Genomic DNA, 107,434 nt, shown 5'->3' with positions numbered 1-107,434 from the left:
CCCGAGCTGTTTTTTTTTTTTTTTTTTTTTGGTCACTGTGGCCGATTAAATCACCACCACAACAGCTCTCACATGGTGTATCAACTACACGAGGCCTCGTGCCATGAAAGAGCAATGGCCGCTCGCTAATCCCTTAAGAGGGGTCGAAACCAGCTCTAGTCAGATAAAAGTGACGTGAGAATAAGCAAGAGCACTTTTAGACACGCTTAAAGCGCGATTTTACCATGGAAAATTAGTTTTTAATTTGCGGATAAAACCAACAAATCAGCCAATTTCGGTTCAAGAAAGCAAAAGCAATCTGACCTGTCTCAGAGAAATGAGAGAGAAAATGGCAAGATGTTACTGAGAGGACGTTCCTCTTCAACAGGAGGTGGGCGGGACTTCCCCCTCACAGCAGGGCCCTGATAGGGCAGCTCTAGAGATTGACTGTCAGAGAGGCTCTTCCCATTCGGTATTGGTTGTCATTCGAATTGAAAGGGAACAACATTAATACAGCACAAGGACATTAAAAAAATGTAGCTAGTCATGAAAAGAAAACACTGTCTGCTTTATTGCTTTTGTGGAGATGAAATATAAAATGAATGAAACAAAGAAATAGAGTATGGATGTACCACACACTAAAAAAAAGAAAATTAGCAGTGAATGTTTATATGTGGTCTGGTTTAAAATCTAAATTATTCAAAAATAATACATTTACACATATTTCTAAATATTGACATATTTGTAAATACTGAGAAGGGAAGGCGAGCATTGCTCAACTTAGACCCAGAGAAGCCGTGCGACATCCATACCCTCTACACGGCTCTCCAGCGCCACTTTGGAAAAGTGGATACTGCCGTCAGCCTGCGCAATCACCTCGGGAGAAGGAAGGGGAGAATCGCTGCACAAAAATCACTGTGCAGCACAGCCGGAAGAGCAGGACCCAGCCCCTCCTAGAAGCAGATGACGGTACATCAGCGACAGAGCCAACGAGGGCTGCAACCGCCTCCGCCCCAATGGCACTGGAACGTGTTGGTGCTGAAAGCCATTGAAAAAACAGTAACTCTTGTATATGATGGAAGCCATGCAAAGCCAAGGGGGTGCTGCCCGCAGCTCCAGCACCCCTAGTTCCAGCTCCCTTGCTCTGCCCCGTCCACTGTAACGCTTTCACTGCCTCCTGCAACCACTACAAGCAGAGCACAGGACTGCAGGACATCGCTGACTCTTACCAGGACAACTGATGTGGTGGAAGTGCCGTTTGGACTTTGCAGTGTCCCAGCGACTTTCGAGAGCCTGATGGAGTAGGTGCTCGCCGGAGCTCCACAGTCTCACTGTGTCATGTACCTGGACGAACTATTGATGCACGGCACTGCTTTTCCAGAGGCGCTGCAGAATTTGCGGGCTGTGTTTGAGGACATCTGGGGAGCCGGCTTGAAATGCCACCCAGGGAAGTACAACCTGCTGAGAAGAGAAACACACTTCCTCGGACATGTTGTTGGGGCAGATGGCATTGCCACAGACCCTGCTAAAGTGACTGCAGTAAAGGACTGGCTGGTCCCCAGGACTGTGATGCAGGTGGGTCGCTTTCTGGGTGTCTTACTACTGTCGCTTTGTAAAGGACTTTTTTTCAGATTTCCAGGCCCCTGCACCGCCTGACTGAAAAAGGAGGCAGAGTCACCTGGTAAACCGACTATAGAGGCACCTTTGGGGAATTGCGAGAGGCTGTCGTTAAGGCCCCAGTCTTGATGTTCCCTGATCCCCAAAAACTGTTCATCCTGGACACGAATGCAAGCAACGCAGAGATTGGAGCGGTGCTAGCCCAGGAGGGCCCGAACGCGGAACAAATAGTTGCATACTACAGCCAAGTTCTTAGTAAAACAGAGAGGAACTATTGTGTGACTCGCTGGGAACTATTGGTTGTAGTGTAGGGAACTATTGGTGTCAGCCCTCTCCAAGGAGATAAAAGCACTGGTGGGGCAATGGAAATGTTTGAGCTTCTGAGGAAGTGTGCTGTACCGTGTCTGGAAAGACCCTGCAACAGGAGGTAAGCGGTTACCATTCCGGTGTTATTTGTGTAATATGTAGATGTCACCTTGAGAGGCAGAGTAGTGCTCTGGGGTGAGAAATGGCTGTGTGTTTGAGTGTGTGGATGGTGCTGACTTGCTGTTAGCTGCCTAATAAACAGCATTGACCTGAGATCCTTAATGTGTGTCTCCAGTAATTCCCGTGCTCACTACAATACAATGAGTTATGGGACAGTAATACATATTAAAAAAAAAACACAGAATCAACACAGCAGCTCTTGAGCCTCTATTTAAAAGTTTTAGACAGCAAAAAGTAAACAAACCAGATTATGCGTGCGCATAGTGATCTCTATGGAAAACCATCTGGGACAAAATGGATTGTGCTGCTTTAGAGTGAGCCAGAATCTCATGAAACAGAAAAAAGGCAAGCACATCATTCTGAAATGTCTAGCGTAAACAGTACCCAACTTCCTGAAAATGTTGTGTAGTGATTTTTATACAGACTGTATATACTATATACTATATATTTTGTTGCGACTTTGTTTTGTGGAATATAATAAACCAAAACGGTGAATTTTTTTCCCCATTACTTTACAGAGCCATTTCTACATAACAGAGATAAACATACCATCAATTTCCAATTGTTCTTCTATTTCTTTCCATATGACATCATTTTTTATTGTCTTTATAACCACTGACACTGGCATCATAAAGAACATTATATCTTTTGAAAGAAGTTGAGCAAGCTTTGAAAAAGGCAAGGGCGTCATCATCTCCTGGGCCTAATGGAGTTCCGTACAGAGTGTACAAGACTGCCCCTGGAGTTCTATGAATCCTGTGGAAATTGATGAAAGTAGCAAAGGAAAAGCAGGTTGTAACAAGAGCACGGCGCAGAGCAGGTGGGGTCATTCAGCGTTGTTTCTCAGAGATTGTCAGCTTACCTATTGAAGAACTGCTTCATTGACACTTCAGTACAGAAAGCCGGTATTCCAGGTTTCCCAGGATGCTTAGAGCACATCAGAGTGATCTGGCAGCAAATTCAAACAGCTAAGAAGGAGAGTAAGTAGCTCCATGTGACATTCCTGGATTTAACTAATGCATACGGTTCAATATCACATGAACGTCTTTGAGCAGCATTTGATTTTTTAGGCATACCAAGGACAAAAACAAACTTAGTGAAAGCCTGCTTTGGAGAGTTGCAATTTTGTTTTCCAACTTCAGAATTCACCGCCACATGACAATGTCTATAAATTGGAATAGTGGCAGGATGCACCATTTCTCTACTGGCTTTTACCATGGCAATGGAAGTAACTATTAGGGCATCAAAATGGGTAGTGGGAGGAGAACACTTGGCTTCTGGAATGTGACTGCAAGCAATTATGCATACATGGATGACATGACAATCATGACTACAACAGTAGCCTGCACTAATCAGTTATTGGGCAACTTAATCAATAACACTGAATGGGCACAAATGCAATTCAAGCCCACTAAGTCAAGGAGCACCTCTATAATTAAAGATAAGCAGTGGATAAGAGGTTCTACATTAACAGTGAGGCAATATCAACAGTGTCTGAGAAACCGATGAAAAGTCTGGGGTGATGGTATGATGATGACCTAAAGGACACGGTTTATGTGGGACATGTGAGAACAAACAGTGCAAGGGTTGAAGAACATAGACAGCAGCGCTTTACCAGACAAACTTAAACTCTGGTGCTTTCAGTTTGGTCTACTGCCAAGACTTCTGTGGCCACTCACTTTGTATGAGGTTTCCTTGGCAACAGTAGAGAAGCTGGAAGTGTTAATCAGTTCATACATCCAGAAATGGTTAGGAGTTCCACACTGCCTCAGCAGTGGGAGTGTGTGGTAAAGGGATACTGCAGCTGCGTGAATGAGACAGTGACAGTCTGCCAGCCACTACCTTTGACCCTATTTCTTATTGTTCCATTGTGACGTGAACAGCGCATAGCGCGAATAGAAATAAAACAAATGCATTTCTATATTTGCTTGCTTCACTTGAGGTGTGCATTATTCCATTTAAATCAATAGTTAATTTTTAATTTTTGTTTGCTCACTCGCGTCGTGTGGATAGCCCTTTAACAGACAGAAACCGGGCATACAACAAAAACTGTAAGAATCCATTGCATGACATGAGACCCTCAAAATTGTGAAAAACTGTGAGTTTCGAGGGTAAACCTTAAGACTGGACATGTCTGATTGTCAAAATGATATTTAATTTAAAAAAAATACAATGTAAGTTTTGCAAGAATGTAGGTTTTAAATACCAAAAATCCAAACAGCCTTTGCTATAAGCGGTCATCCATAATGAACATTCAATAGTGATAGATTTATAAATACAAAAATAAACTTAATAATTAAAACGTTTTGTTAATGTATTATTAAATTTTATATACAACAGGTTGTAGAATGCACTGGTGAAACCACTCTTTAAAAACCAGGTTCTATTTTGGTCTCTGCATTAACAAAAATACATTTAGTTCAGCACTTCAAGGAGCAGCTAGACTAATCAGAGGATGGAGTGAGATAGCCTGAGGGAACTGAACCTATTCAGACTCGAGCAAAACATGTTAAGGGGATGAAGTGATGGATGTTTTTGAAATCTTAAAAGGAGTTGAAACAGTCAAGGTGCAGAGGACAATTTGAAATAAAGACAGATTTAGCATCCACAACAATTAAAGGTTCAATCGTGTTAGATTTAATGTTACTGAAAGAAGAAACAAAAATTCTGTGACAAAACATTGACTAGAAGTCATTGAAAAAGACTTTGAGTGGAAAATTTGTCAATGAGCTTCAGTTTCTTTTAGTATTTGGAGACACATTTAGGACAGATGGCAGGAGACACAGAGTGGCTGGTGTATGGAACGGGTTACCAAGCCACGCTTCTGCTTCTCACTGGGATCCTTTGAGAGCCGATTAGACAAAGTTCTGGGATCAATCAAACAAGCACTGGTGGTCTGAATGGCCTCTTCTCGTTAATAACCTTTCCTAAGTTGCTGTGAAGCTCTCTCTTTCCATTGCCACTGACAGCACCATTCAAACGACTGTTTATCTCACAACAACAGCCATTGCATCCTGAACACTGTAACCTTGAATGGGATAAATAAACTATTTCAGCTGTCAAGCATCTCCCCATTATAATCCTTGGAACCTGTACAAAACCTGTTCACATTCATGTACATTGGAAATGTGGTGTTGCTTGCCAAGTCCTTATTGGAGGCAATGAGTTTTCATTTTATTACGAACATGTGAAAAGAACCAGTATGCCACTTACTGCAACCATTATTTGAAAAATGCTTTGAAGAGAGCAAACAAATATTACAGTATTATAATTACGCTTTTTTTTTTTTTTTGGTAAATAAATAAATGCAAATAATAGCAGTAATTGCAATATATGGCCTGTATGTATAAGTATCGGAAGCTATTCTCTGTCAGTCTAATCAGTGAAAGTATACTTTTATTTCTAAGTAAAAGCAGAGAAAAATGGTTATCATAGTTAAAGTGCTTCGGTACCTTTTCTAGTGTGCATCTTTTTAGCATGGGTACCCCCGTTCTTTAAATCTATTTTATGGTTTTCTTCAGTGTAACGCTTGGGATTTTAATGTTTGTTATGGGATAACTAATTTTCAAGATTTCCATTACATGAGAGTAGATGTTAAAACTTCATGCTGATTTGAACTCGGCTCTCGCCAAGATAAGCACCAACTAAGACATAGCTTTACAGTAAACTAAAATGACCCATCTGCATCTCCATCCATTTGCGTTTCTTTCCATCTGATGATGTAGATATCTTTTTGCCTGGTGTTGATGGCTGAAGTGTGTTGCTGGCTCCAGAGATCAGCTTATTTTGCCTCCCCAGCGCATCAGCACACACAACAGCTGCGATACTGGCTCCGGGGATCAACCACAGTGCGGTCTCCCCAGCGCATCAGCATGACAACCGTCTGGATTGAGCTAAGTTGGGTACATCTCTGGGATCTTTAAGTGGGCACCTTCCGTCCTCTGTGTTTCGTCGACTAGCCCACCACACCTCAAGAGGGCTCGAAGTGATTCTGGCATCCCAGCATCACTCCCCTCCGTCCCCCACTCAACTCAGCCCAGCTTAACCGAACATCAGTGTTGCTTTCTTTCTATTGTGCTTGAGATCCCCAGCCAGAATCTTTCTGTCTCATCCACAGCCAGTTGCTGCTCCATTCTGCTGCTTTAGACAAGTTCTTCATTGTGCGATGCAACTCTTGGCCACTGAATCCAACATCTCTGAGAAACTGGCTTGTAGAGTGTGCCACAAATATTCGACAACCCACCTCCACTGGGTAAACCCAGACTCTCCATCCTCGCTGTTCCACTTCAGCAGCTAGTAGAGCATACCAAAGTTTTTTCCTCTCATACACCTCATTCACAGCATCCTCCCTTGGCACTGTTAACTCTACCAGATGAACAAGGTGTGCTGATCTAGACCACAAAACAATGTCTGTTCGAAGGTTAGTGGTGGAAAAATAAACCGCTGACCAACATCTGCCAGCATTTTCCAGACTCTAGCAGCATCCAGTTGTCCTGGGCGAGACTTGGTTTTAACACCTTTTCTCATGGTTGCTCTCCTGGATGGAGAAATATTGTCTTTTGTATGTAATGCTTTGATGGAACTGGTGGAAACTTTTTGGTCAGGTTATGCTTGCCTTCCAATGCTAAGGCCAAACATCGCAGCATCTGGTCATGGCGCCAAGTAAACCGTCCTTGGTTAAGACCCACCTTACATTCTGTAAAAATGTGCCTTAATGTTGCAGGTGATGAACACAAAGGACATAAGGGATCCTCACCCACCCAGAGGTTTAGGTTATGTGGTGATGGGAGAACATCAGATGTTGATCTGATGAGGAAAATGATCCTGCTCTGTTCCATTGTCCATAGGTCTTGCCAGCCGATCTTGCGTTGTTCCATACTCTCCCATCTCATACATTCTCCCTGCTTGGCCTGGGAAACTGCTTTTACACACCTGATCCTCTCCTCCTGCTTTTGCACCTCATTGACTACCAGCTTCCTCCGTTGAGCTGTGGTTGTCTTGTGCCATGTACAGTGGCTTGCGAAAGTATTGACCCCCCCTTGGCATTTTTCCTATTTTGTTGCCTTACAACCTGGAATTAAAATTGATTTTTATTTGGATTTCATGTAATGGACATACACAAAATAGTCCAAATTGGTGAAGTGAAATGAAAAAAATAACTTGTTTCAAAAAATTCTAAAAAATAAATAACGGAAAAGTGGTGCGTGCATATGTATTCACCCCCTTTACTATTAAGCCTCTAAATAAGATCTGGTGCAAACAATTACCTTCAGAAGTCACATAATTAGTTAAATAAAGTCCACCTGTGTGCAATTTAAGTGTCACATGATCTGTCACTTGATCTCAGTATATATACACCTGTTCTGAAAAGCCCCAGAGTCTGCAACACCACTAAGCAAGGGGCACCACCAAGCAAGCGGCACCATGAAGACCACGGAGCTCTCCAAACAGGTCAGGGACAAAGTTGTGGAGAAGCACAGATCAGGATTGGGTTATAAAAAAATATCCGAAACTTTGAACATCCCATGGAGCACCATTAAAGCCATTATTAAAAAATGGAAAGAATATGGCACCACAACAAACCTGGCAAGAGAGGGCCTCCCACCAAAACTCACGGACCAGGCAAGTAGGGCATTAATCAATGAGGCAACAAAGAGACCAAAGATAACCCTGAAGGAGCTGCAAAGCTCCACAGCAGAGATTGGAGTATCTGTCCATAGGACCACTTTAAGCCATACACTCCACAGAGCTGGGCTTTATGGAAGAGTGGCCAGAAAAAAGCCATTGCTTAAAGAAAGAAATAAGCAAACACGTTTGGTGTTCGCCAAAAGGTATGTGGGAGACTCCCCAAACATATGGAAGAAGGTACTCTGGTCAGATGAGACTAAAATTGAGCTTTTTGGCCATCAAGGAAAACGCTATGTCTGGCGCAAACCCAACACCTCTCATCACCCTGAGAACACCATCCCCACAGTGAAGCATGGTGGTGGCAGCATCATGCTGTGGGGATGTTTTTCATCAGCAGGGACTGGGAAACTGGTCAGAATTGAAGGAATGATGGATGGCGCTAAATACAGGGAAATTCTTGAGGGAAACCTGTTTCAGTCTTCCAGAGATTTGAGACTGGGACGGAGGTTTACCTTCCAGCAGGACAATGACCCTAAGTATACTGCTAAAGCAACACTCGAGTGGATTAAGGGGAAACGTTTAAATGTCTTGGAATGGCCTAGTCAAAGCCCAGACCTCAATCCAATTGAGAATCTGTGGTATGACTTAATGATTGCTGTACACCAGCGGAACCCATCCAACTTGAAGGAGCTGGAGCAGTTTTGCCTTGAAGAATGGGCAAAAATCCCAGTGGCTAGATGTGCCAAGCTTATAGATACATACCCCAAGAGACTTGCAGCTGTAATTGCTGCAAAAGGCGGCTCTACAAAGTATTGACTTTGGGGGGGTGAATACTTATGCACGCTCAAGTTTTCTGTTTTTTTGTCTTATTTCTTGTTTGTTTCACAATAAAAAAATATTTTGCATCTTCAAAGTTGTAGGCATGTTGTGTAAATCAAATGATACAAACCCCCAAAAAATAGGAAAAATGCCAAGGGGGGTCAATACTTTCGCAAGCCATTATAGGAGGAGCTGAACCGAGAACAAGACTCCCTCTTCCATGCTGGACTTGCCCCATAATATCACCGTTTCCAAGGGCAGCCTTAGCATCTTCCACGGCTTTCTTTGCAGCCCACTTTTTCCAGTTTTCAACACAGATTCTGCCTCCCTTACGCATTTGTTGCGTGAATCTACTAATGCGTATGCGTATATACTCCCAGACTGGGGCATGCCCCCTCCCCTCCCTCTGTCAAGGACTCTGGTTCAGGGGATGTTTTAAATCTATCTCATTTTCTTAAGTTGGCCTTGTGAGTAGTTCATTTTATTGAACCCTCTTCTCCTTTTTCAGGTGTCATAAATTCAAGCTTACTGTGTTGTAGAGACTTTACAATTCTTCTTGCTTAGCTCCCATTTAATTTTACATTTGGAAGGTAATAATGTAAAATTATATTTATGGCAGTGTTTGTGAAGGAAAATTATTTGGAGCTGGCCTGAATACATGGATAATGTTTCATAATACGGGTCCCATTGTTATGATATTTATTTCAACCAGAAACTTGCAATTTTTATATTAAATACTAGGTTAACATATGAAGATGACCATGGCCTATATTTGCCCACAGTGGGAAATTGAGCCCCTAAAGATAAGTAGCAACATAAATATGCAAGAATGTTTGTCTTGTTTTCATGCAAAACATAACTTTTGTTTTGACATTTGTTTCGAACCAGGTCTATTCAGTTGACCTGCATACTGCAGTGTAAATCATTAAAATTGAGTCTTTCTTGGAATTTGCTTTTAAATACTAAAATGCACTTCATTACCTTAGCACATAAAAGGTCCCACATTGCTGAGATATGCTACCATTTATTACAGTTATTGCTTTTTAATAAACATCAGACAATAAAAATACAAGCACATATAAATATCAAATATCCACTTTTTGTATTTAGTGCAGAACACACTTAACCAAGTCTATACCATTTGTAATTTTAAGAGGCGTACATCTGTACATATTTTCTTGAAACTAAACGAAGTATAAATTGAGGCACTTTTAATGTGAAGGGGGAGGGGGGGAGGGGGGGTGTCAATGCAATGACCATGCCATTAGAAAAGTCTCCCATATTGAAAGCATAGCAACATCTAATAAAGAATATAAAGCATAGTGAAAGCATGGTAAAGTGTATCAGTAAGCATTGTAAAGTGTGGTGAAGTATGTTGAAAACATGGCCAACTATTGTAAATGCAAAGTATAACCATGGGAAAACAACCGTGGATATTTACTTTGGTAAACCTGTCACCAACTCTCCCACCCACTGTAGAAAGGGGGAATCACCAAGGTACGAATGGCATTTTTAAGATCGTATAAAAAGTGTATTTCTTCTATTGATAAAGACAGCGCATCACTCAACACTATCAGCTACAATAGCAGGCAAACCAGTTTAAGTTTATAAAACAAGAAAACATTGAAAGACACCCATAATCCCTATTATGTACTGTACGGACATATGTATTTAAAAAAAAAAAAAACTCCCTCCTTATATTAACGTGCTTGTATATAAAATATTCATGGCAGTGATTTAGAAACGGATCTTCAAGCTGTATGATAGTGCATTTGCATGATGGCCACCCACGAATTAACAAACAGTGCAAAATAATGGAACGGTACACTTTAATCCCAGATTATGATGCCATAACCCTGTAACAGTTTAATCATTTTAGGTGAGAATTAACCTATTTCCATTAGAAGGAGTGAGATGAGAGTGTTGTCCAGTGTGCATGCTCTCCTGGCGTTTCCATGGCAGCGGATCCTCGCATCACCTGGTTCTGAGTGTAACTCGTAGCTCCCCCTGCAGGACTGGAGGCATTCACAGTGCAGTTGCTGACAGTCCATAGACAAGGGTACTGACTGGGAACAAACAGAACACAGATTTAAAACACAGACACAAACTGGTTCTGGAATGCTCTGTATTATGCAGTAGCAGGGCGCTTTCAGCATGGAGGAAAGTGTTTTGGGGGAAAAAAAAGTAATTGTGGAATTGATCCAATTATTTGTAACTGTAGCTATCTCCTCCCATATCTATCTGCCTCTTGGCCACCTCTTCCTGGATGCACTCGCATCATCTTAAACAACTTCCCCACATCAGACCTCCTTTTCTTCCTCCTCTTCCACCCCCACCAATGATCTCTCTATATTCCTCTTGAATCCACCACCCTCTGTCCAAGAACCTTGGTGTCACCCTCGACCCCTCCCTCTCCTACTCTCAGCACATCTTTACTCTGGCACACTTCTGACGCTTTTTCCTCAGCAACATACTCAATTTGTCCGTTCCTCACTGACTTCTCCAAGCAGCTCCTAGTTCAGGTCCTGCCTTGACTACTGCAACTCCCTTCTGATCTCCTCCCTCATTTCTTCCACGTTACTCCCCTGCTCTGCTCCTTCTACTGGCTCTCTATCACCGCTCACATCCAATTCAAAACTCTTGCACTTGCCTATCGCGGTCTCAACCTTTGTCCCCTACTTCCAGACTTATTTCTCTCTACACCCACTTCTCCCCCTCTACTCCTCTGCCACCGACAGATTAGCTGTACCTATTCCAGATTCTTAATATTGTTAGTAAAGAAGGTGAAGCAACAACTTAAAAATGGAAGCTGCCATGTTTTTTGGCTCTAAGCCTGTCAATGACCTCTATACTGGACAGTTCCTAGCTGTGTGTTCTCACCTGGCACTGGAGCTGGCTGTTGCAGACACAGGGGCGATGGGTAGCATACTGGCATGGGGTGGTGCTGGCGACAGGGCCGACCAGTTCTCATGACCAGAAAAAACTGGTAAACTGGTCGATGTGTTCTCTGTCATCGTCACTGCTTTCAAGGCAAAGTAAAATGATTAATAGGTATCAAACTGCTACATATTTCTCTCATGGCCTGAGAAAAACATCAGCTCCACAGAGAATTGTAACGGATATCAAACTTTATTTAATTACTCATGAGTAGAAGTTTTGTGACTAGGGCCCAATGTTAATACATAGTGGTTATATACAATCTATCAAAAAAATGTATTCATTATGTTATTACCAGTTCCAGATTATGACAACATTTGTACCTTTAATTTATTGCTATTATATAAAAAATTATATCTATCTATATATATTATATCTATATATATATATATAACACACAGTGCCTTAAAGTATTCAGTCCCCATCTCTATTTTCACATTTAAGAGTCTCACAGCCTGGGATTTTAATTTTTATTTGCGAGTCACACATTCTTCTTCACAGAGTCCCCCCCAAAAAAGAAATAATAATAAAAATTAAAAAACTGAAATGTCATCATTTAAGTATTCATCCCCCTGGGTCAATTACAGCCAGTAGTCCAAGTCTCTATTAACTTTGCACACCGTGATGGAGCAATATTTGCTCATTCCTCCTTGCAAAATTGCTCAAGCTGTGTCAGGTTAGTTGGGGAACGGTGATGGGCAGCAATTTTGAGGTCTTGCCACAGATTTTTGATGGGATTAAGGTCAGGACTCTGACTTGGTCACTCAAGGACATCTATTTTGTTCATTTTAAGCCACTCCAGTGTTGCTTTGACAGTGTGCTTTGGATCATTGTCATGTTGAAAGACAAACTTCTTCTGCAGTTTGAGTTTTTTGGCAGAGGGGCGCAGGTTTTTATCCAGGATTTCTCTGTATTGTGCGCCATTCATCCTCCCATCAATCCTGACAATACTGCCAGTCCCTGCTGCTGGAAAGCATCCCCATAACATGATGCTACCACCACCATACTTTACAGTGGGGATGGTGTTACCTGGCTGGTGTGCAGAGTTTGATTTGTGCCACACATACCACTTAGCATTCAGGCCAAAAAGTTCCAGTTTAGGCTCATCAGACCACAAGACGTTCTGCCACATAACTGCAGTATCTTCTAGGTGACTTTTTGCAAACTCTTTGCGGGAAAGGATATGGTTTTTTTTCAGCCAGGGCTTCTTCCTTGCCATTCTCCCATAAAGGCCCTTTTTGTGAAATGCCTTGGATATTGTGGATACATGAACATCATCGTCCATTGCAGCCATCGACTTCTGTAACTCATTCAGAGTCACAGTTGGCCTCACAGTAGCTTCCCTAAGAAGTGCCCTTCTTGTTTGGCAACTAAGTTTAGAGGGGCGACCTGATCTAGGCAGTGTGGTGGTAGTTTCGTATTTTTCCCCACTTCTGTATGATGGACTGCACTGAGCTCCGAGGGATATTCAATGCCTTTGAAATGGTTTTGTACCCTTCCCCAGATTTGTGCTTCTCTATAATCATATCCCTGACTTGCTTAGAATGCTCTTTAGTCTTCATTTTTATTCTATCTTTTGAAAGTCTCTACCATACTGTGGGACCATACAAAGAGAGCAGTATTTATCCTCACAGATTAATCTAAAAGCAGGTGATCCATTAATTTCTTACACAGGTGGAGTCCATCAACAAAGTGCGTGACTTCTTGAGGTAATATACTGCACCTGAGCAAATTTAGGCTTGCAATTGCAAAGGGTATAAATACTTTTTAAATCATTTTTAGTAAATTGTTAAAAGCTTTTGGAATTTGTTTTTATCTACAAGGCTTTGTAGATCAGTGGAAAATAATCCTAATTCAATCTCTTTCAAATTCTGACTCTGAGACTCTTAAATGTGAAAAAAAGAATGGGGGCTGAATACTTTTTCAAGGCACTGTATACACAGTGCCTATAGAAAGTCTAAACCCCTTTCAAAATGTTCACCTTTTGTTGATTTATAGCCTGGAATTAAAATGCATTAAAGTTTTTTTTTTTTTCATTTATCTACACATCCTACCCCACAACTTCCAAGTGAAAAAAATATTCTACAAATGTGCAGAAAATTAATTAAAAATCAAAACTGAAATAGCTTGGTTGGATAAGCATCCACCCCCCTTGTAATAGCAATCTTAAATTAGCTCAGGTGTAACCAATCACCTTCAAAAAAAAAATCACACAAGTGGCCTCCATCTGTGTTAAATTATAGTGATTCACATGATTTCAGGATAAATTCAGCAGTTCCTGTAGGTTCCCTCTGCTGGGTAGTGCATTTCAAAGCAAAGACTCAACCGTGAGCACCAAGGTGCTTTCAAAAGAACTCTGGGACAAAGTTGATGAAAGGCACAGATCAGGGGATGTGTATAAAAAAATATCAAAAGGCCTTGAATATCCCTTGGAGCAGTATTTCCCAACCAGGGGTACGCGGGCAGTCCCCAGGGGGTACGTGGGAAGATTTTCAAGAATGTGCAAAAAAAATAAATAAATAAAAAAAATAACACAACAACATTGGGAAAAATATTTCCAAACAATTCATATGTTCAAGTTATTTCAATCTCAATAGGCAGGAAAACATTTACCAAGGTCACTGGTGTGAAATCTCTAGTTTATTTTTTATTCACCCTGGCCACTTCCCGCCGCGGCCGCACGCCAGAGTCACTCACGATTTCAGGTAACAGGCAGCTAGCTTTGAGTAGAAGAAAGACACTAGTTATGGATCAATGGCTAAAAAAACGCACTGTTTCAAGCAGCAGCAACGCTAGCGACAGGTCAAGTGAACACATGGAGAAAAGAAAAAGTCGACAAGTCAAAGTACCGTCAATTTCATGAACAGTATGTCCTCTTCGGTTTCACATCCACACCTACAGAGCCACCTCAGCCACTGTGTTTCCTCTACGGCGATGCGCTCTCAAATAATAGCATGAAACCAGCCCATTTACAACGGCACCTCAGTACCAAGCATCTTTCCTGTGTGGGTAAGACAGACAAGTTTTTCCATAGAAAGCTGTCGGAATTTAAGGGAAGTCAAGAGAAATTAAAGAAAGCAACTGCAGTTTCAACCAAAGCATTGGAAGCCTCATATGCTGTGTCGCTACTTATGGCCAAGTCCAAAAAGTCATTTACTATAGCCGAGGAGCTAATTTTGCCTGCTGCTGTTATTCTCGCAGAAACAATGATTGATAAGAAAGCAGCTGATGCACTGAAGACTGTACCATTGTCAAATAACATGGTGTGCCACAGGATCGATGACATGGGCACTGATATTGTTGATCAAGTGGTGAAAAAGTTAAAACATTCCGGTTCATTTGCTCTGCAGTTGGATGAATCAATGGATGTCAGTGGGGAAGCCCAGTTGATTGCGTTTGTGCGATAGAGACATTTCAGAAATTAATGAGCACATTCTGTTCTGCAAGAAGCCAACGGGGAGCACTACAGGTGAGGATGTGTTTCACGTTATTGACAGCTTTTTCTCAGAGCACAATCTGGATTGGAAGTCCTGTGCATGGATGGTGCGGCATCAATGACTGGGAGGGTGAAAGGATTACTTGCCCAAATAAAGGAGGTCAACCCCGACGTTGAGTGGAATCACTGTATCATTCACAGGGAGGCACTGGCCAGCAAGAGAATGAGTCCTGAGTTACATGATGTTTTGAATGACGCAATGAATAACAGACTGTTTGAAAGACTCTGTCATGACAGTGGGACTGAGCACCAGCAGCTACTGCTTCACATTGACGCACATTGGCTATCTAGAGAGAAAACACTACAGAGGCTTTTTCAGCTGCGCGACGAAGTGCATGCTTTTCTGTCAGAGCACTCATATCCCCTTGTGGCTGTGTTCGAGGACACAGACTGGGTAGCCCGCCTTGCCTATCTTGCTGATGTGTTCAGCAAACTGAACAACCTGAATCTAACTCTGCAAGGAAAAGACACACACATTCTAAACATGTATGACAAAGTGTGTGGATTCATGAAGAAGATCAAACTCTGGGAGAGGAAATGTGAAGATGGGGACATAAGTTGTTTCCAGCAGCTTGACACCTACCTTTCTACAGGGGATGTTGACAGAGCTCCTATGGTGCAACTAGTAAGCACACATTTATCCAAACTCAGTGAGTTCAACTCCTACTTCCCTGACATTGAAAACAAGTCTGCCAAACTTGACTGGGTGCGTAATCCTTTCATGACTGAAAGTACCAACAACAACATTCCTACCAGACTGCAGGAACATCTGCTGGATATGTCCTCAGACCATGGCTTGAAGAAGAGGTACTCGGAGACAACACTGTCACAGTTCTGGTGTGATGTGGAGAAGGAATAACCTGATTTGGGAAAACATGCACTGAATGAATTGCTGCCATTTGGATCTACATATTTATGTGAAGTGTCATTTTCATCTAAAGATAATCAAGACCAAGCACAGGAACAGACTCAATTTTGAGAAAAGCCTGATAACTGCTTTTGCCACACTGTCCCTGAGATTGACAAAGCTTATGAGTGAGAGACAGGGTCAAGTTTCTCATTGATTGACAAGTCCTCATGTGTCATACGCAAGTCTATACATATGGGTCATATTGAGAGTAGGCTGCTACTATGTGTTTAAAATTTGATCTTTGTTTTTGTATAACTGGTCTGGACTCTTGAAGACTGATAAATGTACAAGTATTATTATAGTACTACGTCATCATTATTCACAGGTAAACGACAGACAAATATTGATATTAAACCTAATTTAGTCAAATTTATGCCTAATCTAGGAATCACACCAGTCACACACGCATAAGAGGGTACTTCAGGCAGGTGAAGGACTGATCAGAGAGGCTACCAAGAGGCCAATGGAAACTTTGCAAGAGCTACAGGCTTTTATGGCCAAGACTGGTCAAAGTGTGCATGTGACAATAATATCCTAAGCACTCCACAAATCTGGCCTGTATGGTAGGGTGGCAAGAAGGAAGCCATTACTCAAGAAAGCCCACCTTGATTCCTGTTTGAAGTATGCAAAAAATCAGGAGATTCTGTAGCCATGTGGCAAAGTTTTGTGGTCTGATGAAACTAAAATTGAATTTTTTGGCCTAAATGCAAAGCGTTATATTTGGCGCAAACCCAACACAGCGCATCACCCAAAAAACACCATCCCTGCTGCGAAGCACGGTGGTGGCAGCTTCATGTTATGAGGATGTTTCTCATTGGCAGGGACTGGGGCACTTGGCAGGATAAATGCGAAAATGAATGGAGTTAAGTATAGAGAAGTCCTTGAGGAAAACCTGCTACCCTCTGCAAGAAAGCTGAAACTGGGACGGAAGTTCACCTTTCAGCATGACAACGACCCAAAGCACACAGCCACAGCTACACTGGAGTGGCAAAGGAACAAAAAGGTAAACATCCTTGAGTGGCCCAGTCAGAGCCCCGACCTAAATCCAATCAAAAATGTGTGGCATGACTTGACGAGTGCGTTTCATCAACACTCCAAGGAACTTTACAGAGCTTGAACAGTTTTGTAAAGAAGAATGGTCAAATATTGCCAAATCTAGGTGTGTAAAGTTGGTACAGAACTATCCCAACAGACTCACAGCTGTAATTGCTGCCAAAGGTGCTTCGACCAAATATTAACTCAGGGGGGTGGAGACTTATCCAATTATGATCTTTCAGTTTTTTATTTTTAATATATAATTTTTTCCCCTTAACAGCATGGCGTATGGTGTGTAGATAAGTGGAAAGAAAATCCTGAATTGAAGAGTGCAAGCTGGCCCTTGCTGGCTGCGTTACCTGAGGAGTGATTGCGGTGGATGAAGGGCGTGGGGTAGGGGGCTGACCGGTGATGGCGCATGGAGGCGTAGCGCTCGTAGCTGTGGTGAGAGGGGTTAGGAGGCAGGGGCAGACCCCCACTGTACTGATAGTTAGGGCTTCCAGGAGCACACAGGGCTTCTGAGTTTGTGATCAACCAGCCACCTGCCAATGAAACAGCACTGAGAACATCAATACCACATCATATTCCTTTTCTAACAGTGTACACTTAGGGCCGGAGTCATGTACCCATGGTAGAACTGGAGATTTATTACTCTCACTCCTCCAAACTTTATTCCTTGCCTCCACTGCAATTCATGTGCATCCTAAAGGCATTTTTTCCATGGCATTGCATCAGCTCTCATGAATAATTCATTTGAATTAATACGACCCTTTTTACCATGATAGTGGGACTCTTACCTTATCTCCTCTAAATAAATTGCCACATGTAATATCTCCAGTACAGCTGTCTGTAGGCACGTCGGGATAATATAGCTTGTATTTAAAAAGCATTTGCATTAATTAAAAACTCAACAAGGGAACACATTTGTAATAGAAAGTTTGTTATACAAGTTAAAGATCTTATTTTTAAGCAACAGTAATGTGAAATGTATTATTGCATACTGCATATGATTTTCTGTGACTAATCTTTTGTGATATTAACAATGTGCATTATTGTTGAGGCACAGAGAAAATGTGTGTCCCAGATATCAGCATTCAAACAATCCATGATTTAATGAAATGATTACAATTCCATACTACAATTAATATTTTTTTAGTCGTACTACCTGTAGCCTATATTGAAATAGATAGTGGGTGAAAGCTGGACAAAACTATACCACTATTACTCCGTCTCTATAGTATGCATATTAAAAATAATTATATGAATTCATATATTTTGTCATAAATTGAAATGCTTCCAGACCAAGACAAAACTATCCCAAAGGAGCACCAATAAAACTCATAGAATGATCATTATTTTTAATATATAGAGACTTGAGTAATTGTGTGGTTGGCATTATTTTGGAACCCTGTCCAGGTAGTTTTATCTTGGTCCAGCTTTCGAGCACTCCCATTAAAACATACGTGCTGCTACAGCTCTATTGCGTTTAGTTGAAGATATTGTGAATAACCATAAAGTGAAATTTGGAAGTCAAGGAACAGAACACAGCAAATCAACATTATTTGGCAATCAATACTGAAACTAAAAGATCTAAGAGTGAACAAAAAAAACTGGATTGAATTACAGTGAAATAAACGAAAAAATAGCATTTGCAAAAAATCTGTGGGGGGGGGGGGGGGTTTGTTCCGCAGCTGGATACTTATTGAACCCCTTTGGAAATAAAAGCTCAGTCAACGATGAGCACAGAAAGCAAAGGACTGGGGGAACAGATAAGGCATTCAGTCCTCATAAATTGTATACATCTCCAGATTTGTTCAAATAGGCTTTGTAATATAATAATTAATCATTGGATGGGTGTGTATTTGCAATATGGTAATTTAATAGGATTATAATATATAACCATTTGTTGCAGAAATAAATTCTTAAAGAACTTGGTGGCAAATGGTGCATTTTCTGTTAAATCTGCAGCAAGAGGGATTTAGTAGCTGAAACCCTGAAATAGGTAATGGCTTGAATCAGGGAAAATACTTCTATTGTATTGTTCGTTTGTTTTTTTCTTACTGTGATATTCCAACTGCACACAAAGACAGAAAGAAAACACAGTAATGATCCAACTTTTATTGTTCCCAAACATAAATAGGGCATATAGGACACTGATCACACAAGTCTTCCTATTAAAACAGACATACCCCTACATCTCCAGAATGTTTGAAATCTTGGTTCACCAGAACCTGCTCAACATTTATCACTCAATTTGGTGCAGTGGATTCTAGTGTTAATCGTCTAATAATACGCATCATTTTGAAAATTGGTGATAAACTGTTTTAAAAGTTTAGCACCAGAGCCTACTAGTGCTAAATTATCAAACCCTGCCCAAATCAGGTCCCCCTCCCCCACTCTTCAGTTCGTTTTCAGTGCAGTTAAACTTCCCACACGACACAAACCTTCTCTCCTGTGTGTGTGTATGAGTGTGGGTGGGTCATGTGAGTAGTCCAGACCCAATGAGAAACTATTATCATCTATGGTTGCTAAGGAATAAATAATCATTTGCTCCAAGCAAAACCATTTTCCCCACCCACAGTACCGAGATGGACGCACATGATTGGAGCAGGAATAAACCCATTGTCTGTTTATTATTCTCCCAAGCCGTGGCGCTTAATGTAGCCTATTTCATCATATGTGTTTTTCATGCATACTGTAGTCTACTTAAACAGGCTAATCAACACATCCATAAATTGTTAAATTGTGTCAGGTACTGTGACTTAAAAGGTGTTTGCCAAACAGATAAATAATTAAACAATCTGAAAGATTCCTATAGGATATTCTTATAGGAATGTGTAGCATTTAGGTGTATGACTTAATAATCATAATAAATGTAACAGGAAATAACATACACTTAAACAAATGCCATAAAATTACAAAAAATTAAGTTATAAAACCTTTGCCGCAACAGATATTGCATGCAATCACCTGGCAGTAGATTCCACTGCAGGGAAATGATTTTCCTTTATTCAGGGTCTGATTTGGGATGGACAGGATTTCCCTTGCCTAATTCTTCCTCACTGACTTTCTACAGTATGTAACCAAACATCTTCCCATACTCCAAAAATTGGGTTAATACCTCATTTATTTAAAAGTTGGCCTTCACTGAGGTGCTAACAAGTGTCCTAAACCTTGCATAGATAGTATAATTAACACAGGAATGCCCCACTTGCATTCACAAAATGCTATTAAGAAAACATGTTACTAGCACTAATTCAAGCACACAGACTGACCTTTGTGGGTCAGATAATTTGCAGAAGAAGGATATTAGCACTGATATGAAGTCAAAAATGGTACTTACTCATAACAGTACTGTCAATGTCAAGTTTTTGTTTTTCAAGGCTAGCTAATATGCTGCACGTAAAAAACCTTTCATAAAATATGATTAATCACATTGCCAAGCGTTGCATTTCACTAAAGATGTTAACGAGTTTAAACAAAAAAATTCCCATAACGGTATCAACAGTATGTCAGAGACATGTGCTGTACAGCAAACCTTTGGATATCAACTTCAATTTTATAAATGACATTTCTAAAACTGAGTAGAAAGCATGAGTTGCACATGGTTAATAAAACACTAAGCGGAGTTTCAGTTACTGTAGTCCTATCATGTTTTACAGTGTCAGGGTCTCATTGCTCTACTATTTACAGGACTTACAGTGGGGCATTCCCATGTGCTGGTTTTCAGAGGGGCTTTCCAGGGTGTCCTTAGGAAGGGTTCTGAGGAGGCAATGAAAAGGTAACAACATGGTGAAAAATCACAGTGAGATGAAAACATGAAGCAAACAGCAGAGAGAAAGAGAGAACTCGAGCAAGAGAGACCAACCAAGAAGACAACCTCCAGGAAGATGGCAAGGTGAAATTAGGAGTTATTCAATATGTTAAGGTAACATTATTCAGCAGCTTTCATTGGAATTTATGAAGCAACATTTGTTAATTCATAGGGTGATGCAAAACATTTGGCCATTTTAGAAAAATGACTGTAAACTAAGTGAATGCTTTGTGAATTTAATTCTAACATATTGTTTTTACTGTTCTTTTTTAAAATAAACACAAGCTTGTTTAATATGCGGTGTTCATTGTGTGGACTTACCTTTCCTTTGCATCCAGGAAGGCTTTGGCAAAAGGGTTGTACTTGATCTTCAGGGCTGTAATCTTGAAAAGAAAAACAAATATACTGTGAAACAGACAATTAAAACAGGTCTGTTTGGATTTCTGTCTCTGTCTAGATGTGTTGCTTAACTATTTCAGCACTGAATAAACTGCATACAGGTCTACAGTGTTGAATAAGTTATATATACACATTATCAACTAAAACAGTTGTAAATGACTTCTTGAATGGATTTGTACAGACCTCTTCATTCTGGTATGCTGTCACAGCAATAAACTGCGTTTCAGGGAATGAGAGATTCGTGACCATCTTGTGATTCACTCCGACTCTAATAATGTGGATCTGGGGTTCGTACTTGTGTAGAGAATTCAACATAATCTGGAAGAAAGGGGGCCAGATATGTCACATCAATATATTCAATGTTGACAAGGTACCATTCTTAAATATGTCAACACTATATTCAAATTAAAAGGGTCTTTGCCTAACATGCCATTGCAAGCTCACAAATGATCATAAGCCTATTAAAAGCCAGTGGGTGTTTTTAAGGATCACTAATAAAGCCATATACATATTTTCAACTCAATGCATTTTACAAGAGTCTTGAGCTTTCATAGAAGCAAATAAAAATCCAAATATGAATAAAAGAAAGCATAAAAATAGCAGGTGTGCTGCAAGTTTGCACAAACTTAAACACTTTGCCAAATGCCCACTGTGCCCTTTACCAAACATCCAATTTTCCAGCATGAGTGTTGACCTGACAGCCCCATCACACATCCAATCTGTCAGGCACTGCTAACCAACAAGAGCATTCAGAGGGACTGGTATCCTTGTAGCTTTGGAACTGTCACCCAGAATTATTTAGGAGTGTAACCCAATACTTCAGACAGAAAACACCTGGCTATGTCCCTCAGGATTTATCAACACACTCAATACAGCCCTGTACCACAAGCTTTTCAGAACCATAGCTTAACCACAGAACAAGAGCCAGGTTCTCATGTGAAAGCTGCTATAGACCTGGTATATTTCCCTTTGCATTACCTCATCTCAGCATTCTGAATTTACAGCCTGACTGGAATGTATGTTACTGACACACTTGTTCATGGAAACTTGATAATCTGAATAATGTTACGTTAACATGTTGAATTACATATTGCTTTGTAGTTTTCCCATATACTGACAAGTGACATTTCTAAATCGAACATGAAATACTACTAGTATGGCTTCTGTAGACTTTTGTGATATCATTTTGCAGTTTTGTTGATTACATATCAAAATATCAAAATTATCTTCGTATAGCTGTTTTTTTGTTTTTTTTTAATTATGTCTCATTACTAAAATTCTAGGTGATGCAAAACTTGACCATAGCTGTAGTGTTAGAATATACACTTCTAAAACTTTCAGCATTTCCAAATACATCATTCACAGGCTTACCCTCTCTGACAGAGAACCTAATAGCAGCAAAAAGATGTTACGCCTGATGTAGAAGTTTTGCGTTTCCCTCCAAGTAGTTTCAACAGACCTGGCCAACCTACCTCTGACTCTGTACGTTTATTGAGCTCTCTCTGTAATTTAACAATTATTACTCAAAATGCCTGAAAAAACAAACAATTTTCATTTTTAATTGAGAGCTTAGCTTCACCTTTAACATCAAAATCATTGAAAAGGACCAAATGCCCATCATATTTTTTTTCAGAACATCTAAAGACTGAGGGCTAAATTGACATAAAAAAAAAGATAATTATTATAATGTACAACTAACCACAGCAATTATTTCATTTAGGCCTGGTTCTCATTCCTGGTCCGGCAGTGTTGCCAACAGAGCATTTAATGCCAAAGAAAGCGCAGAAGGGGGAACGCAGTACAAACAAATACCAACCACAATTTCAGCTCTGAAGTCATTCTTGAAAAAAATAAATAACGAATGCAGTCTCTGAAAGCCTGGATGACTACCTGAAGTATAGCTCTCTTTTTAAACATCAGGAAGTCCATTAAATCCCAAAAGAGGCAATTAAGACCTGTTTATTCCTGTTTACATGCGCTCCCCAGTGAACAAAGGGTCTCCATGGGTGAAGTGGCCTGAGAGGGTTTCTCTAATTGTATAAATGCACACTTGATATTTTTTGATTGCTGTGCCTGCGATTAGAGGCTGGAGAAGGCTTCTAAAAGCCCTGTTGGGTCCCAAGACACTAATGATTTGGCAAGATCCTCAGTGTGGGATTTCTAAGAGGACTGGTGGATCAGGAAGAAAATATTGTTGTTCTGGAAACTTCTTTTTTTTGCCTCAATACTTTAACTATACATTTAGTTGTATCTTAAGGCAAGCGATATCTCTATACAGTACAGGAAGTGCAATGGAGATACTGGTTTGCAGTACTTGTGTGTTGGTCTTGCTTACTTCTGGTCCTTGATTAGTCTTTGCTTTCGCAGTTGCTTCAAAAAAGAAGTGTTTCACATTTTTCCAATATTTGATATTAATTATAAATAACATGTGACTAAATTATGTTTGTTACAATATGTCATTAAGCCAGATCTTTTTTTCTTATAGTAACATACTGTATGGCAATGCAAATATATTATTTTGCTAAGCATGCTGCGTATCATTTTAAACAAACTGTTTACAAAACATTGTTATTCACAAAATACCAGTTATTTTAGGATGGTACTAAACTTTGATTTAAATTTCAAAAAGCCTTTACAAAACACTGGGTCTGAAAAAGAGAGAAGCTCTATATTGTCCACTTTCTACTGCGTTGGAAAAAGTAATAGATTATCATACAGTAGCTTCAAATGAGTTAGGGGAGCTACAATATATTTTATTTATACAATGTCTTACTTATAGATAGCAATTGTAAACATTCAGGGTGTCCGGTAGAAGAATAGTAAATTTGCCCAAATAAGAAAGTATAGCACACATGTTCATAGCTTTCCATACTAATTAAGGCTGAATTATTCCAATAGATGATTCATAAAATAAATTACCACCAAGTGCTGTACAGTAAATGTTAAGGATTGTTTTATTAAAGCAAGAGAGACTGGATACCTGTCCTCCCACATTGAGCTTGTTGGTCAGCTTGACTTTGCTGAAGGAGATGGGTGATTTCATCCAATGAGCCCCAAAGTTGGGGGAGTCAGGGTGGATGTACACGCAGTTGTGGGTCTGTGGCTCAGGCTTGCCAGCAGGGATCCATTCCCCATTCACGTATTTCCAGCGATGGCTGTCAGCTGGTGCAAAGTCCAGCAGAAAAGAGTACATGGCGTTGGGATCCAGACCCGACACACTGACCCTGAGCACAGGGAACATTCTCCTGCAGTAGTCAGAGGAAGAAAGAGCAGAAGGGTGACATGGTCACAAACATGACAGTCAAGCTTAACCAAAGTAACATAGTTATTTCTGCTACCACTGCATTGCACTGTGTATATAATTTTTAGAAAATTGGGCTGGTTACTTCAACCTAACCTAGTTTATAACTTCTTGTTATCTTTAAAATGTTGTCAAACCTAGATGATTAAACAAATGTATGTATTCCCCATGATTTGTCTTAATTCCCATATAGAATTACTAAGAGAAACTAAATAAAAAGGAACATTATTTTGACAAATTAAGTCTTTATCATTGTCTTCATTGAACACTGATTATATTTATATATATATATATATATATATATATATATATATATATATATATATATATATATATATATATATACATATATATACACATATATATATATATATATACATATATACACACACACATATATATATATATATACACACATATATACACACGTATGTATGTGTATGTATATATATATATATATATATATATATATATATATATATATATATATATATATATCTCAGAAATAGTTATGGATGATAGTTCTAACACGGGATGCTTCTTTAAGACAGCGACATTTGTTCATTTGACCCAATAATCTGTTCTTGTAACATGGTGAAACTGAATGAGCCCCTTTATAACTTCTGCAATGTGGCTGCCATCACAATTTACATAACCCTCCAAACCCTAATTTGCTCTGAATTCCAGTACCAGCAAATACATACTTACATAAACAAACAAACATTGTGGAATCATGAAGCAATGTCTTTTACAAAATGATTAGAAATAGCCGAGAAGGTCAGGAACATGCAACCTGTTACTACTTCTATTGAAAAACAACTGCAAGTAATCACTTTTAGTGACGTAATGCCATGTCTAAAATAAAAAGATTGTCAACGAGCAAGTGTTGCAAGATGCAGTCTTTTTTTTCTTCTTTCAAAGACTGTAATTACTTTAAGAAATGAAAGTCAATCTTTAAGACAAATCACAAGAACTTTGCAAGTGTCTGTAACTGCTGTGGCCAAGACCATAAAACGATTTGAAGAAACTGGCACTCATGAGGACTGAGCAAGGTCATCAGAGAACAAGTTCATTCAAATAACAAGTCTGTGAAACCGACGATTAACTGCCCCTGAAATACAAGCTCAGCTAAATGCTACTAGAAGTACAGATGTTTCAACATCAACTGTTCAGAGGAGATTGAGTGAAGCTGGCCTAACTGGAAGAACTGCTGCAAAGAAACCATTGTTAATAGTGCAGAATAAGAGGAAGAGACTTGCCTGGGCCAAAAAAACATAGAAACTGACATTTGAGGAGTGGAAGTTGGTTTTATGGACTGATGAGTCAAAATTTGAAATATCTGGGTCCAACCGGTGAGGATTTGTAAGACGCAGAGAATGTGAGCACATGAGTTCTGCATGTGTGGTTCCCACTGCCAAGCATAAAGGAGGCAGTGTCATGGTCTGGGATTGCTTTGCTGGTGACAGAGTTGGTGATCTTTATCAAGTCCATGGCAAGCTCAACCAGCATGGCTATCATAGCAGACTTCAGAGGCATGACATTCCATCAGGATTACGGCTAGTTGGCCAGTCCTTCATTCTTCAGCAAGATAATGACCCGAAACACACCTCAAAGTTGTGCAAGAACTATCTGGCGAAGAAGGAAAGTGAAGGACAACTCAATCTAATGACATGGCCTGCCCAGTCTCCAGACCTCAATCCCACAGAACTTGTATGGGACGAACTGGACAGAAGAGTCAAAGCAAAGCTACCCACAAGTGCCCTACATCTCTGGGAATTGCTGTAGAAGAGTTGGGAAGACATGTCGGGTGATTTCCTGCTGAAAATTGTTAACCGAATGCCTCGTGTTTGTGAGGCTGTTATTAAGGCAAAGGGTGGCTATTCTGAAGAATCCAAGATTTAGAGACAATTTTCTTGAACATTGCTTTGATACTCCTTATGTTTTGTTTTGTATATTGTAACATGTGTTTTCATTTAAGTATTTACAGAAAAGTGTACGACGGAAAACATTGTCAATTATGAAAAAAAACTAGTTTCCAAGCAAGGGGTACTCAAACTTTTGACTGGTACTGTGTGTGTGTTTGTATATATCACACACACACACACAGTGCCAAGAAAGTTTGTGAACCATGATAGCCTTCTTGAAATCAAAACCAGTCTTTTTTTAAATATCCAATAGGGTTTATATTAACCAATTCCATGTCTTTTGAAACAAAATGATGTATGAATTAGACAAACACTGAGTAATTAAGATTCAGGGTATGTGAAAAGGTAAGTGAACCCCTGGTTTTATCAGCTCAATTAAGGGGATTATTTAAATACCTGATTCTAATTATTAGGTAGATCTTCAGGGGTGAGTTTAGGAGTCCCCACCCTATATAAAGATCAGAAACTTTGTGAGTTTGGTCTTCACCATACAGGTGTGTGGAAACGCATAATGCCACCATCAAAAGAAATCTCAAAGGATCTCAAAACAGTTATTAATGCTCATCTGTCTAGAAAGGGTTACAAAACCATTTCTAAGGATTTAGGCTTCACCAATCCACTGTCAGGGGCGATGACTTAATGTACCACAGAACGAATGGTCAAGCCATCCAGTCCAGGGTATACTGTTACCTTTATACAACACCCCCACAGGTAAGGAGAGAGATTCATCAACAAGAATCATTCTGTTTCGGTCACAGTCCAATAGTGACTTATTGGTCCCATATGCCTAACCCTTTTATACTCTCTAAGAATGTTCACCTACAATCCAGCATTTTCTAGACTTTTCTAGAATCAGGTTCTGCATGATCATATTGAAATTTGTAGCACTGTGTAGATAATACTACCATAGCATTAAAGGGTATGCATGTTTAATGAGCATTGTTGGAGTTTTGCATAAAAATTGCTGAAATAAATAATTGTAGACATCCATTTCTTGTAACTTTTTTTCCCCCCTCATCCACGAAAGAAACTTTTCTGTATTGTAAAAGTTATTTCTGTATTGATTTAATAATAAAATTGATTATATTTATTATGAAATTAATACAGAAATCATTGATTGTGCTGTTATTGTTTGTAACAAGAACCGTACTGAGAAAAGCTAACAAATCGCTTTCTCTAAGTGGAGAAACACAGTTCTATATATATATTCATTTCTACTTTCAAAGTATTGAAGAACACTGAGACAGAACCATCACTGTAATTCAAAACTTGCACTCATAGCATAGCATTTAAGAGGTAGAACCTCTCCCCCTCACACACACGGCGCATTGTGGTCACAAACTGGATTCAATCAAAATATACAGAGCCACTTGATGTTCTGTTCTAGTCATCTGTTCTATGGGGCTATGTGTTGTTGTTTTGTGTGTGGCTATGTTTATAATGGACATACAGACTGAAAATGGACTTCAAGCTTGGCCAGTACATATATTTGCAAAAAAAAAAAAAAAAAAAAAAGTATTATAAATAAAATATAAAAAAGATAAAATATATTGCTATTTATATTTACACATATGATGTTACTATTCTCTCTCTCTCTCTCTCTCTCTCTCTCTCTTTTTCTGAGTATTTCCTGTCATGTTTTTGATATTTAACTCTGAAGCTATCTAGCACAGGGTGCAGCTCAGAAGCTTTTGATTTTATTTTAGCTTCATTGTCTGTCCTGGTAACGACTTTGTCGAAATCTTTAAAATTGGTATTTTTCTTGTGTTCCTTTTTTTATTTTTTATTTTTCTTTATCTTATTTTTGGTAGGGTTACAGTCTACCTGACGCCCAAAATAAGTTCAAAACCGTAACAAGTCAAATGTTCAATTACTGTATAAGAGAACACCCCCTTAACACACCACTGCCTTTGAACCGAAAATACTGGAAACCTGTTAAACAGCAAGAAGATTGAGAGAATGAATACGGACAGCATGCACTGCGCCTCTCTGATCCCCTTGAGTAATTGTTTTACCAAATGCATCGCGGTAGGAGGTAGCATCTTCACCACTAGCCCTTCACTCAGTTTGGTAGTTGATCTCCCAATTGATCTGTCCAGGGTCCTGGAATTTAAGGCTTTTTTTATTTTGTAACATATTAAAAGTTAAAGGTTTGTGTACACTCTCTTAGAAAGAAAAAGGTTCCTGGCTATTATATAAATAAAACCATATGGGTTGTCAGTCTTTCCAATGTTTTAGGTTCTACCATATTATTATTATAATTATTATTACATTATGTTATATACTATCCTGATGCATTGTAAATCATCGTAATTGAATACGGAATGTGAAATTCCATGTTACAGTTAAAATAGAAAAGCATCGAAATTTGAATCATTATTGTGGGTTCTAATGGATCAAATAGTTCTATGTATTGAGAATAATATAAAACTCGTAGTATTTCAATAAATAACAATGGTTGTACAGAATCAGATAACAACAATGATTCCAGAGAAAGTCCGAAGAAACTATATAGTTCTATATGGAAAGTCCAAGCGCTATTTTCTAAGACTGTCTTATCAAAACCAGTGAAAAACATTTCAGATTTTTAAACATACTAGTCAACAGCTGATATAATACACCATGTATGATGTGTGTGTTCAAATGGACATGCAAGTGTTGAATAAAAATTAATATAAGGCACCAAAATATACAAAACTTCTAAATTAACTGGTGAAATTGTTTTTTTATTAATGCATAGATGTGTCAATATCGTGAACACATCTGTTCTATATGTTTACGGATTAAACAAAATAAAATGGCAATCGTAACTTCCTAAAGTTCGTATACACATGCATTATATACATTATATAATTACACACACGTGTGTGTTTGATTTCTATGTGTTTTTTTAAGTTAAAAAAAAAAATGGTTGAGTTTAATGTCTGACGTCGTATATTTGATGCAAACAAAAACACTCAGACCAGCGAATAAACTGATTTGGGAAATTAAGTACATTACAGTGAAATGTGCAATAAATATATTATTGTTAATAAATAATAATGTGGTACTGTGTATCAACCAGTCAGTCAATAAACAAACAATTTGTGAAAAAACAAAAAATAATCAAAAGTGAGTTGCGAGAATCAAATGCGCAGTGGGGATAATTGGGAAGTAAGGGATTTCTTAATAGGGGACTGTATAGATGTCATTGATAACGCTTTTATTAACCTGTACATAATTAACCAGCAACTATAATGGTTTAATGCATTACCAAGTCTGTCTTTTTCCTTTGTATCACCCTAATCCCACTCAACACAAAGTTTAATTGAGTAAGTACTGGCCGTTAATACAGAGAAAGTGACAGATAAAGAGCTAATAATCACTCTGCAATGTGTGTAAATTATTGTCCAGTTCATGTAAATCTTGACCGGTTATTTTCCCATTGTAGTATGGCTGCAGTTAGCTCTCCTCTTCTAAATGATTTATGCTGCTTAGAAATCTCTCCCCGATTTCTTTGATATAATGAACCCCGGTGCTTCTAGGCTCAGCGTATTTTATTGATCTAAAAAGGCTTACTGTATTTTTGTCGTCATTAAACGGTTAACACCTGTACATCTCTGGGGGCTTTAGTATCACTTTGGCAGTAAATGTAGCGCTTAACTCAGTTTTTTTTTTTTTTTTTTTTTTTTTTTTTTTGTGCCAAGGTAATCAACCTGTCTAATCTCCCGCACCTGGTTCTATAGACGACACATTAAGCAGCCTCACTTGTCAATTTAAAACACTTACAATCTATAGGCTACTGTGGCAAGTGAGTCTATGCAGTGCTTTCAAATGGACATGAACAGTACGTGTTGAATAAAATGAACTGAAGGCACTAAAATATCTAACTTAATAGGTGAAACGAATGTATATTGCTATCCGTGCATGAGTTAATAACGTGAACATCTGTTATATATGTTTACCGATATAAAACAATAACAATAAGTGTGCTTACTAAAGTTCGTAAATACATGCATTACATATAGATGTGCCTGGTTTCCATGTGATTGTTTAAAGTACAAAAAAGTGGTTGAGTTTAATGTCTGACATAGTAAATTTCATCCAAAGAAAACAAAGACAGACTCAAATTAATAAGCTGATTTGGCACATTAACTACAGTGAAATATGCAACACAATCACTTTGGAGAACAAAAAAAATGGCTGGTATTTTGAAAAATAGAAAGGTGATTTAAAAGCACATTGCTTCAGAAAGTACACAACAGTAAAAAAAAAAAAAAAAAAAAAAAAAAAAAAAGGCTTTTTGACTAATTTGCAACATTTTGAAGTATCTAAATTGTGGAATAATTGGAACTTTAATAAAGTGAAGCTTTAAAAAAAAATTGAAAAAAATTGAAAAACACCAAGCTAACACAAATGTATCCTCCACTTCCTTTAGGACATATTTAGATTAATGCCTTAATAAATTAGTAAACATTCTGATTTAAAGCTAAATCTCATAAATTCAAACAGCCAACATTTACAGGTTACTAGATTTCTCTATTAATAGATTCATGAACAGATCCTGACGTGTAAGAGCATCTGAAGTTCACTCTTGCATGTTATCCATTGTGAAGAAATCGATCAAATATCCTTAAACATAACTGCGCTGTCTCTGTACAGCACAGGGCAACAAACTGACCTTCCGTTCTTGGTGACGATCATCTCATTCGTGATCTCCTTGAATTTTCTCCAGAGTTCCCCATCCTCTAGAGACACTTTGAGTTTCTTTTCGGTAGGATCCCCCTTCTCGCGACCCGCCTGCAGTTCACTCTCCACCACGCTGAGCAAGCGGGAGATACAACATTCGCTGCCCTTACAACTAGGACTGCCTCCGAGATCATTCATGGCGGTTTCTACTTTCATTAGGTGAACTTAAAAAAATAAAAAAAATAAAAAATAAATAAAAACTGAACAAAGTATCAAACAATATCCAACAACACAGTAACTTCACAAGCTGGCTTTAAAAACGAATCAATTGGTCACAACTTTTGTCCAGGATTGCCACTATACTGCACAGGGTTGAGCAGGGATGCGATTCAAATTCGTTGTCACTTCTGAAAATATGACACCATCTCTTGAGAAATATCCTACCTCATTCCCAATTACTTGCACGGTCACATGATGGAGAAATAATTTACCTATTGGTGATTTTATTCATTTTTATCTTTAGAACACTTTTTAGTCCATACCTCCAACCTTCTCCCCCTCCCCAATTTGTTAAATGTGCAGCCCAACATTCTATTAAGCAAATAAATGGCATTTAATTATTATTTAATTGCAAGGCAAACAACTCCAATTAAAGTGCACATTATTTATATTAAAAGGTTAGATACAAAAGCAGCTTCTTTATTTTAGAAGAGTGAGACAAATCTGTTTGAACACACGTTGAAAATAATTAGACAATGTACTACAGACTGAGGTTTTTATTTTCCGTTGTGTTTCTATTCATGTACTACATAACTAATTCAACTCAAACTCTTCTTTTAATCTAAGAGTTTTGAATGGCCACTTTCAAATTCATGGGTTGCAGACAAGTATCACTTAAAAACGGAACACAGGTTTTACTATTTCATTTTTGAGAACCTACATCGTTTCTGCTCTTCATTCTGAATGATGAATATTTATGATTTAACGAATAAAGGTTAAACACACACACACACACACACACACACACACACACACACACACACATATATATATATATATATATATATATATATATATATATATATATATATATATATATATATATATATATATATATACGCCCTTAATCATGACAGGCGCATCTTCAGATTTGTTTAACCCTCTATTGGTCCTTCAAATATGGGTCACATGTATTTATAGTTAAGTTGAAACTTAAACTTTCCAACTGTTTTTGGTTCTGTGCAGATACTCGACCATTTCTCAGTTACCTTCATATGGTAATACTTTTGGGGAAAGTTATTAGAAATTAAGAAAACCTAAACTATATCCTTGTGTGTTGTGCATTTTTATGATTCATTCTACACATTTACATGGTGTCAGGTATCCGAAGTGAGTGGATGAGCTAGACGCTGGGTATAAACGTAGGGCTCTTATGGTTGCTGCTCTGTGGGTAGGTAGCCAAGTGGATTCAGCACCTTTGTATAAAGGGTTGCCAGTTCCGCGGAATCGGGCTTCTATTTCCACGGAGTCGCTTGTAATTTTACCTTGCGCTTTTTAGTATATTTTAGGCTTCTTTTCGTGCTTGGTCGCTTATGCTGAAAATGGTTAACACTGCAAAAGTCTGTTCAATTAAACATCATTCTTGTATACAAATGCAAAACACATTAACTACCAGGTGTGATTTCTCTGTAAGACATAAGGGGTCGATTGCAGCGTGCCAAAATTAGTCCACTTGATGCGTCTAACCAGCGAATTAAGCAAGTTTAGTCCACTTGCTTGGACTAAAGTTAGTACACTTGCTAATCCTGACTGATTCATACAAAACGATAATCACCACAGGCGGATCATCCACTAAATCGGATCACGATCGCAGCGTACCAAATCGGACGTGAGAATATCCTGTTCAGGCGGACTAATTTAGTATTATGATGTATAAGACTAACTTAGTACGCTTGCTCGGCCTACGTTTATACAGCACATATTAAAACAAAGACAGCACAATTACTCTCTGAAATGACATCTGAAAATTATTGAAATGAAACGTGAAGCATTTTGTTGAGTAAGGTTCGCTCGCCCATGCCGAGTCGCATGAAGAGATTCACGCTCAGCGCAAGCTACTGTAGACCCGCATAAGTGTCTCAAGTGAAAGGCATCACTGTGTAACAGAATACACAACTACGTGTATATATAATATTTAAAATTATTATATAAAATTGACAATTGCACTGTGTACGTCGTATCGTTACCTTGTGTCGTTGATACACAGTATTAAGCAAGTATACATTTTCTAGGTAGACTAGACTATAGCCTATAATTTAAATATGCTGCACCTTTTTCCTTTTTTTCTCATTTATCTCCCTTACTACAAAAGTAGTATACTGCACGTATGCCGAGGTCAAAATATTATGGTTTTACTATTACTACTATTATGATATACTATTTTACTCTCAGTATGCCACTGTTTTTTTTGTTTTTTTTTTAATGAAAGTTGTCACATATTGCCAAGCAAATTGTCCCATTTTTCTCCCCAATTTTTTTTGCGCAATTATTATGTGTGTCCTCGGCTCACCGCTCGCAACCGCCCCTGCCGACTCAGGAAACAGAGGCTTGAACACGCGTCCTCCGAAACGTGTTCCTGCGGATCCAGAGCGAGGCCACCAGACCCATAGTGCCAGAGGATAACACAGATCTGGTGACTCCTTTGCAGAACCACAGGCGCCCTATCAGCCACACCCCTGCAGATTTATGCCCCCTCTACCCAGGCGGTGCTCTGGCCAATTGTGCGCAACCCCCTTGGAACCCCCTGTCACGGTCAGCTGTGACAGCCTGGATTCGAACGTGAGGTTTCCAGGCTATATGGCGCATCCTGTATCATGAAAATTCCAGTATTTTTTAAAGCCATAGACAAGTTGAATGACCGGAAATGACGCACAGTTTTGGTTGGGCTTCTTTTGGGCTTTTTTTCTTACAGAGATCTGGCAACCTTGCTTGTATTGACACAGGAACAAGAGAATGTCTCAGCAGACTTTGACCCCAGAGCGATCTTCACTGTAATATTTCACAATATACGAGCAGGTAGTCACAAGAACCCTCTGATTCTGATTCACTACAATAGTGTGAACACTGAGCTAACATTAATAGGCACTGGCGTTGGTCCATTCCAAGGATTTGAACAATGGTGGATCTAAATACTTTCAAAACTGCACATTTGAGACCTATAAAATGAATACTTGTGCATGGTATAAACATTCTGTGGAACTATTTTGTTAGCTACCTGTTGGAGATAAAGCAAGAGCCTCACTTGGCAATGGTAGGGAAGAAAACTCAGTGAGGGATTAAAATAAGACATACATAATCAAAACAACATTTTCCATCTCTGTTTAAAATTATCTATGTGTACTTGTCATAACTTCCCACTGATTACTAATCAAACACAGTCTAGGTGGATACTATTAATACATTAGGTTGGGTGGATACTTATGATAACAGGTACTGTACAATATTACATATCACAAAGGAGATTTCCATGTAAATGTATGAATGACTAAAACTAAAACTAAAATAATCAGCTACACAGGACACCATTTTCATCTTGATTAATCCCTCATAAATAACTAGCATTGTAGACACAAATAACATGTGAAGTGTCTTTTGCTTGCTGATCGTTCTGGTTTGTTGATAGAAAAACAATGGGTTGTTGTGGCCATGGCTTGTGTCTCTTATGCAAGGTTCTCATAGGAAAAGCATAGCAAACCATAATAAAACACCGTGAAAGCATGGTAAAGGATTGGTAATCATTGTAGAGACGACAGAGACGACTGGAGAGTAGAGAATTTCTCTACAAGAATAATTAAATGTATGTTGCAGCATTTTGGACAGAGATACTGTACAGAGTGTTTGTCAGAAAATTTGGGTTGCACTAATTAAGCCCACTACAGCACCTCTGCTGATGTCTAGTAGCTCCTTGCTGAAACACTGGGGTGCTAGGAGGAAATTAACTGGATTGCTGGCACATGACATTTAATCTTCCTATTTTGTTGGTGTGTACACTCTGACCTACACTTCCTAGAAACAAAACAGCAAGCTTCCTAAGTCAAGACACCCCAAAGAAAATACACCCAATCAGTATTTCCACCTCCTGTACATTATGGAAATCAAGTGAAGCAGAAAAGCGCACTGCGTGTTCTTCGGTCCTGCAGAAACCAGATCTCTCCCCATCTACACAACTGTCATCAATTGAGGCCGAGCTGCTTCTTAGCAATAGTTCAGTACTAATTGAATTATTGCAAACCCAGCTGCCTAATCAGTATTTTAATCAGCAGCAGGTTGGGTGCAAAGATTAGAGGATTTAGGAAGACAAGGCAGATTAAGGTTTTATTAACAGTGGACGCGTGTGCCCACTGAAAGTCGGAAATTTAATGCTGGGCTTTATTTTTTTTAAGTATGTTTCACAAAAACAACTGGTCTTTTCCTTTTAGAACAGATTGATCATTATACATCATTTTTTCTCATCTTGGTTCTCACCCTCCCCCCTTTCTGTCAAAGGTTCTTTGTGGTCAAAGTCTGTCCTTTTGTCCATGTCTAACAAGCAGCATTGACTGTTGAACTGCCCTGGCGTGTAGCAGGTACTGTCCATGTCATATCCCAATATCCTTACAGCATGAATAGTACTAAGCAGTATATGAACTTCGGCACTGTCTCTACATTTCTACAGATATGTCACACATCATTCACATTGTACTGTAAAGAAAGTTGAAATACAAAAGCTTACTAAATTAGGAAGAAGCAGTGTTTAATTATCTACCAGACCACGTTTAAGTGACTCGAGCACCCATTAGTTATTTAAAAAGCAGTGGGATGTCAACCTAATGAGATAAATTGAAAGGGATAAGCAAAATGGCCTATTTGCATTTTTCTTTTGGGTGAGTATATTGACTGTCACTGTAATGAAAAAGAAAGAAAAAACTGGACCTGTTTGGCCTATGAAATCATGGCACAAGCTTCAGTCAGAGAGCACCAAATTAAAACCACTATAATATGATCATAAAACAATGAAGCAAAGAAAAAACACGGTGTAAAGAAATAAGATAAAATAGTCTTATGCAACTAGTTGCATATTGTATGCAAATTAAAAATATCACCAATCGGATACTAATCCCTAATATAAATTAACAGCCAATTGAGATACCTAGTCATATTTAAAAGCTAAACAGATACATCAACATAATATGCATTACAGAAGTTAGCATTCACACAATGTAAAGTAGCAAAAGAGAGTCAAGTACAGAACTTTGTATTACAGTGTAACTCCCTTTAAAATACTTCAGCTTTCAACAAAAGGTTAAATAAAACAAACAGCCACTCAACCACAAGACCCTTATTTTGATCCATAACAACATGGTTCCTTTTCCTTTCTTCCTAAAATGAACTTTTACAGTGTATGACATCATATTGGTTTTGTTCTGTGATTTTCTTTATTGCTTTTATTCAAGCTTGCAATTCAACAGCTGAAATCAGTCCATATCCAGTGTCCAGTAACTGTCTCACTAATTAGGTGATTAAGTGTATATGCTTCAGTCATAGTCACTCAAGCGTGTCATGGTCAAGGATGAATGATCGAGTGATTAAGAAAAAAAAAGTCAATGTCCATCATTTATATACCTTATTTTTTTCCCGAAAATAAATGTGTTATAATAGTGACATTTCTTTTGATGCTCGGTATATATAGTTTTAATTTTAGATGACTGTTTTTTATAATTCATAGGCTGTCAAAATGCTTTATACTATGGATTTAAACTGTATTTCTGTGCACATTTCATGTTCGCCAAAACTGGCAGTGAAGCCAACAAAGATTTTAGTAAGTAATGAGATAAATAAGTTTGAAATAATGTTGGGGCCAAATTGAAGGTAGTGGAGGAAAGGGGTATTGTGGCAGAACATGGTCTATAAAAGGTTTCTTCCTAAAGTGGCGGGCACTTCTGATACACCTGTTCTTTTTTTAATTTGTAACTTTAAAGTGGTGCAAACTTCACTGAAGCAAAAGCTCAATACATCTAGTGCTTTACACAATGGATGCTGTAAAGTTGGCTACATCATATAATATTAACTTATATTCTTAATTCCTTAATCTGTTTTTTCCATTAGGAACAAATTACCAATATTGAAACATGAATATTCTCTTTATGTGTTAGTAGGATCACTATATTTACATTTTCCAAATGTTGGAATAAAAATCAGTATCTAATATATAAAGACACTTTCAATACAATTGGGAACAACTTCCATTATTTTTTTGTACAGTAAACTGAAATTAAAACTCTTTCAACACTGCATATCTCTTAACCAGGTATGATCTTGGGTATGCCCTTGTATTATTACTGTATTGTTTGTCTCCACATAAGAAACTGAAGCTGTTTAACTAGTCACAGTATTAATACATTTATGCAAAGTTATTGCTGGAGCAGTTAAGATAATGCAATTGAGCTAACATTCTTTTAGTTAGACAATCACAGCTTCTTTAATAACCCTGGGATTCTTGAGATACTGTAAATGGCATATTGGATGCATCGATCTCCCAGGCAGACACAGTTTGCACACTCCTGCAGTATCAACACCATCAACATATGTATACCACAAGTTTGTCATCATTACTTTTAGGTATATTTTCTCTCGTATGGTGTAAGATTCCTGTGAGCTTCTTGATGCTTTGATCAAAGCTACATCTTTATTAAAAAAACAAACAAACAAACAAAAAAAAAACAGTAGACACACATAATTAAGACACTGCAAGATACAGTATAGCCTATTAAACATAACTTGCCCCACCCATGAAGGAGCCCATGGGGTAGAACGCTGTTTAAACTAAGATTTTTTTACAGTATAAAAGCAAATTACCCCACCTGTGTTAGTATAGAGAGTTTAGAATTACAGCTTTGGACACCACATTCTCCCCTCCTACAGATCACCATTATTATTATATAATATATATATATATATATATATATATATATATATATATATATATATATATATATATAAATACACACACACACACACACACTTAGCAGAACCAGGCATCTTTAAGACAAGCAGACTGAAAAGCAACTCTTCACAGCATCTCTGAAAAAAAGAAAAGGAAAACATTTTTTCACCATATTTTCTCCTCTTTAAATTATTATATGCATGATGCTTCAGCAGGGTTGTGAGTTTTAGAGTGGTGGTGGTATTTAGTTCACAGCAGTTTACAAATAATTATATGCAGGGAATTTAAACACGGAACAAAAGTTAAAGCTGCTGTTATGGCAATGGGTTAGCACCACACTTAACAGAAATATTGTTTCTGTTGATGTCCTCTTCCCAAAGTCACACTAAAACTAAAAGTTCAAAAAAGTAAACAATTAAATATCTCACTCACCTTGCAAATGGTATAAAGGATAAACTATACCTGTTAAAATAAAAGGATTAAGTGTTATGGGCACATGCTCAAATCATTTCATGAACTAATATGTTTTTTAATGAAACTCACATTTTTTAAATATATATGTACAGTCAAACCTGCTTAATTTCATCAAATTGAAATGTCCCGGCCACAATATAATGGGAGTCAATGGAAACATACTCCTGATAATTTTGGTTTTTTTTGGTTTAATGTCACACTCCGCTTAATATCGAGGAAAGGTAACAGTCATACAACTGATTTCCACCCCACTTAATATCAGTTCAATATGCCTGCATCAGCTGTACTGTATTTTGGCACATTTTGTATACACCGTACTCAACAGCCTTGTGGTCACATGATCACCCAGCTTGACTCGTGGAGATCAGAAGTGTGTGTTCAGTGTTTTTTTTTTGACCAATGCATATTAACAACGAAAAAGTTGTGAAACTAACAGATTTAAAAGGCTGAAACAACTGCTATAATCGAGACAGGAGAGAAAGAAGAAGAAAAACTTGCTAACATACCAGTATGTATGTATGTATGTATGTATGTATGTATGTATATATATATATATATATATATATATATATATATATATATATATATATATATATACAGTAATCAAAACACACACAATGTGATGAAGAATGATTAATGTTCTCAGCACTATTCTGCAATTTAGCAGTACATCATTGAATGATCTTAACAATTTTGTTAAAGTGAGGTAGCCCATTTCTGGACTTTTAGTTGTTAAGCTAATAGAAATATACCAATCTAATGTATTACTACAATCAATCAAAGGTTTACAAATCTAACTATATACTAGTAATAACTTAAACAACTACAGAGTTACTAGAGTGTGCAGTGTGCCAGCTGAATTCATTTTCCCCATTTTTTTTCAACAGGAAAAGCAAGCTATCAAAATAAGTGCTTTAAATACTGCTATTTTGTCAATCTCTCCCTGCGTTGTGGGGATTTGTTAGAAGGGTGCTTGACAAAACAAAGGCCAGAGCATTTACAAGGCTTGATGCTAGCAATTTTGCCCTTATTTAAATTAGCCAAGCTAAAAGCTAGACAAATAATGTTTTTTTTTTTTTTTTAATGTTATTGTGATGTCTGCCAGGAAGCCATCAGGGAAAAATAAGCCTCCTGGCATTTTCAATCCCCTCCATGCTTATTTTTTGGCATCGACACCTCTGGGGTTGTGAGCCTGAGGCAACTGATTAAGTGCTTAAATACAAAGTAGTGAAAGGGGCCGGTGGTTTTGTGGACAGACAAAAAAAAGCAACATTTAGATTTGAAACCATGCTGGGGCTCTCAAAAAGGTTAAATCAGTCCTGGGAGATCACAAACATAATCATCATAATTTTGCCAAATAAAATACAATACACCTCCTTAAAAAAAAAACAACCTGCCACAACTAAATAAACAGTCCTGCAACCTAACATAGCGCATGCTCCCAGGTGAAAGGGACCTTGTTCTTTTTGTGTGCAAGCACTGGGTTTGTTTTCTACATTGTACATAGCCATACTAGTGTTGCTTTTACATAGATCCGTCCGTCTGTCCCCAAGTTAAAAATATGAAAAAATACAATTCAAAAACAATAATGCAATGGTTTAGACCACAAACGTATAAATTCTGCAATGAACATTCTGCACTCCATCTATGTGTTGATTTTACACAGCTGAATCACAGGAGCAGATACTTTCAACAACACCAGAGAAACTGAAAACTGTAACTCTTATCTGCTTAAAGTAATTATTTAGTAAATTTGCAAACACATTTAAAATGTCCTTTCACATTAAGCAAAACAATTGTAAACACACTTTAAATTTATTTCTATATTAAATAAAACAATTGAAAAATCTGATTAAACTATTTTATGGAAACTCTGAAATGATACTGCAACACTTTGCAAAACGTACTGTGCTTGTGCACTATTTTGTGAAAAGGTTACTAATTGGCACAAGGGAATTTTCATGCCAATGTTCCACAATGGGAATTATGAATAATATTATCAATAACTCAAATTGACCTAATCTTAAATATTAACTCTAGTTGTTGACACGGATTAAGATCTTTACCAGTCTAACGTCTGAAATTAAAGTGCACTGCAACACTGTATTCTACATTGTTAACATAATCCTGTAGTGCACAGAGAATAAATGCAAACATTTTTTAAGTCGATTATAAAAGCATTCAAATGTTACTTACCATGCAAATGCGAAAAACTGCATGATGCAAAACAGCACAGCAAGCCCTTTGTTCTTCCACTGCAGACAGAAACATTAGAGTACGTTTCAATCTACTGGAACCACACTAACACCCTCCACTTAAAATAATAATAATAATAATAATAATAATAATAATAATAATAATAATATCTTTAATTTAAATATAGCGCCTTTCACACTGAAGTGTCCCAAGGCGCTGCACAATCAAAATGTTCATATTTCAAAACCTAGGAAGCCTAAGAGTAGAAGACAGTCGAAAAGAGGTACATTTTCAAGAAGTTTTAAACTGAAAAACTAATGAAGAGATTTCTATAAGGAAGGGACAGGGCAACTAAATCTACACCCACCAACAGTAATACACTAAGGTGAAACGCATTTAAGAAGTCCAGAATTAGAAGACCGGAACTATCTACGAAGGTCCATGATGTAAGAAAGAGCAATATGTTCAATATGCCCAACAAGATTCTAGCTGCTGCATTTTGTACCAACTGTGAACGATTGATAGAGTGAGCAGGAAGACCAGCAAAAAGGGCACTGCAATAATCTGAGCGAGAAGTTGCAAAGGCACGAACAAGGTTCAGCATGACCACAACAAATAACAGTTATGGCAAACAGGCACTAGAGGTTGTCAATATCAGTTTCATACTGTATGTACAGAAAGCTTGGGAAAGACTGGAGTATGCACACGGTGTATCTTTTAAAATACAGTATAAATAAACACTAGCCAAGTGCTAATTGTTTGAATTTTGCCCACATATTTAACCATTGGCAAAAAAACACACGCTAAATACAGGTGGTAGTCTAGTGTACAGTGTAGACCAACTTTTTTTTATATATTCAGTAATTCTCCACAGCCTACTTCATATACAATTAAACACTCTGCACAAAGTCTTGTACACAAATACAGGGAAATTAGTGTTGGTGTAATTTATATGTGGGAACGGATTTGTTTTGGGTGCTTTTTGGAGTTGTGTTTGATTAAATTACTGAGACTTGCTGCCTGTTAGGTTTGGTTGAGAGGAACGGCAGCGAGTGTTTGGCTGTGCCGGTCCTCAATCAGCAGGTGGGCGGGTCTCGACTGAGCGTCTGTCAACATAAAAACATCCGGTGGGGATCGTTCTGGACGACTGCAACACCATGCTACACAGTGGGGTGCGTCCGCTCTGCAGAATTACAGCTACGCAACCCTTAAACGAACATGGTACTTGTGAAGGCAATGCCCATCCAAGGCCTTACAAAGAAGCAGGAGTCATCGTAGTAATATTGTCTTATGAGTAGGTTAGTTTAGGGGATATTGATAACGAGGATAACATTGTGTAGCCAGTTCATGGAGCAGGATGCCTCGTTCAATAAGGCTAGCACTCGCCCTGTGCGGCCCTTTTATTTGTAGTTTTTGTACTGTGTTTTAATTATGATTTTGTACAGTCTAGTGTATGTGTCCTCTGTGCGTTATCATCGTTGGTAGTATCACATGACCCGTGTGTTTACTTTTTTGTGCATGACAATAAATCCTGTGCACTGAGCGGTGTTTAAATAATAACTCCCAAGTCTCTCTGTTTTGCATATCAGCAGTGGCCCACACACGTAACGAGTACCCTGTCACAATGTTTTCAAATCACATTCAATAAAATAACAATGTACTCACCCAAAATGCAGAGCACAGTGTTAAGATCAGAGACACCTATAGAGAAAATAACTGTTCAGACATCATATTGGACCAAAGAATAGGAAAACCAGTGCAGGCACATACAGAGGGTCTTTAATCTCGTAATACGAACAAGTTTATAGTGAAATGCTATATGAAACTTCTATAGGAGGCTAGCAGTAAATAGTAAAAGTTTGGTTAAGACTGGTGCAAAATCAATGCAGTTATTGCATTCACCATGCAGTGTGTGCTAGACAGGCAGACTTGGGTCAGTTAAATAATTAAATGAAATATACAATTTCAATTTTAGTAATAAGCAACATAAGTCTTAATAGATACTATACTTTATAGAACACAGATTCTATCCATGTAAAAGTTTAAACTGTAGATGCAAGATATTCAGTCGTGGACTACAAGGTAATTATATAAAAATTAAATGGGCAAAAAATCCTTTAGCATAAAAACTTTAATATGTTGTTTAATTGCATGTGCACATCAACAATACGTAGAACAAATAAATAAACATCCCACTGCATTGCCACTTGATCTAAAGACAAAAGTCAAAAGGGAAGCACACACTATTTACCAAACTTTGCACTGGAACCCAGATACTGTACTGTTCATGTTGTTTATATCATTAAATGGTGCAGAAATGTTTTGGATAATTTATTGTCACTTACTGTGCAGCTATGTGTATGTTTTAAATCAGGAAGTAAATAATTTTGCTTGTAGAGAATGCATTTGCCCAGGGGGGCAAAAGTCAACAATAGCACAGAGTGAAAATGGGTCCAGTGGTTAAACAAAGGGGCTTGTTACCAGGAGGTTACGGGTTCAATCCCAGCTCAGCCACTGACTCACTGTGTGAGAACCTGAACAAGTCACTTCACCTCCTTGTCCTCCGTCCTTCAGATGAGATGTAAAACCAAAGTCCTATTGTAAGTGACTCTGCAGCAGCAGTTGTGATGCACAGTTCACCCCCTAGTCTCTGTAAGTAGCTTTGTATAAAAGCATCTGTCCAAATGAATTATTAATAATAATAATAATAATAATAATACTGTTGAAGTTCAGATAATTATGTATGTCTAATGACATTGGAGTCTTAAACAGTTATTTAGTAATCTATTAATTTACTTTTGCTCACTGAAATGTATGCGTTGTACTGTACAGTTAACTGCATTGTATATTATCTATAATAATAATAATAATAATAATAATAATAATAAAGCCTACAGGACAAAATGTTACTAGCAATCTGGTAACTCTTGGAAACATTAAATACAATCAATTACATTACAACAGGTTAGCAAAAAAAAATGTAATAGATCAACTACCAGAGCAAAATAAGATTCGAAACAAAGCAGACAATCCTTTCAAAATATCAAAGTGAATGACGAGTTTTACATTTACTTTAAAGCCATTAAAAGCATTGTTTAGAACAAAATGCTAACGTTGTGACTGTAATATGATCTGAATGTTGTTTTGGTTTTACGTGTTGGGAATGACAATCAAATGGCTCTTAAATAGCTTCCCCTGGCTTTCTACTAGTCTGTTATATGCATTACCTATACAATAAATAAGGTTTACTGTAGACCCCTGTGTAACATGAACAACTTTTCTCCATTCTCTACAGTATGTTTTGTGCATGCTCATTAGGCTGACATGGGGTAAAGTGATGGTGTAATGCTTTTGGACTGGTTTAGGTAAGAAAGTGAATGAGAGCATGTACAGGTTAAAAATATTAATGTAAAACCGAATGCTTATGAGATTATAGCCAATCACAATCCGAAATGTCTATAGGAGACTAGAAATATATGGTCAAAGTTTACTGAAGCTTTATATAAAATTAAGGCAGTTATCATGTTCACCCACTACAGTGTGGCAGACGGACAGAGAGACTGACAGACTCAATCTGTGTATAAGGGTATCCATTTTTTGAAGAGGGTAATTTATTCTTGCCAATACAAAAACGCAGAAAAACGAATGAACAGCTGAGCTTGTGCAACTCAGTGACCGGCACAGAATAGATTTTCTGGTACGTGAGCGATTTATTTTAATTTAGCAAGTCTATTCTTAGTGAAATGCAATAATTGGTTAGTTTGTAACTAAGGCACAAAGTATGTCAAGTGATACGCAGAATGATGCACAAGCATCGAATAAATATCTATGCTGCTGTAGGATATAAACCCAAGGATTACATTATTAGCAATTTTAATGTTACCAAGTTTTCTGTTTGAAAATGATCCCCCCCCCCCCCCCCCCCCCCCCCCCCCATGTTTGTGTTTTTTTTTAAATTTACAATAAAAGGAACAATAAAAACTGGAATTACCGGAGACCTTTTATATCTGCAGTCATGTATTTATTTATTTTACTTTTTTTAAAACAAACTTAAAATTAGACATCGTCAATTTTTCAGTTAAACAATCTGTGAAGGCACAAGCCCAATTGTTTGACTGTTTGATTAGTTCTCATTTTACATTACATGTCTTTCAATAGACTTCATAACCCTAATCCATCTCCTACGGCCAGTAGGTATGTATCAACTGAAGGTTACTTAAACTTTAGGTTTGAGAATTAGAAATGTATTTATTCGGATTAATTAGTATATGTTTTTTATATCGGAAACTAATTTCAAATTGGAAGAAAAAGGCAAAAGAGTGACGCTGTAATAAGGCTTACCAACATTACAGCAGTGGCTATGGCTCGAGTCGGCTCAACCATTTTCTTCATCTGATTTAAGGGTCCCATTAGAAACATGGTGCTAAAGTTAAAAAGAAAAAAGGCATGAAAAGATTCCCAAATTACAATCAAAATATTGAAACTGCCCTACCAATGTATCTGTAACGTTGATAATGAATTACATACCATCACCAAACCACCTAAAAATAGTTTTTATCCCACGATTTCCAAGTCTTCAATGGCTAATCCAATCAAGTGTCATTATTAACCTAATTGGAAAAAAAATCATTAAATTATAGATATTATATATATATATATATATATATATATATATATATATATATATATATATATATATATATATATATATATATATATACACACACACACATACATACACATACAGTACAGTACACTCAATTCCCTAAACACTTTTGCAACAAGTGAGTTCCATTTTGGAAAAAAGTCTCATTTGTATTGAATATGTTTTTACCATTTTGGAAGACATGACATTTGTAAGGAAAACTGAGTGCCAGCTTGAATAGCTTCAGTTAGAGTTTGATAGGTTTAACAGGTTTCATCACAATTGGGGAAAAAGATAAAAAAAATAAGTGTTACGCATACGGGTGTTTCCACTAAGTGCCTTGCGCTGATGACATAGATCACGTGAAAGATAATGACAGCCATGTATCAGAATGAATAGAGCATGACATGCTGAGGTTATTAGGAAGTGTAACTGGAAGAAACCTGGGAGCAAACAAGTGAATCTATCTTTACATTATCAGTTATAGAGCTTTTAACCTAATCTCTTCAGCAGAGGTCGGAATCTGTAACAACAGCCACCCTATCAGTTTAGGCTCAACAGTAAAGTAATAAGCAATAATTGCTTCTGAGAAAATCTACAAGTCTTGTACCTCAGTGCAATTTGCCAAATCATTTTTGGGGTCCCAATTGTGTTGCAACATTGTACATGCACGTCATTATATTGACTTGAAACACTGTATGTCTACCACTATCTGCCTGATTAGCAGTAGGGAAATACTGTAAATACATTACAAAGGCTTTTACAGCAATATAAATTAAAAGCCCTCAATAAGTAGTAAATAATGTATTCATTTAAACAGTTCTAAAGTGTAATGTCCACTGTCTTTATTTTTAATTCAGAGCTGATTACATTTCCACACATTCTTGGCATAGATCCAGTAAATAATGCAATGTTCTTGTTTTTCTGAATTTATTTTTAAAAGTATTCTAACAAATAGCCAATATCATGTATGGCAGACTGTGTAAATTATTAAAATATCTTACCTTCAGATATTCCTATTATGGTTTTTATTGCTATTATGTGTATCAGAAATCCTTACTGACTTCAGAAACCCATGAGCTGGCTAAATAAAGCATAGTTAAACTTTATAAACATGTTATTGGCCTTTAGTGTAAAGAAAAAGGAAAGGGTAGTTTATATTAAAAATCAAAAACATAACAGAAGTAAAGCTAGTAACCTGCACTACACATCAATGGCAGAATGGCCATAATTAAGGCCCTGAAAGTCGCAGAAATTTTAAAATTCACGGCAGTATCATTGGAAAAGTATCGTATTTCACGAATTTAACTATTTTATAAGTTATATGTAGAGGTTATTGTTATTTGTTTTAATCATCAAATATAGTGATAAATGCGCTAACATCAAAATCAACGTCAAAGTTATTCAAACACTTTACAATAGCTTGTGAAACGGTGTTGTAATTAACAGACTGTAGGTAAAGTGTATCTGCAAGGACAGCTTTCAGTTCTGGTGTGCCGGTGCATGTTCACCTGGAATTCTGCCTTTCTCTTTCAGTGAATACTTGAATCTAAATGCCTGTCAACAGCCGATTCTCAGTAGTGACCTACAGTAACGTTGCCGGAGGTACAGAAGAGCTTACCGCAATCGCTGTGTAAAACTCCTGCTGGATCCTGCTTTACGTGATCTGCTGTAGACACATTTTTTTGCCTTTTTAGAGACATCTATTTTCTTGTTTACAGTGTGTAGTATTTAAATTCCCATCTAGCTTGCATACAGTCACATGACAATCACTGCACAGCACTATGTGCATGGTGAATAGTACACGCGGGCACACAGTTTCGTTAATGTGATTTTTTTTTGAATGAAATGCAAATAATAATTATGAAATAATTTATTTTTTACTTCTTAAGAATATTGTAAAATTCGCGGTATTGGGCTCATTTAACGATTTCCGCGAAACCCATGTTTTACACAGGGCCTTAGCCATAATTGTCCCTCAATGTTTTTTTTTTTTTTTTTTTTTTTTTTTTTTTTTTTAATTAGCCAGTAGTTAAGGTGTTTAACACATTTTCGCGTGAATTTCTCAAGGCCTGAGTTATAAAGTATTATAAATCAATTAGTTGACCTAACATAACTTTAACTCACCTTCCAATGGCTGAAATATTTCCAAGTGTGTAAAAGACAGCAAATAGTACTATTCCGTTTCTAGGCAGCCACAGTAAACAGACTCCCTGGAACAAATAATGGTAAAACAAATGCAGTGACTTTCCATAGACACCCCATTTCTATTAAATGGCTTAATGAGCTAAATTACACGCCCGAATAATTTTACATATAAAACGTGTCACTACGCATAGGCACGTAATATTAAATAATATCGCCTTTAACAGAGAATAGAGAAAAATGTTGGATCAGACTGAGGATAAAGCGAACACTGATTTTGCCAGAAAATGCATTGACAAAGGTCCCACGTTGCAAATATATCAGCAGAAGAGAGAGTAAAAGATGTTCTTTGCTTTGCTTTGTACACTGAAGATGGCACCCGATGAGATCCACAGCGCTCTACCACCAGGGGAAATTGACTTGTTTTGGTCATCGACTGATGACCATCTTCCTAATTTCAAAACATTAGCTTTCAGATACATAAATGCAGTAACAAATACAGGTGATGCTGAGCAAAGCAACTCTATGTATAATCTTATCCTTTCCGATCGGGGGTGTTCTCATTCGTAACACAAACTGAAAGAGCTGTTGTTCCTTTATTTCAATCTTGGAATTTAGAAAGACTTTGTTAAAAAAAAAAATCTACTGTTTTCTACTTATTTTTTAAAATTATTTATTATTTTTTACTTGTTAGTATTTTGATATCCAGTATGGTAGAAGAACCCAATATAACTGCACAATACTTTTGTTGCTTTGTACATACTTTTAATTTCTTCTGTGCATAATTCCCTGGGGTGTACCCTTTTACTGTGAGAATATGTCAAAATATTCTAATTTCCTTCTAACTGTAATGGGTATATTCCTTGAATGACTTATTGAGTAATGGTGGTAACCTTATTTTACATGGCATGACACATTAGGGTTGGGCATTTCATTTTACACTCAAAATGCTGGATTATTTAAAACGCTACAAAAAGTACAGTTAAGAGACTGAAGCAAGTACTCACCAGTATTGAGCACAGTACACCTATTGCGAAGCAGGCAATGAACCCTTTCACCCTTGTGGCCCATCCTAAGGATGTTGCATCAGATACTGTCTTCAAATCAGAGAAAAGTAAGAAATTAAGTGTGTGTAAAATCCCCCCATGTCACATGCCTTAGCTACACAACCAAAGGAAAACCTGGTGTGACAATCAACACTGTGTGAATAAGCATACATTGTAACTTAAAAGTAAAGCTATTGGCAGAGGAGGAACTATGTGAATCGAGTTATGGTCGTCTCATTCCTCGTCCCCCTTTACAAAAATAAATACATACAACTGCTTTTTACTGCATTCAGTAATTCCATCCACAGTAATTCTGAATGTTTTCATTTCAAATGATTAAGTATTGAACTTGTGGTTTTGTGGTACGGCAAGTTTGTCTTGCATAATTATTCTTTGTCCTCCGGTTCCTCAAAATAATTCCAAACATTCCTTTGCCTCGTTCCTTTGTTTAGATATGCAATTTTATTAAAATATATAACAAATGTCAGAAAAAAACACTGTTCTTACCCCGTGTGGCCATACACGCCCACTACAGCATGAACAGCGCACCAATGAAGCGCCAGACTGACCGAGAATAAAACCCGAGCCAGTGTCAATCTATTAGTTTCACCAATAAGAAAAACTACTTGCCATCACACAGTCACTTTCCTGAAGTGGCTACAACTACTGATCTATTGTCTCCATGTCAAGTGAAACCTCTGAAAACGCAAGTCGTCTCTTTGTACACTAAAACGTGTACAAATGAAAAAGCAATCGGTAATAAGCAACAAACTTTACGGCACCTATCAGTACCGTCAAAACAAAGCCGCACATACACACGAGTCAACCAATCCTTCGATTATTCTGTAATTCCTCAATAGTTTTCTTCACTCAATGTAATAGAAACCTCATTACGTATATGTCTACAGGGTTATTTATTAAAATTAATGTATTTAATTTATTTAGATTCAGTAAATTCAACTAAGGCATGTTTTGACAACCTGATAACTCGCCCTGTTGTAAACAGGAATAGTTGCGTTTCATTTTCCTTCTCCAATCGAAAATTCCTAATGATACATATAATATAATGAAACTAGTTGTACCTCTGACAGTACGTTGGTGTCGTCGTTACTGTCCTGGCCACTGAGTACTCTCTTTAATTTGTCCATGAATTTTAGCCACGGTGAGCCAGTACAGTAGTATTAAATCGCTTCCAAGATCTTCCGCTTATGTTTGTGCTCAACAGGTGAATTCACTAACTTCCTCTGACGTGCGGGTTGGTTGCTGTAACTACAGAAACAGTGACGGCACTATACACGTCCACGCACTCAACTCGCGGCGCTGCAAAAGTAATATAAGAGCACCACCTGCAGCACGACAGCAGAAATGCATGCACTTATTAAGGAAAGGAAACGGTGATTAAATTAATTTTCTATGGCTATTTCGTCATCCGTTTGAAGTGAAATGTTTTTTTTTTTTTTTTTTTTTTTAAATAATAGTATAAAACATCAAAGTTACATGTATGTATGTGCAGTGTATGAGCTTTGACCAAGCAGTTCAACATGCCTAACCATTATCTGCATGATCTGACTGTTCTTGTTATATTTTTACTTGTTTTTATTTATATATATATATATATATATATATATATATATATATATATATATATATATTTTATTTCTTTTCTTCATTCCATTTTCTGTATATTAGTATATACTGTTACAGTTTTTTCTGCTTATTTACATGTTATTCATATCACTTACGTATTAAAATTGTGGTGATTCAAAATGGGTTATTTTTGTTAAACTGACACCTTTGAATGTAAACATCAATCTCTCTTCACTACTTTCAAGAGACCTCTGAGGTAAAGATTTAAATGCAGTGCACACTCGAATATAAAACAAAAACAGCAACCCTAAAGTAAAAGTAATGAAGCACAAAGTACAACATAAATACAAAAGTATTCAGGACATTTCAGACATAAAAGACCTTCAGTTAAATGCCATAGTCCAGTGTGTTGTTTGTTTTTAAAAATTCATTTCAAATAAAGCCAAGAAGGGTTTCATGGTAGAATGTCCATCCCAAAAAGTTCAGAAGTGCAGTTTGAAAATCAGCGTGGGTTATTTCTGCTTTCTGGTTGCATGTGTTCCGTTGCATTTGTAAATTACACAAAATGTATAGCTACAGGTAACAAGGTGGATTTGATCTTAATGCTCTGAGGTGGTCTACAAATCAATTTGTTAAATATCTTTTAGTCTCTCCAATGTATAGAACTTTTCATACTTTTGTACTTTTTGCAGATGATATGCAATACACAATTCTCAACTTGCTATGTATTGGAGAGACTAAAATACTGCAGCTTGCACGGGGGAAGGCAGCAGCAGGGCTGGTAGGTGACGTAATCACATACAAAGACATAAGGCTGATATACGCACCTTGCAAAGGAGCTGGCTCTTTTGTACAGTGGTATCGGCGCTATACTTTAGTGCAGCGGTGCCCAATCCTGGTCCTGGAGGGCCAGTGTCCCTCCAGGTTTTTGTTCCAACTGTACAATAAATTGCTTAATTGGACCAATTAAGCTTCTAATAAGTGTTTGATTGGTCCAATTAAGTAATTTAGGGAACAGTTGGAACAAAAGCTAGGAGGACAGCGACCCTCCAGGACTTGGATTGGGCACCCCTGCTTTAGTGTGAGTGGCCCCAGGTTCGCGCCTGCCCTCCACCTGTGTGTGGATTGCCTCGCCCTGTGTGATGTGCCTGCCTGCAGGAACCAAGATCGCTGCAATACATTATATTACTATAGAAAGCAGTGCCTGTATTGCTTTAAATAACATATTTATTTACCTCTTCAATGTTTTTCATTCCTGCAATGCTCTATTCTAAAACTATACATTCTATATGCTCTGTGTTAATTCCCTGATATGGAACTTCCTGACTGGTAGATGAAAGTTTTCTAACACATATTATACAATGGCAAGGATTGTCCTCCTGCTCATTGTAATGGGCTATGTTACATCACAGCTGTGGCCATATTCGAGGACATCACCGCGGTTTTCTTGAAACCTATTTTTATTACCTAATTTCAAAAGGCCTCATAGCCATTGTATAATCACAATAGCCCACCCAGGGTGTACGTTGCTGTGGGATATAACCACTTCTCGTCCAGGTGAAAACACTGCTTTGCGCCGATATCCCACAGTGGCACTAGTGCTCTATTATATGAATTATCATATCTATCACATGGAAAAGGAAGAAAACAGAAACACACATAACCTTGTCTGCTGGATGAATTTATTGTATTAATTTAAATACCTCTGACAGCTCAATATGGTCTAAGTTAAATCATATATTCAATTATTCCTTTTAGAATAATACATTTGCATCAAAAAAAACTGTGCCGTTCAGTACATGAAAAACAAAGAATTACATAACATATAGTGCCAATGAAACTTTTTTTTTTTTTTCCTTTTTTTACAAATATCAAGTTGAAGTATGAAATCAAGTGAAGCATGATTACCAGACTTCTTTTTATGCATACATCATTTTGGCAATAGTATTTCATTTAGGATAATTCGTTTGTAGATTAAATGATACCGGTATCTTTATTTGGAACATGGTTTAAGAATGGTTTTATTCTCTTTCAGTTCCTGTACTTGCCTGGGTTATAGTAAAGTGTAGCTAACTTTGATTTAATCCAGGCCCCTATCAATTCTGTAAACATTCTGTTTTAAAGCATGGCCCTTTTTACAATGTACAATCCCCAGGTTTGGTTGGTACCAATCTCATTTGTTTACCTTTCACAAGATGCTACAAAAATTGCACAGGCCCCATTTCACAACAAAACCGATCATTTCTGAAGCCTGTTGGGTTGTATTAAAGTAAGGTTTGGTATTCATAAAACTTTTCTCATGCAGTATGTTTCTAAACAGCATGAGGGTTATTCTCATTTGTCAATGTACTTTTAAAAAGTGTGAGAACTGGAACACTGGTAAAAAACAAAAAAACAAAAAAAACATTTTATTGTAAAAACAAGAGAGACCTCTCCTGATTAAAACATCCAAATCAAATTGAAAAGAAATATGAAGCAATTTTCATTTATTCAGAAACTGTATAGTTGCTTTGGCAAATATGGATTTACTAGAATCAATAGGCATGCTCACATTTTCAGAGAGTAAAACAAATATATATGAAGAAAAATAATTCCAAGCACATGTGACTGTAGGTCCCATACAAACAAATAACAAATTATATATATTACGGGGTCAGTTTGATTAAGCTAGATCACAGCAGTAACACCACAGTTGGATTTTACTGGAATATTGTACAAACACCACATACTCATGGTTATTCTAAGGTTACCCCTAAAAATGTGTGGTTGATACAATCCATGGGACTCCCCAGTGCTGTAAAATGATCAAACTGTGGCAAAGGTTGATTCGACCCCTTTGTCAAAGTTGCAAGCTTGCTGAACTAAATCATGTATGCTTGAGATACTTATAAAAGGAATATATTTACAAATATTTCCTATTTCGTTTATTTTTCAAACTGATTATTGTCTCATTTAGGATTAGTTTTCACAGCACAGTATCTGTGTTATTGCTTCTATACATTATGTGTGCTTAGAGATCATCTTTCCTTCTCAGAATTGTATGTGAACCAAAAGAACACCTATACTGTTCATTTAATGAATCGCAGCTTTCTGAGGTGGCATGCAATTTTAGTCAGATTATGCAGTGAGTGGCGATGTCACTGTTGCTCACATGATGGCAATATTGTATAAGCACCAACCAGTACCCTTTAAATTGCCTTCATGAAACCAGCATTGTATTGTTTCTTATGAATGCGTGGGGAAAAGCCTCTGTTTTGATCTCTGTGCTATATTGTTTGTTAAACGCACATAGACACTATTAGTTTAAAAGGCATTACAGAAAGTAAGAAACAAATTAACTATTTATATTGGAATTAATTTCAGCCTTAAACCAGTTGTCTGGAGCTTGAAATAAGATTTTCTGACATGCTATATACAATATACCATAGACTTCTGATGTGCTTATTGTCTGTAATCCATTCTTTAGTGCTGTGTTGCACAGTCTTGCTAAAGTAAACTCCCTCCTTGTTAACAGTTGCATCTAAAGTCCTGCTCAAACTTATTCATCACCTGCCTGGGTAATGTAAAGTCAATTTGGCTGCACTAATAAAAAAACAGATGTGTAAAAACTAAAATGTAGGTTTCCTTGTCTCTTCAGCTGTAAAACAGGGTGCAAAGCTGATTGTGCAGACTGAACTGTTACTAACTGAATCGCTAATACTAAAATATGCTGGTTTGCAGTTTTTTTCAGCATTGGCAAAAGCATTCAAAGTGACATAAACAAAAAAATACTGCAGCCTTTCTACTATATTTAACAAGGGAGGCAATAAAGAACCAGTAAATACCAACTGGGTTCATATAGAATCGAAGGGCTGTAGTATTTAGATCCAATGATACCATGACAAAAAAAAATAACAATTACATGCAAACAAAATAAATATCTTAAAATACCCTGAGATCCCTAGGTCACCTTATCCATGTCATAACACATGAGTTTGGTTAGCACACGTTAATATTTTCCAGTATAGATGTAAAAGAGTCATGTTCAAGAGACAGGAGGGAGTGTACTTAATAATCCCATGGTAAAATATTAGGGGATAAATCTGTGGTACCGTAATCTGCTATAAAGAAAACTCTGGTGTGAGCAAGTGGTACCCTACTGTTCACAATTTCTCACAACTGATTTTTTTTGCTATCTCAAGACTTCAATAAACTATTACCCAGAATCAACTATTTGTAAAAGTGAGAGGATTAAGCCTCAGATTCTTTATACATTGATGCAGAAATGGAGAAACCAGTATCCACTGTTGAGGTTTGAAGCGGCTACAGGTCTTCTTCCGATTCTTCCTCCCTCTCTTTGTTCTTCAGCAGCCCCATCTCCAGCTGTGGAGTTTTCTTCAGCTTGGTCCGAACCAACCTGAGCAAAGAAACACAAAGCTGTCAGCAAGGACCTGTCAGAGCATTCCCATCAACTCAAACCTCTACACGAACTGTACAGTAACTGGGTTTACTCAGAATATCATCTTGCTCCTATTAAAACAAAAGTTAGCAAAACACTATGGGCCAGATAGATAAGGTTTTTACACTAAAAAGCAATTCAGCTATTTAATTTTAATTGTACAATGGCCCAGTTTTAACTGTCTGCATTGTTTGTTACTAGTTATGTAACATTAACAGTTTGACTTGCTAAGGAAAACCCTTTGATAATCTTCACCTACAGTATCTAGTTTACTGCAGATTTGACTGTATTTTATTTATTTTTTTTTTATAGTAATGCTTATTTCAAGTAATTTTTCAGTCTAAAAATAGGTATTTCATGGTATTTCATAATTAAACAAGTCACATTCTAAATTGTTAATTTATTATACAACAAATGTTCCTAAGTATTTAAATGATTATCCGAAAAACAATTAATGTAGAATATTTCATTTTTTATGCCCACCTTTTAATAATTCAGTGAATTATGAAACTAAATGAAAGCATAAATACATGTAAAAATAACAGACGTGTGTATTGTCCCCTTGTACTGGACAGTGCGATCTTTAGCAGAAATACTTCCAATCTTTGATGGAGCCGGCGTCTTTTTCGCTGAAGACATTTTTAATAAATCATGCAGCTCTATGCAGTATGTTAAATCATTTACCAAAACTAAACTAAACCAACTGACAGGTACCTAAATGCAGTGTTACAGGTAGTGCGTCAATAATGCAAACATTTGCTATATTTAATTTTAAGTGATAAAACGTATGTATAGTTACACTTTCATATTTTATATTACTGTATATTTAGTGTTCCGCGTTTGTGGTTTATTCTGAATTTTACCGAAAAATTACAGGATTTTTTTCACGTCAGTGACAGTGAACAATGAACATTCTAAAAGAGAAAGAAGACGACGACATTCTAAAGCAGCAATGGCAAGTGCAAGGCACCCTTTGTCACCCAAACTGTGTGACTGGATCCTGGACGGGACCGTCTGTCCGCCTTAGGGCTCTCAGACGCAGTTGTCAGCACACTGCAGAATGCTAGGGCCTCCTCCACAGGGGCGTTACACGCCATATGTGGAAGTACTTTCAAAATTGTCATGAGGTCATGACCCCAATTACCGCCCGACATGCAAGTATTTTGCAGTTTCTGCAAGATCTGTTAGAAGTGGGTCGATCCACCTCTACATTGAAAGTGTACCTAGCAGCCATATCTGCATGTCATGTCCCCATTGACTCAGTGTCCCGGGTGATTATATATTAGCGACCCATTTTCTGAAGGGTGCTCAGTGGTTACGCCCTCCCAGCAGGGCTGTTCTCCCTGAACGGATCTTTGATGTTGTAAAGGAGGCTCTCACGAAGGCCCCGTTTGAGCATATATAATCCATACAGTTGAAACATCTGTCTATGAAGACAGCCTTCCCTTTGGCTATCCCCTCCACAAAACGGGTCAGTGAGCTGCAGGCACTGTAGGTGCACAGCTCCTATATGCATATTTGGGATGATGGCAGCAGGGTGTCTCTGCGCAACAACCCTGCTTTCCTCCCCAAAGTGATCACAGCCATCCACATGAATCAGTTTGCTTCGACGGAGGATAGGAGATTGAATTTCCTCTGCCCAGCGCGGGCATTGAGTTGTTATGTGGATTATGAGATGTGTCATACTGACCAGCTCTTTGTCTGTCACTGTACACTGACCCTAGGACAGCCCCTCTCAAAGCAGCGTCTGTCACATTAGATTGTGGACACAGTCTTGACTGCATATGATGGTGCTGGCTTGCCCCCACCTGGGAGGGTAGCCACACACTCCACTAGAGGGTTGGCTACATCTTGGACCCTCTTAAGAGATGCCTCGCTGTCCGATATTTGTACTGCGGCTAGCTGGGCTACGCCGCATACTTTCTCCAGGTTCTACCGCCTCAATGTGGTAGATCCTGCCCTGCTTTCTTTAGGCACGAGGGTCCTTGAGGGTGTAAGCTCACACCGCTAACCCTTGGGTAATGGAATATTCAGGCAGAGGGGAAAACAGGGGAAGAAACAGTAGTAGGACAAACGAAAAAAGGGTACAAAGGCTGTAGATGTAGGGTGTAGCTGTGGAAGGCTCAAAACACATTTCTGCTAAAAAAAAAATGTAAAAAATACTGTAGATAACAAACACAAAACTACAACAGAGCTGGTATTACTTTGTATGTTCTACCTCTGCTAATGAAGCCTTTATTCCTCTCAAGCCATGCTTTTGGTGCTGCTTGTTATAAACTAAACAAAAGATTTACAGCCCTAACTATAGTTATAATGTTAATGGTATGATCTACATTGCAATAACATATTTAATACTGTAATACAAAAAAATAAAAAATAATCACCTGCAACAAAGCTGGAATTGCATTGCTTCAGTTAGTTGATGGAGAAAGATCGGTATGTAAAATATGTGTTAGGGTTTCAACTGACTGTCTATTAAAAAGGTATTAACTTCTCAATTTAGCCTTAGGGTAGAATTGCTTAGGGCAATTCTCATCTGGATGATCAAATAAATCATATACTATCAGCTGTCGAGCCATGGCAGAAAAAAAAAAAAGTTGTTTCAATGGCAGATCTGGACTTAAGCCTCCTTCAGGCTAGTCTTATAGTTAAGACCTTACATAAGAACAAAATTCCGTTAAGACTCATTTGTGAATAAGACTTAAGTCCAAATTGATGACTTATAACCAGTCTTAGACTTAAGTCAGCTTTGTGAATACAGCCCTAGGGGCTGCATTCTGAACACAGCAGAAATGCGAGTGCAAGCGCAAATGGCGTTTGCCCCCAATTCTGTGGCGTAAAAATGGAGCGGAGACATAAAAAAAACCCCACTGCGCTGAAATGGTATTCTGAAGACACGTCCTGCTCCATGATATAGCTCCTGCCCCATCGCCACATGTTGGCATAAATTTCGGGGTGTGGTATCATTAACATATTTGCCAAAGTTAATCTGATGACAGCACAATGGGGTCCCAAATAGACAACTGAGCACTGTGTTAAATAAATAAGACCCACTGAAACCAGGTTTATTTAGTGGCGCAGTCAGGAACTTTAATAACTGAACACACTAGAAAAATCTAAGTAGTCCTAAGTAGAAACTGTTTGCGCTTGGACTGAAACAGAAAGAGGAAATCAAAGAAAGAAAAGTAAAAGAAAAGAAAAACGTAAGAAACAAAACGTAAGAAACTAACAATATTATTCATAAATTAATAACAAACAAATATATGAATTTAAAAAAAATACAATTTGCATATACAATGGAGTACTACATTTATTTATTAAGGGCTGTAGCAATTTATTGTCATGGCAATTATTACAGGTGAAAATATTTACATACAGTATATGGAGAGCAGCATAACAGGAGTGCCACTTCTGTATCTATATATGTGTAGGTCTGTCCTTTCTTTCCCTGGTTGTTGCTAGTGCTGTGTGTGTGTGTGCGTGTATCATGTGCAACCTCAAACAGGTTAACTGCTGTGTTTCTGTAACTGCAATAAGTCTCTACTATCGGCAGACCTGAAACAAGATATCAGTTACGTGTCTGATAATGTATGAGCTTAACTAGTCTGAAACATTATAACTAATTAGAATATGGATCAAAGATTTCCTTTAACCTGATTGGTCAATATGAGGGCTTAAATCTCTGATGAAGGACCTTGAATGTCATCTTTCAAAGTATGTTTAATCACTGTTTCAAATCAATCTGCCCGAAATTACGTAAATACAGTACTCGTGTATTTTACCTTTTGTCTTGTTGAAAGAAAATCTCTGTTCTTGTAGTGCACACGCCCTCTAATGTTGTCTGTCAATGTAAAATATTCTGCTTCATCATTGTCCTGTCTATTTATTTAAATTCAGTATAACAAATAAAGATAAAAATTAAATAATCAAGAAAGTGTTTGCTGTCAGTGGCAGTACAGTAACCACAATACTATAGCAACTAGTCTCCGTTTTGAATTAAATCAAAACAGCTGCAAGCAGTCTGGTTAGTTTCAGCAAATGTATTTAAGCATATCACAGTAACAACACAGGCATTTCGCATCTCTTCAAAAGCTTTATGAACACACACTGTGAACAAGTAACTGAACAAACAGCACGATCAGGATTAACACAGGATTATTTTGCTAATAAATATTAGGACCTAACAGTATCTTAAAATACTGAAACGTACTCAAATGCACGAACATGCACTCAAATGCAAATAAAAAAATAATAAGTTAGCTGTACTTTTATTCTTTACATGATCTTTTCACAAAAGTGGGGGGGACGGGGGACGGGACGGGACGACGACACGGTTGGGCTCCGGAAAATATTCCAAGCTACAATACAAGCTCAGAGGGAATGTGATGCGCACTTCATGTCCTGCTAGAAAATGAATCAGCTGGTAGACAAATCAGGGGAGGGTAATAAGTATTTTACACTTTACATGTAGTAATGTCAATCCCATGAAATAATGTACATTGTAGAATTATTATAAATTATAAATGATTGCCCTACATTGCTCTAACTCTTCCATTAATATAACAATCTCCTGTGTCTCGAAGCGTATTTTACATATCTCGAAGAATGACCTATCACTTGCTGTTCTGACTTGCGTTGTTTTTTCTTGCTATGTGCTACTGCCGCTCGAAATGATCGCCACTTCAACATTCAAAACAGAGCCTTGCGGTGACACAAGCACATTCTGTCTCTTAAAGGGATTGTTTCCTGGCCCTGACTGGATAGCAGATTCCCCAGCCTACTCAGCATTGCTTGGCTGGGTGCTGTCACTGCGCTACTAAACGCGCTTGTGCTGGGTTTTTATTTTGAGCAGAATCACTTTTGCAGAAGCCACGTCCTACGGGGCAGACGCGTTTGACTTTAACCACTGCGTCTGTGACTGCACTCGTTTCATTAGAATCGAGCCCTAGGGGTACCCATGCCAACTTTTGGGATTCCTGTCTATTTAAACATGTAGGATGATGATGAGTGAAGAAGATTTGCACACTGTTTATAAAGTTTCTCTGTAGAACTCTGTGACAGGGTGCTCATGTCACGTGTGTGGGTAGCAGCTGCATAAGCAACAGAGAGAGACTTGGGAGGTGGTGCTGAAACGCTAGCACAGGTACGCAGGATTTAATCACAAAATAAAGTAAATAAACAAAGGGGTCATGTGAAGTTACCAGCGATGGTAACGCACAGAAGACACAAACAGCAAGCTGTACAAAAGGCAAAATAAAACACTTCAAAAACTACAAGTAAAAGGTGCCACACAGGGTGAGCACTAGACTTATAAACAAGGCGTCCTGCTCCTGGAACCGGCTATACTACATAACCCTCTCTACACATTACTTGGGATCACTGTCCCCTAAACGAACCTACTGATGAGCCAGTATTCATTCAACGACTCCTGCTTCATACGGGCATTGCCTTTGCAAGCACTACTCGCAGTTTCAGGGTTGCGTAGCTGTCGTTCCTGCAGAGCGGACACTCTCCTCCTGGGTATACGCAGCTCCCCTCTGTAGCATGTCGGTGCAGTGACCCCGAGCGATCTCCAGCGGATATTTTTAAACTGATGGACACTCGGTCAAGACCTGCCCACCTGCTGATTGAGGACCAGCACAGCCAATCACGTGTTGCCCTTCCCCTCAACCAAGCCTAGCAGGCAGCAAGTCTCAATCGAGCGCCCGTCTGTAAACAATAATTCAATCACACAAATCAACTCCAAAACGATACACAATAAACCCATTTCCACAAACAAATTATACCAACACTAATTCCCACCTGTGCAGGGCAATCACTCTGCCACAAATCCAGATAGGAGGTGGGGTTTAGACTGAGATGTGGCTTACCAGCTAACGATGGTGAAAATGGCAGCCACAGTTAGCAGGGCGAAGGCGTAGTGCCAGCAGTAGCACATGGTAATGAACATCATGTTGTTGTGATCCATACTGTCCCACTCCGGGAAGCCGCTGGGGGGGTACAGCACAAACCCAATCTGCAGCAGAGACAGGAGAAACAGAGAGTGTCAATAGGTGCTACTGTACAGCAGCCTTAAGCATACCTGAGTGGAAACCTCCAGCTTAGACTATTACCTGTATATAGGTTTACTGTAATAAACAGTAATAAAAGCACAGTAAAGCGCATGTAAGCAATTAAAATCATTAGGAACTATGACCGATAAGTAATGTTAAATCCATGGTTAAGAACAGTACTCAAAAAAAAAAATGCTAAGTATACCATATGAACAAAGAAAAAAGGAAGCCGCACACACAAACATACTCCTAAAATTTTCAAAATTTATCAATAACAAAACCAACCTTCTGGCTGCAAAGCCTTCATCAGGGTGTAAAAGCCCCTAATAGAGTGTGTGTTTTATAGACAAAGTGGCAGATGTTAACAATCAACAAATTAAGATCAGTAAACATAACTGATAGCTGTATAAAAACATAATAGTTTGAAACAAGTTATTAATTAAAGATAAGTATAGAATCACTTGGATAATGTTGTGTGAGTCATCAATAGTAATAATGCAAAAGACAAAGTTAAAGTATAACAAGGGCTTCTGATTTTCGGTTTTAACAGATAAAACATACCCGATACAAAAAATATGAATGGTGGATAGCCAATGAACACCGGAAAACACTGGAAAAACTGGGGAAATGGTTAATCAATTCACACTGACTTTACCCTTTTCCCATTCAGAAATAAAACCTACTACAAAAATAATAATAGTATTATAGTACTGTCGAGTTACTACTATCCATATTTTGACAGGGTGGCAAATACTGAAAAGCATGATGGAAATAAAACGCAAGACTGAAGACTCAATTTTTGCACTGACTTGCACTTTTGGTCCACCACACAGATTTAACTTAAATGCCTAAAATAAATGTGAAAAAGGGGGCACTGAACAAAATGTTGATCATTGTTTTGACCATCATAACATTTACCTTGCAAGTTGGGTCACTGCATCTGTACCCCCCGAAACTGCACTTTTACTTTAGCTGGTACAGATCAGTATTTGCCTAAACCATTTTAAACAGTGTGTCAAGAGCATCGTTGCATGTTAATCCTGTTTTTTATATATATTGTACTCCCACCTGCCATTCTAGAAACTGACAAGCAAATTCTGGTATGGTGGTAAATCAGTCTAAGGCAAACAGCACTGTGATAACGTATGTCTAATTTATATCAACTACGTAATTTATGGCAGACACTGACATGGATTTTTGCCTTTAAATTCATGTGCAGTAATGTTTTGTTCTAATATTTTTCCCAGTGCTAAAGTAAACATTCTTTAGCAAAATCCATGGTAAATTTGCAGTTTTCTTATGCTTTACCAATAGTTATACTATCCATTTATCATAGTTTACAAAGGTTTGCCATGTTTTTAATATGCTTTACCGTACCCCTCAGTGCTTTACTGTGCTTACCTTTGCTTTCACTGTGCTTTATTACGCTTTTATTAAACAATGGTAAACAAGACCTAAGCAGACCCCTCACCTGCCAGAACCAGCTACCCTGCAGCAGACACAGGCTGCACCTCAACAGCTCCAGCAAGATGTTCCCTCGGAAGAACACCTCCAGGAAAATGGTCAGGGCTCCTCCGAAGATCGCGAAGAGCAGCAGCTGATGCACGTGTACATCCAGCATGAGCCGGCCGTGGAGGTGGTAGTAGAACAGGAACCCTGAGGGAGCAGCACAACCAGGATTAGGAGCATGTGTCAATCTACCTTTCACAGATTAAGCGATATGTTCAAAAAACATTTACTAGCGTGCAGTTTTTTTTCAAAACATGCTACTAATGTTATAGAACAAGCTACTAATGTTATAGAACTAGCAAGAAAGGGGACTTAAAAGGGTAGCAGGGGGAATGCAGCACTGTGTATTTTGAAAACGGTATAAGCTTATTTCATAAATGTATACACCAAAGGGATCAGTACACACAGGTAATCTGTTGTAATGTCATTGAGTTGCTTTCCATGGGTCTGTTACGATGTCTTGAATGTAATGCACTGGGATTATACAAATATCCAACAGAACAGATGTAATACTCTAAAGTCTAATTATTGTTCTATGAGTTCAAGCTGAGGTCCTCTGACTCTGGCTTGCTTGTTCTAAACAAGCAAAAGTGCACCACACTCGGAGAGCGCTCTTTTAGCTTCACAGCTCCAACTCTTTGGAACTGTCTCCCAGCTTTAGTGCGTGAAGCTCCCACAGTCGCTTGCTTCAAATCAACTCTCAAGACCCACTTGTTCTCTCTTGCTTTCCATGCTCTTTAAGCCTGATATCAGTTATTAGCTGTTGTCTAAACTGCTATTTCTGATTTTTCACTGTGTCATGTATGACACATGCATCCACAATGTTTAGAACTCACACCCAAGCCTTGTATTTAATATACTATGCCTTGTATTTAATGTATTACATTGTTTTCACTGTTTAATGTATTATGTGTTTCTCACTATCTTGTAAAGCACTTCGTGATGGTGGTCCACTATGAAAGACGCTATAAAAAATAGATTGATTGATTGATAGTGGTTCATGGACATTAATGTTGAAAATTTGCAGTGGCTGGTGCAGTGACAACTTCAATGCCTCCAAACCACAGTGGGAAGTTTTGAAATGCCACCATAGGCATCAGACCACCAACCTTTGCTGAATTTTAAATGCTCTGAAGGAGAATTGGCATAATATTCCACTGGATATCTACCAAAATGTAGTGTTAGTAACAGGGCCCTATACTCTATTGATATTGGGTTCCCTGGTGGAAACAAGGACCCACTGCATGTTTGCTTAATGCAGCTTGAAACTTGTTAACTGTTTCAGTTCCTTTATTGACAACATAGATTTGTCTGGTTGACCTAGGAGAACCTTGGTTTGTTTTATTAAAGGCATTTTGCCATTTCAAATGGTATTTTCCAAATAAAATTGTATTCTGTATTGAAAATACAGTGTTTCCAAAGTATTTTGTATTGAAGGTACATTTACCTAAGTATTTTGCCCAAGTAAGGCTATTAGGGAAGTTAGTAGTTTACAGTTTAAAGTTTCACCAAAAACTACACCAAATTGAAAGCTTTCTTGATTGGTTACAAAATTATTTAAAGTTTAATCAATAAATATACTTCATTTTAGGAAAGCAAACAGAATCTAACATCTTTAATTGCTGTCACTGTGCCTCCCTCCTGTAGTGTACCTTCCACAAACACAGCAATGGCCAGCAGCAGCCGGTCAAAGGCGACGGGCACAACGGCCATCGTGTGGACGGTGATTGACACAGCCGCTGAGATGCCGAAGAACAGGTACATGGTGGCATGCTGCCAGTTCATCAGGTGGTCCCAGTGCTTGTCCTCGTAGTTATAAAGTTTCAACTGAGGACCGTCCGGAACAAACTGCTCAGCCATCATACCTAGGGGCAGGACACAGACATAGGAGTCAGGCAGGAGGGCTAGGTAGAAGGCAGAAGGACCTCATCCAGTACTCCAGATTACTGGGGAGACCATTTAACTTCAACATATAGTAGTTCAGAATTATTTGTATAAAACAAATGCAAATACAATGGCTATATTTAATAAAGACATCTAATCAATATAATACTTGTATTATCTTAAAGTTACTACAAACTGGAGGCTGTGTGGTCCAGTGGTTAAAGAAAAGGGCTTGTAACCAGGAGGTTTCCCCAGTTCAAATCCTGGCTCACTCACTGACTCACTGTGTGACCCTGAGCAAGTCACTTAACCTCCTTGTGCTCCGTCTTTTGGGTGAGTCGTTGTTGTAAGTGACTCTGCAGCTGATGCATAGTTCACACACCTTAGTCTCTGTAAGTCGCCTTGGATAAAGGAGTCTGCTAAATAAATAATTATAAATACAATAAAGTAGGATGCTTCAATTAACAGTGTAGAGCTGTAGTAAACTGTATCACTATAAGTACGTAAGTATTATGTTCATTCCTGTGTTATCAAGATCAACATCAAAGGAGTGTCCCTTATACAAATCTGACCATGCTTTCTGTAATAAACGCTTTACCTAGAGCTGAACGATAATTACACTTCAAATTATTGATTATTGGCTAAAAATGAACAGTAACTTTCTCCATAATTAATAGATCTTTCTCACTCACACACCATTCTTCTGCTTTTTGTGTGCAGGTCAATGCAATAGAAGAGATACTGAATTAAAGTTATAACTTATTTGACACCCCCAGAATCTCTTTCTGGACAGATCAGGAAGACAGAGAGAAGCAAAACCTCTGTTTATCTGTTTTAACTTTAGATTATCAGGAACATACAGTTATAACATGATTAGTTGATAATAACGTATAAGTACAACAGACTAAAAAAAAAAAAAAAAAAAAAAAACACACACACACACAAAACATTGTTATTTTATTGTGCTAATTGCCATTTTAAATCCTGGAGAGATTGCCTCTAGCTGTCCAAGGTAATAATAATATCTCCAGTGTGTTGCCTGGGGACAAGGCAAAAAGAGACCAGTATGGAAGGTTTATTGAGAGACCAAGGAAGTGTTTCACTGTGCTGATGACAGTATTAACAGCTGTTGCCAAGTACAGTAGAACCTACCATATCCAGTCCTGTACGATGATACCCTCTATTAACCGATGGACCTCTGGTATGTGTCATTCACATATTACTGCTACCAACTAAATAGTACTGATGAAAACTGAGCAATGCACATTTTATTACGTGTGTAAAACAGTAAGCAGGACAGAATAGATATGGGAATTCGGTTTCACTTTGTATGCGCTGTCACTTCACGTAAAACAATTTAACCATGTTCAACAAAAGAAAACAAGAAAGCAAGGGATTATGTAATGAATGTACCATTGAAAAAACAAGAAAGCAGAGGGTTATATAATTAATGTACCATTGAAAAAACTAGAAAGCAGAGGCATTATATAATGAATGTACCATTAAAAAGCTGAAACAGGATTTTTTTCACAACCTCCAAAGCCAGTTTGTGTTTGTGTGTGCTTTTTTGTACAGTGCAAACAAAGCTGTCAGATTACTTTGGCATGGACTGAGAAAGCACAGTAAGAATTGTTTTTGGAATGCTGTTTTGTGAATTGCAAAGCACTGTATTACAGTGCTTTGTTTTGCAATACTTTTCACTGATTTTCTTTGAGTAGTATATGTGCAGTACCATACATTGTAATGCCCCAGTGTTCTTCAAGCAACTACAATGTAGTATAACGGTTACCTCTGAGATACAATATTTTCACATATCCGATGGATCACTGGAACCAATTAAATCAAATATGACAGGCTCTACTGTATCCTGTTTTTCCATGGATTTCACTATACCTTCCATGAATACAAAAAGGGTGTTTCAAGTTTTTTCTGCAAAGTCATCCACAAGCTTCCTTTTAAAAGGGTGAATTTGTATGATCATGTTGCAGTTTCCCATGCTTATACTGTGTATTTACTATGCTCTACCATGGCTACATGGTTACCACGGTAGTCTGTGTTTTACACCACATTTTTCCTGTGCTTTACTACACTGTGCTATGCTTTTACTACACTATACTACAGTAAACATGTTATTAATATTGGAATCCACTACTAAAAAACTCCCAAACTGACCTGGCCATCATAGGGAACTATATCAAAACCCCCACACGTTAAGGAAATAGCAACTGAGGCATTCGCTTTCATCTACATCTGAAGCGCAGTCGGTTGCCATGCCTGAGTCATCGCACTTGAAAAGAAGGCTGTTGGAATATTAAATAATAAAAAAAAAAAAAAAACTGCCACACAGCCCTGATTAGTGTTTCCATGCTAGAATACAAGAGCCTGGATATCTGGAAGCCTGCCATCATGTGACATGGTCAAACTATATAATTTTCCGTTGCACGTTAACATCCCCCATTTCTAAACACATCTCCAACAAGTGGGGGAAGAACATACTGTACAGCAAGTACTTCCTTCAGCCGCTGATGTAACAAACGCATGGACAAGCAAGCCTAAATGTTGTGACTCACCGACTAGTGCAAACAGTAATATAACAGAGGCCTCAATGACTTCTAGTCGTCGATACATGATCTTGGAGGCCAGGTGGCAGGCATTCTTGTTTCTTCGGCTGGCGTGCCACAGGGAAAATTTCACTGACCACCAGAGGCCCACTATCAGGAAGAAGCTTCCAGGTAAAGCGTGCCCTTTGAAGTTTGCCATGCCTCCTCACCGTGCTGCAACCGAAGAAAAATAAGACACGGCATGTAAAAATCACAACCTTTCCTCCGTCAATCATGTCAAACACAAAATGATATTGTACAATATAAAATACTGGATCCCTGCCTTCCATTGTAACAATACAACTCATGCAGCTATGCAAACCACATGCAGGGAACACAGAGGAGATGGGTATGGTGCTGATTTGCAAAAACGGGTGGATTTTGAGTAAATGTAATCACTTTTATCAAATTTCAAAGTATACATTTGCTTTCCCTTTATATTGCAACTTAAGTTTAATGGTCTGTTTTTCTCTCTGAAGTTATGTTGTTCAATTAAATAAATATGCACACATTAGATTTGTACATATTTAGTTCCAGGGCTTTGCTTTCAGACATCCACATACAACCGGGTGCTATCTATCTATGTCACACTTGTCAGTCTGGTCTGGTGTGAACCACTCTTGGTAAGCTGGTATGGGCATTCCCTAGATATGCAGGACAGCTGGCTTGAGACTGCTTTGGAGACTGAAAGCTACCACTTGGGATCCACTCATGCACATCTGATTTCTCTCTTTTTTTTTTGCGTGTAACTAGGCAAGTCCATTTCTTATGAATTTCTACTCTTGAAATGCTGTGGATGTCCGTGGTCAATACCTTTTTATATTATACCAGCAAGTGTAATTTGGAATGTACACTTCTGTGGCTGGGATATGTACATTACAAACCCTTCTGAGTATGAATGTAACCGGGGGTTGGAGAATTTAAAAATATCCTGGTATAAAACATCATATGATCAGAACGGACCTGCTTGTTCCTGGTTTTATAACTGGTCTAATGAGGGCCATCGACTTTCCCCAAGAATGCTGTACAGAATGTTCTGGCTCACCATCATGTCTTTCTTTGTGTCATTTCCACAGTCTTAGAGAGACATTTAATTTATTACTAGTTTACCAGTCCATTATGTGTGCTGTGTCTGTATACAGTAGCTCATTTGTCAGGCCATATGTAGCAACTGTTAGTAAATGACAACGTGAACATCTGCATATACAGTAACACATTTCCAACAGACTGTAGAAATGAGTAACGACATCAGTACCATACTGCAGCTGTGTCTGCTTTGTCAGCTTGACCTTCCCGAGAGCACAGTGCCTCTCCGGACAAGGTCAAGACAACTGGAGTGCTTAATTTCCTGTGGTATGAATAAAGAGGTTTAGTGTTCGCTGATTACCTGGCACAAGCAGGAATATGAAGAAGGATTTCAAAGCTTTTATCTTTAATGAGATACAGCAGAAGCAACTAAATAAAAGGCATGGCAAATATCTGGATTATTATTATTATTATTATTATTACACTATGTAACACAATTTTTGTTCCTGGGTAGTAAGTGTTATTTCCTAATTGCTTATGCCTCAAAAGTATAGAAAATGGCTATTATTCCCCACAAACTTTGCTTTTGTGACCAGGACAGGTAAATTTCAAAATATCACTATTTCCAACGAGAAAATGGGCGAATTTGTGTCTTTTCGTTCACATAAAGTCAGAAAAAAACAACATATGAATTCAAATTAACATGTATTTATACTAAAGTAATACAAAAATGACTACAAAAGATTTAGAAGTGAGTAGTTTTTCGAGATTTACGATTATACTGTAAATGTATACTATAACCTTGAGTTCACAGTTGTAGTCTAGGATATTGTGAGGCGAGAGTGTATTAAATGGAATGTCCAGACAGTAATTTATGTGTACAGAAATAAAATAATTTATTTTTATTTTCTATACACAACAAAAGGATTAAATAACAAACGAAAAAACAAAATGGTGTGAGGGAAGGAGTGCAGGGGTGAAATCCAAAACAAACTGTGATGACTCGTCTTTAATTTGTCTTCGTGGTGACCATACATAAACAAAAAAAAGACAAAAGAAATGTTAGTGTTTCAAAAAAATCCCGCTGCACAAAACCAGACTCTCCCTCCACCCGTTACTCCTCCTACTTTACTTTCGGACCAACCCCGAACACAGTAGTACGTTCCCTTTAGTATGTAATGTCCCGCCTCTGTAGTCAGTGGAACACCAATCCCCAACCGACACGTGTCCTTATCCTTCACTTGACTCCAGTGGCTGGAATTTACATACTCGTACTTCCGCCCCTCACCAAGGTGCCGCCCCTCAAAAGATGACTTTTGCCATGGTCACGAGATCTTGGTAAGGGAAGTCCCGAGTTGGTTTGATGCCACCTACTGTCGGGAGGCTGAATCACAGACCGAAACCCCTTTGACTCATCACATATCCCACCCCTCAGAGTGGAGCCGAAGGAACACTCGGAAACCTCTAACCCTTCCCTTTTACCTCCCTCCCGGGAAAAAAAATCAGCATTTTGATGTAACTTACCCGCACGATACCTTATTTGAAAGGCGAAGGGTTGGAGCGCCAGGTACCACCGCGTAATCCTAGCGTTTGAATCCTTCATCGTGTCTAACCACTTTAAAGAAGCGTGATCTGTGATGAGTACAAAGGGTCGTCCCAGAAGATAGTATTTTAAAGATTCCACTGCCCATTTCACTGCCAGGCATTCTTTCTCCACTACCGAATACCTCTGTTCTCTGGGCAGTAACTTCCGACTGATGTATAGTATCGGGTGTTCTATACCATCTCTCTCCTGGGACAGAACCGCCCCCAGACCAGTCTGCGATGCATCTGTCTGCAGGACGAACTCTCGGCTGAAATCCGGGCTTATTAATGCTGGGGCCTGACTCAAATTAGTTTTAATAGATTCAAAGGCTGTCTGACACTCTGCACTCCACTTAATTTTATTTGGAGCGTTCTTTTTAGTGAGATCAGTGAGAGGGGCGGCTATAGTGGAAAAGTGTGGAATAAAGCGGCGGTAATAACCAGCCAACCCTAACAGTGATCTCACCTGGGTTTTCGTGGTAGGTACCGGTGAATCCAACAAAGCCTGGACTTTTGAAACCAACGGTTTCACTCTACCCTTACCCATTATGAAACCTAAATATTTAGTTTCTTCTTTTCCAATAGCGCACTTTGCCATGTTCGCTGTGAGCCCCGCCCTCCTCAGAGACTGTAAGACGGCTTCTAATCTAGTCAAATGTTCTCTCCAGGAAGAACTATAAATGACTACATCATCGATATACGCAGCTGCATACTCTCGATGAGGTTGTAAAACCCTGTCCATTAGTCTCTGAAAAGTAGCAGGCGCTCCATGAAGTCCGAACGGCATAGTACAAAATTGAAAAAGACCCTCTGGGGTTGAAAATGCCGTTTTCTCACGAGAGGCTTTCGTTAATGGAATTTGCCAATATCCTTTCGTCAGATCCAGAGTTGAAATAAACCGAGCTTGCCCCAGTTTGTCTAAGAGTTCATCTACTCGAGGCATGGGATATGCATCAAACTTGGAGATAGCATTCACCCTCCTAAAATCGATACATAATCGTAGTGACCCATCTGGCTTGTCTATTGGTACTATTGGGCTACACCACTCACTTCGGGAAGGTTCAATTACCCCAAGTTTCAACATACACTCCACCTCCCTTCGAACAGAATCTCTCCGACTCTCTGGAATGCGATACGGTCTCTGTCTAACTCTTAGACCTGGCGGAGTGATAATAGCATGTTCGATCAAATGCGTTCTTCCAGGCACGTTAGAAAACACATCACTGAACATTTTAATTAGATTGCTTACCTCTTCACGCTGATCAGGAGTTAATTGTTCCCCCATCGGGACCTCAATTGCTGACTCTGACTCAATTGAGGGTCCAAAATCCTCTCCCTCCTGTACAGGAGATATAAAATGGACTTCCCGTTCTTTCCACGGTTTCAGGAGATTAACATGATAAATTTGACTTTCTTTCCGACGCCCAGGCTGTCGGATCTCATAATTGACTTTACCAATTGCTCGAATAACCTGAAAGGGACCCTGCCATTTAGCAAACAACTTAGATTCCGATGAGGGCAACAATAACAACACTTTGTCTCCAGGTCGAAAGTTCCGAATTCTTGCATTTTTATTGTAGCTTTGTTGCTGCTTCTGCTGTGCCGCTTTGAGATTGTCATGTGCCAATCGACCGACTAATTCTAAGCGATCGCGTAACTGCAACACGTATTTTACTACATTTTTAGACTCCTTTGACTGTTCTTCCCAGCCTTCTCTTATGAGATCCAAGATACCCCGCGGCTGCCGACCGTACAAGAGCTCAAACGGGGAAAACCCCGTTGAGGATTGTGGTACCTCGCGAACTGCAAAGAGCAAGTAGGGAAGCAGTTTAGCCCAATTGCGTTTTTCTTGATCTACAAAGCGGCGCAACATATTTTTCAAAGTCTGATTAAATCGTTCAACAAGCCCATCCGTTTGTGGATGAAAAACTGAGGTTCTAATTGAACGAATTTTCAATAATTTATATAGTTGCTGAATACAGTCTGACATAAAATTAGTGCCCTGATCAGTGAGAATTTCTTTCGGGATTCCCACCCTAGAGAATATTTTTACCAATTCATTCGCTACAGCTATTGCATTCATAGAGCGTAAGGGAACAGCTTCTGGATATCTCGTTGCGTAGTCCACTACTACTAAAATATACCGATATCCTGACTCTGTTCCCTCCAGAGGGCCTACTAAATCTACACCAATCCTTTCAAACGGTACCCCAATAATTGGAAGTGGAACCAGAGGTGCGGGGCGAACTGACTTAGGGGCAGCTAATTGACATTCAGGACACTCCGATACATACTTCCGCACCAGACCATAAACCCCAGGCCAAAAAAACCGGGCCAGAATTCGTTCCTGAGTCTTTTCAGTTCCCAAATGACCTGAAAATGGAATGTCATGCGCCAATCTCATGATTTCTGACTGAAAAGGCCTAGGAACCAATAACTGTTTTACGAGCTGTCCCGTCCCGGGAGCCCGGGTTATTCTATATAATAAGTGCCCAGATACAGAAAAATGCGGAAATACCACCGGTTGTCCTTCCTGCATATCCTTCCCCTCGATATATCTAACCCGTTTCCAAGCATACTGTAACGTGGGATCATTTTGTTGTTCATATCCCAAGTCAATATCTCGGTCCCAATGGTTAGGTACACAGAGAGGAGTGTCTTTTATTACATGACCTTCCACCTCAGTAACCTCGCAGCCCCGGTTACACTGAATACCTACTCCCTTTCCTTGCCGTTTCAGCGATTGGTTTACTTTTGTGTCAGACCCCTCCCCTTGTCGTCTCAGAGTTCCCTCATATTTTTCCACCCGACGCTCTCTTTTTGTTTTTCTTGGGCGGATTTTAGGGTTAAACAGGTCGGATTGCAACGGAAAAATCTCGCCAATTGTTTTCTCCTGTTGCTTTAATTGTCCCCTGGTAGAAACTAAGACCATTTCCCGACCTAAAATACGATCAAAAAACGGCCAGTCTCTTCCCAGGAGAACAGGGTATGGTAAACATTGCGCTACAGCCACTTTAACGCAAGCTGAATAATCACCTACAATAAGTCTAACTTTAGTGGTGGGATAAACCCGAGTTTCTCCATGAATACAGGAGATAGCCACTTTACCCTGTGGCTCCCAGGCTACCCCATCCAAGAGAGCTTGCCGAATCAATGTTTGTGCACACCCAGAGTCCGCAAATGCGTAAGTACTCTTTCCCCCGACCTGTACTCTTAACTGATAAGGGCCCTCCCGACATTCCCCAGTGTTCCTACCTGTTACTGCTGACCAGGATCTTGTCGCCAGGTCCACCTTTATTACTGGACAATTCCTGGCAATGTGTCCAGGCTCATTACATTGGTAGCACACTTGGTTAGGAGGCATCAACGGAGTTAATCTGTCCTGCGAGTCCGCGACCGGCAGGTTAGGGGGATTCTCTCTCGCCCAGGATGGGGCTAACCTCGACCTCCATGGTCTGAAGGTCCGGTTACCCCCTCTGGGCTTCATTGGTTGGTTGGTCCGAGTTAGTTTAGGGGCAGGAGTGGGGTCTGACCCGGCACCTTCGTTTGCGTCTTCGTAGGCCTCCGCCAGGAGGAGGGCATCCTCGAGAGTGGTAGGTCTATTCCTCTTAATCCACTCTCGATTCCCTGGCGGTAGTATAGACGCAAACTGTTCTATAACTATTTTCTGCACCAGTTCTTGGGGTGTATGTTCTTCTGGCCGCAGCCACCGGGTGCACTGATCTAAAAGATATTGTCCCGCAACCCGGGGCCGCATCCCCTTGGACAGCTGGTATTCCCGAAAACGGCGCCGGTATGTTTCCTCCGTGATCCCGAGGCGTGAGAGAATGGCTTCTTTAACTTTAACATAGTCCCCTGCATTCGTGGCCGTCAGGGCTCGATACGCTGCCTGAGCTTCCCCTGTCAGGCAGGGTGCCAATTTCATGGCCCAGTGTTCCCTAGGCCACTCTGCAGCCTCTGCCACTCTCTCAAACGTAATCAAGAAAGCCTCGGGATCATCTTCCGAGGTCATCTTCTGAAGATTAGGCTGAGCTGCAAACATCCGGGCAACCGCTCTCTCTGATGTTGATATTGATAGTTTTTCTACCAGCTGTCCCAAGAACTGGGCGAGCTGTTCCAGGTGCCGTGTCTCTCTCTCCTCTCGCTTCTCCTCCTGCTCCCTAAACATTGTCAAAACTGTAGCTGGATCCATTTTCACTTCTGACACCACGTGTGAGGCGAGAGTGTATTAAATGGAATGTCCAGACAGTAATTTATGTGTACAGAAATAAAATAATTTATTTTTATTTTCTATACACAACAAAAGGATTAAATAACAAACAAAAAAACAAAATGGTGTGAGGGAAGGAGTGCAGGGGTGGAATCCAAAACAAACTGTGATGACTCGTCTTTAATTTGTCTTCGTGGTGACCATACATAAACAAAAAAAAGACAAAAGAAATGTTAGTGTTTCAAAAAAATCCCGCTGCACAAAACCAGACTCTCCCTCCACCCGTTACTCCTCCTACTTTACTTTCGGACCAACCCCGAACACAGTAGTACGTTCCCTTTAGTATGTAATGTCCCGCCTCTGTAGTCAGTGGAACACCAATCCCCAACCGACACGTGTCCTTATCCTTCACTTGACTCCAGTGGCTGGAATTTACATACTCGTACTTCCGCCCCTCACCAAGGTGCCGCCCCTCAAAAGATGACTTTTGCCATGGTCACGAGATCTTGGTAAGGGAAGTCCCGAGTTGGTTTGATGCCACCTACTGTCGGGAGGCTGAATCACAGACCGAAACCCCTTTGACTCATCACATATATAGACATTTAAATCTTTATTCTTGTGCCCAGTCTATAGTTAACATCACACACTCTGCTACTATGTATGAAAAAAGGATGTTGAGGGTAGTTCAGTTTCCTTCCTAGCTAAATCTTGGCCATGCTACAGAGACCATATGCAAAATTACCATTTCATCTTGATTATCACAGTTGGGATTAAAATATTGGCTTCTGTCCACAAGGAGAAGTTTGGGATTACTACACTCCAGTTGCCAACTGATGTGAAAGTTTCAAATACTACCGCACAGTGTTAGGGGAGTGTTTTTTTTTTTAAATCCTACTACTGAAGTACTGAGTATCTCTGCCCACACTGTACCCCTGCCTCATTAATAAACAAAACAAAGCATAATGCCTGGACAAGTGTTGTGCCTAATATAAATATCAATGAATTTCAGCCCCCTTGTATGAATTTTCTGTTCTTTCTGCAGGTGCACACGAAGCTCTGATGAAAATGAGAACCACACAACAAACATCAAGAATACCATGTGCACTGTGCAGCCCAGCTGATGCCACTCAGGAAAACGAATGAAATCTCAAAATGGAAAACATGCTTAAAGTACAGATAGCTAACAAACTCATTCCAGTAAATCTTATCAGATATGAATTACCACCACAAAACACATTTTCAGTGTTATGAAAACTCCTCAGGCAGATCAAACTGCACAAAAATCAAACGAAACCCTTCACTTTGACCTGTGACCCGCGATGGCTGCCATATTTGGTGACACATGACCTTCTGGTTTCTGGATGATAAAGACCTAACATTTAGAGATACTGGCTTCATACTCGCTATGCGTGTATTCTGTGTTTCTCTAGGTGAAGTTCCATCATGAGTGCCATACAAGAAAAATTAACCCTTTTCAGAAAGTTTTTTTTTTATTGCAAAGCTGCCACCGGTAGGTAATGCCTATGGCTTCCTACTGCTCTGAAGCTACTTTTTATGCAATGTGACAGTTGATTATTCAATTTTTTATTCAGTTATTTACTAGATTTTGTACATGTTGAATTTACGTACAACATAATATTTATGTGTGTAGTTTATATTTCTATTTGTGAATTTGTAAAGCCATTTAATGTTAATAGCACAGTTTTTTTTTTTTTTTTTTTTTTTTTATAATAAATACATTAAATATTTAAAAAAACCAGCTTAGGACTTCAAAACAATATTTATTCAATAAATATGTGTTTAAATAATAGTCTAATATAAACTATTTGTATGCATTTAAATAATAAGTTAACTGTTTTTTTGTATGTGGAATGCATTTGTACCCATTACCCTTGTAGCTGACAAAGGGTTCATTTACAAGAGCTGTCATTTGTATTTAAATAATGGAATTTCATTATTAGTTTGATCTGAAATGATGTGCTGTTTGCATATACATTGTTGATATGAGTCCGGGTTACTGAATGATATCTAACTTATATATTGCTATACGTCCATATAGAGTCAAGTATTTTAGCCTCTGGGGAGTTTCTTTGGAAAACACCCTACGCTGCCACTGAAAAGGGATAAGGAAACATTGTGAGTTCACCAGAGACTCATCTTTTTAGGCCATCATACCAGTCAACTATTTATTTTTGCCAATTTGACCAATTTCCTCAAATCAATAATGGTTAGATTGTGTTGCTTGAACCTTGCACAATGTGGAAATTGCCTGAAAAAGTTGCCTTATGTTTGATGAATTTTAACTTTAATTGCTTGAAAAAGTTGCCTTATGTTTGAGCATTTTAACTGTAGTACAATGAAATAGCAGAGACATACAACCCTGAGTACTGTGACAAACAAATCCTGTCCAACACAGACATTTTTTTTACACTGTTAGTAAGTTTGAATTAACTGCCTTTTCTGTGCCTCTTGGATCAAGGCATGTTTAAAAATAGTTACCCAGGGTTTTAAAATCCACTTTCTTCCAAGATTTGCTTTTTTAACCCTTTTCCTTCTGTTGAAGATCTTTTACTTCTGTTCTTGTATTTTATACTTCAATTTAGAATATGCTGGCAATTTAGAGAGATGAAAAGGTGCAGCTAATTCTTGTACTCATTCACTTCATGTGCTGTATTGTGCTCCTTTAACACAATATTTAGTTATATCTTATACTATTCAAAAGAGGTATAGAGAAAAGCATTTTGACATCATATCAGCCATTATTCCCAACATGTTTGTGCCTCAGATTTAGCACTGGATTATACAGAGCTCCCCTTAATAACACTGTAGATGGGAGCCATGGTTAAGAGACTGTGCTGTTTGTGTTCTGCCTTGTAACGAGAATACTAGTGTTAGTTAATGGCATTATGGGGCAAATGGGAGCATGAGCGTTCCGCCTTATAACCTGTTCCGCAGTATAAAGGGCAGCCTTATAAAGGGGGAGCACTGTACAAATCTCAGGTGTAAAATTTAAACCCAGTACACTTCTTCAAATCACCTCACAAAACAAAACAGATAAGCACTTTTCCGTATGGTAAAACGTGTAGCCGTTTCAGCCTTTAATTAATAAATAACAAGTTGGTGGCAGGTAATTCTGCAGTTTCCCCATGCTTTTCTCATAAAAAAGGGTGGTCGAGGTGGTGACATCGCTCACCGATGTCGGTAACACAGTTACATCCCTTGAATCCACACGCGCTGCTGTGAACAAGAAGCTTTGGGCAAAAGTTGACCTGGAAAATCGCTCACGCTGGCAGTACCTTCAAGCTGTGAGGATTCCGGAGGGCAAAGTGTGTTCCCGACCAGATACGCTCATGCTTGACTTCTTGGAAGTTTCTTGATTTTAGCCCAGAGTTAAGCCGGAAACGGGATGCATATGCTGAAGAAAAATCTCTTCTGTATAATGCTAGAGCTAAATTTGGCCTGCTGCATCCAGCTCGTCTGAGGGTTATGTTCAATGGCACAAAAAAAAAATGTTTAACTCACCTGATGAAGCTAAGGAATTCTACACTAAAACCATCCTTCCGCAACTGAACACAGACACCTCTGCCTGAGGTTTTATTTTTTGTCCACTTTTGCACTGTATGAAGGTCCTGTATTTCTTTTTATAAAACTGTGCATTCAAATGTTGCGGTAGAATCACTAGACTGGCGGTTTGGGACAGAGTGCAAGAGACTTTGGTCTGAAATTCTATTGACATGAGGCTGGAATTTATTATTCGTTATTAACTTATATTTAATGTATTTTGATTTAATTTATTTTGTTTTCTGTGTTTATGTGATCTGGTACAAATGAGTACTGTGAAGCCCTAGATATTTGCAAGCCTTTTGTTGTGCATTTACAATAGTTTACTACAGTTTGTTCTTTTAATATGCTTTACCATTCCTCTCTGAGATTTACAGTGCTTACGTATGCTTTACCTTGCTGTCACTAGTTTGCTATGGTTTTACTTTGGGAAATGTATTTAAGGGTTACTTCACCCCAGTTGAAGGTAAATGCTTTTTTTAGTACATTAATTTACACTGTAAAAAAATACAAATGTTTGGCCAATTAATAAAAAGACGCATAAGTCTGTAATTCACAAGCTCTTCTGCTACTGTTGGTTGCAGGTCCTCAATATTTCTGAAGAGGGGGAGCCACATCTGTATCTATGGTGACAGAGTGCAGGTAGGAGCTCACTAGAATTATTACAGGTGCTGTTATTGAAGAATTCACTTGAAGTGGAGATTGCAGCATCAAGGGAGGCACTAATCAGGCAAAACAAGTCCCTAGGAAGACGCTGCTTTCAATTAGACTGTCTATCCAACTGAGAAGCAAACAAAGTAATCAGGCACATACTCTTCAAGATGGGTTACCGTGGGTCAAACAGAGAACAGCTGCCCCTAAGAAACACATGACACATAGTAAACATAAACACAGATGTATAGATTTCATAAAATATTCATACTAAACAAACAGCATCAAGCAATCTTGGTTGACAAGAGAGACTAGTTATCTTACGAATAAATCAGTTGCAGAGGAAAGGCTTTTATGCACACTCAATACCGTACAAACATCATGCGTTTCACTCTTTTCATTCTGAATCTTTTCAGACACTTGTTCAAGGAGATAGCAACCTGAGGTACATATAACTAAAAAAACACAACAATGGCACACAGTGTTTAAGAAATACATGCTATTTGCTTCTAATATCTAGTTACACTTCTAAACTGGGCAAGGTTTGTTTTTGTATCTGCAGACAGCATTGGGCTGAAGATGCTGGCTGTATACTCTCAGCAGCAGACGAAAATGGATGAATACAATTAGGTCTAGGCTTTATCCTTGTTAATGAATAAGAGAATATATGCAATAAAGCCATAGAAAAGACTGCTTATCGAGGACCTGAAGTTCTGTTATATGGAGACTTTTCCACATGCAAAAAACATTGATAAGGTTGTTTTCAGCAGATGTGTTATTGTCAGATCTACTGTAGTTGCCTAATTAGAGAGTGAAAAACAGCTTCAGTGAGACAAACAAAACTACATTTGAAGAATGTATGAAAATGGCACTGCAAGTGAACAGAAATCTAGACAATGAAAAAAAGTACAGCATTAAAACAACACATGGTCTTCATCAACCTTGTGTGAAATCCCAATTCTATGATAATGTTTGAGTCTGTAAAAAAATTATACAAAACTATTTGTTTTATCAACAGACCTTTATCGTTATAATCAATCAATCTTTATTTTATATAGAGCCTTGCATAGTGGCCCACCATCACAAAGCACTTTACAAGATGCAGTAACAAGAAAATCCATAATACTTTAAAACAGAGAAATGCATAATACATGATATACAGTAAAAAAAACAATCCATAAAATGCATGATACATTAAATACAGTGGAACGTGCATAATAAATGAAATAGTAGCAGCAACACAGCAGCTAATAGCAGATATCAGGCTTAAAGAGCATGGAAAGCAAGAGAGAACTGGTGGGTCTTGGGAGTTGATTTAAAGCGAGCGATGGTGGGAGAATCACACACCAAAGCTGGAAGACAGTTCCAAAGAGTCCATAAAATAAAATATAAAATTAAAAAAAAACAGGATTATGTTGCAAGAGATACAAGGATGGAACAATCCTGTGATAACAAGCAGCACCAGGCAGAGAGCATTAGAGTGACACACATCCCTACCCTGCTAGCTCTGTAATACATGAATGGAACACAACTGCACCCCAGCTCTGCTGGGAACATTAAACACAACAACACAGCTGATCTGTTTCAGCACATACTCTCTCATTTTGGGTTACTAAAGTCCTTGACAAGCTATATAAATAACATGCAGGGTGATTAGAAAGTAATATCATTGATGTGGTAAATTTACATTCTAATCACCATCAATATTATCACCAGACTAGTTGATGGCACTGGACTCCTCTTCACACGGGGTGCGACAATGTCCGGTACAACCAACAGCCTATATAATTGCCTTATGAGTTAATGATGTTATTAAGATATTGTAATTTACAAACAGTAATATTGACCTACCTGTCACTCAGTGATGCAGTAAATGGGGACTAACTTAAGAGCAGAATACCGATTTAAGTATGGTACCAGTTACTGTAAAAATCTTTGTATAAGTCTATTTTCTAGGGATTTTTAGGGTCCTAAAAAGGGGGGTGCGACTTATACACCGGTGTGACCTATAGGCTTTTTCCTAAAATTGTTGTCTCAAAAAGTTTGCCAGATCAGTTAGTTTGCATAGATACTACAGAGTGATTTTCTGAAACTTTTAGAAAACCATTGGTTTGATGAAAATGGTCTGATCTTAAATGAAAAAAGATAAATATCATGCTATTTGGTTCAGAGTAAATTATACAAACTACTAGATCAAATTGTACTATTGTTACTTGTAATACTACACCATTGGAGAGAGCTGACACTTTTAAATATCTAGGCGTTTATATTGACACATCGCTTAAATTTGAAAAACATATTAAAGATGTATGTAGTAAAATTGGTAGGACGTTCAGAGTATTGTATGCTCAGTGACATTTTTTAAATTTTATAGCACGGTTTAAATTAGCAACAGCTTTTATTCCCTATTCTAGACTACAACAATGTGATCTATAGGAATGCTAGTAAGAAGACACTGAAGAAGATTGATATAATGTATAATAGGATCTGTAGATTTGTTCTTCGGTGCACTCCCCTAGAACATCATTGTACCTTCTACTCTAGAGTAAATGAGTTCCCTTTCAATTTGAAGATGGCCACCAAACATCGTTACGGGATACACTCCTGCCTATTGGTAGGTGTCACTGAGCTATTTATATCAAAGCTGCCGATAGGCCCCCTCCCCTTAGTGACCCCCTCGGTCCCGCCTCCCGAGGGTACTTAACCGGCACGCAGGGGAGGATCATTCTCTTTTGCTTCTCATAATTGGTATGGTAAGACCTCTGTGTTACATTGAGCCTCTTTTTCTTCTAAAAAGTGCTGCGTAAGCTACTGCTAGTTCCCCTGCACTTTGTGCTGAAAGCTGGCATGGCCGCTTTTCCTGGCATCAGTAATTAAAAAATGTGTAGCCTTGTTATTCTATTTCTGACTATCAGAACCTGTGCGCTCCTCATGTCAGGCTGCTTCTTTCTGTCTGTCCGTCTTAGTACGGTAAGTATTATTCTTAAGAATTGTGTGTTTTTCACCCTTTCTTACTTCGGAGAGCACTACTACTCCACGGGACTGGGCTTGCCTTGTCCCTGTTGTCGAGTTATTGTTTTGATTGTAGCTACACGTCCCCATACTCGCACAGAGTGCTAGCCGCTCCGTGGCTGCTTTCGCAGGGCCAGCCATCTACTCTTCACAGAGGCTTCCCTTGTTGTTGGGTTGAGATGTAAGCGGGCTGCGTGCCTTCACCTTGATGTAGGTCGCTCAATCTACAGATAGTGTGCTCTCCCCCATCTGTCCTGTAATATTTAACTATTTTTGTAATTTAAAAACTGTTTTTATTACAGTGCACATTATACCAGTGCTGCATGGTACACGCGGTGCTCGGTGCACACAGTGTTTATTGTTGCATGGCACTCGGTGCACAAGGTGCATGTACTACTCTGTGCGCTTAAACCCGGTGCCACACGACTCCCGGTGCCCACGGTGCTCAGTGCATGCAGCGCACATGGTGTTTAGAGCGCACAGTGGTTTCCAACATGGCGCTATGATGGGTAGGGCTGGTTTCCATGCCTGCGAGGCCTGTGGGACCAATATCCCACAGGAGGACAGCCACACTATGTGTGCGCGGTGCCTAGGCACCGATCATGCCGCCTCAGCCCTAAAAGGCGCCTGAGACATCTGTGTGGCTTTTCAGCTCAGACGTCCGTTTCAACCCACAGCAGCTCCCCGTCGCCTTGAAAAAATCTCAGCAGGCGCGGGATGTCATGGACATGAAAGCCCAGATCGGTCGGATCATGGAGCTTTTGGAGAGGCAGGCCCCACCAGCTTCGGCCGTGGACCCCCGTGTGGCATCCCCCCCACCCCCTGAGCCGGTCATAATCTCTATGCCGCCCCCTGACCCCTCCGGGGGAGTTCAGGGTGAGCGGATCGACCAGGCTCTCTGCTCAGACAAGGACGCGCTTTCTATCTCCGCCTCGTGGGGGGAGTCCGCGTTCCCTCCGGATATGGAGGTCGAGGTGGAGCTTGAATTCCGGGCTGATACGGCCCCTAGTTCCAAGGCTGCCTCGGTAACTAGCTCGCTGCCTCTGGCAGGGTCTGTGCCCGCGTTTATGGGGCACGCGGCAGCATACCTGCAGGACCCCTGGACAGCACAGACAGAGCCACGCCGTTCTATCTTTTGACCACATGACGACCATCAACTCTTCCCAGCATTCCCCAATTTCATGGAGGAGGTGCGCTCCTCTTGGAACCACCCTGCTACAGCGCCGGCACAATTGAGACATCCGCTGGGCCTAGCCGGGTTTCCCCTTGTGGACTCAGCCATTGCAGCCTTGGTTAAGGTCTCTGCCATTAGGAGGTATGCCCAAGGACCCTGTGTGCCCGAACCTGCAGTGCAGGATCACGGAGATGCACGTTCGTAGAGCCTATGTGGTGGGAGCCCAAAGTACCCGCCAAGCAAACACGTCCAGCATGCTCACTGCATACCTGGATGGAATTTTGTGTGATGCCCCGCTACCAGAGCCGGTGGCCACGGAACTGCAACTTCTGTTGCACACGATGCCCAAGATATCCAGTCTGTAGGGTCAGACCCTGGGCCACAGACCCGCCAGGTGACCTTAGGCACCGCCTACAGGCCTCATTCAGGCGAGAGGCAGGACCCTCCCTTAGTGTGGTGGACATGGCCATAGCCAGCCCTCGCAGCAACAACCACAAAGGTGGTTCCAGGGCTTCCACCCCAGCATCAGCCGCCCCAACAGGGCCCCTGAAGGCTGGCAGCCTCAGATCCAAATCACAGAACAACAACTGCACTACTGGCACGCTTGCACCTCCGACGCGTGGGTGCTCGCAACAGTACAATACGGTTACGCGCTTCAGTTTCGTTTGAGACCCCCTCCTTTATGTGGCATCACAAGTACGTTCCTGACGGACCCGCTTCAGGCCTCGGTGCTCCAGACCAAAGTAGCAGCCTTGCTGGACAAGCGTGCCACTCATCTCGTAGATCCTAGGGTTTCTACTCGAGATACTTTCTGGTACCGAAGCGGGACGGTGGCTTTCGCCCCATCCTGGACTTGCGGATTCTAAAACAGAAGGGGTTCCACATGCTGACTCATGGTCACACAGTCCTGTCTGTCTGGCCGGATGACTGGTTCACCATGGTGGACTTACGGGACGCGTATTTTCACGTTACCATTCGTCCACAGCACATGAAATACCTCTGCTTCGCCTTTCAGGGCAACGCGTACAAGTTTTTTGTGCTGCCGTTCGGCCTCTCCCTCACTCCCCGTACGTTTTCAAAGTGCGTAAACGCTATCCTCGCCCCCTTGCAGCTGCAAGGAGTCAGAGTGATGAATTGGTTGGGCCGCCGAATGTCCCTGCATATCAACATGCTGGAGCTGCAAGCAGTGTTCCTTGCCCTCCAGTACTTCCTACACGTGGTACAGAACAGACATGTGCTGATCTGCACAGACAACACATCAGTGGTGGCATATGTCAATCACCAGGGTGGCCTTCGGTCCCAGGGGTTGCACCACCTAAGCTTCAGGCTCCTGATTGGGGCCCAACAGAACTTGCTGTCCCTTCAGGCGACGCATGTTCCGGGCGTGGAGAATCGGGCAGGCGGACCTCCTCTCGAGGGAGGGTCCGCATCCATCATAGTGGCGACTCTACCCTCGGGTTGTGGAGCGCATTTGGAAACGTTTCGGGAAGGCGCAGGTCGATCTCTTCGCCTCGGCAGAGACAACACACTGCCCCCTATGGTACTCATTCCACCGCTGCGGTGGTACACTTGCCGTCAACTCCCTAGCCCATGTATGGCCCAGAGCGCTCCTTTATGCGTTCATTGCTCCCGGCCTTTCTCAAAAAGGTCCGGTCAGAGAAGGTATCAGTTCTCCTAGTGGCCCCCAGGTGGCACAGGAGAATCTGGTTTTCATCCCTGTGCCAGCTATTGAACGGCCCGGCCTGAGAAATCCTGCTTCTCTGGGATCTTCTCAGTCAGGCGAGAGGAACACTTTGGCACCCGGAGCCGGACAGACTCCAGCTATGGGTCTGACCCCTGAAAGGGACCACTGGTCAGCCTTAGTGCTGTCTGACGCGGTCGTGGGCATGCTGCTAGGGCGCATTCCACTAGGTCACTCTATACCTATAAGTGGAAATGTTTTCAAGATTGCTGCCGTACCTACGGTCATGATCCAATCCTCTGTCCCATGCCTGCCATCTCGCAGTTTCTGCAAGATCTGCTGGAGGCTGGTAGATCACTTCCACTATTTGCGATGGAAGAGGATAAGAAGCTGAACCTTCTCTGCCCAGTTCAGGCATTGAGATGTTATATAGATATGACAAGAGCGCTGGGTCAGTCTTTGTCTGCCATGGAACATGGACCCTGGGACAGCCCCTCTCCAAGCACCGGCTGTTGCATTGGATTGCGGACACAGTCTCGACCGCGTATGATAGTGCTGGCTTACCCCCACCTGAGCGGATAGCTGCACATTCCACGATAGGTGTGGCTACATCATGGGCCCTCTTCCGAGGTGCCTCCATGGCTGACATCTGTGATGCAGCTAGCTGGGCTACCCCGCATACTTTGTCAGGTTCTACTGCCTGAATATGGTAGATCCCTTATTGCCCTCTGTGGGCACTAGGGTCCTTGAGGTTGCACGCTCACGCCGCTGACCTTGGTCAGGCAGGACTTAGCGTCCCTCATATGCTGTCATTCTCTCTTCCCTCGCGACGGCTCTGGAACACACTTCCCATAACAATGTTTGGTGGCCATCTTTGATTCAAAGGGAACGTTAGTTTACCTATCGTAAACCTGGTTCCCTGAAAGAGAAGATGGCCACCAACCGCAAGGTCGCTTCGGTCGACATCACGGCTTTGTCGCGAAACAGAATGTTCCTCCACTGCATGACGGTTAAGTACCCTATGGAGGAGGGACCGAGATGGTCACTGAGGGGAGGGGGCCTATCGTCAGCTTTGATATAATGAGCTCAGTGACACCAAACAATAGGCAGGAGTGTATCCCATAACAATGTTTGGTGGCTATCTTCTCTTTCAGGGAACCAGGTTTATGGTAGGTAAACTAACGTTATCACCTGCTAACAGAAGGAACTCGCATTGGAACCAGATCCTTTTTAAAGGGGCATGTAACACATTACCTGTTTACTCAAACAGTTTGTTTCAGGAGTTTACGTGTGAGTGTATATTTTATAGCACCTATTGTAAAAAGTAGAAAATCTTTTGCTTTTGCTGCTGTCTCTGACTGGAACCGTTTACCTGCTGCACGTACATCAGAGACCTCACATAGACACACAGAGACCTAAGTGCATAGGCAGAAGTGCTGCACTGGCAGCTAATAAAACAGCTTGTTCGTTGCACATTCTGTTGCCTCTGCTAACTTTTTTTTTTATTGATTAAATGAAATAAAAATGTTCAAACTAACTTGACTATTAAAAAGTAACAAATGGATTAAGTTACATGAATAATATACATTATGAGTTTACTCAGCCCCAGAGAAAGTAACAAAAACTAAATGAGAAGCTAAACTGAATTATATAAAGCAATGAGTTGACTCATTGTTTTGGAGTAAACTTGATTTATCAGGGTTTACAGCGTACTTGACAAAGCCTTGTGTACGTACTGCATCACTTTAATGTATACTATTTGTTGTACTGTCGTTATATATATATATATATATATATATATATATATATATATATATATATATATATATATATATATATATATATTATATATATATATTGACATGTAGGAGGTGCTGTTCTCATTAGGACGCCGTTGTAAACGAGCTAAGTGTTGCTTATAGGGCTTTCCTGAATAAACCATTTTTAAATAAATTAAATAAATGTACTGTAACCAATGACCGTAGTAAGGAGCTGCTCTCGCTTAAATATCAACAATATAGGCAAACAAACAAGAAAACCATACCTCCCGGGGAGCTGGTTTAAGGAAATGCTTTCCTATTTATGACGCCAGGTTTTTAAAATAGAAAACCGTTCACATCATAAACTAGGTTTACAGTTTGTATATATCACGCAGCTGATGTTTTGCAGTTATTCGTGCTTTACATGTGGTTATACTGTGTATTTATCAAAGTTTACCCTGGTTTGTCATTTTTTAAAATATGTTATGCATGAAATATCTGGGCTTTACAGTGCTTCCCTATGCTTTACCATGCTTTATTGCATTGTAATAGGGGTAGAGACCTGATTATTTAAAACTGGTTTGGTGTTCCTTTAGCTTCCAAAATCAATTACTAGCGTGTAATAAAATTTGTAAATCTAGTATTACTCTATTCATAAGTTACCCTTTTTTACTCTGTTGTCTATCGCTTTTACAAGTTTATAGTCTATTCCATCAAGTTTATTGTCCTCTTAATATACTGATACTTTGAATCAAAAGACTGTAAGTTACTGTATCGTATTTCTTAAAATTAGGAAAAGATACGTGCTATCTACAGTCGCGATATGGCTGTACAAAAAAAAAAGAAAAAAAAAAACCTGACACATGTAAGACTCGTAACATCAGCTCTCACCTTGTTGTTCTTCTCTGCAGCAGAGTTGCTCTCCTTAGTTCACAAAAATGTTCCAAGCGTCAGAATTGGTTCATCACATTAAAAAAAAAAAAAAAACTCTTGAGTTTAAGATCCTTTTTTGATGTCATTAAGCATTCTATTAAAACATCAACAAAAACACCTCTCGTGGTAAAACAATTTAAAATGATCATAAACACTTTGCTTTCCACGGAGCAGCCATGCGAGTTATTGTGTTACTACTGGATAAATCTATTATTTCCCAGATTGGTCCACCAAAAGACAAGTTTCAGCTCTGCCCACAAACACGGCATTCATGTATCCCCTCGCTCTCTGATTGGATAACATGTTCATCAGTCAATCAGGGCAGTCAGCTTCCACGTGTGCAATTTTGCTCCCCCTACCGGGAGGCTGAGGAACGCTGTTTGTTCTGTAAGTGTGCATGATGTGGCACAGGGAGGCGTGGATCCGCTATTTCATGCTTTACAGAGCTGTACTCTGGCTCTATGCACAAAACTTAAAGACTGTTTAAATGTATAGTGATCCTATACCTGCTGACAGTGTTTTTTCAAATGTTTCCTCTTTCACAATCATTGTCTAGTTTTAAGATTAAAATTTTAGAGCAACAAAAGTCAGAACCACTACAAATATCATAACAAGAGAGAACCCCTTATAGAAGTCTATCACTACATTTCCCTGTTCTACTCTGCAGTATCATGATTTGCCATGTGTTTTTTTTTTTTTTTTATGCTTTACTATTTGTATCGTGCTTTTACTATGCTTTATTAAAATATGCTATCCTTTCACTATAGGAAACTTTTCAAAGGGAAGGAAACACTGCAGTTAACAATCACGTTTCTTATTCTATCACTGCTTTTACTTTTGAACAGTTCACCGTACTGATTACATCTCCACACTGGATAGATTCCCCTTATTACTCAGTATTCAAAGGGAAAGCGAAAGCGTTTAGCCCCACAGTGCAGTTCGAGTCACTTCTTTCTTCTTCCACTTGGTGACCCACAGCTCTGTTGGCAGTACAGCAAACGCTGCTTGCAATGTGGAGTGTACAGTACGTGCAGCCAGTCACAATGCTGTGAGGAGGGGAAGGATGACTCAGCTGTGATAACACACCATGGTGATCGTGTACAAAGTCTGCACCCAGCCCTGGCTGAATGTAAACATACTAAACAGCTGCTTTCTGGAACACCCAGCAAATAAATCATTGTTGATTGGGTAACTAATGCTCTAAAAGGCAGTTATTCAAATGTGAAATGAGCAATTAAGTCTCACACTGTAAAAACTCACGTCACTGACAGCCATTTACTCTGTTTATTGAAATATTGATATCTGCTTTATCTAAGCCATACACATTCCAGGAGTACTTCTAACAAGGTTTGTAAGCTACATACAATCCCTCCCTTATACAATAAATAACACGTTACAGGTGTTTGTGCCTTGAAACAGTATGTATCCCTGACCGACACCCACATCATGTGGCATAGGATCTCCATAAAATGGCCATGTACAAATGAGTCATCCTACATCTTTAAAAGTGAAACTCTCTTCCATTTACATTCAATATGATTTCAAATGTACAGTGATACACTTTTAAAAGAGGTTACCTTGTGTTATGATATTTGTAGTGGTTTTGACTTTCGTTGATCTAAAATTGAAATTGAAAAAAACTAGACAATGATTATGAAAGAGGAAACGCTTAAACAACACTGTCAACAGGGTGCAGGGTCACCAGGGCAGCCGACACTACACATCGATAAACTCTGAGCAAGAACAGGGTCCTGCTATGAAACACAAAATAGATCTATTCACAGGCTAGGATTGTCTGGAATTGTGACAAATCCCTTGCAGTGATTGGTTGATTTATTATACATGACTACAATAATGAGTAAATGATAAATATTGCTTTATTTAAAATCAATTTCCTAACTACATAATAAAATAACAATATGAAAAATAAATCTCATGTATGTGATGTACCCAGTATTTATTGTCCAACCAGAAACATGTTTCATTCTAACAGTTGATCACTCACATTTGCATCCTTTGCCTTGTTAACCCACGACTCAAACCCACTGGGCAAGTATCTATAGTATCCAGCTGAAAGGACAGAAATCCATTTTATTGAACTGTGAGCCCTGCTGTTTGAATGAGAACATCTGACTTATTTTCTATTGCTCTGTTCCAGCCCAGCGTATCTGCTGGCACACTTGATTATTTAACCTCAACACAGATCATTTGTTTTTACATTTTAATTAACTGTAGTGTTGTTTCACTCCTGCCCCGATAATGGAGAAGCTGAAGATTTCATATTTTGTGTTTTTTAACTTTTGTCTGAATAAAGACCTGCCCACTTTTCTCCCAAGCTCAATGAAGTAGGCAACATTTAGGTATGACAGAGTAACAGACTCCCTCTGCTGCTCCGTCAGATCAAAACATGCAAATGCACTCAAACCTTTGTTCTTGTACGCTTTGACACATTCAAATCCTTGAATAGACTGAATCAAATCCAACTAGAAGTAGTGTTTGCCTAATAGCTAATCACGCCAATGTGAACTCATAGCTTGTGTACTTGTCTGCAAAGTCTTTAATTAACCACGCAGAGTTTTTGGATGAAATATGATGATAACCAAACCCAAGCCATTTGTGTTTTGCTGGTGCTGAAAAAAAAGCGAGCATGCAAAATTGAGTCAATTAAAGAATCAGGGAGGAGTTTCTAAATAACAATTTACACAAAAAAGTGTGTGATTGAGCAAGCAGGGAAAAAGCTTTGTTTCTTTGCATCCTTGCTATGTGTAAATGAAGAGTGAGTCCCGTTGCATCCCATGACTCTGTGCACAGATCAATGGGACTCGCTGTTTGATGGTTCACTATCTTTGATGGTTCACATATTGTGCATTCTCTTGCCAGCTTCAGGGTAAAGTGGATCTGTCACAGCACTGTATATTGATTCTATGAATATTACTTTCTATTTTGGTTCCCTTTTTTGTTTCCCTTATTTCCCTTATATCTCTACATGCATGCTGTTATTGACTTATTTATTGATACAATTAATACAGGTCTCCTCAACACCATAGTTTGAAAGCAAAACTTTGATAGATGTAATAGATTAATATTGCATAGAATGATAAGCCCAGGAGCTTGTCTTCCAGTCCAGGAGCTGGGATTAAACACTTTTGCTTTCCCTTTGAATGCTGAGTGATAAGGGGAATCTGTCCAGTGTGAAGATGTAATCAGTACGATATTGTTAAAATACTAAAATATTGAGTTCCCATGGCTAATATTAGATTCAATGTAAGATCTTTCAACACTTGCTTAAAATTACATATTAGTTACAGTGGGGTTATGCAACGGGGTGCCTACCCCTTGTGTATATTAATTTATTTATATATGCTTTTTATATTTGTATTATCATTGTTGTTGTTGTTAATATTATTTTTATTATATTATGTTTAAATGTATCCATCATCATTGTTATTTATTATTTGAGACCGGCGAGAAAGCTGGTCTCATAAAGTGTAGTTGGCGTGGATGGGGTTAAATCCTCATCCCGAGAAATCTTGTGGGAATGTGGCTGGAGCCTTATGGTAATTCCTTTATTAATGGGCAATTAAGGCTCCAGCCATAGATTAGAAAAGACCCACTCCAGGCTCATTCAGGAGGAGAGAGTTTAGAGGAGTTGGAAGCGAGAGCGAATGCTACCGATGAGAGATCCAAAAGGTAATCGTTTTTGTAAACATATCATTATAGTCTGTGTTTGTTTTACTTTGGCCAGTGTATCCTTTGTTTTGTGTTTTGTTTAAATCTTTATTTTTTGTTTAATCAATAAAAACACTGAACACCGTAGCGTCTCAGTTTCGCCCTGTACTACAGTACCTGTGTCATTGTTAAATTTCCCTGGTTTGACATCACCTACACACCCCACCTGAGCCATCTTTGTGACAGGTTACCACTGAATTAAAGTGGTTTCTAAGGGTCTGAAATCATCGGTTGACGTTTGTCTCGAAGGGTACAGATCTAGCCATTTTAAAAAAAAAATTTGGTAGTTGCCAATTGTTTTTATTATTTGCTCCCCAATTTGGAATAGAAAATTATTTTTAGGCTCAGCTCACCACTACCACCCCCACACTGACTCGGGACGGGCAATTTTCTTTTACACACTGCAGGCCCACCATGCTGCCACCTCAGAGCTACAGCTTCGGAGGACAACGCAGCTCTGGGCAGCTTACAGGCAAGACAGCAGGCGCCCTGCCAGATCACAGGGGTCGCTGGTGCACAGTGAGCTGAGTTCACCCTGGTCGACCTTTTTTTCAATAGAGTAATGTGTAGTATTATAGACATTATATTGATTATAATGAAGGAATACATTCCGTAGATTAGTACATAACACAAAGTTACTTATTTTGATTCACAAATTAGATTTTGGGTCATTTTATCTACTTATGTCATGTTGGCACTAATTTGATTTAAGAGTCCCAATTTAAAATAGCTTTAATCGGGACTCTATAAATTGTTTTAAAATGGTTTTCTCTTAGCACACATTTGTTTAGCATTTGAATCACTGCGTTATTTATTGGTGACCCATGAATACTGGTAGCTATACTGAAGTCTTTTCTGTCTTTGATTTAAAGGCCTTAATGGTATGTCAGATCATAAATACACGGAGCACAAAAACTTACTTGTAGACCTGACTGAGCTACCCCTCTGATCTCACTCTACACACCGATCTACCCCTCTGATCTCACTCTACACACTGATCTACCCCTCTGATCTCACTGTACACACTGATCTACCCTACTGATCTCACTCTGCACATTGATTTACAGCAGCCTGGATCCTGCCACCCCACTGGACTGATGCATTCTGCAAATGTATTTATTATACTGCTTTTTTATTCATTTATTGTAATTCTACTATAGTTACTTTATTTATTTATTGTATTTGTCATTTACTACATAGTAAAACTATAAGTCACCTGGAATAGACTTATGCTGTATGAATACATAATAAATAATAAAATAATAATATAATAATAAATAATAATATAATAATACTAATAATACATAATCCAGCAAGATATTTCCATAGATGTTAGAACGAGATAGATCCTGAATATTACATCAAAATAAATTTTCTTTTTTTTTTTTTTTTGTGCTAGTGGCTGCTTAAAACGTCTTTTCTAGTAAGCTGCAAGGTTATTGGCTGATGCAGTTGTGCTTGAGACTGGATTCTCATTGTTTGCAATTTTAGTAACTGTTCCAATTGGCTAGAAATGGCTGCGCTTTTTTGACACAGGCAATTCACCTTTCAATTAATTCACAGGCAAATCGTGGAGAAATTTGATTTTCATATGGATGAATTGGCAAATTAATTTATGAACTGCTGAACGAATTGATTGATTAATTGAAAAAACAAATGTGATATGGTCCAGTAGGGGATCACTAATGCACAAAGAAGGTGTAGTCATTTATCTTGAGGTAGTACCCTCTAATGGAGCTTACTGCTTGGTGAATGGTATTACCATGGTTTATAACATTGCAAAGGTTCCCTTCTTGTTTTTCCAGAAGATCTTGTTGTTCTTATAGTCCCTGAATTTGGATAGCTATTGAGTGCCAAACAGCTTTAGCGGAGCTGGGGTAAAATAATTCAACACGCTAACGTTATTAGAAAAGTTTCTTTAGCTGCCCAAAACATGAGTTCAAGTCATCTGAAAAATGTTGTTTCGCCCAGGAAATGAAACAACAAACTCCCTAAAAGTAAGACAATAGCAACGAGAAAACTGCTTCTGTCAAACATGCACATGCAAGATCTGATATGGAAATGGGCATCAGGTAAAATCTATACAATCAGGAAACTATTATTGGATTTCAACTCCAAACCAGCAAATGGCACTAGTTGACTGGAACTTGACTTAACACCACAAAGCCCTTTTGAAATAATAGCTTTTGACAAGTGGAAAAAGTTAATTGACATTATACTTGTTTCCTGTTATGTAAAACGAGCATTGTCATCTAACTACTAAATCTAAACATGAACAAAAAAATGACATGCAGTTATAATCATATATAATTTAATATGTATGTACTTATTGTTTAAAAAAAGATGTGCAAATTGAACAAGATGCACATTCAACATTCAGTCCATTATATCCTAAATGGCCAGCGCCTGACAATTTGCACACTGAAGTATACCATAATATGCTGAACTGAAAGTAGAGTATAATAATATGAATAGTAATAGCTATAGTAGAATAATAATTGCATACAAAAAGTAAATATCCTATTACATAATGAAATGTTTTAGCTGAGAATTCTAGGAATTCAAAAGAAACAAAAGCTTCTTATCAGCTTACACACTGGAATGAACTATTTGGCATTATTACAGTAATTTACAAAAACCATAAAACACTGATGTACATGGGAAGCTTCCATGCTCAAAGTGAAGGGTTTCTAAGGTTAAGCCAATGGTCATAGCAGGAACTTTAACTAGTGCAATATGGGGTGAGTGGTATGTGTTGGATGTAGTGATGATTCAATGTGTCAATAGCATATGCTTCTGTGCACTAAAGTGTATATATGTTACAGCTCTGTCAAACCAAGCATTTAATCAAACAACTAATAAAAAACAGGGTTTTGGTCAAATAAATACATAATGCACATATAGTCTCTTGGTCAGCTGTCATTTGGTTAACTGTGTGGTTCCACAGAATGACTGAAACATATGCAGTATTTGCTGACTTCTACTAATACATATACAGTAAAGCAGTCCACACTGCTGAACCTGGTTACGCAAAAGTGTGTGCTACATATATCTGTTTCTTTTTGGGTCCAACCCCTAAACTTATTAGTGATTTATTTCTTACACCGCCATTAAATATTGTTCGAATGCCAACATCACTGTTCAGGGGAACAATGCATTCTGATGTACTATATGTTTGATAAATGTGTAAAATGAAGGGGGATAGACAAAATTATAAGCAGATTCTCTTGAGCACAGGTCCTGCTTTTTTAAATTGGCTGTGGCCGTCAGTCCAACTCGGAGCATTTGGGAGCAGCAGCAAATGGGAATTCAAAATCTTGTCATTTGCCATTTCATCCTGGCTGAGGACCAATAGAAAGGTTCTGGCATAACCACTTGGACCCGACACATTGGACATGTCTGTTTCTTCCACAGCCACTTCTCAATGCACTGGAACAAAGAGAAACAGGATTATTAACGCAACTGGGATACAAAGCGTGTTCTCTTCACATTGCCTGCCTGGGGTCGACATGCTTTGATGCAGAGGGGTGTTACCTTGCCTCAAGGGTGCCTTCATTGTCAAGAGGTGTGCATACATTACCAATACCTTTCATACAAACTAGTTACTACATCATGTGTTGTAATTGATGAGCGCTGAATAACCCTTTCTAGATGTTCAAATCCTGAGCCAATAATTAGCACAATGACACACTTTAGTCTAAGATGGACTTGGATCCATCTGTAAAAATTAATTTATCAACATTCTACAAAGACAGTTCTGACATTGAATTATTGGACAGAACCTACAGTCTGCCCAGGGTTAGGTCCTATCTTCAAATAGCAATCTTATAAACTAATACTGTAGTGAGTTGGGCAAGGCTGGGACACTAATGAGCAACTAACACTCTAGTCACTTGTTGAGTGCTTTCAGTGACAGAGACACATTCCTTATGAATATTCATATGGTCTTATACCTCCCAGGACTTTTCCTGTACCCGATCTTAAAGTAAACCCAAAGCCAGTCCTTCCACTGCTCACCAGGCTTGAAGCACACTTGTCCATGTTTTTCGAAGGTAGGCCAATAACAAGAGCCTGAGATTTTTTGGTACAGACTGTCATGGCTTTTATTGACTTCCAAAGTTGTCTTCACCATCTCTTTATTATTACAGCACAGTTTACAAGCATACTATGCGTACAAGGTTGCCACATCAATGTCAGTTCTAGATCTAGAAACACTATGTTACATTACACAGGTTACAGATTAGTACAGAACAATTAAAAATAGAAATTCAAAGCAGTCCAGTGTTAACAACTACTGGGAAACAAGAAATGCCGGCGCCATTAAAAGTATATTTGTTTTCGGCAATTAGATTTTTACAGTGCTTGGTCTACTCTTAAGGTATCTTGATCCTTTTAAACTAGGCCTCAGTTCCAACAATGTCTTTAATTAATAAATATGAGTGTCATTCTCAAAGAAAACCAAGAGATTTGGTATATTTTTGATAGTCACAGATTGGACACAATTTTCAGGGTTGCTTACTCAAGCCAAAGTTCAACACAGGATTTGCCAGAAATGTCAACCTGTTTTTGAAATCGGATAAGACAGGTTCTACTGTTTGTAGATGTATATATCTGCTGCCTGCAAACATTTCTTGTTATATAGCAATTGCCATACTAGGAGGCATATTACAAGTAGTGTTTAAATTGTGTTGAAAACATATTGCTTTGAGGTAAGAGTGCCAATAAATGTATAAGTAATTATTTAGTATTCTCTTAGGGCGCACTCCCAGAATCTGTGGCTAACAAGTCATTTTCTGTAGCTAATGGTAATACTTTGCGACACAAGACCACAAGTATTCTTCCCTACTATATATGTTGGGACTGAATTGGAATTTAATTTATCATTAGGGTATTTTTGGAATAAAAAACTTAATTTCAGAAAAAAATATATTTTGTATTTACATTTACAAAAACTGCAGCAATGCTTTTTTAAGAAATGATTAACGTCCCAACTTTACCTACAATATAAGGGACTTAGTTCCACATATTCTGACTACCTTTTGCCTCACTTACCAGAGAAAAAAAGTTCATTAATAGATAAACTATTAATTTGAAACTATAAAAACACAATTTAAGCACTCTTTACACATGACCATGATACATTTGGAATTGGTACACTGAGACAGACAAGCAATACTAAGGGAAATATTTAGTTAACAGAGCTGTTTCGACAAATGACTAAAAGCCAACATATCAAAAGCAGTATTCATTACTAGCCAACCAGTGTTTTAAAACAAGTGGTTAAACAAGTCAACATGGCATTGGCAATTATAAACAGCCTCTAGAACATGAGCTACATGAAAGAATAGATGTGGCAACCTGTCATTCTTAAGGCTCATTTTGTTATATAAAGGAAAACTAGGATTTGTAAATATAACAGGCAATTAGCTTTAAACAATATAAACACTGAGATATCAACAGGATAGTTGTGGTCAAGTGGGGTCAGGTGACCAACTTCACGGTTGTAAGAGTTTCCAACAAAACTCAAAACATCAGCCGTCACAACAAAAGGAAGGTTTCTGAGCAGCTTGACAGTTGTCTTCCTGGTTAACAGAAGACTGGAAATAATTGTTATTACTTCACACTGTGTACTGATTTTTATATATATATATGTTAAAGTGAAAGTCTGAAATCAGTGATTATATAGAATTGCTAGTGAATGTATAGAATCACTAAAATTGGCCAGTGGATATGTGAAATATTGAGAAAACACAAAACATGTTATGCAGTCACTGGGGATTGTATAGAACCACTGAAAGCAGTTAGTGAATCTGTTAAAAGAGACTAAAACATTTCATACATTCACTAGGGATTGTGTAGAATCACTGGTAGTGCATGTGTAGATGCCATTTTAATTTACATTTAGAAATTCTATGAACATTTTACATGCATTTATAGTTTAAACTGCACACACATTTTTTTAACTATATTATAATTTTTACTTTTTCTTTGCGTTTCTATTCTATGGACATTTTACGTGCCTCTATGGTTTATTACATTATAATTTGTAAGAAGATTGCTGTTCCCCATGTTTGTTCATTTTGTTTAATAAATCATTGAATACAGTAGTCTCCGCGTATAGGAACACCTACTAAGAGAACACTTCGCCTAAGGGAACACCCTTGTGGTGCATTTCCCATTGTAAATGCTCCAGCTAAAGGAACAGGAACTTCACTTAATAGAACACCTTCTTGACACCGATAGTGATTTGTTCAAGACGCATACACTACTGTTTTGTAACCTGATAACTCATCATCATCAAACTTAAATTAAAATGGTTTATTCAGTCTTTTCATAAGCGACTTGTCATTGTGAGAGTGTCTTGAGGGACACTGATTGGTTTATTAAATCTTCCCAGAACTACCATCATATCATTGAATTGTTTTGTATTCTGATTTTCAGGCGTGCACCTCATCACCTCAAAATAGCATGTAAACAAACTGCAAAATGTGCCGCTGTTTCTCTTGCTACAAAAAGTTGGAAATAGTTTAAGCTCTTGAAAAAAACTTGAATCAGACACAAGTCAAGAAATTTGGTGCTCCACCATTCTGTTAAATAATGTGTAGGTCTTGCACATTGCTGCTGCATTTCTTAACTGTGTTAATTTAGTTTGACTCTAAGTTTATTAATGCTAGTTTGTCTGTTGCTTTATTATTATAGTTTATTAAAATACTCTTGCCTGTTGCTTTTCTTTTACTTGTTGAGTTCATGATAAGTAATACATATGTATTTATTTATTGATTGATTCATAGTGTGTCTGGTCTCTAACTGTCTTAGAGAACACTTTGCCTATAAGAACACCTCGCTTGCTTCCCGAGGGGTGTTCTTTTTAGTCGGAGACTACTGTACTATATGTCTATATGTTTCTTGTATTTCGCCTATATTCTGACTTTACTAGCTTACATGACTCATTTTAAAAGCAACATTATCATTGGTTTGGACTAAATTGAATTATGTTATTTTGTACAATTTTATATATTTTCACTAACATGTGACAGTGAATGTATACAATCACGAGTGATTTTATAGAATCACTCGTGATTGTGTACAACAGAGTTCAAATTCATACATTTACTAAATTGGTCAGTGACTGTATAGAATCAGTAGGGATACATTTAATAAGATTAGGTTTGCCAATATGTGCATTTGTACATTATTATATTTAATAAAACTTAAGGTAGAAAAAACAATGATAAGCTATTGCAAAGTGTAACAATGAATCTTAGTGTGTTACACTATTATTGGACTAAAATCTAATAAATGAGTTCAGTAAATCCAGCTTTTACTAGGCTTGTCTCAGATTCATAGAAGAGGCACTATTCATGACTAAGGGGCCACCGTAATTGTTTGTCGCTTGCATAGGCTGCCGGGAGACAAGAGTTACCAGAAACTCTTTTCCAATCGCTGTATCTTCTATAAGACACGTAATTACATAATAATCCCATGATTCCAACAATTAGGAAACCAGATTAAATAACCAAACTAGGATACACGAGCAAAAACAGTTTCTTACAGGAAGCTGGCGAGCAACTAACAAAAGATGTAAGGTTTTTTGTTTTAATTTAGAACTTCCTTTCACTTTAAATTGATAATTCAATTGATCATTTTCCTTTTAAAATCGAGGTAAGATTAACTTTTAAGAGATTCTGTGAAAGAATGTGAAACCAGTCTGTGAAACCAGCGGATAGTCCTTACTATGAATTTGGTTTTAGACTACATTTGGTGCTTTTTATTCTGTTTAATGGTTACCTCTTTGTGGAACTTATGCATGCACTGGAGTTCTTTGACAGTGTCAGTCTTGAGGTCATCATGACAAATCACACAGGGGTCATCATTTTCACCCTTTAGCAAGAAAAAAAAACATTAAAGAGAGAAAATCTGTTTTTTAGATCAATCGGCCAGGTGAATAAACTGGAGAAGGATCTTAGTGATTGATTGCTAAGCTTGTCAGTTCTAAAGGAATAGGGGAAGCGGGAACGATGGCACTAACCAAGTACCTACAGTACATTCCCTATGTCTGATGTCAAGCCCCCTGTCTTATCTTACAGTGGTGGATTCAATCATCAAATACAGCACTGTTTCTGTTTCTACAGTGGCATTCAAAAAAACTTTTCAGAGACCCATAATGTATATGTGAGATTGAAATTAAAGACTCATAGCCCTTTCACACAGATGAGTTATGATGGCTCAGAACCAGCACTGATGCAGCATTTTGGTCTGTTTGACTTACCTATACCGTCACAGTGCCGTCATATTTTTTACCATCTCTGAACCAAGGTGGTTCTGAGGCGGCACTTAATCGTTTTAACTCCTGTGTGAAATGCTATGCCGGCACTAAAGCACTATAGTGGGCGTGGATTGAAAGTCAACATCCCACATGACTGTATAGCGGAAATGTTGGGTATTTTTGCGTTGGTGTTACACGCTTTCATTTTCTTCAGATGCAATGGCTGATCAAGAACGAGTTAAGTAGTAATTGGATTCTGGAATAAGTTCAGGAATTGTTAACTTTAGGTTGACAAGAATTCACAAATAGAAGGGATGGTGCGTGAAGCTGTAATTTATGGACGAATCGCCGTTGCCATGAAAACGATCTTTTGACTGACAGTTTTGAAAGTTGTACTCCCATGATCCCTTTGGCTGTGTGAAAAGGTTATGACGGTATTACACCGGCACAGATTGCGCAATTTCGTGCTGTGTGAATGGGTATTTAAAATAATTATTTTTATTCCTCTGAAAAGTAGGGCTGGGACAATGCATCGAATCGTTGGAATATCCATTGATGGATAAAATAACCATTGATGGTTTAAAAAAAAAAAAAAAAAACGCATCTATCAGTTCACTAATAGGACCGGCAAAATTTAAAATTACACTCTTATTCCTTGACTTTCCTTTGGTTCCTTTAAATAATAAATAATAATAATAATAATAATAATAATAATAAAAACTCCCCGCCCACACTACCCTGCACATACATTTTTAGAGTAATAAGTGTAAATAAAACAAACAAACAAAAAAACCCATAGAGACTAAAGGTAGGCTGCATTTCAGGATCATATTTTGCTAGTTAAATTGTCTATTTAATTTAATTTTAAATACTGCTGTCAGACGTTTGGAAGTTTTTTACAAAAGAACAAAATGGAAAGGTAAAATGCACTGTTTGTGGAGTTTTAATGAGCTTCTGGTGCAATACCATCAACCTGCAGGATCATTTAGTAAGACAGCACCTGACAAAATACAACAGTGGGAACACAAGTAAAAAACAAAAGGAAGCAAGCCTTTCAGTGACAGCTTATTTTGGAAAGAAAGCATCAGAACAAAAGAAATAACAGGCCTGATAGTGGATGTTGTCACACAAGATATCAGACCTGTTGGTATAGCAGAGGGAGCTGCGTTTAAAAATCTGAGTGTGAATCTTGCTCGGGGCTATGAAATACCCTGTCAAATTCATTACTCTGGATCACAAACATGCAAAGGACATGATTTAAGTCAGTTGTGTCATTTAATGTCCATCACTACCAATACATGGACAAGCATGACACAAGAAGCTTTTTTTCAGTCACCTGCCATTACATAAGTAAAACTGGGAACTCGAGTCAAAAGTATTAGCGACACGAAAATTACACGAGAGACACACAGCTGTGAATTTAGCAGAAGCAATCAGTTAAACACAGAGTTTGAAGTGGCTACAAAAGTAATAGCCTGTGTTAATGACAACACGGCCAACGTGTGCAGAGCAATATCTTTGCTTTCTGCAAGCGAGAGTGCTGTGTTACTTTTTGGTATCGTGGCAAGAGTGAGCTGTGCAGGTCATAATATACAGTGCCTTTAGAAAGTATTCACCCCCCCTTGCACGTTTTTACAGCTTATTGTGTTACGACTTGTAATCTTGATGCATTTAAATGGGATTTTTTTCCCTTTGATTTACACAACTTACTCAACACTTTCAATGTGTGAAAAAATGGGGGGGGGGGGGGGGGGGGGGGGGGGGGTAAAAACAAATCAATTAAAAATAAAAACCTGAAAAGTCTTCATTAGATAAATACTTAAAATAAGCTCAGAATTCACACAATAAGTTAAATGGAGTCTATCTGTGTGCAATACAAGTGGTTCACATGATTCCAGATTAAATACACCTGTCTCTGTAAGGTCCCACAATTGGGTAGTGCATTCAAAGCAAAGATACTACCATGAAGACCATGGAGCTTTCAAAACAACTCTGGGATAAAGTTGTGGAAAGGCACAGATCAGAGGAGGGGTATAAAAAGATTTCAAAGGCACTGAATATCCCTTGGAGCACAGTCAAGTCAATCATTAAGAAGTGGAAGGTATACGGCACCACCCAGAATCTGCTTAGAGCAGGCCGTCCTCCCAAACTGAGCAGCCGGGTAAGAAGGGCATTGCTCAGAGGAGCCACCAAGAGGGCAATGACAACTCTGAAAGACCTACAGCGTTGCATGGCTGAGATGGGAGAAACTGTCCATGTGTCAACAATAGCTGAGGTACTCCACAAATCTGGCCTGTATGGAAGAGTGGCAAGAAGGAAGCCATTTCTGAAAAAAGCACATATAAAATCCTGCTTGGAATTTGCAAAAAAACATGTGGGAGACTGTGGCAAAGTGGTTGATAAGAGGAACAGGTGTAGCGGTGATGCGGTGCAGGAGTGACAGGCAGACAACGGTATCCAGTGAAAAAGGTGCTTTGATTATAATCCAGGTCTGGTGACCGCAAAATAATAAATCCCTGGCAATACACAATAATGTGTAAAGCGCGGGGATAACATAAACAGGGCACAGTCCCAAACAATAGCAAACACACGGTCACCAGTCCTGGGTGAATGCAGTCGTATGGGTGGTTGGTGCAAACACAGGTAGTGGGGTGCAGTGGTGCTCCGGATAGTGCTGACCCTTTTTCGACAGCTCCGGAGATGTGCTTTTAACTGTCTAAAGTGAAAAAACACAGACAGTTAACAATACAAACACAACCTGTATTTTCCCTTTTATTAACTACTGAGAGTTCCTCTCTCGCTCCTTCTCTCTCCAAACGTTTACCCAAACGAAGGAAAAGATCAGCGTCTCCCTGGCCCCTATATGTAATCCCGCATGACCTCTAGGTAAACGGTTGCAGCTGCCTTATTGCTTGCAGCTGCCCCTCGTTTACCTTTCAGGTCAATACAGTCTTACAACAGAGTCTCGCTTCTTTCTATACAGGTAACACCATCCCCTCTGTTAAGCATCATGCTATGGGGATACTTTTCATCGGCAGGGACTGGGAAGCTTGTCAGGGTAGAGGGAAAAATGGATGAAGCTAAATACAGACAAATCCTTGAGGAAAACCTACTTCAGTCTGCAAAAGACCTAAGATTGGGACTGAGATTCATCTTTCACTAGGACAATGACCCCAAGCACAAAGCCAAAGCGACACTGGAGTGGCTTAAAAACAAGAAAGCGAATGTCCTTGAGTGGCCCAGTTGTTGCTGAGGGCTATGCTTCGCCTGGGGTTGCTGAGGGTTCTGCTTCGCCTGGGGTCGCTGAGGGCTCTGCTTCGCCTGGGGCCGGTGCCAGCTCTGGTTCGGGTGGGGCCATTGCCGGCTCTGCTTCTCCTGGGGCCGCTGCCAGGCTGCTGCCGCCTGGGGCCGCTGCCTGGCTTGCTGGGCTGTGCCCTGGGGCCGCTGCCTGGCTTGTGCCGCCTGGGGCCGCTGCCCCACAGGGGAGAGTTGCCGGCCATGAAGAAGGGGGGGAAGGTCAGGAGACCAGTTCCCCCACTACAGTTCGGCTGGAGCCCCGGAAGAGGGAGCTACCAGCCAGGAAGACATGGGGGGGGGGGGACCTCCTACCATGGCCACCTCCTACCATGGCCACCCCCATGGATTATTCTAGACTCCTCTTCCGGGACTTTGAGACTGAGGGGGGAGTTGGCCATTGGGGCCATGTGTGCGTTGCACAAGGGGGGGGGGGGGGGGGGGGGGTTGGGGGATATGTAGGAGGGCGTTAGGAAAGCCCTGCTATTTTAAAGTATGATTATGGAGGACGAGCGTGGTGTTGTCCGCCACATTATTGTTTTGTTTTTATTTTGTATTTGTTTATTTTTAGAACGGGGTCTCCCCCTCTACCCCTGGGTTATTTTGTGTGGGTGTACAGAGGAGAGTACGAGAGTGAACAAGGAGCGAGAGCGAGAGGGAAATCCAAAACGAATATAAATACAGGATCAGTGCAAGCAATCTACACAGCCTGACCTGTATCTGCTGTTTATTTTGTGTTCGAGATTTATTTGTTTACCCCTTTTATTTTCAGTGCTCTGTGAGCAAGTGTTTTGTTTTTAAACCTTTTTATTTATTTTTGTTCTTAAATAAAACTGTGCACGCCGCATCTTTTTGAACTGCAGTACCTGCCTGTTTGTTTTTCAGTTCCTCCTTCTGGCCTGATGTCACCGCAACGCCATTACCTGTTGGAGTTTTTTTTCCTTTAATCCGGTTGCTGTCAAGACATCATAAGGTAAGACAGTGATATTTGAAATGGTTTATTAACTTTTTGTGGGGAACCTCGCCAAAAGTGTGACTAGACATAAATAAATAAAAAAAAAATTTGCTTTAATCCGGTTGCTGTCAAGACATCATAAGGTAAGACAGTGATATTTGTAATGGTTTATTAACTTTTTGTGGGGAACCTCGCCAAAAGTGTGACTAGACATAAATAAATAAAAATGTGTAGTTTTAAGTACACGTGCGTTCTGAAAAAACAATGCATTGATGCATCGGTTCTTTATGAAAACGATGCATCCATAGTAAAAACCACAAACACAACCTGTATTTTCCCTTTTATAACTACTGAGAGTTCCTCTCTCGCTCCTTCTCTCTCCAAACGTTTTACCCAAACGAAGGAAAAGATCAGCGTTTCCCTGGCCCCTATATGTAATCCCGCATGACCTCTAGGTAAACGGTTGCAGCTGCCTTATTGCTTGCAGCTGCCCCTCGTTTACCTTTCAGGTCAATACAGTCTTACAACAGAGTCTCGCTTCTTTCTATACAGGTAACACCATCCCCTCTGTTAAGCATCATGCTATGGGGATACTTTTCATCGGCAGGGACTGGGAAGCTTGTCAGGGTAGAGGGAAAAATGGATGAAGCTAAATACAGACAAATCCTTGAGGAAAACCTACTTCAGTCTGCAAAAGACCTAAGACTGGGACAGAGATTCACCTTTCAGCAGGACAATGACCCCAAGCACACAGCCAAAGCGACACTGGAGTGGCTTAAAAACAAGAAAGCGAATGTCCTTGAGTGGCCCAGTTGTTGCTGAGGGCTATGCTTCGCCTGGGGTTGCTGAGGGTTCTGCTTCGCCTGGGGTCGCTGAGGGCTCTGCTTCGCCTGGGGCCGGTGCCAGCTCTGGTTCGGGTGGGGCCATTGCCGGCTCTGCTTCTCCTGGGGCCGCTGCTTGGCTTATGCCGCCTGGGGCCGCTGCCTGGCTTGTGCCTGGCTTGTGCCGCCTGGGGCCGCTGCCTGGCTTGTGCCGCCTGGGGCCGCTGCCCCACAGAAGGGGAGTTGCCGGCCATGAAGAAGGGGGGGAAGGTCAGGAGACCAGTTCCCCCACTACAGTTCGGCTGGAGCCCCGGAAGAGGGAGCTACCAGTCAGGAAGACATGGGGGGGGGGGGGGGGGACCTCCTACCATGGCCACCTCCTACCATGGCCACCCCCATGGATTATTCTAGACTCCTCTTCCGGGACTTTGAGACTGAGGGGGGAGGTGGCCATTGGGGCCATGTGTGCGTTGCACAAGGGGGGGGGGGGGGGGGGGGGGGGGGTTGGGGGATATGTAGGAGGGCGTTAGGAAAGCCCTGCTATTTTAAAGTATGATTATGGAGGACGAGCGTGGTGTTGTCCGCCACATTATTGTTTTGTTTTTATTTTGTATGTTTATTTTTAGAACGGGGTCTCCCCCTCTACCCCTGGGTTATTTTGTGTGGGTGTACAGAGGAGAGTACGAGAGTGAACAAGGAGCGAGAGCGAGAGGGAAATCCAAAACGAATATAAATACAGGATCAGTGCAAGCAATCTACACAGCCTGACCTGTATCTGCAGTTTATTTTGTGTTCGAGATTTATTTTATTTAAAACTTTTATTTTCAGTGCTCTGTGAGCAAGTGTTTTTTTTGTTAAATATTTTATTTATTTTTGTTCTTAAATAAAACTGTGCACGCCGCATCTTTTTGAACTGCAGTACCTGCCTGTTTGTGTTTTCAGTTCCTCCTTCTGGCCTGATGTCACCGCAACGCCATTACCTGTTGGAGTTTTTTTTCCTTTAATCCGGTTGCTGTCAAGACATCATAAGGTAAGACAGTGATATTTGAAATGGTTTATTAACTTTTTGTGGGGAACCTCGCCAAAAGTGTGACTAGACATAAATAAATAAAAATGTGTAGTTTTAAGTACACGTGCGTTCTGAAAAAACAATGCATTGATGCATCGGTTCTTTATGAAAACGATGCATCCATAGTAAAAACCACAAACACAACCTGTATTTTCCCTTTTATAACTACTGAGAGTTCCTCTCTCGCTCCTTCTCTCTCCAAACGTTTACCCAAACGAAGGAAAAGATCAGCGTCTCCCTGGCCCCTATATGTAATCCCGCATGACCTCTAGGTAAACGGTTGCAGCTGCCTTATTGCTTGCAGCTGCCCCTCGTTTACCTTTCAGGTCAATACAGTCTTACAACAGAGTCTCGCTTCTTTCTATACAGGTAACACCATCCCCTCTGTTAAGCATCATGCTATGGGGATACTTTTCATCGGCAGGGACTGGGAAGCTTGTCAGGGTAGAGGGAAAAATGGATGAAGCTAAATACAGACAAATCCTTGAGGAAAACCTACTTCAGTCTGCAAAAGACCTAAGATTGGGACTGAGATTCATCTTTCACTAGGACAATGACCCCAAGCACAAAGCCAAAGCGACACTGGAGTGGCTTAAAAACAAGAAAGCGAATGTCCTTGAGTGGCCCAGTTGTTGCTGAGGGCTATGCTTCGCCTGGGGTTGCTGAGGGTTCTGCTTCGCCTGGGGTCGCTGAGGGCTCTGCTTCGCCTGGGGCCGGTGCCAGCTCTGGTTCGGGTGGGGCCATTGCCGGCTCTGCTTCTCCTGGGGCCGCTGCCAGCTCTGCTCCGCCTGGGGCCGCTGCCTGGCTTGTGCCTGGCTTGTGCCGCCTGGGGCCGCTGCCTGGCTTGTGCCGCCTGGGGCCGCTGCCCCACAGGGGAGAGTTGCCGGCCATGAAGAAGGGGGGGAAGGTCAGGAGACCAGTTCCCCCAGCTACAGTTCGGCTGGAGCCCCGGAAGAGGGAGCTACCAGTCAGGAAGACATGGGGGGGGGGGGGGGGGGGACCTCCTACCATGGCCACCTCCTACCATGGCCACCCCCATGGATTATTCTAGACTCCTCTTCCGGGACTTTGAGACTGAGGGGGGAGGTGGCCGTTGGGGCCATGTGTGCGTTGCACAAGGGGGGGGGGGGGGGGGGGGTTGGGGGATGTAGGAGGGCGTTAGGAAAGCCCTGCTATTTTAAAGTATGATTATGGAGGACGAGCGTGGTGTTGTCCGCCACATTATTGTTTTGTTTTTATTTTGTATGTTTATTTTTAGAACGGGGTCTCCCCCTCTACCCCTGGGTTATTTTGTGTGGGTGTACAGAGGAGAGTACGAGAGTGAACAAGGAGCGAGAGCGAGAGGGAAATCCAAAACGAATATAAATACAGGATCAGTGCAAGCAATCTACACAGCCTGACCTGTATCTGCAGTTTATTTTGTGTTCGAGATTTATTTGTTTACCCCTTTTATTTTCAGTGCTCTGTGAGCAAGTGTTTTGTTTGTTAAACCTTTTTATTTATTTTTGTTCTTAAATAAAACTGTGCACGCCGCATCTTTTTGAACTGCAGTACCTGCCTGTTTGTGTTTTCAGTTCCTCCTTCTGGCCTGATGTCACCGCAACGCCATTACCTGTTGGAGTTTTTTTTCCTTTAATCCGGTTGCTGTCAAGACATCATAAGGTAAGACAGTGATATTTGAAATGGTTTATTAACTTTTTGTGGGGAACCTCGCCAAAAGTGTGACTAGACATAAATAAATAAAAAAAAAATTTGCTTTAATCCGGTTGCTGTCAAGACATCATAAGGTAAGACAGTGATATTTGTAATGGTTTATTAACTTTTTGTGGGGAACCTCGCCAAAAGTGTGACTAGACATAAATAAATAAAAATGTGTAGTTTTAAGTACACGTGCGTTCTGAAAAAACAATGCATTGATGCATCGGTTCTTTATGAAAACGATGCATCCATAGTAAAAACCACTATTGTCCCAGCCCTAGTGAGAAGGCTCAGTAGTGGCATTTGTGTGTGAAAGGGGCTTCAGAAACAGTTACCACATGGTTTAACTCTTTATCTAATGCAGCCATAACACAGGGAAATCCAGGCCTTTGAAGACAGAAGAAGATGGTACCTACCTGGGAAGCTGCTTGTCGACGACGGAAGTGGAGACTCCTCTCGAAGGATTCAGACAGCTCGTTGATGGTGCTGATTCGGTTCTCTGGTACTGAGGCTTTCCGGCGGGTCTCTCCAGAGGAGGAAGCTCTGCGCACTTTCATGTGGCCTCTGAACTCCTTCTCCTCACGGGGCTCCTTGCAGCTCTCCAGGTAGACAGGAGACGGCCCCATCGAGGATGTCTGCAGCCTGGTCAGGTGCATCGCAGACAGTTGGGCCTGCATCGGGGGGGGGTGTGGGGGGGGGGGGGGTGGGGGTGGGGGGGGGGGTGGGGTGGGGGGGGGGGGGGGGGGGGGGGGGGGGGGGGGGGAGGGGGGGGAGGGGGGGGGGGGGGGGGGGGGGGGTGGGGGGGGGGGGGGGGGGGGGGGGGGGTGGGGGGGGAGGGGGGGGGTGGGGGGGGGGGGGGGTGGGGGGGGGTTGGGGGGGGGGGGGGGGGGGGGGGTGAGGTGGAGGGGGTGGGGGGGGGGGGGGGGGGGGGCGTGAGGGGGGTGGGGGTGGGGGGGGGGGGGGGGGGGGGGGGTGGGGGGGGGTGGGGGGGGTGGGGGGGGGTGTGTGTGGGGGGGGGTGGACCGTGGGGGTTGTGGCAGAGAGGGCTGATTGCCTTCTCTGCGGGGTAGCTCCTACATACGTCGGTGGGACAGGGAGCCCTATCAGGACCCAGCTGGGGGGGGGGGGGGGGCGGGGGGGGGGGGTGGGGGGGGGGGGGGGGGGGGGGTTGGGGGGGGTTGAAGGCAGGTCCAGAGTTCAGAAGATGTCTTCCAGGTGGCACCTCGCAGACAGTCGACCGGGGGGGGGGGGGGGGGGGGGGGAGAGCACATTCACAAATTGGGACAAATCCATGAAGTCATTCTACTATTCATGGAAAACCAAACACAGTCACAGTAAAGCAGCTTTGGGTGAGTATTTAGTTCAGAGGTGCAGTGACAATAAGTTTTAACAATCCATCAATACACAAACCACAATAAATAAAACTACATTAAAAAA

The 107,434-nt window shown here is 39.6% G+C and overlaps 4 protein-coding genes across 6 annotated transcripts in view; all 4 read right to left on the bottom strand.

Moving 5' to 3' along the window:
- Positions 1-9,612: 9,612 nt before the first annotated feature.
- Positions 9,613-24,366, bottom strand: LOC121320940 (T-box transcription factor TBX19-like). 2 transcript variants are annotated; one of them, XM_041259760.1, is made up of 7 exons: positions 24,101-24,366; positions 21,304-21,438; positions 21,043-21,104; positions 20,608-20,669; positions 17,267-17,449; positions 11,410-11,551; positions 9,613-10,595 (listed from the first exon to the last, which is right to left on the bottom strand). In XM_041259760.1, the coding sequence occupies exons 1-7, from the start codon at positions 24,359-24,361 to the stop codon at positions 10,430-10,432; spliced, it is 1,011 nt and encodes a 336-aa protein (XP_041115694.1). In that variant the 5' UTR covers positions 24,362-24,366; the 3' UTR covers positions 9,613-10,429. The 2 variants fall into 2 exon arrangements, with proteins under 2 accessions (XP_041115694.1, XP_041115696.1); XM_041259762.1 differs by having other exon boundaries at positions 11,410-11,548.
- Positions 24,367-38,022: 13,656 nt separating this feature from the next.
- Positions 38,023-49,746, bottom strand: sft2d2a (SFT2 domain containing 2a). The gene is made up of 8 exons (XM_041258933.1): positions 49,585-49,746; positions 48,464-48,553; positions 47,439-47,524; positions 45,008-45,089; positions 42,332-42,367; positions 40,667-40,725; positions 38,429-38,458; positions 38,023-38,133 (listed from the first exon to the last, which is right to left on the bottom strand). The coding sequence occupies exons 1-8, from the start codon at positions 49,648-49,650 to the stop codon at positions 38,094-38,096; spliced, it is 489 nt and encodes a 162-aa protein (XP_041114867.1). The 5' UTR covers positions 49,651-49,746; the 3' UTR covers positions 38,023-38,093.
- Positions 49,747-51,757: 2,011 nt separating this feature from the next.
- Positions 51,758-86,380, bottom strand: tmem45a (transmembrane protein 45a). The gene is made up of 6 exons (XM_041258932.1): positions 86,124-86,380; positions 66,544-66,747; positions 63,742-63,954; positions 62,052-62,236; positions 60,398-60,543; positions 51,758-54,485 (listed from the first exon to the last, which is right to left on the bottom strand). The coding sequence occupies exons 2-6, from the start codon at positions 66,731-66,733 to the stop codon at positions 54,392-54,394; spliced, it is 828 nt and encodes a 275-aa protein (XP_041114866.1). The 5' UTR covers positions 66,734-66,747; positions 86,124-86,380; the 3' UTR covers positions 51,758-54,391.
- A 5,916-nt stretch (positions 86,381-92,296) lies between these two features.
- lnp1 (leukemia NUP98 fusion partner 1) overlaps positions 92,297-107,434 on the bottom strand; it is a 16,841-nt gene continuing 1,703 nt past the window's right edge. Inside the window, exons 2-4 of one of the 2 annotated variants that reach the window (XM_041260023.1) lie at positions 106,414-106,668; positions 97,683-97,775; positions 92,297-93,323 (exon numbers count right to left, since the gene is read on the bottom strand). In XM_041260023.1, coding sequence (XP_041115957.1) covers positions 93,204-93,323; positions 97,683-97,775; positions 106,414-106,668 — 468 coding nt within the window. In that variant the 3' untranslated portion in view covers positions 92,297-93,203. Of the gene's footprint in view, positions 93,324-93,993; positions 95,492-97,682; positions 97,776-106,413; positions 106,669-107,434 lie in introns of those variants that run through there. The other variant, XM_041260024.1, reaches the window with a different exon arrangement.

This window comes from Polyodon spathula, chromosome 9 (assembly GCF_017654505.1).
Source record: "Polyodon spathula isolate WHYD16114869_AA chromosome 9, ASM1765450v1, whole genome shotgun sequence".
NCBI lineage: Eukaryota > Metazoa > Chordata > Actinopteri > Acipenseriformes > Polyodontidae > Polyodon > Polyodon spathula.
Note: the sequence above shows the minus strand (reverse complement) of the source record. Positions and strands in the feature narration are given on the sequence as shown.

What these genes read in the sequence shown, in the direction of transcription:
- sft2d2a (XM_041258933.1), bottom strand. Translation starts at nt 49,650, where the DNA reads ATGGACAAATTAAAGAGAGTACTCAGTGGCCAGGACAGTAACGACGAC. An exon ending in GTGTACTGTGCTCAATACTG is followed by an intron (nt 47,525 to 48,463) that starts GTGAGTACTTGC and finishes TATTTGTTCCAG; the next exon opens with GGAGTCTGTTTACTGTGGCT. An exon ending in TCCTTTATACCATTTGCAAG is followed by an intron (nt 38,134 to 38,428) that starts GTGAGTGAGATA and finishes TCTTTTTTTCAG; the next exon opens with AGATGCTGTGAAGAGTTGCT.
- tmem45a (XM_041258932.1), bottom strand. Translation starts at nt 66,733, where the DNA reads ATGGCAAACTTCAAAGGGCACGCTTTACCTGGAAGCTTCTTCCTGATA. An exon ending in ATTACTGTTTGCACTAGTCG is followed by an intron (nt 63,955 to 66,543) that starts GTGAGTCACAAC and finishes TCCTGCCCCTAG; the next exon opens with GTATGATGGCTGAGCAGTTT. An exon ending in CATTGCTGTGTTTGTGGAAG is followed by an intron (nt 62,237 to 63,741) that starts GTACACTACAGG and finishes CTGCTCCCTCAG; the next exon opens with GGTTCCTGTTCTACTACCAC.
- LOC121320940 (XM_041259760.1), bottom strand. Translation starts at nt 24,361, where the DNA reads ATGTTCCCTGTGCTCAGGGTCAGTGTGTCGGGTCTGGATCCCAACGCC. An exon ending in TTCCTGGATGCAAAGGAAAG is followed by an intron (nt 20,670 to 21,042) that starts GTAAGTCCACAC and finishes TTGCCTCCTCAG; the next exon opens with AACCCTTCCTAAGGACACCC. An exon ending in CCACCGCAATCACTCCTCAG is followed by an intron (nt 11,552 to 17,266) that starts GTAACGCAGCCA and finishes TTGCCTTGAAAG; the next exon opens with CAGTGACGATGACAGAGAAC.